This window comes from Medicago truncatula, chromosome 1 (genome assembly GCF_003473485.1).
Source record: "Medicago truncatula cultivar Jemalong A17 chromosome 1, MtrunA17r5.0-ANR, whole genome shotgun sequence".
NCBI classification, from domain to species: Eukaryota; Viridiplantae; Streptophyta; class Magnoliopsida; order Fabales; family Fabaceae; genus Medicago; species Medicago truncatula.
The window spans coordinates 12,308,797-12,434,255 of NC_053042.1; the positions used below are offsets into that span (position 1 = coordinate 12,308,797).

Genomic DNA, 125,459 nt, shown 5'->3' on the forward strand with positions numbered 1-125,459 from the left:
ATCCGCTCGATTACGGCTATCTTGCGCGTTTTGCCAACCCGTTAGAAGATTAAGGCCTCTGTCACGAACTGCTACAGTAGTCATGACTTCATTCCTCCAGATACAATCATTTCTCTGTTTTCAAATAGACCACATAACGCAAGCCCAAATGACTCGTTGACTCGAATCTAGCTCCTGCAGGATTTCAAACATGGTGACCCCAAAGCTGAGATTTAATTGAGCATTTTGCTGAACTTTGCTCCACAACCCTAATTGCTGCCAACACTGCCTGCTCTTTGTGCAATAAAAAAATAAATGCATACTATCTTCATCCTCATTCTCACATAAAAGCACAAGTTTTTGTGCAATTTACCCCTCTGTCTTGAAGTCGGACTCTTGTTGGAAGAGCATTTCTGCACGATCTCCATAGAAAAGTTTTCACCTTAGGAGATACCTTAAGATTCCAAAGGAGTACCCAATTTCCATCACAACGGTGAGTACTCAAATCCACATGTTGACTGAGACTGATACGATATCCACTTCTAACAGAATAGATACCATTTGTCTATGATGAAACTTTATATGAAGGACTATTATTAGTTAATGATGATTTCTATGATGATAAGTGAAGTAGTAAATGAATAATTATGTGAGATAACATTATTAAATGAAGCCGAATTAAGTTGTTAAATGCATTTTTTTGTATTATATGCTTATCATTATTGAATGTGAAATCTCACCCCTTCTGCTTGGAAATGTTGCCTTTACCATTGGGTAACTTGCAGGTAATCAAGGTTAGCTGTTGAAGTGAGTGACTCCTCACGTGTCGTCTAGGGTCGCTCTGATGCGTAACTGGATGGGGATCTTTATTGTTTTCCATATGTTACGTGATTTATTATGACTTTTATGTTGAAGACTGTTTAGACTGGATTTTTATTAAGTTGTTTAAGTTGAGGCCGTTGTGCCAACATGATGTTTTATTAAGATATTTTTCGCTGCATTGAAATTTAATTTGATATTATGAAATGATTGAAATAAATAGTAATTTTGCTATATTTACGTTTGAAAGAAGTGTAGCATTCCGTTTAAGATGTTTTACTCTGATTTTTATAAGAAATTTTTATGTTGGGATAACGGGGTGTTACAGTTTACATAGTCGTGAATGGTTCTTGGATTAAGTTTTGGCTATAAAAAGCATTTGCCTTATTTAATTTTCGGATAGTATGGATGGAAATCAAATGACAAAGAAGGTCCAATGCATATATTTTGTACACTAAATATCAGTTTTGTCTTATATAGTATCAAGAAGCTGTTACTTCAGTATCAAATGAACAAATTTTTCTAAAAAAATACTTAAAATATTTGTGCTCGATTTAAAAAATGAACTACACACAGAGAATCAAACATTCAAAAATAAAAATTATAATGAATAATTGTTGTAATTTTATTTGCACACAAAATTATGTAAGATCCTTTTTCTCTTGCTAAATTCAACATAATTAATGTGTTTGATGTTTTGTTATTAGTAGGGTCTGAAACCCAGTTGCATGCATGTGGTCCTATTTTGCAAAATAAACCTACTACTAGCCCTAGTAGTAGTACTATTCTGACTACGTTAATTTTTTTTTTTAATCAAAGTACAATTCTCTTAAATTGACCTTTATTAATAGGCTAAAATATGGTTTTGGTCCCTGCAAATATGCCTCATTTTAGTTTTAGCCCCTGTAATTATTTTTTGTTGTTTTTGATCCCTGCAAATATGTCCCGTTTTGGTTTTGGTCCCTGACCCCACTTTTGTGATGATTTGCACATGTGGCACATAATGAGTGAACCCATTTATTAAAAAAATAGTCCCTGCAAAATCTTTTGATTTGTAAAAAGGTCCCTGCAAAATATTTTACTTTTGAAAATAGTCCCTCCAGGGACTATTTTCAAAAACAAAATATTTTGCAGGGACCAAAAACAACAAAAAAAATTTACAGGGACTAAAACCAAAACGAGACATATTTGCAGGGACCAAAACCATATTTTAGCCTTATTTATAACTTGACAACTTAGCATTTGGCAATTAAAATAAGGCTAAAATATGGTTTTAGTCCCTGCAAATTTGCCTCGTTTTGGTTTTAGTCCCTGTAAAAAAAAAGTTTGTTTTTCGTCCCTGCAAAATTTTTTGTTTATGAAAATAGTCCCTGACCCCACTTTTGTGATGATTTGCATACGTGGCACATTATAACTGAACCAATTTTGTAGTTTTTGGTCCCTGCAAAATATTTTGTTTTTAAAAAAGGTCCCTGCAAAATTTTTTGTTTTTGAAAATAGTCCCTCCAGGGACGATTTTCAAAAAAAAAAAAATTGTAGGGACCAAAAACAATTTTTTTTTTTTTACAGGGACTAAAACCAAAACGAGGCTGCAGGGACTAAAATCATATTTTAGCCTTAAAATAATCTTACTTACAATATTATAATCTTACTTACATTATAATATTGTAATTTTGTCAAATGGCATATGCACCGCATTTCAAGTCACTGCCACTGCCAGCTTTGCCCTAAGATAGAGCTGTAAATAAAGAAATAAACCTATTGTAAGATAGAGCCAAATGAATTGAAAATTCATGTTTGGTTCGGGAAGAGATCATAGACATTTTGAAATAAATGCAAAGAGAATCTACTTTCATTAAATGATTTATTAGATAATCGAAAACAGAGAATCTTGAGAACTATTCGAAATTCAGAAGAACTACGAGAAGCAGCCGTTGAACAGGTGGAGAAAGTCCGGGCTCGCTTAAGGAAAGTAGAAACGGAAGTGGATCGATTTCGAGTGAATGGTTTAACAACAAAAATCGGCAATATTAGGAGAAATGATAGTATTAAACAAAGACTTTTTCAAAATCGAGTTATTAAAGTGGTTCATAATTAAACTTCGGTTAAAATTAATAGTCTAAAAGAATCTGAATTAAGAGCCTCATAGTAAGTGATATATGATCTAACGTAGTCAGAATAGTACTACTACTAGTAGTAGGTTTATTTTGCAACATAGGACCACATGCATGCAACTGGGTTTCAGACCCTACTAATAACAAAACATCAAACACATTATTTATGTTGAATTTAGCAAGAGAAAAAGAATCTTACATAATTTTGTGTGCAAATAAAATTACAACAATTAGTCATTATAATTTTGATTTTTGAATGTTTGATTCTCTGTGTGTAGTTCATTTTTTAAATCGAGCACAAATATTTTAAGTATTTTTTTAGAAAAATTTGTTCATTTGATACTGAAGTAACTGCTTCTTGATACTATATAAGACAAAACCGATATTTAGTGTCCTTCCCTGAGATCTACTCTACGAATCTTATTTCCCTCACTATATCTCGATTCTCATGCATCACTACAGTCTACATATTCTTTATATATCTCTTATATAAATATCTATAATTTATCCCTATGATAATATTTTCAAATCCTTCAAAAATTGGATGAAAAGAATGATTTCATTAAATATGACTAACCAAGTTTAGCCATACCTCCAAAACATAATTAAATATGAATATGGTTTAAGACAAGAATATATATCCAATTAATACAAAGGGTCCACACCAACTTAAATCCAAAATCATGACTAGGGTATAAGTATTTTTTCATTAGAGAATACAACTAGCAAAAAAATATAATATCCAAATCTTCTATAAAACCATATCTTAATAAGCAGGTCAATCATAGTGATGGGAACGTGCCAACAACAATCAATAGTGATGTGAATTATTCTTAAGCAGGTTCAAATGGTTAATTAGTTCCACAAAAGATGAATTGCTTAGGAGAATCTAAGTTTGATTTTAAGTGGAATAATTCTTGACCATACTTTATTTACCTTCTATCCAAACTTTGAATTATCAAGACCCCTTTTTCTTGAGAATCAAAAGGTGAACACCTAAAAAAAATCTAATCATCATTTATTTAACGCAACATAACAGAAGTCTACGAAATGAAAGTTATTGGAAAATCATTTTGAGCAGTGGTATTTGTATTTTGTACACGATTAATTTTCCAACACTTATTTAACAAAAATGATTTCTTTTGAATGTGATTAAATGACTCTAATTCTTCGTTGTTACAAGATGCACAAGTAATAAACATGTTAAGCTTGTGTTTGATTTGATTCTTTTCTCTTATACACTTCTTTAATGTGTTTTGAGGTGTAGTTAAGTATTTAATTCAAAGAGTGTGAGTCTACTATGGATTGTGGGTTTTGAGAGAAAAGTATATACATTGTAACAATTGTCGCATGTTATTATTCTCTTTTTTCATTAGACAATGTTCGTGATCTTTTCTTTGAAATTCACACATTATATTTTCTCTATGCAAAAAAAATTCAACAACTGGTATCAAAACGTTTAGTTCTATCAAAGGATACGACTTCTTAGCATGACATATGGTTGCATCGTTGTCTGATCTTCCACGTCAGAAAAGTAGAGTGGTATTGTGAAAGTGTTTTTTTGAAAATGTTCTGGTTAGGAAATACTTGATACTTAAGCGTGTTTTGTTACTCCACCTCTATTTCTTGTGATCTTCTCCGGTGCATGGTTTACAGTATGGATACAGATGCAATCTCAGGTTCTTTTGTAAAGTCTAGGATAGAGATATTTTTAGGATGAATACATTGTGCATTGTGAAAAATTCAAGTAAAAAATGTGTTGATACATTCAAGATTACACAAATATTGATTAGTATATGAGGAGCATTGATTGACATTGATGCAAGATATGCTATGAGATTTGTAGAAATTCTAGGATAGTGGTTTATTGTTTGGTGAAGTATTCTCTCTTTTTTTTTTTTTTTTTTTTATAATTTCTATGTATATTGATGGAATTAAGATCCTCTCTATTTGATGAGAGATAAATAGAGAGGATCTCAACTCATAAAGTAGATATTGGATCCTACCACTAAGTGACTCTCACCACTATTAATTATTTGGGTTATGCTAACCGGTGCCCTTAGGACACTAGTTAAATAAACAAAAAATGGTAAGTTGATATTGAATTCAGCAATTTTTTATGATTAGCTACCCTCTTGCAAAACCTTGTTTACGATAACCATCTATGAATTGAGGTTGAACATAAAACCATTTCAGTGAAGCAAATATATGATTCAATATTTTTTTTTTAGTGGTCGGGGTTCGAACCCCAGACTTTGCATATTTTATGCAAGGTCCATACCAACTGAGCTAAGCTCACGAGGACGGATTCACTTATTTTGATAGTATTGTATCGTGTTCATTGATATTATAAAGTCTTAAATTAATAAATTAATTCACCCAAGTAACTATTATTAATTCCTCATTGTTTGTGTATTGCTATGAGGAATTTTGCACAGATCGAGAGTAGAGTTTTTTTTGCAAATTAAGGAAAAAACTTATGTGCATTTTATATTCTTAATAATGCATTTCTTTGTATTTTTCGTATGGTTCTTAACTAAAATTTACCATAATTTTCTTGAAATTTAAAAAAAAAAAATGTATATTTTTATTTAAGAACCATGCAAAAAGTACTTAAGCAAGTCCACAGTTTTGTCCATTACATAAACGATAGACAGACCCGGATTTTCTACTGTAACTGCTCACGCAGTTTCACGCAGTACACAATCTTGACCATAGAAATACGATCTAACGATTCAGATTTGTATAAACATTTTCACACAGTTTTGATCACAGCCGTTAATCTTGATTGGACAGCCCATAACCATTAGTGCGTTAATCTTGTCTCAACATTTTGCAATTTTAAACATTGACTTAAAATTATAAGTCTAGATCATTCTTCTGTTCATCATTTTATTCCACCTTAGGAGAATAGGAATGTGACAAAACACCAGAAATTCTACAATTTAAGCTAAACATTTTTAATAGCTAATCCACGATCTTGAAGTGATGAATTTGGATATTCTCAACCTCACGTTTGTTGAAATCACTACGGTTTCTATTAGCATAGAACTTGCCAACATTGTATGGTTTATATCTTGCAGGATTTTTCTCATTCACTAGCTCTTCTGCAGGCTTCACTGTAACATGGTGACCTGGGTAAAAGAAGAATGGAATGGAAAATGTAACACTCCGTTTTCCCAACATAAAAATTTCATTTAATTAATCAGAGTATTCACATAAAACGGAATGTCACATTCTTTTCTTAAAATCATAAACTGAATAAATAATTATTTATCCTTTAAAATTCAATAACAAAATCTTTAATACTTCACAGCGGAATTTATTCAATAACTAAAACAGTCTTTGGCACGCAGACCTTATTAAAATATACACAATACGTAAAGGAATAGAAAATAGTCACAAAAGATCCCATCCCGTTACGTATCAGAGCATCCTAAGATTCAGTGAGGAATAAGTCACTCACGACAGCAACAACAACAACCTATTAACGATCACCTGCAAGTTACTCATAGGAAGAGCAACATTTCCAAGCAGAAGGGGTGAGATTTCACAAAACAATAATATTAAACATATAATTCAACAATTATATTTAATCAACATCAAATCATCTTAATATTCATTATAGATAGTAATATATCATTTAGCACTTCAATCATAGTTTGTATAAACAATTACAACTTCACAACTTATCAACATAAACATCCTTGACTCGACAAATGCGACTCCAACTCGACTATGCAACTTAGACATCTTATATGCATGTGGTACCAATACGGAGCATCAAGCCCCTATCGCTATTTGAGTATTAATATACTCCAGAGCATCAAGTCCCTATCGCTATTTAAGTATTAATATACTCCAGAGCATCAAGCCCCTATCACTATTTAAGTATTATTATACTCCAGAGCATCAAGCCCTCAACAAAGAATGCTAATGCATGGACTCGACTTCTTAAACATCTTAAATCGACAACTCTTGTATAATCCAATAATTTGGAACTTCATCATCTTAATCAACTTAGACCGACTCATGCAGCTTAGTTAAATAACAACAGCAACACAGTAGTATACAAAAACAACATGACATAATAATATCAAATGCAAATCAACAACGTCTCAATTATTCACGTATAATTCAAGTGATGCATATATAATTATATCACAATATAACAACATCAAATCATAATCAACATCAACTTAAACATCTTATATAATTCACATAATGCATATACAAATATATTACATTACTATCAACATTAAATCATATTATAATAGCTTCACAGATCATCAGTAATATTATATTCAACCCCCATTCCTATCCCAAGGATCAACTCACAACATGGGCTAAATACTCTTAAACACCTTAATTGAACTCACAGTACTTCTAGTTTTGAGGGTTGGTATTATCCCATAAGTTTTGGATTAACTTAGAAACGGTTATGCTGAATTTTCATAAGGTTTCACTAAGACCTCCTTGGACTATTTTCATCATATCTCAAAAACTAAAAATCATTTTCAAGTGAAACCAAAGCCATTAGAAAGCTGACTCAACTATCTACAACTTTCATGTTTACACCAAAAGCAAATTCAAAACAGAAAAGGGTGAAAATTACGAATATTTTCCAGATTTGCCTGCCAGAAAATCGGTGGCCGATTTTCGTCGAACCAAAGCTAGAAAATCAGCTCAGAAATCGGTGGCCGATTTTGGGAACTCGGTGGCCGATTTTGAGCTTCGCAGCAGTTCAAAAATCAGTTTAACAATGCGTTTTTCACTTAAGAATCGCTCTTATTTCACTAGACTCAAACACAAAATCCCAAATTTGTTAGAAAACTTAACCTATGATTATTTTACAACCTGAACATCAATTCTTAACACAATTATCATGGTTTCTACATCTTTTCTAATCAAACTCAACAATGGAAAACCTAATTCCCAATTTTCAAACTAAACCTCCAACATGTTAAATCTAATTATCAGAATCATAGGCTTAAGAAGATTGAATGTTAGTCTCACCCTTACCTTAAGATTAACGATCGGCAGCCTTTCCTCTTGGTTCTTCTCTTCTCTTGTTTTTCTCTGACTTCTCACTTTCTCCCTTTTTCTCCCAAAAACCGTTTGCACGAAATCCTTATTTTCTAATTCTAACTCTCCCCTTTTATAAAAATCCTTAACCTACTTATTTTTCTCTTATATCCAAATCTCCCCAAAAATCTCAATATTCTATTCTAATATATATATATATATATATATATATATATATATATAATATTTCTATAACAAATAACAGATAACAAATATATCTCTATAACATATATATATATATATATATATATATATATATATATATATATATATTATTTGTTGTAGAAATATATATGATTTGTTCTAGAAATATATATGATAAATAACATATATTTCCACACTAAATAACATATATTTCTACAACAAATCATATATATTTCTAGAACAAATCATATATATTTCTACAACAAATAATATATATATATATATATATATATATATATATATTATACTAATAAATACCAACATATAACATAACAAAATACTACTCATCAAAATAAATCATATAAGTATATTCTAAACATTAGTCCCTACTTAAATTTTTTTAATTTTTGGTCCCCAATGTTTTTTTCCGTTAGCGAAATAGGTCCTCGCTGTTAATTGTTGCTGATTGAGCAAACGGTGAAGCACACGTGGATGCCACATCTGACTTTTTTTGTTGGGTTAAATATGTTTTTAGTCCCTATAAAATTGAGGCATTTTAAGTTTAGTCCTTACTTAATTTTAATAGTTGTTTTAGTCCTTACAAAAATACTATGCACTCAGGATTAGTCCTTGCTCAATTCAAATTTGTTTAATTTATGTTTAAACTCTTAAGTTTTTTAACAATTTTTTGTAGATGTGTTAAGCATTACTCTTTGGTTGATTTGTAGGCATCTTGTATACTGCCACTAGTTTTGCATGAAATGGGAGCATATGAGTTGGTTCGAATTAATATGGAATTATTTTCCCCCGCTCATTCAATATTTTGCCCCTGGTTAATGATATTAGGTTCTATTCAAATAATCTATGCCGCTTCAACATCTTTTGGTCAACATCTTTTGTTATGACAGACTACATCTTCTTTATTTTGACGAAATGGGCGGAATGGCTATCCCAATGCCAAAAATATTCACGATTTTCACTATCTTATCGATGACTTCTTTTGCATTGTCTGGCATGAGTGGTTTTGTTGCCGAATTGATAGTTTTTTTTGGAATAATTATTAGTCAAAAATATCTTTTCATGATGAAAATACTATCATAACTAGTTTTAGTAGGTTTTTTTAGTCCCTACAAAAAAAATAAAATTACTTCTAATTTTAGTCCCTACTAAAACAAAGTTTGTTTAATTATCCTTAAACTCTTAAATTTTTGAACGAATTTTTTGAGACAAGTTTAGAACACTATGAAAGGTTCAATTAATAAAATTTAGAATTTTTTAACATGAAACGTATTAAATATTAATTTTTGAAAACAATAAAAGTTAAAGATAAAAGTAATAAAATATGAACATATAAATCAAATTTTGCGGCGGAACTTTTAATAATGTTCTTAACACGTCTACAAAAAATTGTTAAAAAACTTAAGAGTTTAAGAATAAATTAAACAAATTTGAACTGAGCAGAGACTAATATTGAATGTATAGTATTTTTGTAAGGACTAAAACAACTATTAAAATTAAGTAAGGACTAAACTTAAAATGCCTCAATTTTATAGGGACTAAAAACATATTTAACCCAACAAAGAAAAGTCAGATGTGGCATCTACGTTGGCTTTCGTTTGCTCAATCAGCAACAATTAACAGCGGAAAAAAACGTTAGGGACCAAAAATTTAATAAAATTTAAGTAGGGACTAATGTTGGAAACGCGCCTATTTATAGGGACCTAAAACATAATTAACCAACATTATATAATATCAAGGAGTAATGATTCATTTTAACGTTTTATAATAATTTTCAAATTGTGCTTTATAATAATTTTAGTGTTTAGTTTATATATGTGACACTGTAAATAGCAATTGTATATTTGTATTTACCATTTTGACACAATAACTTTATAAGTCAGGTTTGTCGGATTAAATTAAACGTGACACTCTTCACAAAAAAATTATACAAAAAAAATCTAACACTTAATATGATATTAGAGTATATTTTAGATATGGAAATGAATTATTATATTATTCACGCACTCAAATCAAATATTGTTGGGTGGAGTATCATAAAAATACTCGAACGTCGCATTAGATGGTGATAAGATCTATTAGAACTTATAAGGTAATGTTCATCTAACGAGCCGATTTTGATTATGATGTGTTATGATAGAGAAATATGACTAGTGTTAGAACAACAAATTCGACTCTAAAGAAAACAGATGAATCACGAAACACAATGATTGATCATCAAGTTCAGTCAATATGCCAACATCTCCGACAGCTGTGTGACTGTTGTGGTTTTTCTGTAATGCAATGTTTAAGGTTACATAGTACAAGGTGTGTTTAAAAACTACAAAATTGCAAGAAGTTTTTGTCTCCTACGCTATGCTTAGAGTGTTGTTGTTCTTACATCCATTGTTTTTTAAAAACACGTGAAAATGACCAAAAGATCCCAGCGGTAGTTAACTACTGCTGGCTTTTAAAGCAGAAACCGATGGTAGTTAACTACCGTTGATTTTTTTGTTATTTTAATGTATTTTTAAGAAATAATGGATGTCAAAAAAGCAACTCTTATACGCTTAAATGTCTAACTACTTTATCAGTAAATATGAGTCATACTCAACAATTAGACGACGGTTTAAAACTTATTTGCAACAAGCCAACAACTAGGTTAAGCTATTCAACTCATGATTTTATGTCCTATATTAAGAAAAATAATTAGTGAATTCAACATTGATGAGTAATGTTGTTGGTTGGAAGTTATGAATTATATTTAAGCACAAAATAATTAACAAATTTAATTACTATATGCACTTAAGGCGCACTAATTATTTGTCTTTATGCGGCTTGTTTTTTATTTTTATCTTAGTGCGGTGTTTTTTTATTTAGGTTGACACTACTAGAAAAAGCAAAATTAGCGAGGGAAATTAGTGACGGAAAAAAATGAAATTCTTTGGTCGCAAAATTTAGTGACGGAATTAGAGAAGGATTTTATGTTTTCCCTTACTAAATTTCCCTCACTAATTTTTGTTTTTTTAGTAGTGAGAAGGATTAACTTTAATCAAGTACAGATTCAATACCCAACGACATTGGCGTCGTCAACGTTACATATTTGTTTTTTGATCGGATGGTATTGCTTGGGACCTGGGAGTGTGCTCCTCCTCGAGGTCTCATGTTTGATTCTCTCCGGTATCAATTTAAACAGGCTAATTTAGCCTCTTCAAAAAAAAAAAAAAACAGAGATGTTGTGAATTTGTTAGCGGATTCATCCTTTTTGTTTTTAGCGACTTTGAATTTATATTGAGAATTTAAATTTGAATTTGAAAGAATGAATATAGTTTATTTTATAAAAAGTTATTTATACAAAGTATATTCCTAATTGATTTATTAATTTTAGTAACAAATAATAATTAAAAAACAATATTCGAATATCAATATACTAGTAATAAAATAAGACTTTTTTTTTGGTACATAAAAAAGACAAATTTAATACACTGTTTGTTTATCTAAATATGCTTATAATCACCGACAAAGGTAATAATCAGTCTGATTTATAATAAGTGTGATCAAACAAACAGTCATTTTGATTTATAAAATTACAAACAAAATAAAAATACTCGAGGATGTATTGGTAAAATACTATAATGACAAACTTTTTACATTCAAAAATCAAAATGGCTTTTGTACAGGAATCTCTGATTCCTTTTGTTAGTGACTTTTATCTGCTTTATTATCACTAACAATATATATTTTTCGATGTTGCATATATTTTACATTATCTTCATCAACTAAGTTAAGTTTATGAAGATTAAGAATCATATATATGATAGAATATAGAAAATTAATAGTAATAATTATCCAATTAAAAAAGAGATCGATCTCTTAAAAAAAGGGAGGAAGCTTAAAACTTTTATTTATTATCTTGCTAAAACATCCACTCGTAATTTCCAACTTCCTATCACTACTAATACTAATAATTGTATAAAACTAATAACTACCTATGCATGGATAATTAATAGTACCAATATATACATAAGTAATAATAAAACATTTGATTCTACACTGCATTATTAATAACAGTTTCACTGTTCTTTATCATCCTCATCAATCTTTAACATGAAGAAGATGATGATGAAAAACATTAGAATTTTTGTTTGTGGTTTTTTATTTTTAATAAAGTTTAATAAAAAAAACTGTAATTTGTTGATTTGAACTTATCGATCACCTCATGTCCTCATGGTTGAAACGACCTACAAGATAAAATTGTTAGGCTTCCTATATACTATTCACAGTGGCGTTGTCAGGACCTTAAATCAGGAGGTTCAATTTTTTATTTTTTTTTTATCAAATACAATATTAATGCATTTCATTTATAAGCAACAAGTACAATATTCAATTTACATATTGGATCCTTATAATAATATTATATTCAAAGAATTACATTGTATTCAATTTACATTGTACTTAAAAAAATTCCAAACATACTCTACGAATGTCTCCTACGGGGTTTAATGTTCTAAAATTGTTGAATAATCAACTCATCATCAATGTTGCCGAACACATATCTCTCGGTATAAATTCATGAGACAATTGTTCATTAATTCTTTGTTTTTAAAAAAAGTCATTAATTCATCTCCCATTTTATTATTCAATTTAGTTTTCACAATTTTCATAGCAAAAGAGGTCCTATGAAGTTTCATGTTAATTGAAGGAAATAACAAACTCCAGGTTTCCAGCACATATCGTACAAATAAAACTAATCTTTTATGAATCATTCCAATAATCAGATAAAGATTGCAGTGCATAATTTCATAAACTTGCTTCAAACAAGGACTTCTTTTTTAAGTTATCTACGATACATTCTTGATACTTAGTGGCATTTTCACACATAAACATCATAAGACCGGTCCATAGAATTCATTAGTGTAATCAACAAAACAACCACTCAATTTTGACTATTAAAACAACCATTGCATATCCAAAAAAAATCAACATATTGATAATTTATTGCAACTCTAATCAATTTCACAACACAAACATATCAGGACCCCAAATTGCATATAGGTTAGAGCGAAGTTAACATGTGTAAATGAATGAAGAGAAAGTTGTTTGGGTTTTTGGTTAGTTGGTGCAAAAAAATAAAATGAGGAGGTTCAAAATGCAAAAACAATAGGGATATACGTGGGACAAAAAAATTGAGGGTTGGCAAGTGCATCCCCTCACCACAATGTGGCTTCACCATTGACTATTCATAAAGCAATTGACCTCTTGTTCTTCGAGTTTGATTCAAAGAATGGAGTGGATAGTATATTAACAAACATATATAGAATAGAATATTTACTATAATAATTTTTCGTAATTATATTTTATGGAGTTGTGTTAAGTCTAACCACAATTTCTAAGTTACGTATGACCAAATAAATCATTATAACAAATATTCTATTCTATCACATACAAGAGAACAAATACTTGAATATAATTAGTTTGTAAAAAGAAAGTACTTGAATATAAGATTTTTACTTCAGTTTGTAGGAGTTATATTCTCATTTTTCTTCAATCTTTTGTAGAGTTCGTTAGAAAAGTAGTGTAGTTGTTTGTGCTTTAGTAAAGATGGATACATTATTTTTCTAGTCCTTTCAAAATTGTGATAATGTTACAACTTGTACCACAATTCTAATCATTAATGATATGACGTAACTTTTCTTTTGTAAAAAAAAAAAAAAGAAAAGAAATAACAATATTGAACCTCTCAAAAAAAAAAAAAAACCAACAATATTGAAGTTCTTAAAACATTATGTTGTATTCTTAAAAAAAGTGTCATATATCAATTTTAGAAATAACATAAAATAAAACCCTCAGAAACTGAAATTATTCATGAGCCAACAATGCCTCCTTATTTAAGATAATACATTTTGGTCAAGACTTGTTCATATAGAGCCTTATTCATAAACCTAACTTGATGAAACATATAATACACATATTAATTCATGGCTCCTTTTCCAAATACAACATCATCTTGATCACAACATTATATAGCAAAATGTTGAATCTAATCAAATCCTGAAATGATGTATTTGGATGTTTTCAACATCAAGTTTCATGAAGTTGCTACGCTTTCTAGTAGCTAAAAACTTTCCCCAATTGTAAGGTCTATACTTGGGAGGGTTTTGATCATTTGTGAGCTCTTTCAAAGGTTCCACCATTGTGTAGTGTGAAGGAAAGAGAAAGAATGGATATGAAAGTCTTGCCTTCTCTGTGTTTAGCATCACTCTGTGTTCAACACTCTTATATTCATCGTTACTCCAAACCTGAAAAATAATTAATTAATTATCTTTAGTTTTATATATGTTGCACATGTTCAACAATATAATATGGTAACAAAAACTTCAAAAAAAAAAAAAATATGGTAACAAAAATTTCTTCAAAAAATGGTAACAAAAACATGTTTACTTATATTTTTAGTTCCTCTAATTTAACTATGTGCAATTTTATTTTTTTTTTTAGTTTTTTTGTCTGCTGAGTTTTGTCCCTAAAATTTTTCAATTTGTACAATTAAATATCTCATTTCCTTTTCATAATATCTTAAAAAAAGTTACAAATTAAAGTTGAAAAATCAATTAAAGCATTATTTATTGTGAAGCTCATCAATTAAAATATTAAATTTAACTTAAAAAATAAAAAGTCCAAATTTTTTTTCTCTTAAAATCTTAATATTACATCCTATACTATTTTTTTTCAAATTTAATATGAAACAAAATTAGTGTAAGAAAATTGACATTGAAACCATATTTCCATTTTCTAAAAACAAAAATAGATCACTTTTTCAATGGCTGATCAAATAAGAAGTTGTTTTGAGTAGCTCCACCTAAAAAATCATTTTCTATAACTCATCTTTATAAAAAAGTTAAAAAATCTTTTTCATTTTGGTAAATAAAAACAAAATAGATTCAACTTTTTTGAAAAATCTCTCTAAGATTAATCTTTGAATTATTGGGCATCAAAGTCACAAGTCCTAAGAAGCATATAGTACCTGAATTACATCTCCAACATTGATAATATAAGCATTAGGTAAAGGCTTAACCAAAACCCATTCACCATCAGATTTTCTCCTCACTTCTAATCCACTAACTTCATCTTGAGCAAGAACAGTTAAAGCACCAGAATCTTTGTGGCGACCACAACCTAGAACAATGTCAGGGTTTGGACAAGGTGGATAATGATTGAGTCTGATCCAGCTTGTTTCATCTTTGAAGAAATCATCAAATCTTTTTGGGGGTAATCCTAAGCTTAGGGCGATGAGTTCCATTATCTTGAGTGCTAGTTTTTTCATGTGTTGAGCATATTCTTGGAATGTCTCTCTGCACAACATATATAAATTAATGTTATAAGCTTAGTTTTTTTTTTGTCAAGTAGCATAGTGACTAGAGCTCACACAATTTAATTGTGAAGAAGTGGGGTGTCCGGGTTCGAACCCCGACCCTTGCATATAATATGCAATATCTCTGCCAATCGAACTAAACTCACGGGGATTGTTATAAACTTAGTTTATTTGTAATTAATTAGAAACGTTTAAGAATCATATTTAAGCACAAAATAATTAACAAATTTAATTACTATATGCACTCAAGGCGCACTAATTATTTTTTGTGTTGACGATGCAGTTTGTTGTCCATTTGTCTTCTATTTCTCTATAATTCATCAATATTGTTCAAGAATTATAGAGAAATATGGTTTAAATATAACTCATCAATACTGTTCAAAGGTAAATGGAGCATACCTGAACTCGTTCAAATGATAATTCATGATAGTCTCGCCATTTTTTATGGGATTGTACCAACAACAAAAAAAGAGCAACGGTGCCAAACTTATTTCATTTCATACATGTACCGAAGAAATGGTCATTTAACATATTTGGTCATACTTTATTTGTTTTTCGGTCGAACTCTTAATTATGAGTATTTTTTCCTTGAAAAAAAAAAAAAAGGAGAGTATACTCAATTACCTCATCTCTAGTGGAAATTCTGGCCACTGATTATACCAATGAGTGACCTCTTTGTCATCAGGATCAATTGAAGCTGGAACCAAAGTAGGTTCTTTAACAGTAAAATCAAACACTTCCTTCCAATCTCTAACATTCTTAGTATGCTCAGTTTCATAATATCCCATAACATTCACAATATCTCTCCTAACTTTCTTCTTCTCCTCCATTTTTTGACCAAAGAATTTCTTTCCAACAGATTCAATCCTTTGCCTACTTTCAAGAGGAGCTCCATGATTGATCACTTGGAAGAACCCCCATTCCTTGCATGCACTTCCTATTTTCCTCACAAGCTCATCAATAACTAAAGGGTTTTTAACATTATTGGAATCATCTAATATAGGTGATAGGTCTATTACTGGAATATTTTCAGCTTCTATGATACTTAGTTTTGGTCTATGCTCTGGGGGTTGAATGAAATCTTGATCAATCTCTACCATGGTGATGATTTTTTTAAAGAAATATTGATTATTCAATGACAGCAATATTAGTGGAAGAGTTGTTTTGGCTGTGACATATTTGTGTTGGTGTCCAATTATATATACACACACACATTGCAAATTTGACATATGTGTTTTTTGTTGTCGTTACTTGGATATAAAACTAACGGTGATAATAATAAGGTTAAATATGCCATTGACGCAATACAATGTAAGTAATTCATTATTTTTACTAATTAAAAAAAGATCAAATTCAACGTCGCAAACACTAAAAAGGATTTAATCTACGGACAAATTCACATCACCAAAGGTAATAGCTTAAAACGGGACAATTTCTACAAATGTGACAAAATTAGAGTGACCAGAATATTTATGCATTTAAATCAGCAACGTTGACACTCAAGTCATTGGTTTAATTTTTAACCAAACGAACGCCACATAAGACAAGAAATCTAACAATGTCTCACCAAGACGGTGAATAAAACAACGTAGCTCTCAAACGACGAAAGAAAACACAAATGAGATCTTTGTGAAAAACACATATTTAGATGATGATGATGAAAAGGGTTAATACCGCTTTTGGTCATTGTAATATTGAGCTAATTCGGTTTTTGGTCCTTATTAAAAAAAAAAAATTTGTCATTGTTATTTCAGGGTCTGCCACTTTTAGTCCCTCATTTGACCTTGTCAAAATAAATGATGCACAAGTGATTCAGACCCCATAAAAAAAAAACCAAAAATAAACTCTCCTTTTTTTGAACAAGCAAAAACCACTATCTCCTTTGATGAAGAAGTTAAAGAGAAGGTGAAGCCTCTCTCTCCTTTGATGAAGAAGAAAGAGAGAAGTTAAAGAGAAGGTGAAGCCTCTCTCTAAAAACTAAGGCCGACTATGTAAGTAAATGTTAGATTTTGATATAGGGTCTAACTCATCCTAACAAAACCGACTTGTGAAGTGAAGATTGCCCCCACTTATAAACACATGTTCATGTCATCTTTTGTTTGATGTGAGACTCTTTAACACACACCCTCACGACCAACACTATTGGGCTTGGTTCGTGGACATAAATGGTAGGTGGCCTGATAGCAGAACCTGATAGCAGGTGGCCCAATGGATCTTAACGGATGCTCTAATACCAACTTAGAAATCGTCGTTGGACCTAACTCAACCCCATAAAAACGGCTTGTGAGGTGAGGATTTGACTAGTGTTTGAAGAGCAAAATCGAGAGAGAAGGGAGGGTTGAGGGAGATGGTGGTGCGGTGAATGAGAAACCGAGAGAGAAGAGAGGGTTGAGGGAGATGGCAGTGCAGTGAAACCGAAAGAAAGGAGATTAGGCAGCTGTGAGAGGAGGGAGGAGAAAGAAAGTCGGTGCTGTTATGGGGGTGGCAGCGTAGCTTTGAGAAGAAGAGGAAGATGAAAATAGGGTTGCTATAGGGTTTAGACTCGTGATACCATAATAAAATTACAATGACATCCCATTACATAACCACTTATAAACACATGTTCAGACCATCTTTTGTCTGATGTAGAACTCTTTAACGGTAATCGATAAACATTGGTTTTATGATAATTAACATTATATTGTATTGGTTGAAACTAGGTTTAGATCACTTAAGTTTGATCTCAAATTCAATTTTCGTGAATGAAATAATTGTTAGATAATGAGTATTTTAATTAAGGGTGTTGCTAACCGGTGCCTCCGGGACACTGGTTAAGGAGCAATAAATGAACAGATTCTACTTATTTTACTTTTATTAAAGTGATAAATAAGGTAACTAATTAAAATAAAATAAAAAGTTGTATTTAATAGTCCGTCAAATTTCCTTTTCCATTTCTCTATCCTTTTCATTTCTTAACAAAAAAAAAATTTCTTGTGGATTTTACTCAAACCAATTTTTCTTTCCGTAAATTTTTTGTGAATCATACTTTTTTTTCAAACCAATTCACGGAAGCCTATGCATAATTAGCAACATTTTCAATTAAAATAAAATCTAATATAAATTAACAATTCCAAAGATAAAACATAACCAATTAAAACATCAAAAACAACCTCTAAAAAAAAATATCAAATACAAAATCATCAAATGTGTAAAAATTACAAAATATTCTTCAAAACAAAATAGGATTTCATGCTTGTATCACAAAATAGAAAATTTGATAGAATATTGAATACATATTTTTCTTCTTTTAATTAACTGTCTTATTTATCACTTTAATTAATCAATTATGAATTAAGATAATTAATTATTGATGAATTATTCGTTAGGCTTTTGTTTGATAATGAACCATCATGGAACGATTTAAACTAATTAAGGTATCTTACACGTGCAATTGTAGAGACTAATCATTTTGAAGTAACCGTGGAACAATATATTCTATTATACCTAATGAGAGGTTTATGTCAACAACTATTTACTCCCTCCGTCCCTCATTATAAGTACACATTACGGAAAAAAGTGTCCCTAAATATAAGCTCTCTTCCAACTTTTAAGATGCATTTATTATTATTTTTCTAAACACACCCCTAATTAATACTACCACTTTACCTTTGAATTTGAAAAGCCGATATTGAATACACTATAGAGAAAGGATAATCTAGATCACACAAAATAAACACATTAATTACACTACCAACGAGAGGCTTATATATAAGGACAAATGAAGTAATTATTTAAGGGCAATGCTAAATATCACGAAAAAAATCTTACGAAATTATCACAAACGAGAGGAGACGTTGTTAAAAGAACCCCATTAACCAACATAGCCAATTTGTGTTAAATAAAATTATTATTTCAAGAGTGCAACACTGCTCTCATGAGGGGTTCAGGATAAAACCTCTCGCGATAACAAACATTATCCATTATTTAATGAGAGTTGCTATATGCAGCGAAAGTTTTATCCCGAAATTCTCACGAATGGGAAAATACTTTGGCAAAAAAAAACAAATACCCACTTACCAAACATGTAGTTTACACAGTCGTGAATGGTTCGTGGATTAAGTTTTCGCTATAAAAAGCATTTGCCTTATTTAATTTTCGGATAGTATGGATGGAAATCAAATGACAAAGAAGGTAGTCCTTCCCTGAGATCATTCTCTACGAATCTTATTTCCCTCACTATATCTCGAGTCTACATATTCTTTATATATCTCTTATATAAATATCTATAATTTATCCCTATGATAATATTTTCAAATCCTTCAAAAATTGGATGAAAAGAATGATTTCATTAAATATGACTAACCAAGTTTAGCCATACCTCCAAAACATAATTAAATATGAATATGGTTTAAGACAAGAATATATATCCAATTAATACAAAGGGTCCACACCTACTTAAATCCAAAATCATGACTAGGGTATAAGTATTTTTGCATTGCCATGCATATTGCATGGTTATGTTTGGCAATAATCATAGTCATTTTGAAAACATATGGGTCCATGCATCAAAAGAATTCATAAATTAAGTTGATGGATAATATATCTTTCACGTACTCTACATATTAATTTGGGCAATTCCGTTGCCTTTGATTTCCATGAAGTCCTTTGTGTGTCCTATTGTTTTTTGTTGCCATGCTTATTAAATGCCTCATCTATTTTAAAATGAATGTCATTTAGCTTTTTATTTTTTATTTTTACAGAATTTAGGATTGAATGTTATTTCACAATGTATTTTAGGATTGATTTTTCTTTGTGTGTCCTATTTTGCTCGGGTGGTTGCGGAAAGGAGGAAACAATCAATCATCTTTTCTTTTAATTGTGATATTTTTTTTTTGTAGTATTTGGTAGTTTGTTTATCCATTAGAGAATACAACTAGCAAAAAAATATAATATCCAAATCTTCTATAAAACCAAATCTTAAGCAGGTCAATCATAGTGATGGGAACGTAACCAACAAAAATCATAGTGATGTGAATTATTTTTTCATTAACGTGCTGCATCAACATCAGTATTCATCTGTATAGTTGCACGATGGAAAAAGATATTACTATTAGGATTAGGATGCGCAAATATAATTATGATGATTGGACATCACAATCCACACCATTTACTCTAATCATTGATTAACACATAGCAATTCGGTTCAAATGGTTAATTAGTTTCACAAAAGATGAATTATTTAGGAAAATCTAAGTTTGATTTTAAGTGGAATAATTCTGGACCACACTTTATTTACCTTCTATCCGAACTTTGAATTATCAAGACCCCTTTTTCTTGAGAATCAAAAGGTGAACACCCAAAAAAGATCTAATCATCATTTATTTAACGCAACATAACAGAAGTCTACGAAATGAAAGTTATTGGAAAATCATTTTGAACAGTGGTATTTGTATTTTGTACACGATTAATTTTCCAACACTTATTTAACAAAAATGATTTCTTTTAAATGTGATTAAATGACTCTAATTCTTCGTTGTTACAAGATGCACAAGTAATAAACATGTTAAGCTTGTGTTTGATTTGATTCTTTTCTCTTATACACTTCTTTAATGTGTTTTGAGGTGTAGTTAAGTATTTAATTCAAAGAGTGTGAGTCTACTACGGATCGTGGGTTTTAAGAGAAAAATATATACATTGTAACAATCGTCGCATGTTATTATTCTCTTTTTGTTATTAGACAATGTGCGTGATCTTTTCTTTGAAATTCTCACATTATATTTCCTCTATGCAAAAAAAATTCAACAACTAGTATCGAAATGTTTAGTTCTATCAAAGGATACGAGTTCTTAGCATGACATGTGGTTGCATCGCTGTCTGATCTTCCACGTCAGAAAAGTAGAGTGGTATTATGAAAGTGTTGTTTTGGAAATGTTCTGGTTAAGAAATACTTGATACTTAAGCGTGTTTGTTGTTACTCCACCTCTATTTCTTGTGATCTTCTTCGGTGCATGGTTTACAATATGGATACACATGCAATCTCAAGTTCTTTTGTAAAGTCTGGGATAGAGATATTTCTAGGAAGAATACATTGTGCATTGTGAAAAATTCAAGTAAAAAATGTGTTGATACATTCAAGATTACACAAATATTGATTAGTATATGAGCATTGATTGACATTGATGCAAGATATGCTATGAGATTTGTAGAAATTCTTGGAGAGTGGTTTATTGTTTGGTGAAGTATTCTCTTTTTTTTTTTTTTTTTTTTTTAATTTCTATGCATATTGATGGAATTAAGATCCTCTCCATTTGGTTAAATTAAATGGAGGATGTCATTTGATGAGAGATAAATAGGGGTGAAGATCCTCTCCATTTGGCAAAATAAATGGAGTTTTGCAAGTTGGAGAGAGATAGACACAAAAAATAGATTGTTTCAAAAAAAAAAAGACACAAAAAATAGATGGTGGGTTCTACCACTAAGTGAGTCCCACCATCATTAATTATATTTTACTTTTTTCAAGATTTTATGTGTCTTTATCTCTCCAAATTGAAGAAATGGAGAAACACATAAATGGAGAGGATCCTAACCCGATAAATAGAGAGGATCTCAACTCATAGAGTAGATATTGGATCCTACCACTAAGTGAGTCTCACCACTGTTAATTATTTGAGTTATGCTAACCGGTGCCCTTAGGACACTAGTTAAGTAAACAAAAAATGGTAAGTTTATTGAATTCAACAATTTTTTAACTTTTCAAAAGTCAAATCTATCACATTTCACTATTTCTCAATAGAACATTTTTAAATATCTCCTCTTAACCAATTGTCTAACCCTCTTGCAAAACCTTGTTTACAATAACCATATATGAATTGAGGTTGAACATAAAACCATTAAAGTGAAGCAAATATAGGATTCACTTTTTTTTTTTTTTTGTAGTGGTCGGGATTCGAACTCCAGACCTTGCATATTTTATACAAAGTCCATACCAATTGAGTTAAGCTCACGAGGACGGATTCACTTATTCTGATAGTATTGTATCGTGTTCATTGATATTATAAAGTCTTAAATTAATAAATTAATTCACCCAAGTAACTATTATTAATTCCTCATTGTTTGTGTATTGCTATGAGGAATTTTGCACAGATCGAGAGTAGAGTTTGTTCATCATTTTATTCCACCTTAGGAGAATAGGAATGTGACAAAACACTAGAAATTCTACAATTTAAGCTAAACATTTTTAATAGCTAATCCACGATCTTGAAGTGATGAATTTGGATATTCTCAACCTCACGTTTGTTGAAATCACTACGGTTTCTATTAGCATAGAACTTGCCAACATTGTATGGTTTATATCTTGCAGGATTTTTCTCATTCACTAGCTCTTCTGCAGGCTTCACTGTAACATGGTGACCTGGGTAAAAGAAGAATGGAATGGAAAACCTTTCTTTCTTTGTGTTTACAACCACTCTGTGCTCCACACTCTCATACTTGTCATTGCTCCATACCTGCAAAAACATCCAATGTTCAGATTGAACCAATTGAATGTGCAAAACATTATATAATATCAAGGAGTAATGATTCATTTTAACGTTTTATAATAATTTGCAAATTGTGCTTTATAATAATTTTAGTGTTTAGTTTATATATGTGACACTGTAAATAGCAATTGTATTTTTTTTTTTTTGAGGGAAGCAATTGTATATTTGTATTTACCATTTTGTCACAATAACTTATAAGTCAGTTTTGTGGGATTAAATTAAACCTGACACTCTTCACAAAAAAAATCTAGCACTTAATATGATATTAGAGTATATTTTAGATATGGAAATGAATTATTATATTGTTCACGCACTCAAATCAAATATTGTTGGGTAGAGTATCATAAAAATACTCAAACGTCACGTTAGCTGGTGATAAGATCTATTAGAACTTACAAGGTAATGTTCATCTAACGAGCCGATTTTGATTATGATGTGTTACGATAGAGAAATATGACTAGTGTAGAACAACAAATCCGACTCTAAAGAAAATAGATGAATCACGAAACACAATGATTGATCATCGAGTTCAGTCAATATGCCAACATCTCCGACAGCAGAGTGACTGTTGTGGTTTTTCTGTTATGCAATGCTTAAGGTTACATAGTACAAATTATATTTAAAAACTACAAAATTGCAAGAAGACATAAGTTTTTGTCTCCTACGTTACGCTCAAATGTCTAACTACTTTATTAGTGAATATGAGTCATACTCGACAATTAGACAACCGACTGAAACTTATTTGCAATAACAAGGTTTAAGTCATTCAACTCATAGTTTTATGTCCTAAAGTTTATGGAGTGAATAGGATAGTTAGTCCTTGAATTTGTACGAGCCAGTAAATTTCATCCCCAAAATTTTCAAAATAGCCAATGAGTCCCTGAATTTAACAAATGTCTATCAATTGAGAGACCTATCGGCTATTTCGAAAAATTCAAGGATGAAATTGACCGGTACCTACAAATATAGAGACGAAATAGCCTATTCGCTCAAAGTTTATGTCCTATGTTAAGAAAAATGATTAGTGAATTTAACATTGATGAGTGATGTTGTTGATTGGAACAACATAATATATACCTGAACAATATCACCCACATTGATGATAAATGCACCAGGAGTAGGTTTAACTGGAATCCAATCACCAACTGATTTTCTCCTAACTTGTAAGCCACCAATATCATCTTGTGCAAGCACAGTCAAAGCACTAGAATCCTTGTGACGACCAACACCAAGTGCCAAATCAGGGGAAGGGCATGGAGGATAGTGATTGAGCCTCACCAAGCTTAGTTGGTTCTTGAAGCAGTCATGAAATTTTTCACCACCTATGCCTAAGCTCAATAAAATCAACTCCAATAACTTATAAGCTAGCTTTTCAACTTCTCTAGCATACTCCTGCATTGTTTCCCTAAAAGACACATATTCTTCAATTTAGAGATGTTTTTATGTTACATTTAGTTTTGAAGTTATGCAGAGTTTGATTTCATGTAATCATTGTTGAAGTCATCCATGTGCATTGATGGTGAGTTTGGTGAAATCATGGTCGCACTTTGATTTCGTTGAAACTCTTAAGTGTAGTTTTTGCCAAAACCACAGTGGCATGCTGTGATTCTTTCAAGTTCACCGTCAATCTAAACATACACTAAATTGTAATAAGAGTTTCACTACTAAAGAGTAATAGTAATAATAAATTGAATGACTTTATTAAAGAAATTTCGCTTAGCTACTGGGATCAGACTCCTCTAAAGTGAGCATTTTCTTTTGCAAAGTAAAATAAATAATATCAATCGTTGATAAACAAATCAACGGTTTATATTATATGCACATGCAAAATAAATTCTGAATGGTTAAAATATCAACCTTTAATTTTATTTACTAACCGTTAACTTTAGAGGAGACAAATCCCGTGTATAGGCAATCGTGACAGATTAACTATACCAAAATCCTTTCATTCCAAATAAGTCGTTTTCGTAAGTTCTCTCAAAAAATACCACATAAGTAATTATATAAACAAACAGATAAACTCAAATAAGTCAATCTAAACAACAGTAATTTTATCTATTTAATATTCTTCTAACCATTTGGTAAGATTATGATTACCTAAAATGAGGAGGGTATTGTGGCCATTGGTTGGTGAGAGTCCTAAGCTCCAAGTCATCTGGCTCATGAGAAGAAGGGATTTGTGGGGAATTCTCAACAAGAAAATCAAAAACCTCTTTCCAATCCCTTATATTCTTAGTATGTTCAGCATCATGATATCCCATTGCATTAACTGCATCTCTTTTCACTTTCTTCTTCTCCTCAATGCTTTGCTCAAAAAACTTTTTGGCCTCAATCTCAACCTTTGTACTAACATCAGATGGAACTCCATGATTGATTACTTGAAAAAATCCCCATTCTTCACATGCCTTGCCAATCTTTGAGATGAGGTTTTGTTGACTACTTTCTGAGAGGTCAATGATTGGAATTTCATCAACTTGTACAAAGGTAGATAACTTAGGACGGTGTTCTGTGGCTTGTATGAAAGATGAATCTATGTCTCCCATGTTTTGATTTTTTTTGTTTTTTGATTCCTTGTTTTCTCAAAAAACACATCTAATAGATGGAATGTTGTAGATATGTGAAGAACACAGATTTTTCTTAGCTATTTTGTTGTTTTCTTGTCACATGTTTATGATCGTAATCATAAAATGAATGTGGACGTTTTTGCAATTCAAGGATGAATGTGGACAAAATATTGTGAGGAAACACATGAATAGGTGACATATGATAAAACTTTCATTTTTGGATAACTATCTATTTTTACCAAATATTTTTTGGCAATTTTTTAAATGATTTCACACCTAATCTTTAGTGTGAAAAAAAGATATGATATAAAAAAGATGATAAATAGATATAAAATATATATATAGTAAATTAAATAATTAAATATTGAATCAATGGTCATCTCATCTGAGACCCCCACAAAAAAAAAAATATTGAATCAATGGTCATCTAAAAAAAATATTTTACTTAAATTATATAACTTCAAAATATTTTACAGCAAATTTGGTACTAATATTTTATTTTATTTTTTGAATAAATTTGGTACTAATATTCGTATTTTATTATTTCTTTTTTATTTCATATTAGTGTACATACTTTGAAATGGGCACTTATGTGCATAGCTCAAGTGATTTACACAAGTTTAATCTCTTTCCTATCAATAGTTCACTTTTTTGGAATAATTTATGAAATCAATTTCTACTATAATTTTAAAACAGATTGATAATTAAAGGATTCGTAGATAAATTATCTTGAAACATTAATGTTGTGATTGAAATGATGCAGGGAAATCCAATGCAAAAGGACTTCAATATGCAAAAGAAGCAGGAGGAGTTGGTAAGAAAGCCGTAAGAAAGTTCAATGTTGATGTTACTAGTGATACCTTGGAGATCTGCTTGTATTGGGGTGGAAAAGGGACAAAAGTCTCTACCAAATAAATCAGTATATGGTCCTCTTATATTAGCCATATCAGTGGAATCATCTGGTGAGTTATTATACTTTGTTTGTTCCTAATCTTATGCTAATCTCCTTGTTATGATCTAATATTTAAAAAGTCTTCTGTGATAATCAAACAGATTCTCCACCTGAAAGTCTATCTGCAGGAGCTGTGCAACAATTGTTGTGATTCTAGTATTTGGTATACTGCGGTGAAGATGATGTTTTGGGTAGAGGAATCTATATTGTTTTGGGTTTAATTTTAAAAAAAATTTGATTTTTTTTATATTATTTAGTATCTTTTTATATTTATTTAATTTAAAAAATGATTTGTGGCATTTTTTTTAATTCATTATTTACACACGTGGCATGCCACACAGACGTTGATTGGGTCAAAATAGATCAAAAGGACTATTATTGCAAAGGGGCTAAATCTAGGGGGCCAAAATTATAATTTTTGTACATAGGGGATCAAAATCGCAACTTTTTGAAAGTTAAGGAGGGAAAAATGCACTTTAGCCTATACTAGAAAGAATTATCAACGGTCCCATGGTCTAGCGGTTAGGACATTGGACTCTGAATCCAGTAACCGAGTTCAAGTCTCGGTGGGACCTTAACAATATTTTATTTTTTGTACCAAAAAAAGCATATATAATAAAAATTGCACATATCTAATATATGATCAATGGTATGAGAAAATCAAGGGATAAAAGGGTTTACATAAATCAAATTAACAGGACAAATCTGCCCCAGTTCAGACACTAGTAAGTGTTAGGCTGAATCATCAATATGAGCTAAAAATTTGCCCCAGAATAGTTTAGTGGTATCACTTTTCAAATTAAATCCTTGACTATTTACAAAATAAAACATTAGTGTTCAAGCAACATTCATTGAGGTCGAAAGGACGACGTGAGCTAAAAATTGCACCCCATCCTGGATTTTACTTATCGCTGTGATTTGATCAGCTTGAAGGTGTTCAGAGAAAGCACTGGCTTTTTCTTGGACTGATGTCTTCTTGGGAACAACTGTGGGAGACTCAGCAGTAACACCTTTAATGGCTGCTTGATAAGCCTCGGTTACATCAGATATGCCTGATAAATGCATTGAAAATGTCAAACGATAAACGTAACTCAGAAATAGTCTGCTTCATGGTATATTGTGTTTAGAAGAGTGTATTCATAACTTAGATAGAATTTAGAATTATCTTATGCCACAAACAACTGTGTAAATGTCCGAACAGTTTATGAAAATGACTTGTGTATCCATAGTGCTTTAGCTTTATTTCATGAAGCTCACTGCTATAGCTTATAAAAAACAACGTAAAAAACAACGTACAGTATTTCAAATCAAACTAAAATGACATGCAGAAGCATCACTGTAGACCCTAAAATTCAAACTATGTTAGCATCTCAGAGCCTACCGATCATTTGCAGCAAACCAAAATATTAAAAATAAGCAAAAGCACAAGACTGCAAGAGCATGCGAGGACATAAACAGAAACCTATGGAAAAATTAGGACCCGCGAAATCGAAAGGTAACCAACACAAATTACGAAAGACTTGCAATACCAAAAAAAGGTAGGAGTGACATTCCACCATGTAAACATACGACTTGTAATACCAATAAAAGAAAAGGTAATTAAATTGTACAACTATTTCCTTCCCAGTGAATATTTTAGATTTGAAATTGCATAACCCACATGAGCATTATACAATCCCCAGGCAATTTCTAAGGGCCCAAGGGACTATATCAACCTCCTCAAAAGCCCTAACCACAGGGGAAAACAACTTAACAGTTTATATGCACAGTTATTTATAATTATACTAGAAGTTTAAACAAGTGAAAAATGGTACGATGAAAAATAAATACTCAGGTATAGTAATTTATAATCCTAAACCATAACTGAAGGGAGCTTCTAGGGTGGACCATGGTCTACTAACTACTGTCATCATAACCGTTAAACATTAATTTAATAGTTGGTTTTAGAATATTACAGTTGTTAGTGACTGTTCTATGGTTTGAGTAAAAAAAGTGATTGTTCCATAGTTAACCACATCGACCCATGGTGTAGATGTTTTTAATACATGATTATGATCATAGATGGGAGCAATAGACAGCAAACCTGTAGTAAAACTTGTGGAAACTGCTTCCAAATATCCGATCATTGTCTGGGCATTTATTCTTATGATCTTAGCTTTTGCAGAAACATCTTCAGGCCACTCTATGTTAGTCTTATCGTCATCAACTTCTTCATCCTCGGTTTTGTTGGCAAGAGAAATGATGGATTTGCCAAAGGTTAGAAGTTGTGAAACTGCGAAACAGCACATTTCAGATAGTCTCTGCAAAGAAAAGCAGACACTACTTTATTCACTTTTACAACAAACCTTGCATGATGATGAAAAAAGAGAGGATACATTTTATAAATAACAGAAAATAATAAATATAGCCAGAATATTTTCACGTACATGAACTCCCTCAGAATGAAGAGAGTCTAATCTTCCAGTAGTTCTCTGAATTATATCATTAGCAGCTAGGCCAGCCAAGGCATTTGTGAAACTGAAAAATGAAAATAAGATGCATCACATAATTGGGAAGAGGGCTTTCTCGATCTATAAGGGTAAATGGTGATCACACTTCCATAATAACTAGCTGCAGATAGGAACAGGACCACAAAGTTAAGTGGGAAAAGAAAATAATATTTGAGTTAATTGATAAAAACAAACATATTCCTTAGCCATCGACGTTACTTAGCTTTCTTTTACTAATCCTATTAATGTAAACACATTTTGCCTGTTTTTCTAGCAACCAACCCAACATTCAAATTTTCTCCATTAAGTAAAAAAAATCAGACCAATAGTTCCACGCCCTTGGAGAGAAAATGTGATAATTAGCACAAGCAGAAATCAACCATTTTAACTCAACTGTGGTAGCAATAGTGGGTGAATAAAACATTGATAATTACATATGGATGGGATATATTACCCAGCAGCCATTTCAGCAGCCTTGCCAACACTTGAATCATGTAAATTCTTGATCTCATCACCGCTTCCCGCATTTCCTTTCTTTATTGTTTTTCCTTTGTTAGAATCAGCACCAGCATCAATTTCAATACTCAAATCAAATATTTGTTGGACCTCTTTAAGCTTCCCGTCAAATACAGACTTTTGCTCTGCGGATAATTTTGCTTTTCTTCTGTTAAACAACAAGGCATGATGACTAGCCAAAGCCTCCAGCTCCTAAGTATTGCACACGAAACATTTTGGTAACACCAAAAATCTAAAATACAGTGCAATGGAAACTACAAGGATTTTGGTGGAGAAGAAAATGAGAAAGCAAACTCTAAATAATAGAATAATAATAATAATGACATGGTTCATATGCCTTTTTAATGTTCTCTCAAAACAGTTGTTGTCCCTCTTTATCATACCAAAACAATTAGACAAATCAGCTCTATTTCTCAATTCTATCTCTCTTCTCACACTCTCATCTCTTTCTCTCTTCTCAATTTCTTCTCACAACCAAACATACCCTAACAAATTGTGCTAGATATAATAATGATATTATATATATTTTCTATAAATCTGCAAAATGAAGTTACCTCCAGCTGCTCAGGACCTCCATAAATGTAAAAGCATCGATCAAATGTCACTTCTTCTGATAATTGATCTTCATCGCTTTGGTCATCACCTTCTTTTCTAGCCTTTTCAATCTCAATTCCAGTTTCACTGATTAATAAGTCCATTGTCTCCTTACCCACATATTCAAGCACTTGCATTCCCTTTGCAGTAAAAGCTTTTCCAGTCTGTAAAATAATAAATAGAAATAAGCGTGTAAATATGTAACTATTGATAAAAGAAATCCTATTGAGAATGACAAGAGTTTTCCGAACCTCTAATAGGGAAGGTGCATTGGAACCTGGAGTTCCTGGTCCATCATGCTGTACAGATCCTCCAAGGTTTGAAGCTGAATTCTCGAGCCTAAAGAAACATATAAATTATTTGATTTAATAGCTGTTAGCCAAAAAAAAATTGATGTATGATAGGAAGCTTATGTGTCCTTACATTAATTAGTTAAGTATACTAATATTAAACCAAGTTCAGTGACTTGTACAGAAAATTAAAGGGAACAAAAGGTTTCCATTGCATATCAACAGACACCCAAAACAAATTGCAAGAAAGCACACAAAAGTCATGACTTTGAATAAAAGATAAAAAGCTCTTCTCAGTCAACAGAAGTCAGATCTATACACTAAATATAAACAAGACAAAAAGAAAGCATCAAACACAGTCAAGAGAATATGCTCTAGTAGTCTTATATTTGTATTCGTCTATTTCTCTTTAATAGAATTACTTCTTTTATGAAATTTATGGAGTGAAGAGTCAATAAGATCATAAGCTTGGTGTTGTTGCGGTAGATGAATAAAAATATAAGAAAATATGCAATTAGAAATGGATAAATTAGAAAAAATGCAATGATAGCATGTATAAAGGATAAGGTGATTGAGTCTTGCCTAATGTAAAGGGGCCCAATTAATCATCCACTTTGTAACAGTATTAAAAATACTAGTGGGTTACAGGTTGATTTGATTTTACTAAAGGTGAAGCGCATGTTGGTCCATACTTCTTTCCCCTTTAAAAATTTGCACAATATAGTAGTTAAAAGATACATAGGTGTGTATTTTCATCAAAAAATACCAAGGTATCACCATACTAGTAGTGATCAGCAACTAGACTAACAGTGCAATCCCCGTGTAGGTTAATATAAACTAATAATTAAATAAAAATAAATAAAACAATGAATCATACTTGTGAACTAACTCACTGCCACCTCTCCATGCATTTCCTAAAGCACTCCATGCTCCAGAAGCAAAAGTCTCCACAGAATTATCGAAAACCTTCAAACCCTACACACATTACGGAGCTCAAGTATAAGTAATGGATATAGTGCAGACCAGATAACAACAAGAAACGCATTTTTCCCACTATGTGGGGTTGTCTACATGGATCAAACAATAGCATAATGCCCTACCATGATTCATATCCAACGATAAGGTACTATACTACTATAGGCAAACAAAAAGAGTAAAATTTGCATCCATAAATACAAAAATATCTTCCCAGATACAATTATGCAGCGACATTAAACCATCAATTGTCTTTCTTAAAAAACACTATTTTCACCATCACCTAGCAGAAAAGATATCAACCTAAAAAGATAAAATAAAAAAAAAAAATAGAAAAATTGAATTGTGACCAAGAAATTTGCGTATTTGTTATTTCATAGTAAAAACTTAAACCAACATAATATACACAGGAGCTCAGTTGATCTAATTTTGAAATGCAGTAAGGATCAAACATCTAAAACGAAAGGAGTATCCTTTGATGCTTGCCTGGCTAAGTAGTGAATCTTCACTAGCTTTCTCCAATTTATCCAGAGCAGATTTTCGCAATGGAGCAGCATCACTCTCGTCATCGCTTTCCTTTTCAGCTTCTTCATCCACTACATCCTCTTTGGAAGACTCCGAATCTTCAGCAGCGATTTGCAACTCGGCAATGCTCTTTGATGCTGTCTCTGCAACTGAAGCAGCCTGCATTTTGAAAATCACCATTAATTCACAACCAAAAACTCTATATCCTCCTATCAGTTAATTCCCAATAACCTAAATCCTTCCAAAATTAACTCACTTCCAAGAAATTAACACCTCTACTTTTTCATTTATTTTTATTCATTTCAAGAAATTGAGATCTACCAAATCTTAGGAAAATATAGCATCAAGGTTTTAAGTTGTGGCGAAAGCCGAAAGCCACGTGGGCATGAAAAACCCAATGTTGCAACCCAGATCGCAGTCATGAATTTTTTCATACCCTTTAATGCCATTGCTCATTCCCACATGCTAATTTTTTTACTCCTACAAATACTAACCTTTAAATAGTTTTCCTTTAAGATTTAATTCATATACACTGTCAGTGTAAAGAGATTTTACAGTGTCAATCAATCATAACCATCAAAAAATTAAAAAAATTATTTTTATCATAATCACCTTTAAAGTCACACACATAGTAATTGGTTGTGATGTGCTGACAGTGTAAAACTTTTTACACTGCATTAAAAATAGTCACTTTCCTTTATCATAAATAAAACTCAAATAACAAACACTAACTGTTAAATGAGTAACAAAAAAAGAAAGTAAAATATTTGTAATTACATAATAAATCCCATAACCCTAATTCCATTTTTAAAAATTAATTAATAAACACAAAACAACCACATTTAACAGTAATTAAGAGATAAATATGAATGCATAAAACGACATCGTATTGTAGTGAAACGTACATTGCGAGAGATCTCTTCGGCGGCAACAGCGGCAGCTTTTTGAAGATCGGAGAGAATGGAAGAAAAGCCCCAACCACCCCAACTTCCGCCGCCACCGGCATCTTGTGTTGCTTGTTCAGAAAGTTGTTCGTGGTCGTTGTTGGAGTGCGTTTTGTCGTCCATTTTTGAATGAGATTTTTGAGTGTTGTGAAAACATGGAAGTTTGGATCGCGTTGATTTTCAGTTTCGAAATCGAAAGAGTGTAATCTAAGTCACGAGTCGACGTCGTTTTGATGTTAATACTTTTTTGTTAAGGGTAATGTTAACTTGTACCTTAGATTACATGTTAAAGAACCAAAAAAAAAATAACTTTGTATTGGAAAATATAACATTTTGACTTTTAAAAAATTTAATGCAATATCCCTACCAACTGAGTTAAGCTCACATATTATATTTTTATGAACAAATCAAGATAGAATATATGCTCAAACGAAAGTGATTCACCCGCACAAGGTGTGCTAAGAGTGATGAATCATACAATATCCGCTACAAACCAAGGTACCAACAAAACGGTACCACCACCAAAAAAAAAAAAAAATTACATGACACCCATGTGATTTATATTATTATAATACGTATATATTATAATAAGTTCATTAACATGTGCCTTTGAGTGCATAAGTTAACATCTGCCTTTTTAAATATAAGCAAAATAACACAATCGTTATTTTATATTTAATTGTTTTTAAGAAAAATAAAATTATATTAATTAAATAATTAATGTATCTGATCTACATTATAAAGTAATATATTAATTATTCTATATGAGACTCGAGGGAGTACTTACTTTAATTTTTTCCCCAGTTAGATCTTTAGTTGTAACTTTATTTATAAATAGTATGTTTAATTTTTTTTTTAGAGCAAATATTATGTTTAATTGTATGTTTATTTTATCATATTAGACTATAATTTTGTTAGAATATAATATAATCAAATAAAGATTTAATTTTATTGTTTTAATAGTAGTAGAATTGTTCTTATTCTAATGGAATTTAACTAATTTTTTTATTAAAAGTTTAAATAATATTACGAAGGTGAGAAAAACACAAGAAGATAGTTGAATTGTGTTGGTTTTTTTTATAAAAAAAAAAATCTAAGTGTTTAAGCACTGGTTAGAGTCTGAGGGGTTCAAAGTCTGACTCTGAGTCTGATAGCAGTGGATATATCAAACATAAAGATGGAGAGAGAGAGAGAGAGAGAGAGAGAGAGAGAGAGAGAGAGAGAGAGAGAGAGAGAGAGAGAGAGAGAGAGAGAGAGAGAGAGAGAGAGAGAGAGAGAGAGAGAGAGAGAGAGAGAGAGAGAGAGAGAGAGAGAGAGAGAGAGGACACAAAGCAATTTATACTACTTCCTCCAACAATCTAAGAGTAATTCAAATGTTCAAGCACACAAGTAAGATACTTCAAATGCTCAATCACAACTAAAAGAGACTTCTAAATGCTCAATCACAACTGAAAGTGACTTCTAAGAGTTTACAAATAAACAGATTTGTTTGTACACTTGATATACAATCAAAGGTGTAAACAATACAAAACAGAACAAACTCAAATACTTAGAATTTCTAAAATACAAACTTTGATAAGAAATTTTTCAGCGTTCTACCCACTTTTTGATTTTACAGAGTAAGGGCACATTAAAAATAGTAGAGTCTTGTTGTTGTTGTTCAAGTCTTCAGCTCCTTATATAGGCAAGGATTTGAGAGACGTTGAAGAAGAGTGTTAATGCATTAAGAGTCGTTGAGAAGTTTCAAATCAAGGATGTTGGATCATTGCCTGATATGGATAATGTCATTGATTAAACATTTGAAATTCATTTGCTGAAGCTAAAACTATCTGTTCATTCTCTTTGTTGTAATTTTTTTTTTTTTACATATGGTCAGAAGAAGATAAATTGTACTATCACATACTTGATAAGGACATCTACAAAAAGGGACAAATCTAAAGTGGCTTCCGAGTCTGATGCAGATCTTCAGCTTTTGAGTAGCTTTGTTTCTTCTAATCCAAGACGTTTACTTCTGGTTGACTTTTCTTCAGATCTTCTACCATTGTCTTTTAGCTTTCTATTTGTGTTTCTGATGCTCTTATACACATCCAGACCTTGTTAAATTTTAATCTATAGTCATGCACACTTGAACATATATTAGCATATTCAATTATTCTTCAATACTTTATTATCATCAAAACTTTAGAGGAATTGTACAAACCAATTTTGTTCCGACATATTATATAAAAATTAAAGTTGTGATTTCAATAATTTAAATGAAGAGTATAATTGGAAAATAGAAAGACATTGCAATTTTTTTTTAATATGTAGTATAGAAAATGTGCATCTTTTTGAGACAATTATTTTGAAAAAAATTAGTAAATGATGCGTATATATTTTAAAGTGAAAATTATTTTGAAACAAAAAAAATGCTAAAAATCAATCACTTTGAAACGGAATTAGTTTAAATTAAACTCATAATTGTACTTTTATCAATCTGTAAATTACATAATTAAAAGAGTTTAATTACTAATGATGTATTGTCACATCAATTCATGAATATGACAACTCATAACTTTTCATATCAATTAATTGACGTAGCAACGCTTCATTGGATGCATTTGTAAAAATATTCTTTGCCAATAGTTAAGACTCGTTTCAATGATTTTCCAATGGTTAGAATTATGCAACTCTTATAGAGATGACTTTATTTTTCATTGCCAATGGCTAAGATTTGTGCACTACTGCAGTGAACAAATTATGCAGTTGGTGATGTTTTGATATTGCTTCGGATTTGTAAAGATGGCATTACAAGTTTATGGCAAATGTTCAAACTTGTAGATGATGCATTTTATTTTGTCTCGTATGAGAAATATGATTAGAACAATTTATGTGCTTTGATGCTTAAAAGATTCAATCAATATTACCAATTTTAAAAATATAAAATCAGTTTCCCGTTCTCTTCGCTCGCTCTCTTCGAGTTTGTGCTACTCACATTCTAATGCGAAGCCACATCAGACATTCTGCACGTTGTTTAAGCACTTGAGCTTCAACAGCTTCGCCTTTTAGTAGTGACGGTGACGGTGCATTTGATATTTGGTTGTCTTTGATTCTTTGCATGTTCAGTCCTAATGCTCATAGCAGTAACATCATAGTTGTTTGCTTGATTTCTCTTTGCCTTTGATTTTTTCAGGACTTTATTTGTTGTTTGAGATTTTTGTTGAAGATTAGAGAAATAAAAAAGATGTAGTTTAATCCATTTTACCTTAGTTATCACTTATCAGTGAAAATACAGGTTTTTTTGGAAAATTTATAGCTAAACCGACCGAGTTTAAAATTGGAAAATTGGTACAAAATAATGAAAGCTAAAAATCCATTGTTTATATTTCTTTTCGATTGTTCATGATCTGCTTTGTAGTGTTTTGTGTGTGGGTATCTTGTTTGGAAGCTTTTAAAATTTGAATCTTGAATTGCTTTATCTTGTTCAATTTGTTAGTCTTTGTGTGTCTTCAAAAGCACTTAATATTTGTTTTATGCAGGTTTGGATTCTTAAGAAACATTTTTCAATTTTGCTTCATATCAGAGGATATCAGTTTTTGGCATTCAATCCATCCAAGGTCAGTGACCTCATCTCAAATTTTTACAAGTTTTTTATTTCTTTGTTGTCTGTGATGTTTAGACTGTAGATAATGCATTTTATTTTGTTGCATTGCATATCAGAAATATGATAAGAGCAATTTGTATCAATTTATGCGCTTTGATGCTTAATAACTCGATCAATATTCCTTCATACCAACCAGTAGCATTTTTCATCTTTTATACTCTATAATCATATTTAATTGACCTCTTTATTTCTTTTAGAAACTGAAAACAATCTCTACTCGTAAAAGATAATCCTCATTTGGTAATTAACTAACTATGCAGTCTAAATGTGAACAAGCCTACTTAATTTATAACCAATTATATTGAGGCTACTAATAGGCAAATATTGATATAAATAAGTACAATATGTGTGAACAAGCCTGTTGGTATAAATAAGTACAATATTGATATTTGTTGCATATAATAGTATGCTCATAAATTAAACTCAAGTATGCGTATTAAGCAGCACGAAAATGAAAGGAAGCAGAGAAAAGAAATTCATTAGCTACTAATAGGAACTAAGATATAAAATGTCATTGAAATGAGTCCAATTAGAATTCACACATATGTGAAGTTCAGCTTTGTGCATATTTTTGGGACTATGGCAAAAACAAAGACAATGATGTTAGTATCCTTCAATTGTTGGGGGAGGAGGCGACCTATATTCAGCTCCAATGTGTGGTGGCAAGATGATGTCATCCCATGTTGGTGGTGGTGGAGAGTTGACCGATGGAGGAGGAGAGTGTACTGGTGGTGGAGGGGAGTGCACCGGTGGTGGTGGGGGAGGAGAGTGAACTGGTGGTGGTGGAGAGTAGACTGGTGGAGGAGGTGAGTGGACAGGTGGTGGGGGAGAGTGAACTGGTGGAGGAGGTGAGTGAACTGGGGGTGGTGGAGAGTGGACTGGTGGAGGAGGTGAGTGGACAGGTGGTGGTGGTGATGACACTGGTGCTTTTGTTGGTGGAATATCCTCGACCGGTGCTCTTGTTGGTGGAATATCCTCAACTGGTGCCCTTGTTGGTGGAATATCCTCAACTGGCGGAAGCGTAGGTGGAATGTCCTCAACTGGTGCTCTTGTTGGTGGAATATCCTCAACTGGTGGAAGTGTTGGTGGAAGTGGTGGTTGAACCTTTGGTGTCTCTTGCTTAGGAGCTCCTCCACCACAGTGTTGGCTACAATCCACATGTTTGGTCAAAACTGGTAAGCATTCCTTTGATGTCTTTTGATCTTTCCTTCCAGGTAAACAGTTATTGGCATCATCAAATACAACATTAGGATTACTAGAAGGAACACAAGTTTGAGCTTCTCCATTGAAGTAATTATCAGAAAATGTGAAGTTAGTCAACATAGGTAGCTGGCAAATAGTGTTGGAAACATATCCACTAAGCTTGTTATGTGTAATGTCAATAACCTCAACATTCTTCAATCCTGACAAATTTGGTAGTGTCCCAACAAACCCATTTTGGCTAACATCCAAAACAACTATATTCCCTAACATACCAAGCTCTTGTGGAAAACAACCACCAAGACCATTTCCCAATAAAACAATTTCATTCAAGTTCGCCATGTTTCCAATTGATTTTGGAATACAACCTGTGAATTGGTTGTTAGCAAAAGTCACAACAGAGGCTTTTGATTTTCCAAGTGTTTCTGGTATACCACATGTAAAACGGTTATTGTTTAAAAATATTGCGTCAAGTTCTTTCTCAAAGAGCTCATGAGGTAAACATCCTTCAAAGTCATTGAATCTAATATCCAAGTACTTCAAACCTGGCCATGTGAGTACCACAGAAGGAAAATTGCCGACGAAATGGTTGTTACTGATATCAAACTCATGCATAAGGGTGAGATTTTTAAAGCTCTCTGGAATAATACCACAGAATCTGTTTGAGTTAACATGGAAAAGAGCAGCATCTTTCAATAGGCCTAACTCTTCTGGAAGGTGACCAGCAATGTCGGCGTGAGTAAGATCGACACCGGCTACAACATTCAATTTAGGATCATCAAGAGCAGGAGCACAAAAGACACCAGTGTAAGAACAAACATCAGTACCAACCCAATTACCAGTTGTGTTAAAAGGGTCAGAATGAATAGCATCTTTCCATGCTTGAAATGCAACATAAGCATGTTTTAGCCTCTCATTAGGAAAATTTGTGGCAGGAAAACTTGTGACACTATCATCATTGTTATTATTATTACCACCATTGTTATTGTTATTACCACCATTTCCACTTTCGATTACAGATGATGAAGCGGGAGAATGATCATTGTCATCATCATTGTTATTATTATTACCACCATTTCCACTTTCGATTACAGGTGATGCAGCGGGAGAATGATCATTGTTATTATTATTACCACCATTTCCACTTTCGATTACAGGTGATGCAGCAGGAGTGATTACAGGTGATGCAGCAGGAGAATGATAATTGTTATCATTATTGTTATTATTATTACCACCATTTCCACTTTCGATTACAGTTACAGGTGATGCAGCAGGAGCGATTACAGGTGATGCAGCAGGAGAATGATAATTGTTATCATCATTGTTATTATTATTACCACCATTTCCACTTTCGATTACAGGTGATGCAGCAGGAGCGATTACAGGTGATGCAGCAGGAGAATGATAATTGTTATCATCATTGTTCTTATTATTACCACCATTTCCACTTTCGATTACAGGTGATGAAGCGGGAGAATGACCGATATCAAAAGAGAATAATGGTGTTGGTGATAGAGCCGGAGCTTGTGATGGAGCCATAACATCTAGTAATTGAGTCGGAGCTTCTGCTTGAGCCGGATCATCTGATGATTGAGCCGGAGTATCATCAAAAGTAAATCCAAATTCATATTTTGATGGATCATCACCTTCACCGGAGACAACTACTGGAAATTGAGGGCCATCAAAAGAAATGGTTGAAAAAGAAGGAACAAGAAGAGAAAATAAGATAAAGCAACCTAAGGCCTTGTTAGAATAACGGTGAGCCATGACTTCCCACCTTGGTTGGCCCAAGGCTGCATATAACAAAGCTTATGGAAATGATGAAAATAAGGGTGTTATTATATTGAGGAAGATAGAGAGGTTTGTTGAATTTGACACCCATTACGGAGTTGTAGAAAATAGAGTTTCTATGTCTAGAATGTTTTTGTTCCGAATGTCATGGGTTCTCTCTAAGATAGACACTAATTTTGGCTTGACACTAATATTAGTATTTGGCATATTTAGATAGGATATAGATTGTTAACAACCATGATTTCATAACCTTATAACCAATTATTGTTTGACTTGGTTGTTCTTTGACAAAATCAGAACTAAATTTCCATTGGTTTCAAATTATATCCCATTTTGTATGTATTAATTCATCTCCATGAACTCATCATAATTAACCACAAATGCAGCTAGCTATAGATATCAGAGAGAGAAAAATATAGTTATTTACAACAAAAAATAATGATAAGACCATTATTATTGTTATTATTATTATTTTTAAGAATTATCATATATATTATTATTATCATTATTGGTTTTACCATCATTATTATTGTTACTATTATTAGTTGCCCTTAAATAGGACGTTATTGTAACAAATCCTCTAAAAAAAAACCAATTTGGTTTAGAATTTCAACATAATAATTAATTTAAAAGAAGACAAAAGCTTTTTAACACATAGTAATTACACTAAAAGAAGACAAAAGCTTTTTACACTCTATTTAACTATTATTACACTGAAGATGAGAGTGAAGATGGAGAAAAAACATATTCAGACCTATCTAGAAATGTAACTCCGGCTTACACACACATAGCAAAAGAAATAATTCTTGCTCTTAGAGTTATTATACAACATTAACATAATAGTATATACATGCCATTCTTTCATACAACAAAACATTAACAAGTGCACCACTACATATATCAAGTTTTAAAGTTGTTCAAAACATAAATGAACAACACAAGTCTAAACAGAAGCCAAACTAAGCTAAAGTCTCTACTTGACCAAGTTGGTACCTCTGCTTCATATGATAAACTTAATTTTCTAGCTTAGCGCATTAGCCTCTGAAATTTATAAAGGTCCGATCCAAGGAGGCTGCCACTAAAGCAAGAGTTTTAGGTTCCAAAATTTTGAGGTCTTGTATTAGGTCTCAAATCATTTTAGTTTTAAATATGAATATGTAAATTGAATGGAGAGTCGACATAGTTCATGTTGTAAGTTCAACAAGTAGGTTAGTTAAATGCAGAGTCGTAGTTCATATTGCAAGTTTAACCTCAAGGCTAGCTTTATTGCGGGTTATCCGTAACTTAATTTTTTTTTTTCTCATCTGATTTCTATTAATTTAATGTTATTTGTTGGAAATACATTGTTTGTGATCAAAGTTTGCAAAAGTAAAAGTGTAATTTAGATTTGTGTCAGGATTATATACTATTTTTCTATTTTAAGACACAATAATTTGTAAATAAACTTTATATGAATAGTTGTTGCACTAAAGGGGTTAAGTCTAAATGAAGAGGTTATATTTTCATAATGTGAAGAACTAAAATTAGAGAGATATTAACATTTCTGTCAGACTAACCTCAAATAAAATTGCTATCGATTGAAAAAACTTATGGAAAAAAATCTTAATTTTTATGTTACTCTCTATCAACAGTACACACTTGAAAAGTCTCAATGTAAAACTCATTTTAGGTCTAAAAAAGTATTTGGTCGGCCCTGCAATACACTATTTTAATAAAATGATAACTATGTATATGCTTGAAGGTTTCTAACTTTCATGGTTATGATATTTTGAAAGCTACCGCAACACTGTCACTAATTCACTCTAAGAAGCTTGATTATAAACTTTTTAGCGAAGCAAAGGCTTTGTCATACATGTATTACAAAAGAGTGGTGATACGTTGACCACCATAGGTGGCACACACATCTTCTACCACCACACACTAATATGACACGTGGGGATGTGACCCTCACCATCCCACCTAACACTCTTTCAAATGGGATAAAATTACTAAAATATCTTTTCACATGGGGTACATAATGGAGGTAAGGAAAAAAGGGTGTCAGCATAAAATCATTGAATTTATCCCCGTGAGATTAGATCAATTGGTAGGGATATTGCATATTATATGCAGGGCTGGGGTTCGAACCCCGAACACCCCACTTCTCCACAATTAAATTGTATGAGCTCTGACCATTAGACTACTTGACAAAAAAAACATTGAATTTAAAATTTATGCAGCCAATAGAGTGGTTAAAGGCTCATTAAAGTATGTATCACATAAATGACTTAGATATCTGGTGTTTTTTTTTTTTTTTTTGAGAAAAAGATATCTGGTTGTTATTGAACGACTTGTAATTAAGTCTGGCTTAACCACTATAGACAAATGGACCGATTTAGCCCATATTTTTTGGTTTATTTATTTCATTTCTATGCAATTTTATTTCTCACCATTTTCTATTTGGTGAGATTATAACTAGATGCACATTTAATTTTTTTTTTTTAATGCTAAATGCCAATTAAAGAACAAATTCATAACTTATAACCTATAAACTTAAAATTTTTAAAACCTTTAACTTTTGTCAAAAATATGTTTAAGTCAAACAAATCTCCTTTTTATTAATTCACATATTTAAATATATTTTTATTAATATTTTCAAATTAGATAATAATTTTTAATTTTTTTACTAATTTATTTGATTTTCAAATATCGCATGGATATGTTTTGCATTGGTTGGTCAGAAACATAATCAAATGTTATCAGGGCTAGTTGATTTAATCTGACCCAACTCATACTAAAACATGTGTCAATGGATGAGCTCATCGTATCCAACTCATTTTGATAAATCGGTTATGCAAATTATATAAAAAACATATTCAAACTTTTTTTCGAAAAAGTTAAATTAATTCACCCAAATTGACACGAGAGAATCAAACTTAACACACGAACATTGCTATTTAAAATGTTGAATCAGATAACATACTAGAATCACTTTTATATCATAGCTCGATGACTTTAAGTTTAAACTATTCATACAGAGATAAAACCACAATCAAATCGCTCAAATAATTTATTCTTAACCATCCGGTTCGGTTTGGTTTGATTTGTTTTAAGACATTAATTCATTTTCCTAGTAAGATTTGTCTTAGGTGGACAAAACAGAAACCGAACAAGAGAGAGCGTGGTTACCGCTATGCTATATTTGAAGGTTTCAAACACTTTCCTTTCAGTTACAGAACAAGGAAGAAGATGATGAAGAAGAAGAAGAAGATGGGTCCTCTTACAATGGATACCATCTTTGATCTCATTGAAGAAGCTAAGCTCCGTTTTCTATGGTGGTCTCTTTGTATATTCGCCATTTCCTATTTCTTAACACGTACGTCATTTCAATTCCATTTCATTCACGTTGTATAGTGTTCAATCTCGTTTTTTAAGGATTGATTTTGTTACATTTTTTTTTTCTTTTTCTATCTGGGTTTTGCTTTAACAGTGTAAAGTTTGAATCTTTGATTGGCATTTGCTGTTTTAGCATATGGGTTTTGCTTTATTAAATATTACTGCAAGTTTTGAGTCTTTTATTGATACTTGCAATTTTCCTTTCTGGGTTTTGGTTTATGAATGCAAATTTTGAATATTTGATGATGAAGTAATGGGACAGACATGGACATGAGATACAACATTGACACGTCCGTAGTAATTTGAGAAAATAGAAGTGATTGATTGTAATTTGTAAGTGCATGTGTCAGTGTTGCACACCGACACATATCAAACACACTTTCAATGTGTGTAATGTCATTGTTGATTTGTCAAGTGTGAGTTAGAAGTCTTATATTTGATGAAAAAGTTGATGTTGAGCAATATATAAGTGAGATGACCCATATAGTTAACACTTTAAGATTTTGGGTAAATATGTGGTGTTCAAACTGACTTGTGTAATAGCCCTTAGCTCAATGTGTTGATCCACCACAGTTTAGACTCCCCTGGAAGTCTCAACATTGTCAGACCCTGACATGTGTCAGACATGCCTTTAATATGAATTGTCGGTGTTACATTTGATTGGTACCTACTATTTTGATATCTAGGTAGTGTATTATTTGTTTATATTTTCTTTGTTGTTTATTATAGATACAAGTAAATCAATGTGGATGAATATACCAATGTCCATTCTTTTTTTTACTGGTCTGAAGATTCTTGTGAACAAAGTGGAGTTTCGCTGGAAGGTTCAGCCACCTAGATTACAAACTTACCTATCTCATTTGGAGAAAAAGCAGTTGCCGCTAGATGAAGAACACCCCTCTACTTCACCTCCCCCTCCCAAATGGAAGAAGAAAATTGATTCTCCTGTGGTGGAGGCTGCTTTGAACGATTTCATCGATTTGATATTGAAGGATTTCGTGATAAATATGTGGTATGCAGACATTACTCAAGATGGGGAGTTTCCTGAGCAAATACGTGACTTAATCATGGACGCTCTTGCTGAAGTCTCGGTGAGGGTTAAAGAGATAAACATTGTTGACTTGCTCACAGGGTATATTGTTTTTCTTGCTTTTATGAAGAAAGGGGTTTGGGGAGTTATTGACTTGCTACTTTGATAATGAATTGATTGATACTATACTCTTCCCTAAATATAGGACCCTCTTAAGATTTTTACTCGTCCCTTTTCATAGATCCTGTTTGAAATTTTCAACCGCATTAATTATTTCTTTACCTATGCACCCCTAATTATGTTACATCTTTTTCTTCAACTTGTAATAAATATTAAAATGGAAACATAAACGAATTTTCTCTATTGAAGGATAACTTTTTAAAACAACATCAATTGTAAACAAATTTAATACTGCTATAAACATTCTTATTCTCATGATTTAGTCAACAAAATCTTATATTAAAAGATGAAGATAGTACTAGATAAGATTAAAAAAGCCACTAAATGTGTTATGTCTCACTGGCATTGCAGTGGTATAGTTGATTTAATCAGTGATCATATAGACCTCTTCAGAAGAAATCAAGCTGCCATAGGTAGGGATGTTATGTTAACATTGTCTTCTGAGGAAAGAGATGAAAGATTGAAATTCCATCTGTTGAACTCCAAGGAGCTTCACCCAGCACTAATATCTCCAGAGAGTGAGTACAAGGTGTGAGTGGAGTGTCCAAATGTTATCTTTGTTTAGCTTTTGAGGAATTTATACATCTTGTACCTTACCTGATGATTTAACTTTCTTCATTAGGTTCTTCAGCGGCTAATGAGTGGAGTATTAGCTACGGTATTAAGAAAAGAAGAAGCTCAAGTTTCAGTCGTTCGATCAATAGCTCGGGAAATCCTAACTTGCTTGATATTGCAGCCTATAATGAATTTGGCATGCCCTGCGTAAGTTGCTACGTATTTTATCTTATATTTCATTTATTGAACCTTTACTGTTGGGAGAATATGATTCAATTTAGTAAATAACCTAAGAGGTAACAAGCATAGAAGTATCCAATAGCATAAAACCTATGCGATGATAAAATATACATTGATCAAAGCCTTAATCATTAAAGTAAAAGTTAAAAAATACCATTGCATAATACAATGAAGTGATAAGTTGTTGACCTTATGACTTATTAACTACTTTGGAGAGTTTTCTTTGATGAAGATTATGTTTCCCCTTAATATTTTTGGTTGTCTGAGATGCTGGAAGGTACGAGAAATCATATGCATTACCACCTGTTTCCATTCTCAAGCTGGCTAATTTTAAGTTAATATAGTTTCAAGCTTAAAATATCTTATCTGTGGATCCAAGAAATAAAAGTTTAGCATATTATCTAATCTAATCGATACAAGAAACTGGATTTTCTTCTTGATTTCCTAAGTAAACCTATCCATGTTGGTCATATCCGACTGAGAATGTTATAGAGTTTTAACTATCCATTTTTTTCTTGATGAACAGGTATATCAATGAGCTGATTGAGTCTCTTCTACTTATCCTTAATGACGGGGATATAAATTGGATGGGCGGTGGTGATCATAGTTCAAATGCTACCAGTACCACTCATAATCACGATAATCACACAGCCTCTGCTGATTGGGCACAAATGCTGGACGCTGCAACTCAGAGAAGAACTGAAGTTCTTATGCCTGAGAATCTTGAGAACATGTGGGCAAGAGGAAGGAATTACGGAAGGGAAACCCGTAAAAATGCCAAATCTGGCTCTCCTGCAAAACATTCTTCTGCAGACCATTCACTCTTTGAGAGACATTCCACTCATGAAACATCACCGAGGAAACCTGGTGGAACACATGCTTATCCATTGCATAGTGTGGGTTCAGATCCCATACTATATGATGGAAGCACAACTATGTCTGAGTCGTCAATGGATCATGGCAAGAGTTTATCTTTTGAATCAGATCGTCAAGTTGCCGAAGTGAGTGACATCATGGATCTTGGTTCTAATATGCATAAACTTCCACTCAGGAGAACCGGATCCGGAAGTTCTTCTCTCTTGGGAGCCCATCCTCATAAAGGAGGGTTCAATGCTGAGTTCCACGCCCCTGAATTTAAGAAGCATGAAGGATTCTGGGGAAAGAGTAGTTTTGACATGGCTACCAGGAGAGAGGGACAGGGTGTTCCAAAGCTTCGGTGCCGGGTATGCACTCTTGACTATAAAAGTTGTGAGTTCTGAACTTTGGAAAAACCTTAAAAAAAACTACAATAAATAAAGCTCATTAGTTTTCAAGTTTTTGTTAGTTTTCCTCCATATAATTGGGACCAGAAGGAGTATACTATTCTAAATTTATAAGTTGTAAATTGATTTATGAAATATGAATAAGAATGGAATCAAATCAGATAGATGGAAAAAATTTCTGCGAACACTTGCATTTAACTAATTTGGTTGTTTTTTATTGTCTAACTGTGCGCTGCAGGTGATGGGAGCATATTTTGAGAAACTTGGATCGACTTCTTTTGCTGTATATTCAATTGCAGTGACTGATGGACAAGAAAAAACTTGGTTTGTAAAACGAAGGTATAAGGTTTGCTTGTTTAAATCTTTAGGCTCTAACAGTACAACAACATATTTGATCACTTAAACATTTTCTGTCGTACCATTCTATTTCCCGTAATTTTTAGTCGAGACTCATTCATGATAGAGAATAAATATGACAGAGGTTCAACATTGTTCTGTTTGATACTTATATTTGTGCTTTTGGATCACTGAATTTTCATTTTATGATATATTCAGATACAGGAACTTTGAGCGATTGCATCGACATCTAAAACATATTCCCAATTACACATTACATTTGCCTCCCAAAAGGATATTTTCCTCAAGCACGGAGGATGCCTTTGTACATCAGCGTTGCATTCAACTTGATAAATATCTCCATGTATGCTCGATCATTTTACAACTCTTCAAAGAAATATTTCCTGCCATAACTTTTTAATTGCTATGGCATTGCTCAATTACGCTGTCTTTTTCAGGATCTCCTGTCAATAGCTAATGTTGCTGAACAACACGAAGTATGGGACTTCTTAAGTTCTTCTTCAAAGGTTTGCATCTGCTTGGTATTTCTTATCATAACATCATTTGAGTGACCATAATAGGTTGGAAGAGTGACAATCTAACAAACTTTTCCGCTGTTTTCCTCCTGAAGAATTACTCTTTTGGGAAACCTTCTTCAATGATGAGGACCCTGGCAGGTAAATAAAAGGTTTTAACATTTTGGATTTCAATCATACTTTCGGTTTAAGTCTCAGGTTATAGATATTATATTTTTGTGCATGGTGACACAAGTAGAGCGAAATAAAAGGAATAGGGTCTATGTTTGGCGAAATAAAGGAAGTTCAAATTAGTCTGTTATTAAAAGGAGATTGGAGATTTCTGTTAGTTTTTTATTAAAAGGAGAATGGATTTTTCTGTTTGTTTGTTTGGAGGGGAGCAGGGAGGGGGGTACAGGGAAAGGTTAGGCATCGTTTAGACAAATTGGAAGTGGAGAGTTCAGGTCTCTAGAATAGTTGAGATTATTTTCAACTCAATAGTGAATTCTTATTGTCATGTTGGAAATTCCATCTTCAGGTCTTCCCCTAGCTGCCTAGTTGCGGCATTTGGGTTACCTTTGTTGCAGCCTCCAACACCTTCATCGTGTTGGGTGTGAAGGAGTTGATTTAGTCCCACATTTTCATAGAGATATGGCCTATGTAGTGCTTATAAAGTTTGGGCAGCCTTCACCTTACAAAGTGGTTTTGTAAGGTTGGGTTAGGCCCAACTTAAAATTCTAAGACCTTTCAACTTTTCCGGTCCGTTATATCAGATAAAAGTGTTTGCCTTTACCGTGTTAGTGTGATTTTCATTGTTGTGTTGGCTGATTGGGCAGGATCCTTTGTCTTTAATATCTGGTGGTTTCAGATTGGAAGCCAAGTTGTTTTATAGAAAATTCTTCCAATGAATTATTTATCTGCAACCAATGTAAACTAATTCTAAATAAATAGGGAAACTGGAAAATGAATCATAATAATATCTAGATAATATGAAAAACTAATTCTAAGAGATAATCTCAGATGATCTAACATTATAAATTAATCTTACGAGATCAACTAAGATAGTACAACATAATATAAAGATAGTATAAGGTATTTTCTAATATTCTAACACTTATTTTGGTGTATTTAAATGTAGGAGCCACACTCTATTGTTTCATATTTGTAAAATTCAGTTCCTATCATAATGCTCAATTTTTTACACTGGCAGTCAATGTAGATGATGCTGTGGATGATATTGTACGGCAGTTTAAAGGTGTTTCAGATGATTTAAAGCGAAAAGTTGGCACTGCATCATCATCCCCTACCGCTGAAGGTTCTTCAAAATCTTTCACTTGGAACATGGATGAAATGGATAGAAGTAACCCGAGTAAAAATGCTGCAGAGAGTGCGTTGAGCTCTGATACTGAGGAAGGTGAAAAAGAAGGCAATTATAGCCATGAGAGTATAGCTAGAGAAGTAGCAGAAGATAGTTTGTGCCTTAATGATAATGAATTGAGCTCAAAGGATTATTCACAAGGGGTGTTAAACCATGGTAATGAGTTTAGTAACTTGGATCTTGATAGGAAACATGATGTTGTAATCGAAGCAAAGGTTGGCAAGGATGTTCCAGCTACAAATGGAAGTCTGAGTCACGATAATCCGGAAGATCCAATTGGAGTGCCGCCTGAGGTCTGTGCCACTTTTAAAGCACTATAGCTGTGCTTTAACAGTAGACTTAAATTAGACAATTACTAACTTTAAAAACATAGTTACCCACTTGAACATTTACAAGCTGCTAAACTATAAGACAAGTAAGCTTCTCCATACCATACTAGTGCACGACGAGCCCATGCAAAGGGCTTAGTTAAGATATGCCAGATTCCACCAAGTATACAAATGGAACCCAACCATACATGCCCTCCAATTATGTCTTCCAAATTGTCCACACTAACAATCCACTCCTCTCCCCAAAAAGGAGATTTTAGTAAATAACCGTTAGGGACTTGAGGATCAATTTAACTTTCTTTTTACTTTAAAAAGCAATTCAGTAATATTAATAATTTTAACCATTTTGCAGTGGACTCCACCTAATGTGACTGTCCCTATTCTGAATTTGGTTGACAACGTCTTTCAGCTTAATAAAAGAGGCTGGCTAAGGTATATTACTCTTTCTGATATTTCTTCTCTGTTTCCAATTCAGTAAAAGCTATTAAATAATGTCTTTATATTTTCTAGAAATGTTAATCTTATGCCAATTTACATATGCTTCTTTTAGTGTTGTTTAATGTATTTTTTCTAATCTTATGCCAACTTACATATGCTTAGAGACAACTGTTTTCTTCACTTTCACCTAACAGCTTAAGATTTCAGGATGCTCCATTCTTGACATTATACAAATTTCGAAAACTGAAAACGTAACGATGAATTGATTTGCTGCCGTTAAGTCCTTACCCCTTTTCAATATATTAATTAAAATTTTAACAAGAAATAATCAAATTTTAATCTTTTGTAACTTTCATGAAATTTGGTACTTTTGGAATAAATGGATTTTATTGAGCAACTGTAATGATGCTATTTTATTTTTTTTAATTTAGAAGATGTAGAAGTTGCTAATGCTAGTTCATTTTTGTTCATGCAGAAGACAGGTCTTTTGGATATCAAAACAGATACTACAGTTGGTGATGGAAGACGCAATTGATGATATACTCCTGAGTGAGATTCATTGGCTCCGGAGAGAGGAAACCATCGCGCAAGGAATTCGGTGGGTCCAAGATGTAAGGTTTAAGCCAAAATTTCACCGGAATATTGTTTGCCAACTCAGAATGAATTTTTTCATGCAAATTGGGAATATGACACGCTGTAATTAACTGGCTGTCAATGTCTACCATTTTCTCAATAAAGTTAACCTAGTATTCTCAAATTTTCTATGCTACCAAATGTTATTGAATGCTGTTGCTTTAAACTTCATTTGATTTGGTATTTTGTCATTATCTTATTTTAATATATTTTATGAATCAGCCAAAGTTGTTTGTTAATTCACTTCTAATCAAATTGCCATTATTTGTTTCACATGAAATGAAATAAACTACCTGCTTATTTGGCTTGTAACTGCTTGGCTTTTTCATCGTTGGATTGAGCTCGTAAATGCTTGATTGTTGGGACTCTTGACTTGTTTTAAGTTTTCAAAATATTTTGCCCGCATTAAAAATGAATTTACCTGTCCTATGTATCTTTTGTGTTTCTTATTGCATCCAAAAAAGACCAGTTTGCTTTTTTCTGTTTGGTAATGACAAGTCACAGTTTGCAGTTGATGGGGGTAAAGTCCTGCCCAAAATGTCTTCACATGAGTTAAAAATTACATATTTAAAAACAAAAAAATATAAAATACTTACCAATGGCTTATCCTAATGCTTCATGCTGTCTTCTTATTCTTGCAGATCCTCTGGCCAGGTGGCACCTTTTTCTTAAGAATTCAGACCCCTCAGGTGTTTATTGGTGGTGGTGTAACTGATCAAAAGCCTTTACAGACCATAAGTGAATCTGGTGAAAGGACCAGTCAGAAATCACAATTATGGTGTTTCGAGGAACAACTAGAAGCTGCTCGTAGAGCAAGTGATGTGAAGAAACTACTCTTTGGTTAGTTCTATTTTTGTAAAGTTTGTATTGGATATTCTTCACTTTGGACTTAGGCTTGGCCCAACCTCAGAAGATAGTTCAGGCACTGAATGTTGTTCCCCACTTATAATTATGGAATGTGGGACTCAACACTCCCACTCGTGCCTAGAATTGAACTTCTGGGCATGTAATTTGCACTTGGTCAACATCTGCAGATATCCCAAGGATTCTAGGATAGGCTCAAATACCATCTTAGAAGTTGGGCTTAGGCTCTAACTCAACTCAACAAAATCGGCTTGCTAGATGATGACTATTTTTTTAGGACTACATGGGCCATAGCTCCAGTTAATGTGAGACTCTCAACACACCCTCTCATGCTGAGGTTTGGGCATCTAAAGCGTGAGTTAATGTGGGTGGAATAACAAGGATCTCAACACCCCCTCACTCTCAAGACTGAAAATCTAGAGTGTGGACAAATGCAGATGGAATAACAAAAATCTTGGCACAAAACGGATATAGGAGGCTTATGTATCATCTTAGGTTTTGGGTCAAGAGTTGGTGTCAGTCCATTTTTGTGGCCTCTCACTTCATTCCATTGATTAGTAGAGCTCCTCCCCGTCTACTATTTCTGGATCCCATCTCTTTTTTTGGTGGTGTCTCTTGTCGCCCATCTCTTACAAATGGTAATAGAGTCGATGATTATGGTGGGATGTGAGTTAGTGAGTGGTGGGGTTATGTTTGACTATGCTGCACCTGTTTGTTGACAATCCCGTAAACTTGACAAGACTTCCACTTGAAGGGGGGCATAACAATGTAGAGTCCCACACTTAAGGGGGTGATTGTTGTAAATATGCAAGTATGAAGTTGTGGAAGGCTCACATTGGTTGACGATAGGTTAAGTGAAGACAATATAAGTGCACAAGCCCTTGTTAGCATTGCCTTAAAACTTTGGATCAAGATGCGGTGTCAGCCCATTAATGTTCTCTCTCTCATCAGCCCATTGATTAGGGCTCATCTTCGTTTGCTCTTTCAGGATCCCTCTCATCGCCCATCTCTTTCAAGGGTTTTGAGTCTAAATCAACCCCATAAGCTAGCTCTTGGGGTGAGGATTGTACCACACTAATAATCATTGTTCAGGCCATATCATCATTATTTAATGTGTGACTTTCAGCATTCTATATCTTGATCTTTCTTCTAAGACAAATGCTTACATCACGTTTATCTTTGACCCATTTTCCTAGACACATATAGGTTTTTACTTCTTGTAAACCTCCCATGTATTTTGACTATTAAGCAATATAACTATTAGTGATAAAAATTAATAAATCCCTATTATCCTTGAAACTTCAATGTTTGTTGTGCAAATTTAAGAGTAGCTAACATTTTTATGTAGTGCAGAAATGACACGAGGGTAACTTTATTGAGTGCTTCGATCCATGAACCTAAATGACTAGACCATAGAGTGCATGATTGCAAACTTGAAGGAGTAGTTGGTCATAGTAAGGATGCATATATACATTACCCTCTATAGTATTGGTGCATCAGGGAACTATTTATTCAAAATGTTGCTATCCTTTTCTTTTTTTCAGTTTTCTTCTTTAAAGTTTGATGCCTTCTGTATTTAGTCTTTTTGTTGCTTTAATTTCTTTCTACTCTATGGTTTTTCAGTTAGTCTCTTTCTCTATTAAGTTTTGGGGTCATAAATAATTCTTATGAATTTCAATGTAAATTTCAAAAACTAAAAAAGGAGTGAGTGTCGTATACATTCATCCTAAAAGTGGAGAATGTGTTATTCAAAGACTCTTTAAAAGGCTTGAATGTATGACTGTATGAGGCATTTAATATTGGTTATCCACTGTTTGGTCTAGTGAAGACATTGATAAAAAAAATATGGTCTGGTGGTAGAAGCACCCAAATCCAAGAGAAGTGAGCGAGTGTAATTCTTGAGCAAGTTATTAAGTTTTGTAGGGTGATATACACATCGGATATACTTTTCCCAAAAATCTTGCAATTTGTTTAGGATAGCTTCTTGTGAACTTAATGGCATTCGCTGAAAGAATGTTATGGTATTTTCATGATATTTTTGTGATCCTTATAACCTTGTGAAAGTTGAGGTGAATAGCATACGACGTTCAAGGATTTGACATATAAATTTTTCTCCGTTTTTGTCAGACGGAGCTCCAGCAGCCTTAGTAAGTTTAGTCGGGCAGAAGCAGTACAGACGTTGTGCCAGTGATATATATTTCTTTAGTCAGGTTAAATTTCTTTCTCGTTGATTTGAGTTAAATACACTTTGATTACTGTAAAATCGTCACGGCTCAACTTTTGTTTATTTTTATTCATTTTTAGTTCCGATATCTAACAAAAACCGCGTGTTTTTAATCCCTCAAGGACTAAAAACACACTTTAATTCTGTATGAACTAAAGCTAAAGATTTGTAAATGAACAACACTGATAACTATTTTATGTGATTGCAGTCTTCCATATGTGTGAAGCAACTTGCTTATGCAATCCTTGAACTTCTCCTTATATCGGTCTTCCCCGAATTGCGCAATGTCGTCATGAGTGTTCATGAGAATATGCATGTTCACCAACCTGTATAGACTAAGGGTTTCCTTCTCAGCTACTTGGAGTGGCATACTTATGTTCCTAACTATAGCTCATTTTATGAGAAAAACAAAAAAGAAGAAACATGATTGATGGTTTTGTCTCCTCTAGGGAGAGAATATTTTTGTAAACTTAGAGATTTTGTACATAAAGATAAAGATTCATTTTGTATTGTGTGGTAGACTGATAAAGATTCATTCTGACTTGTGAAATGCATCTAGTGAATATTTTGCTTTCTTTCTCTTTCTCACCTTCTATCAATTTATTTACATACTTACATTTTTTTCCACATTTGGTTCCTATCATATATCTTTTTTAAGGAAGAATCCCAAATGTTCAAGTTTTCAATGATGTTTTGGAAATTGTTTTACAAATCAAAGTTAAAATAAAATAGTGAAAAGAAAAGCTCAGATATATGTGTGGAAAACTTAAAGTCCCTGACCTTACAAAAAAAAAGTCTCATAAATTTGTATTCAATGGATCACACTAAATTTTTGTAGATTATCATTGATGAATAAAATAAAAAAATATGGGACAAACTTTTAAATTTGTTTTGAGTGGCCGTGAAAAAGGAAAAGAAAACTTCCATAACAAAAAGAAAACGATCAACACTGAAAAATACAAAAATGGAGAGAAAAAAATAATAATTCAACACTGATTGAACTCTTAATCAATGGTTGAGATCTCAAATTATAATTCAAAATTTGCATCTTTATCTTTAGATTGAAAAATTTAAAAGATTTTTTTTTGACTAATTGTGAGAAGAGAAAACTTCCATAACAAGAAGGAAACAATCAACAACCGAAAATACAAAAAAGAAGAAAAATAAATAACACTGCATAGTGCTTTTATGAAAGAAAAAATAACAACACAAAGTGCTAAGATAATTAAGGGTGGCAAAAATACCTATGCTCACGGGTAAAATCCGTTGCTGGTACGAAGCGGGTAGCTAAATAGGTATCCACGAGTATTATAAACGGGTATTTGACTACTCATTATTATATGGATACAAACACAGATTTGATTGTACTCATGCCACGAATATCCATATCCGATAATAAATTAAGTAAATTACTAAAATATCATATTATATATATATATATATATATATATATATATATATATATATATATATATAGGATATCATTTTATTTCAGGAACTGGGAAGTCAAATGAAGTCAGTGAAATTTGGAATGCATATGAAATTTAGATGTTTATTTGGATGTTTTTATGCTTTAATTTTACGTCAAGAATTTGTATTGATTATGTAAGCATCGTGAATTTTCTATGGATTATGTATGATTGATAAAATTTTGAATGGATTATATACATATATATATGTGTGTGTTTAAAAGTTGAAGTTTTTTGGTAATTAGAAAAAAAATTATTCTTTGTAACAAAACAAAAAAATCCACGGGTACACATGGATATCTCAATATCAGTGGGTACCGCATAATGTATACCCACGAGGATACGGAGCGGACACGGGTATCATATTTATCCAACGGGGCAGGAACGAGTATCATACGATCTGTATCCATGAGTATCCATTGACATCCCTAAAAAGAATTGAAACACTTCATAATGAGATCAAGAATATCTTATGGGCACTGCAAAACCAGCATCAATAATTGTTTGTTGAAGGATTGGAACATCAACATCACTATGAATTCTTGATGCTAAACTCTTGTATCAGTAGTATTTTGTTAGTTATTCAACTAATGTTATTGTTATTGTGTCTTTTTAATTTTAAAAATTTCATGTAAATATTCACGTTTATCTTTAATAGAAGTACATGAAGGGTATCTTTCGGCTTTTTTAAAGATTTGAAGATTTGGAATTTTATTAATATGAGATTCGGATTTACGTACTCCTTAGGTAAGTAATATATACTACTCCTTCTAAAAATTTGCTTTCAATTCTTTTCTCACGTTGTCTAAGGTATTGCCTTTTCACTGCTTATCCAAAATAGATAAATTACTCTTTTATTTAACTATAGGATTGGCCATGGTGTTTGTTTGAATTTTCTGTTTCATTTCCCCAAACTCACGATTAAAGTCATAGTAAATGGAAAGTTGTATATAGTAGATTTTCCACTTTTTTATTTTTCATTCCTTTCTTCTTTAATATTAATCGGAAAGGAAAGACAAAAGTTTATGGGTCATTTGTGATAGATATTTTTGTTGAGGCAAAATTCCTAATTAATTTTAAAGATAATAAACTTTAATGATTAAGGATTAAATGGACTTTGATTAATTTCTTGGTATTTAACTTGTGCTCTTGAGTGTTTTCACTAAGACAGGAACAAAGTTTGAATCATACCAAGATGCATAAAATCAAAGGACATTGAATCCATGAACTAATTCTGAAGTTCAGAAAGTTTGTTCAGAACGTTCTGATGATAGTTCAGAAGGTTGTTCATAAGCAACCCAGAATTCATCAAGAACATGAAGAGCATGCAAGTACACTTGACATGAATAAAAGGTCCAGAAAAGTTCATCTGCATGGATCTATCAACAAATAAAGGCATGGACAAGGAACTATGTCAAAAGGATCTTTAATGTTCATTCAAGACTATGAACATTAAAGTACTAGGAATATTCCAAAGAGAATATTGTCCTAGATGATGCATTCACTGCACTTCAGTTGTATTTTACTATTAGGTTTGATTACATTAAAAGTTAAGTCTTACAAATCAACCTAAAGTAAGAACAAATGGAACATTCTGAGATCAGAATGTTCACTTCTGCACATGCTTCCAGCCATGAACAGTGTAGTTGGTGGAAAGATGGAAAAGCTAGCAAAATGAGATCTTGCATCAGAGATAACGTGTACTCTAAACAAAATCAAGCAAATCTCCTTGAAGCATGGGCTTGAAGATTGCAGATCCACTATCCTCTCTCTCCTGCACCAAATCCAAGACAGATTTGAATCAACTTTATCCTACTTTTTCAAGCAACTTTTGATGCATATGGAGAAGTAACTTTTGAAGGATAAAACTTGAACAAATCTCATGTCATGTATGGAATGGTCCCAGGAACTCATCAGACATTCATCCTTGATGAACCCAGATGAAGAACATCATGAATATTAAACATTCTGATGGTCAGAATGTTCAGCTCAGCACATGCTTACTTTATGAACAGTACAGTAGGTGAAAAGTAAAAAGCAAATCTGTCTTGATCAACAAGAGATAGACACATATGGGAGTTGGTACAGTACAAGGACCACCCAATCCCTCAAAGCATGGGCATGAAGATGCAGAATCCCACTAGATCTTTCATGCACTAGTCCCAAGGCAAATCTGGGAAAGAAACATTCTGATGTATGTGGAAAAGCCCATACTTTGGTTGTTGCCCAGAAATTCATATGAAAAGCATATGACACGCCCAGAAATTCATGTGTTCATTCATATATGATGAACCCAGATGAAGATCATCATGAACGCAACAACATTCTGATGTTCATCAGAGATCAGAATGTTTGCCCAGAATTTCAAGTTAAAGCTTGTGGGACCCAGGACACATGGCATAACACCATTGGACACGCTACAACGGCTATATGAGCCCAAAGACTCTATAAATAGAGATCAAGGCCTTAGCAAAACTTGCACCATTGCAAAACATACAAGAAAACAACAAAGATTGTTTGAAGCTCTTGCAAATTGAAATTGATCAATCTCTAAGGCTTTTGTTTCCTTAGTGCAAATCAATACTCTTTGTTATCTCGTGCAAAGATAACTTTCTTCCTCCTCCTCTGTTTGATTCTCAAACATTCAAACTCCACAACAAATTGCAAAGCATACAAGAAAACAACTTGATTGTTTGAAGCTCTTGCAAATTGAAATTGATCAATCTCTAAGGTTCTTGTTTCCTTAGTGCACATCAATACTCTTTGTTATCTCTTTAAAGATAACACTTCCTTCCTTTCTTCTCTTGTCTGATTTCAATCATTCAAGCTTCAAACATCTTGTAAAGTCTCATCTAGCTTTAGGGGTACTAAAGTGTTAGTTTGAGCTAAAGGTGCAAAAGTCTAAGTGGGTAACTTAGCAAGAAGAAAAGAAAGTCTCATCTAGCTTTAGGGGTACTAAAGTGTTAGTTTGAGCAGAAGGACAAAAAGTCTAAGTGGGTAACTTAGCAAGAAGAAAAACAAATCTCATCTAGCTTTAGGGGTACTAAAGTGTTAGTTTGAGCTGAGTTTGTAAAAGTCTAAGTGGTTAACTTAGCAACAAGGTGCAAGGCTACTGAGGCTTAGAGAATACAGATGTTGTAATTGATCAGGTGAACAAGAATTGTAAGGTGCAGGATTTGAGAGGTTGTCTCAAGCATCATAGTGGAAACTCTCACAAGATTGTGAGGAGTGGACTAACCCACATTGGGTGAACCACTATAAATTCTCTGTGTGTTGATTCTCTCTTCCCTATACTCTTTACTTACTGCATACACAACACACACAAACACATTTACTTTATTAAACTGTTTTTGCAATCAGACATCAGAACGTTCTGAAGTCTGTTTTAACTTAACCATTCCAAATTTCAACTTGAGAATCAATTTTAAGTTACAGGTTTAATTTTTAAAGGGTCACAATTCAAACCCCCCTTCCTTGTGACTATTTTATCTATTTCAATTTTATGTGATTGTTGTTTATTAAGCACATTTGTATATAACCATACTTTAAAAATATTGTGTTTGAATGCGCTTCACATTTTGAAAAATCACAGGAAATAGCCTTTATTTTTATTTTATTTGTGAAACTCCAATTCAATGCATACATCGCAAATCGAGAGAAAGAAAACACGAGGATTGGATGGAATGTGTTTTATTATGATTCATTTGATACATTCATTTTTTGAAAATTCACACAATACAACCAATTACTTAACATACCATTCCATCCCCACCCCATTACTTTTCATTTATCCAAACACAATTAAGTCTAAGATTGTTTGATGGAAAAATTATAAAATCTAACACAAGTTTCAAGATATTCGTTGTTATGAATCTAATGTTTTCATTCAGAATAAAGACACAGTGTAATCTCTCATAATTTACATCCTATTCATATTTAACATGTAGATGTATTTATCTTGCAAGACGTGCGAAAGTAGTGTACCACTTTTAAATAATTGTCATTCACAAATCAATCAATTAAAATATAATTGTGCATCAATTTTGTGGAATGTCATATGAATGTAAAAAATATTGTTTGACGGAACTTTATAGATCTCCCAAATTTTAATGTATTTGAATGTTATTCTAATTCATCATTTCATTTGACTCTTGGTGATGAATAACGTTTGTTTAAAATAATATAAATAAATATTACATAAATATATTAGATCATAGCAATGTTTTGTATAATTCAATCAAATGTAATCTTCTCGATGGCCATGTGAAGTTGTAGGTATTGTTTGTTGTATTAAGGATAAATGTTACGTTAATTATTAAGTTTAACGAGTTTGATCATTGTTATTGTATAAATATATTATATGCATTATATTATATTTTCCACTTGTGCCATTGGTTTTTCACTTTGACAATTGAGTATTTTTTATATGATATGGTATTTGTCTATGTATTTGAGATAATTATGCCTTTAGATTGCCAATGTAATCTCTCATAATTTGCATCCTATTCATATTTAACATTATGATGTATTTATCTTGCAAAACGTGCAAAATTAATGTACCATTTTTAAATGTAAAGGATATTACTCGATCAAAGGATATGCTTTTGTCTAATCTCCCAAACTTTAATGCATCTACATCTTACTTTCATTCTTCCTATTATTTGAAGTGATGAATAATTTCGTTAAATTAATAAAAATAAATATTACATAAATACAATTGACTTTGGCAATGTTTCGTATAATTCAATCAAATGTAGTTTTAGTCGTGCACCGCACTGGTAATGGTATCCTAGTTTATCATCATAGCCATAACCACTGTTAAAAAAAGGCAAAAAATGATGAACCAATGAATTTTTTTAACAAGGAAAACACGGCTGAGAAGAACAAAGAAGACACAAAGATCTCTCTCAACTGTGATTTACTAGATTAAAAATATGCAATGGATCAAAGAGAAACTAAAAAAGAATAAAGGAAACTTATGAAAAGTGAAAACCCTAACTAGGAGAGGCAAACACTGCTGCTTTACTTTTTTTTGTGGGATGAAAATGGTTGGCAAAGGTAAATAAGGTGGTATTTAGAGAGAGAGAGAGAGTGGCATGAGCTGTATTGCTAGGGTTAAACATTTTGCAAAAGAAAATATTAAATAGTTCAAAACAATCATAAATGCAAAGAAGGGAGTGGTAGATCCTCATATTAAATTTTTTAGATTTTATTAAGCTTTTAGTTTACTTGTAAGAAAAGTAACAATAACCACTTTCAGCTAAGTTCAGAAGTTATTTCTTCATGTCTCTTTTACATTTGCGATTTATGTGCAATCAACAACACACTGCTAGCATGTTGAGAAAGAAGAAATAGGGTGCATATTTTTTCTTGCAAATAAATAGTAAGAAATTACTCTCTTTTGATTAAAGAGCATTTATTTCAAGCTTTGAATTAGGTTTGTTTTTGATTGAATTATTTTATTTAATCATGTAATAAACATATAAAACAAACAAATAAAAATATGGTTATTTATCATCTACAACGCTTGCAAGAATTTGGTTATTTTCAATATGAATATTGCTTTGCACAATTGTACTAGTATGAAGCCTTTTCAACGAAAAACAAGGAACATGTACAAATTACCTTATATTATTTTAGGTTGCCAATTTTGTCCTCCAAATATTTTCAAAATTACCACACTACCCATGTTGCCAAGTGGTTCATCGGTTTTCGTCAAACTGATTTCGCACTGTTTAGCGGTGCTCTAACTTTTTTATTAAAATTTATTTACTAAACACATTAGAAATTGAGGTCTTAGATTTTTTTTATTTAAATTTTTTAAAAAGCATCTAAAAGACATTCATTAGCAAGACGTTTTCTCTTTTATCATCTCCCATGCTCAACATCTCACAAAGTCATCACACCAAATAATGGAAAATCACATACACACTTTAAGAAGGGAAGATCAAAAGCTTCATTTGATTTGATATTCACTTCTAATCAGATTGCCATTACTTGTTAGGAAATGCTATAAATAGTTTCAACTAATATCTTGTAATTAACAATTCATTCAATACTAAATATCAAATCAGAAGTTGTTATAAAATCTCAATCTCTCTAATCTCTCTCTTCCTATTTGGCTTGTAATTGCTTCATAATTTTTTCATCATTGGGTTGAGCTTGTAGATGGATTGTTGAGACTCTGACATGTTTTAAGTTTTAAAATTATTTTCCCGATAATATGTTGAATTAAAAATAAATTTACATGTCCAATGTATCTTTTTGTGTTTATTATTGCATCCAAAAAAGATTTGTTTGTTATTTGTTGCTTTGTCCAGCCTAAAATATGTCTTCACATGAATAAACTCTTTACCACTGGCAAAAAAGAAAAATAATAAAACAATTGCCAACATCAAAAGCTAGCTCATTTGGTTAATGTTGTTACCGACTTATAGTAATCCAATACGGGATTCAACTCAACAAACCCACTCCGATGATCCAATTTAATGTAAGAAAATTGTTTTTTTGACAACAAAAAGTTCAATTACAGGTACTAGGTGATTGAAAAATTGAGCTTTATCCGCCGATCCAGCTTGAAAAACAAGCAAAAGGTGTGGGGTTTTACACGGTACTAGGCGCATGACCCACGACAGGGGGTGCAGGGTGCCTTGGGCAGCAGTGAATTGCTTCCCAAGTCTTCCCAGGCGCATGGAGCAGGGCATCTGAGGCAGCTCATGAGGTGCGTTTTCAATCGTTCTTTCGTTTGAAAACTCCTAGGAACTTGAAATGAATTTCCTTCACTTTGTATTGTCTTCAACAACCTTCTAAGAACCTTTGATCTTCAATTCTTCATCCTTGATCCGTCACATGGTGTTTTGATTTGATGATTTATGCGATTCCTTACTACAGAAATCTCAAAACACATATGGAGTTGCATGATCTAAGATAAAACTGAATTACAATGACTCGAGTGAAAACAATATCATATGTTCCTCAAACCATTAACAACGCCTCTGTCTCTCATCTTATTTGTCTTCAAATGCAAAGAAAAAGTACTAAAAACATAGCCAAAATATCATATGATGCTCTGTCATCATGCATTAACGCGTGTCAGACACCGAACGCACCTTCAATCTCAAATGTCGACTATGTAGTACAAGAAAGAAAACTTAGCCATAGAGCTCACGCGAATCTAATTTATGCTTCTTTCTTAAAGTTTTCTTAGTTACGTTATTACTAATGCATACCTCGTTATAATATCACAGTTGTAATTATTCAATGGAAGTTTTGAACCCATTAATGTTAAATTGAATACCTATATCTCTATGGTTGGCTGGATGACACCCTTTGAAGAAAGAAAACCAATGACATCTCCCTAGTTAACTTCTTTCTCCCACTTTTCATTTATTATTATTTGATGTCTTATCTATCACCAACATCAAAGTCATATTTTAAACCCTTAACTACATATTCTTCACTCTCATCAAAATGAACTTCATTTATCGAGTCATCACTGATATGAACTATTTCTCCACCATTAACATCAACACCAAGACCTATATTAAATATACGAGCAACATTTTGTTTGTCATATACATGATCTTCATCATTTCTTTTAATAACATGTAAACCTAATTCAACAACTTCAACGTCCAATACCACTGCGTTCAACCTATTATCTACATCTTTCATTTTCCTAACATACGAATTCAAGTTTCATCATAATCGCAATCCTTACATTGCTAAAAATAAACTATATTCCCCGATATAAAATAACATCTGATCGATAAAAAACTCATCCTCAATATGAAAAACAACATCACACCCCATCTCTCCACAACATAAATATAGCAGAAAGGCAACAAACCTCAATTTTTGTCCCCACAAAATCTTTAAAAAACTTGTGCATGATGCAAACTATTCTAACTATACACTATACATATGTTTAGCATCAGAGTCGAAGATAAAATTTGATTTTAATATCCGACTATATGTACATTTTGTATCATGTTGAATATCCGAGAATCACACTGATTTACATATACACCATAGGTTACCGTGATTCTATTGTATCAACTTTAATACTAATGAAGGAGACACATCAAAATCAAAATATTACAAATGTTGTGGTTTTATTTAGATAAAATAGAAAATGGAGGTGACTTAATAGCTATAAATTTGGTGAAATTGAGGGTTTTGTTTTTTGTTTGACTGAAAAGCAGACAAGGTGAAGAACAACTCAGATCTCAATTCCTTCAAAGTTTTCAACTTTCAATCAATTTCTCCAATCTCATTCTCTCACAATGCCTCTTCTTCCTTCTTTCCACAAGCTCATTTTTCCAACAACCCTTCAATCTAAGCAATTGGTAACCGAAATTTCTCTCCTTTCAGTTTTTGTTTCTGTTTTCAATTAATTGTGTTTTGATTCGATTTGTTTGATCTTATGATGTGTTTTGATTCAACTAATTGATGTGTTTTAGGGCTTTGCCACTTTTTCATAAAGTTTGGATTTTTGTTGGTTTTGCTGTAAACCCATGATTTTGATCATCAAGTTTGGATTTTTTGTTAAGATTCTCGATAAAGGGTAGTGTTTTTATCTTTGTTGTAAACCCATTATTTTTTCCTGTTTATTTTTTATTTCTATGCTTAAATTCACAGAAAAGTGTTGAAATTTGATTCACTGTTGCTTAGGTTTTATGATTTTTCAGTTGTATTTGGGTTGCTGAGTTGATTATTAGCCCTAGAATTTGACTCTTTTGATCATAAAATAACTTATGGCATTGAAATTGAATTTGCTATCATACTGATTTCACTCATTGAAGTTTATTTTTTGTTTGGAATTGATTGTGTTTTTGATTGAATTTTGATGTTGCTGAGTTGATTATTAGCCCTAAAATTGAAATTGAAAAGGTTTTTATGAATATCCACAAGTTGTATCTGAATTGCTGAGTTGATTATTTACCCTAAAATTGAAATTGAAAAGTGTTTAATGATTGATTAATGATTATCCACCAGTTGTATCTGAATTGCTGAGTTGATTATTAGCTATAAAATTGAACTGGGTTGGTTAGTTTATGTCTTTATTTTCATAGTATATTCGTACATTAGATATAACGGTTGTAATTTTTCTCGGCTCTATCTTTACGAGTTGAACAAGCTAAGCTTATCTAGAATTGAATGAGAAATTCTTACCTAAATTTGTGTCATTGAAATTGAATTTGCTATCGTATTGATTTCTTGATAGAATTTATGCTCTTGGGTGTTTTGCTGTAAAATCATTAATATATGACACAGTGAACGGATTTTTATGCTGCCTATGAAATTCTACTTGGATTTTATTTCATGTATTTGCTATGAACAACTTGAAGGCATAGATTAACTTATTTAGTGTAGTTATAGATTCTCACACTGACTATGTATGATGAATTTTAGATTGCAGTTGCTTGTAGCGTTCTTGAAATTCATTTTTTGAACGAATCTCCATATTCAGCATGGTAGTTAATATCACATCACATATCACTAATTGAAATCGAACAATTTAAAGAAGTTCTGTGATTCAGATCTCACACCTAGATAATTTTTAGTCAAATCAGATGGTATTTGACTTTGAAAATCGCAAAAAGTGTGTGCTTGTGTTAATTTTGGGCCGAGTACATGGCCCGATTAAAGTCAACGGACCTGGGGTAAATCCTCAAACTTCCTACATCTGCAAATGAAAAGCCTCTTCTCACTGGAAAACCTTTTAATGTGACAGAGAACCCTTTCTGTCTGCCCTGTGATCGGATCCTTTCTTCCCGTGACTGGATCATCCTTCGCTCTAGGAACTCACCTGTGTTGTGCGCTGTTCTTATGCTCGTTGCCTTGCGGCCAGAAAACCTTGGCCGTAATTTTGTGCACAGTTCTGCTGCTGTTATGCTTCAGACACACACACACACACACACACATATATATACTTTAGCTTAATTAGTGATTTTGGGAGTGAACAATTGGGGCCCATACTTAGGCCGAACCAATTTATTTATTTAATAGAGACACTTTCTTATCCTTATTAATTTAAGTTTAAATAAGCATTTTAAGTTTGATTTAAATGATCTCTTTATGAATTATGTAGAATCTTATGTTCGTGTTACGACTCCAAGCTTATGTTTAATTTTTTTCCTCTTTTTGATTCTGACTCATTCATATCTCAATTTTAAAATTTTCAGTCTTTTACTATGAGCATTTACTAACATTTGGATGCTCAAAATTATTTTCAATTGCAGAGGATTCCGGATAATTTTCTGAGGAAACATGGGGACCAACTTTCGACTGTCGCAACCCTCACTATTCCTGGCGGCTCCGTCTGGCGTCTAGGATTGAAAAAGGTTGACAACAGTATTTGTTTTGTGGATGGCTGGCAAGATTTTGTTCAACGCTACTCAATTGGCATTGGATACTTACTGGTATTCATATACGAAGGAAGGTCAAATTTCATCATTCATATCTTCCGTACTGCTGAGTTAAACTATGATTCAACAATGAAAAGCCGGACTGAAGGGCCTTTCTATGAAGCCTATAATTATGTTTTTGAAGGCATTGAAGATATCGACTCCTTTGATTTCCTGGATTCAGCACCTTCAAACCCTACTGGTGCATTGCAAGGCAAGGATTCTACTGGATGTATGGATCAACTGATACCAGCGGATAATCATATCCAAAAAAGACAAGAAAATAAGGATACCAAGAAAACTTCAAGAAAGAAGCGGGGATCGCGGAAATCAGATCCGAGTAAGCTTTTTTAGCAAAGTTTTCTTTTTACTATACTATGTAGCATTGGCATTTCAGATTGAAGGCATGCCCGGTGTCTGACACACGTCAATGTCCGTCTCAGACGCGACACTAACACGTGTGGTTATATTCAAATATTTCACGTTTTCAAATTATGGCTGGTATCAACGTCTCAGTGTCGTGTCTGTCTGTCAGTGCTTCATAGCTATTGTCTAGTAATCTAAAAAATTAATTGTCATCAATATAATTTGTGGAACTGCAGGCGCACAGGAAGCCTCCACTGAAAATGATGAGGAGGCAGAGCGCAAGCGAGACACCAAGAAAACTTCAAGAAAGAAGTGGAAATCGCGGAAATCAGATCTGAGTAAGCTTTTTTAGCTAAGTTTTCTTTTTACTATACTATGTAGCATTGGCATTTCAGATTGAAGGCATGCCCGGTGTCTGACACACATCAATGTCCATCTCAGACGCGACACTAACACGTGCGGTTATATTCAAATATTTCACGTTTTCAAATTATGGCTGGTATCAACGTCTCAGTGTCATGTCTGTCTGTCAGTGCTTCATAGCTATTGTCTAGTAATCTAAAAAATTAATTGTCATCAATATAATTTGTGGAACTGCAGGTGCACAGGAAGCCTCCACTGAAAATGACGAGGAGGCAGAGCGCAAGCGAGACACCAAGAAAACTTCAAGAAAGAAGCGGAAATCAGATCTAAGTAAGCTTTTTTAGCAAAGTTTTCTTTTTACTATACTATGTAGCATTGGCATTTCAGATTGAAGGCATGCCCGGTGTCTGACACACATCAATGTCCATCTCAGACGTGACACTAACACGTGCGGTTATATTCAAATATTTCACGTTTTCAAATTATGGCTGGTATCAACGTCTCAGTGTCGTGTCTGTCTGTCAGTGCTTCATAGCTATTGTCTAGTAATCTAAAAAATTAATTGTCATCAATGTAATTTGTGGAACTGCAGGTGCACAGGAAGCCTCCACTGAAAATGATGAGGAGGCAGAGCGCAAGCGAGACACCAAGAAAACTTCAAGAAAGAAGCGGAAATCAGATCTGAGTAAGCTTTTTTAGCAAAGTTTCTTTTTACTATACTATGCAGCATTGGCATTTCAGATTGAAGGCATGCCCGGTGTCTGACACACATGAATGTCCATCTCAGACGCGACACTAACACGCGTGGTTATATTCAAATATTTCACGTTTTCAAATTATGGCTGGTATCAACGTCTCAGTGCCGTGTCTGTCTGTCAGTGCTTCATAGCTGTCTAGTAATCTAAAAAATTAATTGTCATCAATATAATTTGTGGAACTGCAGGTGCACAGGAAGCCTCCACTGAAAATGTAGCCTATGAAAGTGCGTCTGCAAGAGTAAGACACAATGTGTCAGATGAAGAAAGAGAAAGGGCAATGAATGAGGCTAATGCATTTGAACCAACTAATCCTTACTGTCGTGTTAGTCTGCGACCCTCCTATTTATATAGGGGATGCATAATGGTGAGATATTGAATTCAATTTTTTGATATTTTTCTTTGGTCTTCTTTGACATGTTGTGTTGCATACTAAGCTCGTGTTTCTGTTTACCAGTATTTGCCTACCAAATTTCGAGCAAATTTGAAGGGTGTTTCAGGTTTTATACCGCTTCAGACATCTGATGGTGAGAAACAGTGGCGTGTTCGCTGCCTTGATAATGAAGGCCGGATAAAGTTAAGCCAAGGATGGTACGAATTTACACAAGAGAACGGTTTAGGGGAAGGGGATATCTGTGTCTTTGAACTGCTTAATACCAGATATGTAGTGTTGCAAGTTACTTTGTTTCGTTTAAAAGAGGATGAACCCTCACTTGCAGCACCGCGTTAGCTCAACCTAAAAATTAGCTGGGAGAGTTAACTCCTGATAGACAATTACAAAACTGTGTTGATTAGCTCTTACTTCTGAGTGATCCTGGTATTCTCTAGTTTATTCAGTTTGGAACTTTGATACTTTCTGTCCATAGGCCTTTTAACTTAGTTATGGTAGTTGTGAATCTTTTGATATGGATATTTTGTTTTGGCTTGGATCCTCTGAAGCATGAGTACTCGTAAAAATGTGAAGTACCCGTACCGGGTACTTACCCATACTGGGTACGCGTACGGTACTTGTGGTACTCCATTTTTGCTAATTATTCTATGGTGAGTGAAAATTGTAGCTTTCTCTTATATATGCATATGATAATGTAGTATTATATGTGCATGAGTTTTTTTGTTGTTATAACCAACTTTAATTTTCGACTTTTTAAACTTTTATCGTGATGTTTTTGATGTAAATAGAAGAATTTAGCCCTCTCATGTTATATTATATAACATCGTGATTGATTTTACTGACGTACCCGTACCTTAATTTTTAAAAAATTGCCGTAATCTTGTACCGGTACCCATACCTATGCAACATAGCTTGGATTGTAAATAGACTGTGCTATCTACTCAATCATAAACTGAGTTGAAACGCTTGTCCTAGTGCCGTATCTTGGGATTAACTCTTTTTTTTTTTTTTTTTTTTGGTTTTGAAGTTTTTAGCTTCATCTGCATGAATATAGTGATTCAGTTATTGCGTGTTGTTTATGTGACTGCTGTTGATGAGTTTTTATACCTTCTCCTTTGACTTTTATCTATTTATGATGTTGTTTGGATTTATGGTATGATATGGATACAAAGCAACATTGATGATAGCTTTTATTCATTGTTTTTCATATATCATATCTATAATACCATTCTTAAAAAAAGGTCCAGTTTATGTGATATTGTAGTCACAGACAAGAAACTTTTCATTTTGGGATCCAAGTGCAGGATTTAAAAAAATAATGTGCATCTGGATTTCATTGGACTTCTTTGTATGATTGATGTTACAAATATGAAAAAGGGACCTCTTTTAGGCAGTGATTTTATTTTTGATAGATTGGGCTCGGTTTTTCAGTGCTCATTTATAGAATACCTTTCATGTTTTTTGGACATGTGTATCTAAATTGTATAAATTATTCGAAAGTATGCACCTGGATTGTACAGATTTATAGTTTTTCTCGGACTCATATTCGGACTGATGTTGGGTTATGAATGCGTCTTAAGTTTTTTGAATGTGCATGTGAAGTTTGTTATCTTCATGAAGGTTGTCTATTATAAGCTGTGAAATTTGTGTGCAAGAGTTTTATTTTCGAGCAGTTGTACTTTATTCTAGTGTTAGTAAATTGTTGTGAATTTCATATATATATGATTAAGTTGAATATGTATTGGATGAATTGGCGGGTACTAGATAGATGAAAATCAAATAAAATATAGACAAGTTGCTCTTTTGTCTGAATTACATATGTTATACTGTTATGTTGTCTGAATATTCTGGCAGTTAGATATATATGAAATGAAGAATGGTTTAATGTGGAAAATGTAAACACGTTAAATTGTATTAGGTTCATTAATTGAATAAAAAATGTAAGTAGTTATGGGCAAATGACTCAAGTTGCATATATATAGAAAATGAATGTCAATATCTTGTGCAAGTTTTTTTTTTTTCGACAAAAGTTTCTTGTGCATGATGGTTGTCTGATCATTGTGGTTTAATTTTTTTAGTTTCACTACCTAATTAGGCTGTAGTAGCTAACCAAAAGATACTTCTTGTTATTTATATTTATCTTGTTAAGACACACGAAATATTTTCACCGGAATATTGTTAAGACTCTAAAGAGTCTTAACAAGAAGATTTTTTACGAAATAACAACAAAATATTTTCACCGGAATATTGTTTGCCAACTCAGATTGATTTTTTCATGCAAATTAGGAATATGAGACACTATGTTTAACTGGATGCAACGTCGACCAGTTTTTACACACTATTCTTGATGAAATTAATTAATATAGTTATCATATTTGTACTGTAGTGTTCATAAATTTTCTGTGTTACTAAATGGTTATTGACTTCTATTGCTTTAAACTGCATTTGATTAGTATTTTGTCATTATGTTATCTTCTATGTTTTTGTGAATCAGCCAAAATTACTGGTTAATTTTTAATCAGCTTGCCACTATCTGTTTCACATGAAATAACTACCTGCTTATTTGGCTTGTAACTACTTGGTATTATTTTCATTTTTGGCTTGAGCTCATAAATGCTTGAATTTCTGACTTGTTTTTTCGAAATACTTTTCCCTAATAAAATCTTGCATTAAAATTTCTTTACCTGTTCTATTTATCTTTGTTTTTTATTGCATCCAAAAAAGACCAGATTGCATTTTTCTGTTTTGTCACAAGTTGCAGTTGATGGGAGTAAAGTCATGCTCAAAATATCTTTACATAAATTAAAAATTACATCCTTAGTCATGTGGATGTACCCTCACAGACAAAGTAGAAAACCAAAATAATTGCCAATGGCTTATCCTTATGCTTCATATTGTCTACTTTATCTTGCAGATCCTCTGGGTTGGTGGCACTTTAAGAGTTAGGACTCCTCGGGTGTTTATTGGTGGCAGTGTAATTGATCATAAGCCTTTAAGAGTTCAGACTCCTCGGGTGTTCATTGGTGGCGGTGTAATTGATCACAAGCCTTTACAAACCATAGGTGAATCTGATGGAACAGCCTCAAATCACAATTAGAGGAACAACTAGAAGCCGCTCGCAGAGCAGGTGATGCGAAGAAACTACTCTTTGGTTAGTAATAATTTTTTGTATAGTTTGTATTCGTTCATTTGACCTGGATTGTTGGATATCCATGCACTTTTGGAATTTAAGATTTCAATTTTCAATCTTAGGATTTGGACTGAATGTTATAGCCCATGCACTGAATGTTGTTCCCACTTATAATTATTCAATGTGGGATTCAACATTCCCAGTCATGCCTAGAATTAGATTTCTGTATATTCGGTTTGCAAGACTGACATCTGTATGTAGCGCAACAACTCTTGGATAGGCTCCTCCACCATCTTTGAAGTGGGCTTACAGTCTAACTCACCCCACTAAATCAGCTTGTTAGACAATGACTGGTTTATAAGGACTACCTAGGTCATGTCCCTTGTTGATGCGAGTCTCTTAAGTGTGGACTGATGCAGGTGGAATAACAAGGATATAAACATCTCCTCACTCCCAGGACTAGACATATGGAGCGTAGACAAATGCAAGTAGAATAACAAAGATCTTGGTACATAAACAGATCTTAGATAGGCTTAAATAACATTTTAGGTTTTGGGTCAAGATTTGGTGTCAATCTATTTTTTTGGTTTCTCATTTCATCCCATTGATCAATACTCCTCTGCTTATACTCCTTTTACCCCCCTAGTGACCCATCTCTTATAAGGGTTAATGTAAGGGTTGATTGTTATGGTGGGATGTGAGTTATTGGACGGTGATTAATGTTCAGGAGTGCTCTACCTGTTTGCCGACAATTCCGTAAACTCGTCAAGACTTCTGCCTGAGTGAGACTTAGAAATGTGGAGGAGACCCACACTTGAGGGGGGAATTGTTGTATAAATAAGTGTGAATTAGTTGTTGAAGTTCCGCATTGTTTGAAAATGTTTTAAATGAAGACAGTATAATTGTGGAGACCCTTGTAATCAATGCCTTACAGTTTTGGATCAAGATGTGGTGTCAGCCCATTTTTGTGCTCTCTCACTTCAGTCCATTAATTAGAGTTCATCTTGCTCTTTCAGCCACCCATCTCTTGCAAAGGATTTTTTGAGCATAAATTAACCCCATTAGTTAGCTCTTGGGGTTGGGTTGCACTCACTAATAACCACTGTTGAAGCCATATCATTGTTTAACGTGTGACTCTCAACATTCTATTTCTTGATCTTTCTTCTAAGACGAATGCTTACATCCCGTTTATCTTTGACCCATTTGCCAAGACACCGTTTTCTTAGTGGGTAAAACCAAGGTTTCTCCTGCGAACTGTTGGAACTAATCTCTCGAGGTGATTGAGGCCCATTTTAAGTGGTTGACCTCTCCTAACATATGTTTTTCCACACGCACTGACCAAATATCAAACCCCTAACAAATGGTTATGAGAATCAAGCTTCTCCATTGTGCCACACCATGTTGGGTAAACGCATCAAGGTTTTGGCAATTATGCAATCTAGTTATTAGTGATAAATTGAATAAGACCCTATTATCCTATAAACTTCAATGCTTGATGTGCAAATTTAATAGTACCGAACTTTTTTTGTAGTACAGAACTCACTAGAGGCTGAGAAAGACCGAGAAAAACCAAGAGAAACTATTAAGAAAGATCTTGAGACTAATGTGTTGATTATTATCTATTTTATTAGCGTTGATATAGTTTCCTCATTTATCTATTTTTCCTTTATCAAGATATTCTCTTTTGCATATAAACTTGAAAGAAAGTTAAACAAGATCTTCATCATCAAACTCATTCTTCTTCTAGTGCGGTTGTTCTTAATTCATCCTTTATCTCACTATTCACTATCCATATTCGTTCATCTTCATCATGCATTTGGTATTCTTCCTAAAAAACCATACTTGAATAAAAAGGATCTCATTTTCCAACAACAGAATCAATCAGTTTCCTTCAAAACCCAAACAGCCCAAGTTGAGTGTTTTTGTTTGACTCAAGCTGCTGAAAAGGGCTGGAGTTGTAGAAAGTGAAGAACAGTCCAACAGCTTAGATCTGATTGATTCTTCCAAAGTTTTCAACTTTCAATCTCTCCATTCTCTCAAAATGCCTCGCCTTTCTTTTCATTAGCTCATTCTCCAAACAACCCTTCTATTTAGACAATTGGTAGCTCATTTTCTCTCTCCTTTCATTTTTTTTTTCTTTCTCTCACTCATTTAAGTTTGCTTTTTTTGGTTGTGTTTGATGTTTTTGATTGGATTTTGTTGATGTTTTGGTGGTTGCATGAACAGGGTTTTGCTAATTTTATTATATTTTTTCACTCTCACTTATAAAACCTGACACCCCTTTTCATAAAGTTTGGATTTTTTGTATGATTTTGATCACAGTTTGGATTTTCCGTTAAGATTCTTGATAAAGGGTAGTTTATTTTTTATTTTTTTTAAGTTTACTTGATGAAGGTTATACCTGAATTCCTAGAAAATGTTGAAATTTGATTCAGTGTTGTTTAGGTTTTGTGTTTCTTCGAAAGTTGTATCTGGGTTGCTGAGTTGATTATTAGCGCTAGAGTTGAATTGGGTTGGTTTGTTTATGTTTATTTTTCTAGTTGAGGCATAACATAACTTGCTCTATATTAGACTCTGGAGCATAACAAAACTTGTGGCATATTGAATTTGCTACCATATTGATTTCTTGATAGAATTTATGCTCGAGTGTTTTGGTCTCTGTCAATTGAAGAACTAATTGGTATTTTACATTAGAATTGATATTTTTGAGAACTAGCAATGTCTCTTGTCACTTGTTTTAAGTGAAGGAAAAGGCACAGTGAACCGGTTTTTATGCTTCCTTTCTGTCCAAATTTGTTTTGATACTTTGCCTACGAATTGATATTTCTTATATTTGCTAAGAAGACGTGAAGGCGTTTAATAAATTATTTTATTTGAACCAAAGCTATTAATCAGCCATAATTGAACAATTTACATATTCTTTAGATTGAAATTGATGGTAGCAATCCGGAAATTAGTCATTTTTTAACAAATCTCGATTTCCAGCATGGTAGTTAATATCACATCACATATCAGTCATAATTGAACAATTTAAAGATGATTTTTTTCTGAGCTCTGTAATTCAGATATCACACCTAATCACTTTTTTGGTCAAATCAGATGGTTTTTGCCTTTGAAAATCACAAAAAGTGTGTGCTCGTGTGTTAATTTCGGACCGAGTACAAGGTCCGATTAAAGATAACGCACCTGGGGTTAAAAAGGAGCCGCAACTCCTCGAACCTCCTAGATCTGCAAATGAAAACCTCTTCTGAACTGGTGTCCAAGATCCCTTTTTGCCTTGTGGCCGGATCCTTCTGCCTTGCACCAGGATCCTGCCTGTGTTGTGCGCTGTTCTCTGCTCGTTGGCTTGCGACCAGAAGTTCAGAACCCTAATGTTGTGCGCAGTTGTGCTGCTGTTATTCTTCACTTTGTTTCAATAGAATATCTATTTGTCTGAAGCACCCTATTTAGACGCGCCTGGTTTATTCGTTTTTTATTATTCACTAGCTTAATTTGTGATTTAGTGTGTTTTTGCATTTCTTTACTCGTTGGGAGTGCACCATTGGTCCCCACACTTAGGTCAAACCATTTTTTTTTGTCGAGGGAAAGGTCGAACCAATTTATTTATTTAACAGTAGTAATTAAGTAAAAAAAGGATGTAATAGAATTACTTTCTGATGGTTATGATTTTAAGTATAAATAAGCATTTTAAGTGTGATTTATATGCTCTCTTTATGAATTATGTTGAATCTTGCATTCCTGTTACGATTCCATGCTTGTGATTTTATTTCTCCATTCAATTCTGACTCAAATCTCAATTTTAAAATCTCCAGTCTTTTACTAGCATTTACTGATATTTTGATGCTCAATATTATTTTCAATTGCAGAGGATTCCAGATGATTTTCTGAGGAAATATGGGGCCCAGCTTTCGACCATCACAACCCTCACTGTTCCTGATGGCACCGTCTGGCATCTAAGATTGAAAAAGGTCGACAACCAAATTTGTTTTGTTGATGGCTGGCAAGATTTTGTTCAACGTTACTCCATTGGCATTGGATAATTTCTAGTATTCACATGTGAAGGGAATTTAAATTTCATTGTTCATATGTTTAATATAAGTACTGCTGAGTTAAACTATCAATCAGCCATGAGAAGCCATACCGAAGGACCTTGCCATTGAAGATATCCACTCCTTTAATTCCTGGATTCGTCACCTTCAATTTTTATTTTTATTTTGAAAGGTGTCACCTTCAAACCTTACTCCTGGTGCATTGCAAGAATAGGTTTTTACTGGACCTATGGATCAACTGACACCAGTGAAGAATCACATCCAACTCAGACGCGAAAACAATGATACCAAGAAAACTTCAAGAAAGAAGCGAAAGTCATCTCGAGTAAGCTCTTTTAGCTAAGTTTACTTTCTATAGTACTATGTCGCACCAACATATCAGATTGATAGCCTGCCCAGTGGCTGACACACATCAATGTCCAATATTGGAGATATAGATTAGTGGCATATTAGTTCTAGTAAATAGTAGTATAAATAGCTAGTAACCACCCCATTAGTGGGTAACTATCTCATTTGTAATAATATCCTTCTCATCAATACAATAGTTTCATAGCTTTTCTCTCATTCCTTTCATGGATGACATGTCTCATAACATCCAACTCAAACGCTACACTGACACATGTGTTTATGTTCAAATATTTCAGATTTTCAAATTATGAACGGTATCGACATCTCAGTGTCGTGTCAGTGCTTCATAGCTGTTATCTAGTAATCTAAAAATTAGTTTTGTCATCAATATAATTTGTGGAAAAGTGACAGATGAAGAACGAGAAAGGGTAATGAACGAGGCAAGCACATTTGAACCAACAAATCCTTTATGTCTAATTGTCCTTCGACCCTCCTATATTTTGACATTTTTCCTTAGTCTTCTTCGACATGTTGTGTTGTGTACTTGGCTCGTGTTTCTGTTTTCCAGTATTTGCCTTCTAGCTTAGCAGAAACAAATTTGAACGGCATTTCCATTCTACTTGATTTGATGATAAGTTTATTGGGTGGATGGATGGATCCATGAATATAAATGACTAGACTGTAGAGTGCATGATTGGAAACTTGAAGAGAGTAGACTGTATAGTTATAGACATTGATGTGATAATAAGTAATCATTATTGAGATTGATATGACAGTAAGTATATTGAGGGATTGATATGTCAGTATTAATGGAACAGATTAGCATGATGGATTATTTTGATTAATGGAATGCACAATCAATAACTATTTTGAAATTTTGATATAATCAAAGATTATTGTAACTAATCTTTAGACATTCAAGGACCAAAATGGTTATTATCTTTTTTGTAACTCTTAAGTAAGGTACTCGTATTTGCTGGGGTGAGTGGTATGCACTTCAGACATATTTTTTAAGATTCCACGAAACTTGTAAAATTGTTTGAGATATAGGAAAAATGTGTCAAACCAAAAAAAATGTGACTCATGGTGTTTTCTTTGTGGTGTGCTTTATATACTTCCATTGGCATGTGAAATCTTTTCCAATGGTGATATTAGATGTATACAAAGATCATATCTAAGTTTGAGATTTCATTATTTAATTGTAAAATAAATATTGCAATTTGACAAAATACGATTTGAGACCTCTTTGGTGCAACAAGGTCTTGATCTAGTCTTTAGAGAAGATGTGGGTACCATGAAAACAAGTGATTGGACTTAGATCTAAAGAAAGGTTTAGGAGCACTCTATTGGATTAATTCTTGCTTCCAAGATTAAGCACAATAACAATAAGATTATGTTTGGATGGAGTGTTTTTTGAAGTGTTATATGATCATTTATTATATTATTTCAGTTTAAGTTTGTGTACTATGTGGTTTCGTATTCTAGTCATCCTTTTGTTTGACATGAGACTGTATGGACTTGAAAGAGTCGTTAATTTTTGATGTCGTTGTTGCAGGGAGTTGATGGTACGCGATTCGATTTCATGCTAACGACCGAGTCATTCGCCAGATATAGACCCGTTTGGTACTCACAAACGTCGATCGTTAATGGTGTTCGTTTGTTAGATTGATTAGGGTTGTATTTACTGTGTTGTTGTTGATTCACATGGATTGACTGAGTTAGATTTTATGTCCTACAATTTTTACATAATTTTCCCTTTTTTAAATAATATATACGAGCAATTGACAAAAGATTAGAGTTGGTACCAACTTAGTTGGACGCTTTTTGATGTCATTAATTTTGCTTTTTTAATTCATCAACAAAAGAATTTTTTTTTTTTTGAGAGAAAAAAAAAAAAAAATTTATTATATTATTCATTCAGTTTTTTGGAATCTCAAATATATGTCAAAATATAAACTTTAGCATTATAAATTTCTTCCTACAAAATTCTCCATTCAAACATACTTTAAGAGATAAAGTATACATGTTCCCATTGTTTATGTTTACCGTGTGAGATTTTTCTCAATTTCATCTTTTTCTTTTGATAATGTGTTACTGTTTCTTTAACCTTTTTTTTTGGACCAAAACTGTTTCTTGAACCTTCATAATATGTGGAAGGGAAAATATCATGATGCAATGTAACCAATTAAATGTAATTATATTGCATTGTTCAAGTTTTATAATATGCTAAAGAGATGTTTTCATGTGATCTTTATTGCATTTGCTGAAAGAATATGTTATGGTACTTTCATGTGAGTAGTTACAAAGTTCAAGTATTTAATATGTAAAGTTTTCTCCATTTTTGTTAGATGAAGCTCCAACAGCCTTGGTTAGATTCATTGGGCAGAAACAGTATAAACGTTGTGTCAGTGGTATGTATATATTACTTTAGTCAGGCTTAATTTCTTTCTCATTTATTTAAAAGTTAAATACATTTTGATCCCCATAAAATTGCGACCGTTCATGTTTATAGTTTATATAATCTGTTCATTCATTTTAGTTTCTATATCTAACAAAACTACATGTTTTTAATCCTTTTGTAAGGACTAAAAACACAGTTTTTTTGTTTGTTTTGTTTTACATAGATTGAAGAAATACATGTAGTCATAGTGAATAATTTTCAATCATTGTTGATTTTCTCTCACCTTCGATTAATTTGTTACTTATTTAATTATGGGAGTAAGTCATTAGATTTTTTTTTTTTTTTTAACTAATTAGAATATTTTTTTTGAAGGAGTCATTGATTAGAATATGTTGATTATATCAAGACGTTTTGCAGAACAAAAAAACATTCTCCCCATTATGGTAGCCATATTTCAACCTTAATTTGTTGCTTAATCCAAATATATCACCAAAGATGTTTTGGAGCCAAACGAGACAACAAAGTTGGGTTAGGCACACCAAGAACAAAATATGGTTCACTGTCAAAATAGTAAATGCCAAAATAAGTTGAATAAACAAAAAATTAACTTGAAACTAATCAACTTTCTCCCATTAAAAATTGGGATAAGACTAAAAATCTAGTGTTGTGTACTTAGCCCGTGTTTCCGTTTTTCAATATTTTCCTTCAAGCTTTGTAGAAAATAATTTTAACGGTGTTTTAAGATTCATTAAGCTTCAGATCTTCGAGGGAAGACAATGGCCTATTCTCGCTGCCTTTATAAAGGAGGTTGGGTAAAGTTAGGGCAAGGATGGAATGAATTTACACTAGAGAACAATTTAGAAGAAGGTGATATATGTGTTTTTAAACTACTTAAAACTAGAGAGGAATTTTTGCAAGTTACTTTGTTTCGTGTAAAAGAGGATGAATCTATTAGAAGGTTAATTCACTTAGTTAGAAAGTTAGTTTGAAGTTATTAGTTAGTTAACTTGTGAATTATGTAAGAACTTAACTAGCTTACTTGTGGGTTAAGTAACCATTCTTTGTTGTGGAGTTTGTTACATCCCTTGATGTATATATACTATAGTATCACTTGTAAATATTATGAGATTCATTACTATCAAATAAAGTCTTTTTTCAATTGACCAATTCTCTCTATTTCTTCTCAAACCCTAAAAACCACAAACAAGTTTTGCACTCTTCTTTTAAGTTGTCCTTGAGCATCTAGGAAGTCTCTTGGAGTTGTTCTTGAGCATAAATATTTAGGTAGTGTCTTAGAGAAGGAAGTCTTAAGTAGGTGTGCTTAAGCATTGAAGTCTCTTGCAGTTGTGCTTGAGCATTGAGAAGTCTCTTGAAAGTGTGCTTGAGCATTTTGTAATCCATAGTGATTATAGTGAAATCCCTTGGAAGTGCAAGAGGATTGGAGTACTCCTGAATTGTGGGAGGAACTAGTATAAAATTGTTTTGTCTCTGTTTTCTCTTTTTTGTCTCTTTATCTTTGTGTTCAGACTATGTATTAGAATCTTATACCTCAAATTCTAATCAAGTCTTAACACTAAGAAAAAGAAACCACAAAAAGCCAACACAATTCAACCCCACTTTTTGTGTTTTTCTCACCTTCATAAGACACCAAAAGAAGCATGGTCGGGAGTTAAGCCAATGCATGGTTCAACATCTTAGGGTGTTTGGCTCATTGTGTTTAAGACACATTCCTGATCAAATGAGAAGAAAATTAGATGATAAGTCTCAATCTATGATTTTTGTTGGATATCACTTAACTGGTGCTTACAAGATCTATGATCCAAAGAATAAGAAGGCAATGTTCAACAAAGATGTTAAGTTTGATGAATCGAGAAGCTGACACTGTAAAGGCAAGACATCATGTAAAACTGACAATCAGTTATGTTTGTCAGAATCTGAATCAGATTAGCATGAACTTGAAGAACAAGTAGAGAATATTGAAGTTACAGAGGAAGGAGGTGTAAACAAGCCAGCAAGGAACATTCAACAACCTCAAAGGTTGAATGACTATGTGAGATTCCCTGATACATCTATAGGTGATGATGGTGATGGAACTCAGTTAACAATGTTTGTTAAAACTAAGCCAGTTACAATCGAGCAAGTATTTAAGCAAAAACACTAGAAAGAAGCAATGCTTGATGAACTGAAATCAATAGAGAATAATGAACTTGGAGGTTATTTCATTTACCTCATAATAAGAAGTGTATTAATGTCAAGTGGTTCTTTAAGACTAAGTTAAAGCTAGATGGTCAGATAGAAAAGTATAAGGCTTGGGGTGTTCGTGGTGTGGTTCGGCTCGGTTATGAGGCAAAAAGTGAACCGATACAAAAAATAAAAAATGTGCGGTTCGGTTGGTGCTAAAAAAAATCCGATCCAATTTAACGCGGTTTAAATAGGGGTAGCACTTAGGTGACATAGAGAATTGGTGACATTGACCAACCACAATGTCACAAGTGACTTTTTTTTTTCCCTCTCTTTTACAAGGATTATGACATTGTGATTAGCCAATGCCACCAATGTCACCAAATTCTATGTCATCCAAGTGTTATCCATGATATAGGATGGAATGGATAGCATCCCGTTCCATTCCATTCCTTTTTTAGAAAACCAAACAATAAAACTACGTTCTATCCCACTCCATTTTATTCCATTACCTCTTTTAAAAAACTAAAATGAGAAATTAAAATACATAATATCTCTCATATGTTCCTCTTTTTCAGTATTCGAAAATAGGAAATAGCGTGAAGACCCATTTTAATTCTCATAATTTTTTTATGGTACAATTTAGCATTGGAAAAATAAAATTGAAATTAGTGACTCACATTTTCATATTTGGGACAAATTAGTCCCATATTCATTATAGTATAATTTGTCTCAAGTATTAAAATGTTATGGACTAATTTGAATTTTATTTTTGTTAGAACTAAATTTAGCTTTTAGAAAAATTATGAGGGATTAAAATGGATATTCACTCTAAAAAACATAGTAAATGTCATTTCTCAAAACAATTTTCCAATTCTATTTTAACATCTTTTTGTCCTTCAAATTTTCAAAACTCAAAACTAATTTCGAAAACAAAAATTAAATATGCCTTTAGCAAAGAAGACTTGAGTTTTACATATGAAAATATATGAATGATTTTACAAAATTATTCAAATAATCAATACTTTGTTGTATAAGTGAAGTAAGTGTTAGTGTGTTACACTATGTTAACATTTGATCTACCATTAAATCCCTAAGCTCTGCCATTAGACTAAGTATGATATAACATTTCTTATTGATATAATGGTAAAAACACTTTTGCGAATATGCAAACCTATTTTGTCACGAGATGAGTGTTAAGAACACTCTATTTTTAATACTCACTTTATTGTTGAGTAAAATTTATATAAGTTTTTACCACTTTACATATGACCATTTTTTAAAGTGTGAGACTCATATTGATTTCATCGTGTAAAAAAGTAAATGTTAAATAGAATGTAAAAAAAAAAAGAATTTTCTATCGTTTCTCATAATTTATTTAGGCATTATAGACATAGACAAAAATCAAAATCAAGCATTAGCAAAAGACGAGGTATATTAAAATAAGGAATTTAATTAACACATTTAGATTTAGTGTACAATATATCAGATATACGTCGATTAATGAATATAAAAATTTGAGTTGTTATATTTATTAATTAACATGATAAACATGTTTCTTAAAAAAAAAAAAACAATAATATATCATTTGATACATGTGTAAAATAATTAGATATCAGCGAATTATATTAACCGAGCTTTAAATAAAATAAAATATGGTTTTGTACAAAAATATAAAAAAATATAAAACATGGTGGACCCCTAAAAAAGTATGGTGGACCCCTCAAAATAAAAATATGGTGGACTCGAGGTGACTCAACCGAGTGTGATAGACTCATGAACTTAAAATTAGGTCAAGTTGAGATTGTTTTTTTTTTTTTTGTTTGTTTAATTTAAGGTTTAAGTTTTTTTGTTTGACTAAAAAGCTGAATAGGGTTTGAGGAGAAGGTGAAGAAGAACCCAACACCTTAGATCTGAGTAATTCTTCCAAAGTTTTCAACTTTCAATCAAAGCCTTCGAAGATTATGCTTTGAATCTCTTCAATTTCTCTCACAATGCCTCCTCGTCCTTCTTTTCACAAGCTCATTCTCCCTTCATCCCTTCAAACTAGACAATTGGTAACGTTTTTCTCTTTTTACTCATTGCTTTTTTTTGAATTGGGTTTTTGTTTCATGTTTTTTATTGGATTTTATTGATGTTATGATTGTTGCAAAAAAAGGGTTTTTAGGGTTTTGATTAATTTTTTAGGGTTTGTGGCAGTCTAATTGATAAACCCTGATATCTCTTTTGATAAAGTTTTTTATTTTTTTTAGGTTTTGTTTTAAACCCATGATTTTGATCACTAAGTTTGGATTTTCTGTTATGATTATTGATAAAGGGTAGTGTTTTTTGTTTGATCAGTCGTTGAAAAGTGTTCAAATTTGTTTGATTCAGTGTTATTTAGGTTTTGTGATTTTTCTGGAAAGTGTTGAAATTTTGATCACCTATGTTACTGAGTTGATTGTAGTCCTAAAATTGAATTGGGTTGGTTGGGTTGTTTATGTCTTGTGGCATTCTTTGAATGAGAAATTCTTGTGGCATTAAAATCAAATTTGCTATCATATCGATTATTTGATAAAATTTATGGTCCTGGATGTTTTCCTTAAAATCATTAATATATGTGGTTCAGTATATTAGAATTGGTCTCTTATTTTCTTTTATTGAGAACTAGAAATGTCACTTGTTTTAAGTGAAAGAGAAGAACTATATGACACAGTGAACAGATTTTTATGCTTCATGTTTCTCCAAAGCACGGATACCCCTCGGATTAGGTGTGTCTCGGTGTCCGACACGTCACATACAATTACACTGAATTATGTGATTTTCTCAAATTATTAGCTGTGTCGGCGTGTCCGTATCCGTGCTTCATAATTTAATAATGTTTCTATGCAGTTTTACTTCTATTTTCTTTTATGTATTTGCTAGCCACAAAATATGTGAACAAAATCTACTTGAGACTATCATATTGGAAATTTATCTATGTAGAAAATTCTTTAGTGTAGTTACAAATTCTTGCACTTATTAAGTATGAACTTTGGATTGTTATTGCTGGTAGCAATTTGGAAATGTGTCATTTTTTAATGAATCTCCATTTTCAGCATGGTAGTTAATATCACATATTGACTTATTGAAATCATACAATTTTAAGATGTTTTGTGATCTCTGCAATTTAGATCCCACGCCTAATTGCAGATGGTTTTTGCCTGCAAAAATCGCAAAAAGTGTGTGGCCGTGTGTTAATTTCAGGCCGAGTACATGACCCGGTTAAAAACAACACACCTTTAAATGAAAAACCTCTTCTATTAAGTATGAAAAGTTGGATTGCTATTGCTGGTAGCCATTTGAAAATGAGTAGTTTTTTAATGAATCTCCATTTTTAGCATGGTAGTTAATATCATATATTGAATCATTCAAATCATACAATTTTATTAGCATGGTAGTCAATATCATATATTGAACCATTGAAATCATACAATTTTAAGATGTTTTGCGATCTCTGAGATCTCACACGTGTGACCAAGAACTCTCAAACTTCCTTGGTCTTTGCTCGTTGGGAGTGCACCATTGGGGCCCATAATATTCTTGTTATGATTCATTGTTTATGATTTCATTTTGTCTTTTTGATTCATATCAAATCTTGAGTTTAAAATCTTCAGTCTTTTATTATGAGCATCACTAATATTTGGATGATCAATATTATTTTCAACTGCAGAGGATTCCAGATAATTTTCTTAGGAAATATGGGGCCCAGCTTTCGACTATTGCAACCCTCACTGTTCCTGATGGCACTGTCTGGCGTCTAGGATTGAAAAAGGTTGACAACCGAATTTGGTTTGTCGATGGCTGGCAAGATTTTGTTCAACGTTACGCCATTGGCATTGGATACTTTCTAGTATTCACTTATGAAGGAAATTCAAATTTCATTGTTCATATCTTTAATATGAGTACTGCTGAGTTAAACTATCAATCAGCCATGAGAAGCCGTACTGAAGGGCCTTGCTATGCAAATTATCATCCTATTTTTGAAGACATTGAAGATATCGACTCCTTTGAATTCCTGGATTCATCACCTTCAAACCTTACTCCTGGTGCATTGCAAGACAAGGTTTTTAGTGGATCTTTGGATCAACTGACACCAGCGAAGAATCATACTCCATCATTGCAGAATTTGTTTAATGGGGGGTCTAAACTCAACCACGTTAACTGGGGAGATATCGGTGGTACTCTTTCTTCAAAGAGTGCCATTCAGTCAACCAGAGATATAGGTGTTCAGTTCAATGCTAATGAGTTTAAAAAGTCCACTGAAGGATTGAAATTGCGCTATCCTAACGAGGAAGGGGTTAATAATACTGATACTAAGAAAACATCAAGAAAGAAGCGGAAATCAGATCCAAGTAAGCTCTTTTAAATAATTTTTCTTTTTATTGTACTACGTAGCACTGACATTTTAGATAAAAGGCGTGCCCAAGTGTTTGACACACATCAATGTCCAACTCCGCCGCTACACTGACTCGTGTGGTTACATTCAAATATTTCACTCTTTGAAATTATGACTGATGTTGACGTCTCCGTGTCTTGTCTTCCTGTGTCGGTGCTTCATGGCTATTATCTGGTAATATAAAAAATTAATTTTGTCATCAATATAATTTGTGTAACTGTAGGTGCACAGGAAGCCACTGCTGAAAATGACGAGGAGGCAGAGCGGTATCGATTCTATGAAAGTGCGTCTGCAAGAAAAAGAACTGTGACAGCAGAAGAAAGAGAAAGGGCAATTAATGAGTCGAAGACATTTGAACCAACTAATCCATTCTGTCGAGTTGTCCTGCGACCCTCCTATTTATATAGGGGATGTATAATGGTGAGATATTGAATTCAATTTTTTTGATATTTATCTTTAGTCTTCTTAGACATTTCGTGTTGCATACTCAGCTTATGTTTCTGTTTTCCAGTATTTGCCTTCCTGCTTTGCAGAAAAGAATTTGAACGGTGTTTCAGGATTCATTAAGCTTCAGATCTCCGATGGGAGACAGTGGCCTGTTCGCTGCCTTTATAAAGGAGGCCGGGCAAAGTTAAGCCAAGGATGGTATGAGTTTACATTAGAGAACAATTTAGGGGAAGGCGATATCTGTGTTTTCGAGCTGCTTAGAACCAGAGAGGTAGTCCTGCAAGTTACTTTGTTTCGTGTAAAAGAGGACGACTCAGGGTTATTCAACCCTTCTACACTGCCGAGCCAAAATGTGAGCCATGCAAAAATGTTGAATCCTCACTTGCAGCACCGTGTTAGCTCAACCAAATCAGCTAAAAATTAGCAGGGAGAGATAACTCCAGATAGACAATTACAAAACTGTGTCGATTAGCTCTTATTTCTGAGTGATCCTGGTACTCTGGTTTATTCAGTTTGGAACTTTGATACTTTTTATGTCCATAGGCGTTTGAACTTAGTTATGGTAGTTTTGAATCTTTTAATATGGATATTTTGTTTTGACTTGGATTGTATATAGACTGTGCAATCTATTCAATCATAAACTGAGTCAAAACGCTTGTCCTAGTGCCGTATCTTGGGATTAACTTGTTTTTTGTTTTGGTTTTGGTTTTGAAGTTTGTAGCTTCATCTGCATGAATATAATGACTCAGTTACGGTGTGTTTTTTATGTGATTGCTGATGACGAGTTTTTATACATTTTCCTTTGAAATATATCTATTTATGACGCTGTTTGTTTGAAATTGTGATATATATGATATGGATATAATACATAGGGGTGTGCAAAGTTAAAACCAAACCAAAACCAAAACCAAATATTGGTTTTGGTTTTGTTCCTGAAACCACTTCACTAAAAACCGGTTTTTAAGTATAACCAGTTTGGATATGGTTCAAAACCGGTTCAGAACCGGTTTGTCAGAAAAATCAGTTTTTTGAACTAAACCAGTTTTTTTTATTCAAAATCCAGTTTTTTGAAATATAAGCACATGAATTATGTAGCTAATAGCCACATTGTAAGAATTAAAGCAATTTTGTAATCTGTGAATAGATAGTAATATGCCTTGTATAAGTTGCAGCAATTACCTAAATTTTATTGTTATTATATTATGTTAAGATACCATTATGCAGAATAGAAAAACAAGATTTCCAATTAAACTAACTATCTCTGTTTGAACATAAAATTCCAAACTACACTGTTGAAATATAACTAGGATAAAAACCGGTTTGGATAACCACTTCACTAACCAAATTCATTCAATCACACAACAAAAAGTGAAATCAATCAACCCTAAGAAGAAAAAGAATCCCCACATGTTAATTTAACATTTGAAGCATTTATTCATAGGTGCATTTCATGAATTGTGATTCGATTAAAAATAAAAAGTAAAATAGAAGGAAGAATTGGAAAGGAACGAAAATGGAAGAATGAAAGCGAAACGAACCGGCAGCGGCGGAGAAAGAGGGGGCGGAGAAAGAGGGGGCGGAATTAGGGTTGCCAATTTGGGGGAATTAGGGTTGCGAATTTGGGGATTAGGTTTAGAATTTTCAGATTTGGAAATTGGAAAAGAGAAAGAAAATGGAAATCTGAAATGGTTAAAATCTGGATCCGAATTTTAGCCGGTTTGGATATCCAACCCGTTTAAAATGGGTTGGTTGGTAACTCATTTACAAAAAATCCAGATATTTTAAAGTGGACTGGATGTGGTTATGGGTTTGGGCCTAAAACTGGTTGATATGCACACCCCTAATAATACATGATTGCTATAATCATTGGTTTCATATATCCTACTCCAGCCGTTCCTGAATATAAGCAAATTTGACTTTTTAGGTGTATTCAATTAATGATGTTTGTGGTTCATATTATGGATCACATACATCATTAATTGAATGAATCTAAAAAGTTAATTTGCTTATAAGTAGTAAGGGGGGGAGTATATGTTATACAAGGGGAGTATATGTTATACAATTCTTGAAAAAGGTCCAATATGTGATATCTTGTTGTCACAAATAAGAAACTTTTCATTTTGGGATCCAAGTGCAGGATGATGGGGGGTTTTCACACTGAAAAAATGTTATTTTGGAAATGGAACATTCTCTTCTGACACAAAAGGTTGTTGCAATTTACGTTTTCCGAATAAAACTTATTTTACATTATAATGCAAATATAGGAAATACAAGAAAAGTTTCGTGAACTGTAATGTTTTGGCATGAAATGTTTTATTAAAAATAAGAATGTTCTTCTGGATTTCAATGCACTTGTTTATATGATTGATGATTTATGCTGTAACAAATATGATAAAGGGATCCCTTTTAGATAGTGGTTCTGTCTTTGATAGAATGTAAGCTTGTAACCTTCAGGAGGGTTGTCTTTGATATTACAAGCTGAGCAGTTTCTATGGAATTTGTGTGGAAGAGTTTCAGCTTCGAGCAGTTGTACTTTTTATTCTAATGTTCTACATATGAACCGTCCAATAATATAGGGGTAATAACAAAAAGAATAAATTGTTATGAATGTCAAACTCTTGTCCATGTTGGTGGCTTGATTATTGTGGTTTAATTTTAGTTAAACTTACTTAGTTAGGTTGTAGTTAGCCAAAAGATACTTGCAATTTATATTTAGGTTTAAATATGTCATTGGTTACTGCACTTTCACCAAGTTTTTGGCTCTGGTCCTTCTGTTGAGTTAAGTTAAAAAAAAAAAAACGGTATACCATGTGGATCAATCATTCCACGCCACGTGGGACACTAAAAGACAACTATATTCCAACTTTTTTATTATTATTTCATTTATTATTTTTTGACTTAAGGCCATGCACTTTCAACATTTTTTTTTATATTAGTCTCTGCACTTTGGTCTTAATGAGTATCATCGACAAAATCACTTTAATGAATACTCTCTTCATCAACAACATCGATTCCGGTTAGATCGTATTCATTCCTTAGACTGATGATATCATAGTGGAATTGGGTGGCTTTAGCGAGATTGACCTCTTTTATTTATGCACTCATGATATCACGAAATTTCTGTCTTTGATAAATTATCTACGATGTTCTTGTTTTGCGGGTGACTGATTTTGCTTATGTTTTCTATATTTCATTGCCAACTTGTGATTGAGGCTTGAAAGTCTATGCTGAAATGTTTCTTGTTTGAAATAATCTACCATAATTTGTAGTATGATGCTTCAAGCACTCTTTTGTCAGTTTCCCGTCATTTCTAGCAACCAATGTCGTTCAGATTTTTATTGAGAAGAAGAGGTCCAAGATGGAAAAGAGATAGAGGTTTGGTTGTACTCCCTCGGTCCTAAATTAAGAAAATTAAAAATAAGAATTTGGAGTATAGTTTTTTGTGTTTTCTTTGAAAAAAGTTTTATAGGAAGATGTAAAAACAATTTTCATTGGCCATTGGTTATGGAAAAAATCAAAGAGAGAGAAAATTGAATGTAATTTGCATTTAATTTTATGAGAATAAACAAAAAAAATCTTGGAAAAGATAAAAGTTTGTCTTTTTTGCTTATATTTTGGGACAAAGAAAATGTGTTTTTTTTGCTTATATTATGGGACGGAGGGAGTATGTGGTAAAGTATAGATGTTCTCCTATTTAATTTTAATCAATCTTAGCCGTTCATTAAATTTAATGGTATTTTGTTTGTGGTCCACCGGTGAGGGACTTAATTGATCCCTCACCCTAAAATCCACCGTTTTATGCGGTTTAGATTATAGAATTCAAAGGTAAATTTTTTTTTCTTCCATAAAACCCTCCAAAACAGTGTAAACATTTCAAATTTTTGAATTCCAACATTGTGGGCGAGTAATTCAGGTGGGAAAAATAAGAAAAATACTGTCCACCTTAACTCAATGCTAGGAAACACTAGTAATATCAATATAACCTCATCGGTAGTTAGCTGCCAATAGATTTTAACCGACAACGTCTTTTTCTGGTGTGTTTCAGCCTTATTTGAAGTGAGAACTAACAATTTTCGAAAAATAATTGTCTATTTTGAATTTGAAGTAGTTGGGCTTGGGCCGAGAAAGAATACAAGAAACGGGTTTGGACATATCCTATGCAACCCTAGCAGCTCTCTATAAATACAACCTTTGACAACTGTAGTGTTTCGTTGTTGTCTTTCATTTGTTTTAGTTTTGTTGATAGCTTTTGAACCCATTGAATGTTTTCGGCCGTGGAATTCTCGGTTGAGAGAATTTGTTTGAGATAGATCTACGTCTCTTCTTTGTTCTTCTCTACTGTGTTTTCTTCGCCGAAAAAATTCACTGGTTTATAATTTTTTTTTGCAGTGGCTATGATGATTACTGTGTATCCCGGCTCATTATGAGACTTTTTTGTAAGGTCCGGGAATTGAATTTTTCCACACATAAATCTGAGCTTTTCTTCACTTTTGATTTGTTTTAAACTTTGACACAAATATTAAAAATATAGAACCAATTCTGGATTTCGAATGAAACTGATTTTGTTGATAGGGATTGAGATTTTTTTTTCTTCCAGATCTGGATTATGATAAAAATCTGGTTTTTTTAATCAAAAGTTTGTATTTTTTTTAGGGATCAAATAAGGTTTAATCTTGCACAGAAATGTCGGTATAATAATGGACTAACGAACTCTAGAAAAAGAATGTGTAAAATAGATTGAACTTGTATTAGATATTTAAATGATGAGTATGTTTTCTAAAATATTTAGAGATTTCTTTTTGATGAATATTTTTTTTTTGACAAGGTTTTTTGATGAATTGTTTAGTTTCTTATGGAATATGCCAATTTATAGTTTGTACAAATAACAAATCGGTGAAGTAAATGGATTACGATGAAAATTTAGTTGTTAGAATTTGTAGCTTTTACTCTATTTTGAAAGATTATGATGTTATGCAGCATCAAAGATATAATAATCTAAAACGAACTGAAAGCTATAATAATCTAAAATTATGTTAACATTTTTCAATCAATCATCCATAGCTATCAATTATTGCCATATTTCTTTTCGACAATCACACCCATTCATCTCTTTAATATATAGATTTTATCACACTCATTCATCTAAAACGAACTAGATTTTTTTTTTTTTTTTTTTTTATCAAATATATAGATTTTATATTATGTTATCTTAAAGTTATAAGTGTGGCTATAATTTAAATTTGATATGGAAAAAAAAAATATCTTAATTTTGTTAATTTTGTATATATTTTGAAATATCTAAACATTCCACGTAACGATTGGATTTATACTTATACTAATTATTTGTAGTATAAGATGTATTCATTTTTAAACTTAGCATATGTAATACTTTTTAATAAAGTGTGGGCTACAGAAACGCCGATCGTTATTTGTTTTTATTTTTAAAAAAGTCTAATATAAATATTGTATTTTAGGGTAACAACGATGTAAAAAAACAAGTTATGAGTATCGTTATACCTATAATTCGCCTTACAAAGAAATTAAAAAAAAAAGACTTCTAAACAACACACAACTTTAGTTTTTTAAATTATAGCAACAATTTTAAAACATAACTAATGATCGATGTTTCTCATCAGCATAACTGGACATCCCACTCTTAGCTCCTTCTGTTGAATTTTCTTGGGATTGTGAGCTTCAAAGGCAACCGAGGATCCAACACCATCAGGGTTATCTTTTGGTTTCCATTCATTTCGCTGTTTTTGGGAGATCACTGGTTTCTCTCCATTATCAACTCTTTCTGCTTGCTTGTCCTCTTTCCTCGGATGTAACCAACAACAAGAACTAACATTGTGGCCAATACTCTTGCAGTGTGTGCAAAAATCAAGAAGGCGTTCATTTCAATAGCAATTGGAAACGCAAACCCCTCTTTTTCCACCATAACTTCATAAAAAATATCTTTTGAAAGGTCCAATCAACTAGTATTCTAGCATAGTGACCAAACAAACGCTTCTTGGTAACCTGATCAATGAGCAATGGAGTACCAACCGCCTATGCTATCTCCAATAAAGTCCTCTCCATCCAATATTCTTGTGGCAATTCCCATAAACGGATCCAAACCTGAGCATGTGTCTGACGCTGCGTGTGCATATTAAAGTCCTTCGACCATTCAAATAAACGAAGAACCCCTAGCTTCAAACTGACAGTTCCCGCAGCCCAAAATTTACACACATCTTCGTATGATGCAAAGGTAAATTCATAAAATCCCCTACCTAATGAGCGTAGACTCCAAGGACCAGGACGCTTCCATATTGTCTGTAGCTTTTCAAAGACAGCCTTGGAAGAGTATGAAGTATCCCCTTTGTTGAGCATCAGTCTGCCCCGAAGGTTGGTCCGACAAGCTTCTAAACCACAGACATAAGCTTCTTTCGAAATTTTGACTGACAACATGTCCCCGCGAATAACAGGCAATGGAAGGGGTTCTGAGTAGATAATTGTAGAACCGCGTAATGCCTGAGCAAAAGAAGGTTTTGGAGCGGTAGCTTGTGTTGGTGTTGTAAGCGCAACCATGTCGAGAGCCAATGTGAAAATAGGTCTGACCGTCGACGAGACAAGAACCGGAGCAGGCGTCCCCAATTCTGCTTGCCAATCGAACATGGCGATCGGCAGAACTGAGACAAAAGAAAGCAGAACGTAACATAATTTGTGATAAACGTGTAACCTTAGTTGATTGAAATAGCCACTTACGTGAGACACCAATTGGAACAACACCACCGTTTTGGAAAACCACCAAATAAATTTGGCGATAATGAAAAACAAACGTGATGAAATTGGTTTTTGAAATTAAGAGAGCAAATTCTTAAATCATGAGATGATGGGATACGTGAGTGGAGGAATCAATTGGAAAGCAATTTGTTAATATTTGAGAACTAGTAATTGAAGGAAAAATAAGAAAAGCAAACCGATTGGTTAATTCTAATTATCAATGTAAATAATTAGAACATATTTTTATACAAAGTTAATTCTTTTGGTTTCTTAATCAAGGCTTTTAGAACATTCATTAGTATCATATATTCATGAATAGAAGGTAAGCGCGCAATAAGATGCACCACTTACCGAATTTAATTACTTTCACTCTCTCTAATTTTTTTATTTATAAAATATCCTTTAATCAATATATTTTTGTTTTATGATAACTTTTATTTATGTCACTCTTTTTTACCATGTTATTCTTGATGCTAACTTAGTTGGTTCTAGCACTTCTTTGGTTGGAATTTGGAAATTATACCAAAGCGTATTTTTATTTCAATATGCAAGAAGAATATTTGATTTTAATAAGCTTTCTTTGTCTAGTCTCATGCTCCATGAACTAAGGTAATGTTGTGACAACCCCCCATCCTTAGCTAGATCAAATGTAGTACTGATGGTTCTCCTAAGGGTTGTGCAAGCCCTGCAATTTGTGGTGGGATTTTTAGGGATAAAGATGTTAACTATTTAGATAGTTTTGTGATCAATTTGCATATCACTACTGCCTCTCAAGTTGTGCCCCGTGGGAAGATGAATGCTACTGAGATAACTTATTAGATGAATGCTCTGGATAGAGACTGACTCTCAAACTTGTTATTATGGCTTCCCAAAATTCAAGTATTGTTCCTAATGTATGAAGTTAACAAAAAAGCATACATTTTATTTACATTTCTCATATCTTCCGTGAGAGCAACAAGTGTGTTGACAAGATTGCTTCTATTGGTCTTTGGTAAAACAATCTTACTTGGATAGATTCTATTCTCTTGTCTATTTTAGATTTCTTTTTATTTTAATAATATTTCTTGAATGTTTCAGTTAATAGATGACAATCAAGAAATAACGATATAGTTCAAATATCTTGACTTATTGCTTTTGCTCACTCTTTAATGTTACATTTTTACATCCACATAAAACTTATTTTCTTTTTTATAAAAATAAAAGTAAAAATAGATGCTAAAAAAGGCAAGTAACAAAAGGTTCATAAAATGAGTGTACTTAGTTGCCACTTGGCAATGAAGATGATTACGTTCCAATCCAACATAGCTTTGATGGCCAGCATCCAAGTAGAGTTGTAAGCCACGTATCATCAAACAATCTATCACATTCTCTTCTTATATCAACCAACCATACTCATCTCACCTTATCCTTTTCTCCCTTTTAATCCAAATATACAAAACTCCCTTCCCATAACATAAACTCTACACACATTTCAACAAACCAAGGTTCATTCATATTTCATATCATATTGTTTTTCATTTCCTTATAGCATATATCAATTCATTTTTCTAAACTTTTTTCATATTTCACAGATAATAATAACAATGGCTACAGCCTCAGCAACAACTCCATCTACAATCACTGTTGTAGGAAGCTCAGTTATTGGAACCAAATCAAGGAGTACTAAGAAGGGTAACAATGTCAAGTTTATCACAGGACTGAATTCATACAATGGATTGAAAGCACAGAACAGCACTGTGACATCACTAGGAGTTCCTATGTGCACTGAACAAGCTTTTGCAAAAGTGATGAGTTCATTGAAATATCCATCAAATGGAGGAAGAAGAGGAGGTGCAGGTTCTTCAACATGTAATGCTGCAGGTGAGATTTTTCAGATTGCAGCTATTATGAATGGACTTACTCTTGTTGGTGTTGCTGTTGGATTTGTTCTTCTTCGAATTGAAGCTGCTGTTGAAGAAGCTGAGTAAGAATTTTTCATATATATTTGTAATAATGTAATGTAAGTTTATATCAGGAAGAAAAATACAATTTGTATGTTATGTTTGATTCTTGATGTGATGATGTAGAACTCAATTGTTCTTGGAGGTATTTGAAATAGTAGTACCACTTGAATTTTTATTTTGAGACAGAATTGTACACATTAATGCTGTCTGGTTTTTTACTTCAAAATTGGTTGGGAATTTGAATATCTATGTCTAATAATATACTAACTGGTTTGAAAAAAAAAATGTATTTAATATGTTTTTGGAAAGTTTGAAGAATAGTATATTCACATGTAGCCTCAATAAGAAATTTGTTTGAATTGATATTGTAATTAGAGAGTTTCTTTTCCCACCTGGTTCGGATTATATTATCCGAAATGTTCTAGGGCGCATGACAAGAAAAAAAAAATCTCTTGTTGTAATTATTATGAAGCTGCTGAGTTTTATATTTGTATCTATGTTGAAAATTACAAATAGTACTGAAAATTGAAAGGTGATTTGTATTAAGTGTATCATTCAATGATTGTTTAGGGAACAATAGTTAAATGAAAAGATGTACTAGTTCATGAAAAAACACCTTCAATCATGTAAGAACACATCATATTAATTTGAATCTCAAATTCATGAAGACACCTTTTGAAGTGTTTTCTTTGATTTCATTTATTTTGTAAATTTCTCAAAATGGAACATACATATGACCAGTAGTGATTGATAACACTTGATTTTGAGTTCAGTATTTCCTCTAATTGAAATAGACCAGTTTTAAGGGTATTTCTAAATTAAACAAGATCTGGAGCTAGCATGCTTCTTACATTAGGGTGTACATGTGCATGAGGCTCAGGGATTCTGGTGAGGGTAGGTGCACAGAGCCTTAGTTTCCAAGCAGAGAGCCCGTTTACAAGATTTGAACATGCGACCTACGAAGCACATACATGGACACGGACCCGGATACATATTCGACATCGGAAAACTCCTAATCCGAGGAGTATTTGTGCTTCATAGTCTAGCACGCTTCTTACATTATTGTAAAAAGTTATAGACAGGGCGTATAGCCAAAACTGTGGTTGAATGTGAATTGGTCTGCTGATAACCTTCATTGATCATAGTGGAGTCTGCAATTTTATTGTGATATGTAAAGTCTCTCATATACAGTAAACTAATATGTGAATGGTACAATTTATAGATGTTTTGATGCAGACAAATCTTGAAATATTGAAGTTACACAAAATATCCAACTAAATTACATATTCATCAACATACCTTTACTCGAAAAATGGTGTCACAGGTAATTATATACGCTTTTAGCCTACATTACCACGCGGGGATTCTTTTAGGACAAATGCAGGAATCCATAGTACTAACCTCATGTTTATTGATCTGAGGTGGATCTTGAGAGGTGGCCGGAAGTGAGGAGAGTAGAAACTTGAAGTCTCTGATTGGGGCGGCATACGTGTATTCGTACACACTCCAACACTCTGAGTCAACAAGAATTTGAGGTGAGTGAGAGATATGATGAATAGTGGGCACCTTGCTTCCGGTGGAAGGAAAGTCCTAATACAATTGAACTGCCCAGGTAAAATGGTGGGAAAGTCTGTTGAGAAAGTTATAAGTCGGAATGTATATCGCCGTGATATGCGAATCAATGTTTAGTTGAGATCATGCAGTCGTTGATCTTCAGTGACGTTTTGCTCATGGAGTTGGGTCTGTAGTGCAGAAATCTAGTTCGGATGGGTCATGGGCTAGTCCGAAACATTTATAATCCAACATCAATGAAAGGAAACTAAAATAGAAAAAATAGGGTTGCAGTGAAACTGTTTTGGTAAGGGACACTAATATCAGTGAAACATTTGTAATCGTAGCTGCTTCCAAATTCCAATGAAGCTAACATTACAGCAAATCAGTGTACAATTTCATTATGATGCCTTCTAAGAGACACTAATATCCTTCAAAGAAATTCTAGAATTTGCATGAAAATTACAAGGATGGAAAAGGATATTGAAGAAATTAGCTCAATCATTCTAAAGGATGATTGTTATCAAATTCATTTATATTCCAATCATACATTGATTGTTTCCATTCATACAGTTTAAATAAAATTCCTTAAGGCTCAAAGAGAGCTTAGAGAGGTACTTACAGAAGTCCTGACATCGGTAACAAGAGTTGAATCCACAATCTTGTAGATGAATCAACTCCTTATCAACTAAGTCAACCTTCATTGACTTTTTCTTTTACAACAATCAACAACACATATCGTTAAACACATATATAATCAAATTTAATGTCTGACAAAGCTCGCACCTCGGAGACCTGGATGGAACCTATGTGAATCAAAAGCAACGAAATCATACAAAAAATGAGCAATTCAATTTTTGGGCTCCAAAAGCTATTGGCTACATAGTGACAAATAAGAGAAGGGTGGCAACATAGTGACAAATTAGTTAATGGCTGCATAGTGTATTATATGGACCAGTATTATAATTAAGACCATTGCGTTGTCCTGTATCATGACCATGTAACTTAACACTGAGATGTGGTTCTCTCAAAATGTAACCAATAGAAAAATCAATAAATAAATAAGCAGCCAATAAATTATTGGAACGAATATCCTATTGGTGTATTCCTTCCATGAATCCAAGAGGATCCAAAACATCCACATCCCAAATGAATATTCTCATTATTCCTAGTCTCTATATAAACCACAATATAGCTCTATTACAACCATCATTCAAAACAAAGAGAAAGCTCAACAAAAAGAAGAAAAAAAGTGGAACTAATATTTTTTTTTGCTCAATTTTTAAGAGTGACTAAAATACTTGATTTTGAGAAAAATGTCAGCCATGGTAGAAGTATGGATTGGGGAATTAGCCAAGCTCAAAGAAAAAGTTATGACCAAAAAGATAAAAGATGGTTTAGAAGAAGAGAAAGAAGTCGGAATGCAATCTCAAAAGGAGATCATAGCTGTTCATAGAGACACTGCAACTATTTCAGAGTCAACAATATGTTTGCTTATGGATAGATTTGTGCCCTGCTAATATATGCTTAATTATTAGGTGCTCAAATATCTTGTTAATTCAATGATTTGGTTCCTAGACAAGAAAATTTGTAATAAAATGTTCTATATTATTGTTAATAAAATGTTTTTTACTTTAGTGTTAATATTATTGTAGTTGTTGTTAGTCATTTATAATGTAATTTGTTGTTTAATTGCTAGAAAAATAAAAAAATTGGATGGTTTGATTACAATTATTAAAGCAATAAACTATTTAGTTGAAATAATTTGCGTATATTTTTTTCAAATTTTTTGGGTTATTATTATTTGCAAGTTCGCTTTATGAACTTCTTTGACATGGTTTTGCAGGAAATTAAATACCCTTTCTAGTTTCTTCCTTGAACCCAAAAAAGAAGATATTGTAATTTGTGAAGTAATTTCACTCTCATTGTTAAGTAGTGTAAGACAAAGCTTTTATTTAAACTAAGAAAATGAGCCCCAAAATTTATGTGTTCCACAATAGAATAATTTTTTATTTTATTTATATAAGTACAACTCAATTGATAGTTAAATAGAAACTTAATATGTTAAATTGTGGATTTAAATGTGTGATTCTCCACGGTTAAATAAGAATTGTCTCCTGATGTTTATCCTCTTTCTTTGCTTATATAAAAAAAAATGTTTTGAATTTGTGTTGGAAAAAAATCCTGCATTAGATAAAGGATAAGCAAAAAACTTTAGTTTTGTTTGAAAACAAAAAAACATCGGTGTCCTGGTAAGCTTAGTTCAGTTGCGTAAACTATTCAAATCGAACCCAGGCCAACCAAAAAAAAAAAAAAACATCGCCAACTTTTGCTGTTGTTGCTGGTTGATTCCTGTTAATATAGCTTCTACCTCTTCTTTTCTTCGAAAGAATAGCTTCTACCTTTAATTAATTGTTTAACGCAGATTCCCTTCTAACAGTTCTTTTTTTTTTTTTTGAAGTTCTACCAATGGCTTAAGAAAATTAACATTGTTTGTGAACAATTGCGACCAAAAAATAATCCAAGATCGACAATTTAAAAAAAAAATTACATAATCAAATTAACAATGTTTTAGAAAGATGAAAGTGAGTGTAAATTAGTGAGGTGTGTGTAAACAATTTGATAAAATTTATAAAAATGAGTGCAAATAATCAAATGGGTGTAAGTTGGTAACTTGCACCTTAATGATTTTAGGTGGGTGTAACTTGCTAATTTACACCTTAGTGTTTTTAGGTGGGTGTAAATTAGCAGCCCTCTATAAATAAAGACCTTGTGTGTTAGTATTTCTTGTACCAATAGTTAGTAGGATTTGCTAGAGCTGGTATTACCTCTACTATTCAATATCTTGTTATAGCCGGTATTACCTCTACTATTCAATATTTATTTTTTTTGAGCAAAGGAAAGTTAATGCATTTCATTCATAATCAAAGAATGCAAAGTAAGCGGTACATTATAGAAAATATGGGGGCTAGATTGGGAATAGGATGCTCTAGCTATGTTGTGAGCGACCCTATTTGCTTGCCTCCGAACATACGACACTACAAAGTCGGAATTACTAAACAATAAATCTCTACACTGTGATACAATGTTGCCAAACTCGTTAAGGTAAACAAAAGAAGAGTTGATGGCATCAACGAGAATCTTATTGTCCGTTTCAAACATGACATCATGGTAGCCAGCTGTAATTGCCGTGTGTAATGCGTCAAGCATAGCAACAGCTTCAGCTTCTAGGACAGAACCAAATGATTGCAGAAGAGCTGATTTCCCCATTAACAATTGGCCCCTAAAGTTTCGAAAGCACATTCCAAAACCTGTTACAGTGTTATGGCTGAAAGTTGCGGCATCGATGTTACACTTTAGGACACCTTCTGGAGGCTTCTTCCAAGAGATTATGTGGTCCTGATTTTGAGGTTGAGGTCTAGCTCGTTGCATACATCTCCATTCGTGAAGTGTATCCTTCGCTCTAGAAACAGTTGAAGCAGTAGTAGTGTCTAAAGAATCCCACAACTTTATGTTACGACTCTTCCACAAACTCCAAAGTAACATTGCGGCTGCATGTTGTTGATATGAGGGTAACCTGTCAAGAAAATCAAACAACATAGTAGTAAAATCATTAGCCCGATGCAGCAGCTCGCGAATATGGTTTCCCAAATTAATACGATCCCAACAGTCCATAGCTTTAGTGCACACAAAGAATAGATGCATGTGTGATTCTGCCAATGATTCACACATCACACACGTATCATCGCATGATATACCCCTGGTGGTGAGATTAACACGGGTAGGAAGGCATTGATGAGCAAGACGCCAAAGGAAGGAACAAACACGTGGTGGAATTTTCATGTTCCAGAGAGTCATGGGGGATTAGATGGCGCATGAGTGGATGAATGTAGAAGATCAGCGCAAATGCGATAAGCGGACTTTACGGTGTATTTTCCATCTGTTGATACCTTCCATAATCTAGTGTCCTCCATCGGTCTAGTGTAAAGGGGAATGGATGTCACAGCTGCAGCCACTTGGGGGTCAAAAATTGAATGCACCAGATTATAATTCCATGACAGCAGATCCAGATTCATGAGCTGATTGACTGTGAGCTCTTCAAGGTTAGGAGGCGGCGGTGTTGAAGGTTTGTGCGAGGGGAGATTGCGAATCCAAGGCATTGACCACACATTTATTTTTGAGCCATTACCAATCTTCCATCTATAGCCCAACGTAAGTAATGATTGGGTACTCCAAAGACTCCTCCATGTATAGCTTGGATTATGACCAAGAGGTGCTTCCAAGAAATCCCGTCGAGGGAAATATTTGGCTTTGAGGACACGAGTAAGTAAGGAATTTGAGTCTGTCATGAGTTTCCAACTTTGCTTACCGAGCATAGAAAGATTGAATGCTTCCAAATTGCGAAAACCAAGGCCACCAAGACTTTTGTGCAAAGTGAGTTTCTCCCATCTCATCCAATTTATACCCCGACGGCCATTCTTTTTCGAACCCCAGTAAAAAGAGTTCATCATCCTTTCTAATTCCTCACACAAAGAACCAGGAATAAGAAAGGCCCCCATACAATAAGATGGAATAGCCTGAGCGACTGATTTAATTAAAATTTCCTTACCAGCTCGAGATAGAGAACGAGCATTCCAGGATTGACACTTCTTCCATATGCGGTCCTTCAAGTAAGAGAAAATTGCCTTTTTGTTCCTTCCCACCATAGAGGGGAGTCCTAAGTACTTGCCGCTTCCAATAGAACCATAGACTCCAAGAATATTAGTAATGGTGGAGATTAGATCATGTTGAGTGTTGGTACTAAAAGCAATAGCAGATTTGTTGTAGTTTATTGCTTGGCCTGAAGCGTGTTCATAATGAAGGAGGATTTCCTTGAGTGCTTGAGTCTCTGATGTGGTGGCCTGGCAGAATAAGAAGCTGTCATCAGCGAAGAGAAGGTGACTGATAGGTGGTGCTGATCGACAAATGCGTGTGCCATGTAATTTCCCTCTAAGCTCGTGATTCTTTATAGTGGCAGAGAGGCCTTCAGCACATAAGATGTAAAGATAAGGCGAGAGGGGGCAGCCTTGTCTAAGGCCTCTTCCTGGTGTGATGGGTCCAATACGATCCCCATTAAATATAACATGATATTCAACAGATGTGATACACATCATCATCCAAGTTACCCATTGAGAACAAAAACCCAACTTTTCAAGAATAACTTGAAGATAAGACCAGCTGACACTGTCAAATGCTTTGGATATATCAAGTTTCAAAGCAACCTCACCTTTTTTTCCTTTTGATTTACAACGCATATGGTGCAAGATCTCGAAAGCAGTCAATGCGTTATCCGTGATGGAACGAGAGTGAATAAAAGCCGCCTGTTCTAAAGATATCTATTTACTAATCAACGGACGAAGACGGTTGGCAAGGACCTTCGAGATAATTTTGTATAAGATATTACACAGTGATATAGGACGAAGATCCTTTATAGTTTCAGGGCAGTCTCCTTTCAGAATTAAAACAATATTTGTTTCATTAAGACCGGGAGGTATGTGACCAGAACTGAGCCAATTTGATGCTGCCAGAAATAGTTCGCCACCAATATCTTCCCAGAATCGATGGTAAAATGCTGGATTTAGACCATCCGGACCCGGAGATTTATCCGGGTGCATACTAAAAATCACCTCTTTAAATTCTTGCTCCGAAAAAGGTTGGATGAGAAGTGCATTATCATCATCTGATACTTTATCTTGGACGCATGATGTGATAGGGAGAGGATCACTGTGACGCGCCATGAATATATCTGTGAAGTAATCATGGATGAGAGAACAAAGATCATCGTGGGAGGTGATCCAGTTACCTGAACTGTCACGTAATTTTTTAATATTGTTACTTCTTTTCCTGGCTGAAGCTGATGCGTGGAAGAATTTGCTATTTGTGTCGCCATCGGACAGCCAAAAAACCTTTGACCGCTGCTTCCAGTAACTTTCTTCTTGGAGTAAAAGAGTAGCCATGTTATTTTGCATAGAGATCAAGTGAGGGTCACTTGCATCAGCATGAGAATTGCGAAAATCTTCAATGGCTGACCTTTGCTTGTTGATGAGATGTCGAAAATTAGGAACCAAATTTTTACTCCAAGATGCAATATCTTCCGAAAAATGCCTGAGCTTAGCTATAATGTTCGATGGAGGATAGTGCTCCCAATTATCCTTTACAATTTGATCAAGTTCAGGCTCAAGTAACCAAGCGTTGTTAAAGCGGAAACAACGGTAAGGTTTGCGCCATGGTAATGGATCAAGTTGAAGCAAAAGAGGCGTGTGGTCTGAAATTGGAGCAACCAATGTTTGCAGCGTTGCATTCGGATAAAGTGTCTGCCAGGAGGACGTGACAAGGGCTCTATCAAGACGGGCTTCTTTCGAGGATTCGGTTCCAATACTTTTGAACCAAGTGAATTGGTAACCAATCAAAGGTATATCAAGTAAATTACAGTCATTCACAACATCTTGGAAGCCACGTATAAGCCATGGAGGACGTTCAGGGCCTCCTCTTTTATCTGAGGTCGAGAGGTGATCATTGAAGTCCCCAATTATGCACCAGGGATCGTCTGAGAGGGTGCTTAAGGAGCGAAGCAAATCCCAGGATTCTCTGCGTCTGCCTGAGTCAGAATAACCGTAGAAAGCTGTTAGCCTCCAATTACCGACTGATTGATCTTTGATTTTTAGATTAATGAAGTTTTGGGAGAAATTAATTAAAGAACAATCAACAGAAATGCGCCAGAGCACAGCAATACCGCCGCTTCTGCCAGTTCTATCAACTGTAAAGTGGTTTTCGAAGCCAATAGAATAGCACAAATCAGAAATTTTATTATCGTTGACCAAGGTTTCAATAAGGATAACAATGTCCGGTTTATAGACTCGGACTAAGTCTTTCATAACAGGAACTGCCTTAACATTTCCCAGGCCTCGACAGTTCCAAGATAAAACATTCATTGTGCCCGGCAGGCCTGGGAGCCAGGCTCTGCCACTAAAAAATGAGTCACTGATTGTGAGACCTCCATGGGTGATGCACTGTTGTCTGGGACCTTGTTGAGACTGTGTGAGTTTTCTTCTGCAACTTCATTAATTGCATTTGCTGATGAGGAAGCATTCTGAGAAATTGCGACAGTAATGTCATGATTTATGACAGCGTTATCAGTTGATTCCCTTGACCGTTTTGCTTTATTATTGATAATAACGGACTCATGATTTTCCTCCTGCAGAATCTCATCATTCTGGTTCGGTTTTGGTGCATTAACACTGAGACGCGGCTGCATTAAATGAGGATTGCGTAACAACTGCAGCAATGATTCAGGATTGGCAGTTTTGGATACAGTATTGATAGCATTAACTCCTGTGTCTGTAACTGAAACTGTTGATGAGGCACTGGTTGCTCCGCCCATGACAGAGTTCCGGCGAGCACCACCACTAGTGTTCTTTTGACGATCCGCTCGCAATTCAGAGCTCCATAAGCGTATGCCGTCATCAGCTTCAACGGAATAAAGTTTTTCGCAATAATCTTCGATATGGCCTAAACAACCACAGTAGTAGCAGAAATTACCAAGACGCTCGTATTTGAATTTGATGAAACTGGAATCACCTCCCTGCCGTTTGATTTTTTTCTGGCGCTTCAGAGGCTTTGTGATGTCGATCAGAACTCTAATTCTCATATATGATCTGAGAAAGTTAGAGTTGTTCTTGGCATCGTATTCTAGAAATTCACCTATGTAGTTAGCGATTTCCTTTCCGGCATTTTCTGTCATTAGCCCTGTTGGGATGTCGTGGACTTGTATCCAAAATGGAACAAAGTGGAGGGGGACTTGATTTGGGCTGCCATTCTCTGGGATGATGTTGAGGACTAGAAGGTGGTTGTCAAAATACCAAGGGCCTTTTTTCAGTATTCGTTGAAAGTCTAGGTGATGATTGAATTGGAAGGTGTATAGGCATGGCTCAATTTCCAGGATTTTCATGCCTTTAACAGGACTCCAGAATGTTTCAATCTTTTCCATCATCATGTAGGAGCGGATTGGCCTGTTCGTGTGGAAACGGCCAACAAGACAGAGGCGGGGATCGTTGGTTTGTGTTGGGATTTCTTCAAATTGAATGTCAAGTTCATCCTCCTCATCACTAAGGGAGAGGTGTTGTAATGTGGTCATTGTGATTGGTGGTTGGTGAGTGGCAGGAGCAGAAAGGTTGCAAGGTGTGCTCCCCGATTTTCGGATATCAAACCATTGATTGATTTGAATCGTCAATCTTTGAACTCTCAATTTTTATTCGTGGGAAGGGAAAAAATGAGTAAAAACCCTTATCGAGACTTTGGATTCGGGGGTTGGTTTCGAATAGGGAAGGTGTTAAGCACCCTAAACGACTTCGGTACTCCGAAGGAACCGCTTACCTAGATTATCTTGTGCTAAATTCGTTTGGCTTACTTGAAAAAATTATTACCTAAAAAATCTAAGTGAAAGAATGGAGGGAGAAGAAGTATGTTTTTGGTTATTTTTATTTGATTTGGAAGGACAAGTCCTCTGCCTACGTACCCTTTTGGGAAAAGGATCAAAACCGACGTAGTTCCACTAAAAAATTTCTTTGGTGGGTTAGGTTGATTTTAAGATTTTTTTGAAAATGGTTTTAAGAATAGAAAGAGGCCTCAAGGCATGAGATAAAAGAAATGAGTGAGGTTGATTAATTTTAAATTTTGAAAATGATTGAAGTTGAATTAAAATTGATTGAGAGTTTGATTAAGAAAATAAAGGAAAAATGTTATTAAGAAAATGATTTTGAAGTTTTGCATATTTGATTTTTTTGAGAAAATGATTTTTTTTAAACTAACGTGACGTCGTAGAAAAACGAGCGGAAAGCGGTAAATAAATTGTGGTAGTGTCGGTGCAAGTGTCAGTGCTTGTGTTACCTACATTATTACATCAATTCCTAAATACAACCCTAAGGCCTTTATGCCAAAATAAAATGCAAGAAATAAAACTTACATCAATTTCCTATTTATACACATTAAGTCAATGACAAAATAAAATTATGAGAAAATTAAATGTGCATGCTATGATTCAAAATAAAAATTAAATCGTTAGTAAGCATAAGAAATATCATGGTGAATGAGAAATAAGAAATAAAAAGCAAGGAATTAAGACAAGCAACAATTAAGATCATCATATAAGAAATAAACGAAATTTTTTTAAAAGAAAACAAATAGGATGGATTTAAAAACTAGAGAAAATTAAAATGATGAGAACAATATTTTAGAATTTTCCTAAACATAAAAATGTCAAAAAAAGTGTAAAGACAATTAAAAATAAGAAATAAAAAATTGGCTCAGCAGGATTTAATCTAGACGGTTGGATGAATCCAGAGGTCCAGATCTGAATCTCAAGATCTCATCACAGCCACTGGATCAAAGATCTAGGGTTTAAAAGACGAAGATGTACGAAATTAACATAGGCTGTAGAGCATAGGATTAAAGTGAGGGAGGAGGTATAAAAACACGTTGCTGCTGCTGTGACTTCATTTTTACAAAGAAACTTCTCACTAAAAATATTTTACCCACTTCTCTCTCAACAAAACAAACAGCCGCCCCCTTTTGCTATCTTCTCAGACGAGATTCACAATTCCGGCACGGTGGCCGGTGGTGCACCACCGTGCCGGAGTTTCAAAACTCCACCAAATTCAAAAATAATTTCAGTTCTAAATATCCTTTTTCCCCTAGAACTCAAATCCGACTCACAATTTTCAAATCAATTCACAAACGTTATAGATCTAACATTTAAGTTTCGGAAAAAAAAGAATGACGAAGAGGAAGAACACTCACAGATCTTACCACCTTCCCTCTGTTCGATGCGTCTCAGCTTCGTTTGCTTGTGGATTCGAGTTCGATTTCTTCTTGCGGTACGATCTCGATCCGGTCCGATCTGTTGTTGTTCTTCACGAATTTGACTCGGTTTCAGATTCTTCTTTCTTCTTCTATTGTGATTCGGTTCTGTTCTTGCTCGAAAGCGGTGCGATTTTGGTGTTGGACAGATTCGAGTTGGTTTTGTGAGTTTATGAGTTTCTGGTGAATTTGTGGTTGTTGAAATCAAAACCGAAAATGATGGGTGATTTCTGAGATGGAATAGATTCGGTTTGATGTATGAGTTTGGAAATTATTTACGTGACTGGATTTCGTTCATCTGTGTTTTTCATTTTTGTTGCAACTTTGCTGTTTGATTCGAAAGTTAGGGAAAAGGGAGAGAATTAGGGTTTTTTGATTGTGATTGTGCGGCTGCAGATAATTGGTGTGTCAGTGTGTGAACAGTGCAGCCTCCTTTCTCTAATCATTGGACAATGTACTTATAGTGACAAAATAGGGTTGGCTCTGGTACACATCAAAGACCAAAATACCCCTGTTGGAGACTTGGGGATAAAGACTTAACAAATAAAAATAATAAGAAACAAAAAACAGAAAAATAAAAAATGACGAATAAAATAAAAATAAAATATTAATTAATAATAATAATAAAAAAAAAGTCCCTTCGAAATCTGACATGAGGTACTTCAAAGTATCCTCTCTGCCGAAATTTTGTCTGAAATGATTAAAAGGACACGATTTTTAAAATATGATTAAACCTTTTAAAATGACTTGATTATTATGACTAACAAGACTATAAAATGCGCTCAAAACGTTATAAAAATGCAGATAAAAGTTTTTAAATGATTAAAGAAGAAAAACACGAGTTTTAAATGGTAAAAAAAACGAATAGAAGAGAATGTGGACTATTTCAAAATATGGACAAAAAGATTTTAAGTGGTCCAAATTTGGGGTATGACACAAGGGAACTTCTCACTAAGGAGAGAATACTAAAGACTTCTCACAGAGGAGAGAATATTTTTTTTTTAGCAAACAGTTAGTTTACTATTCAATATTTATAATCATTAATTATAGTGGAATTCTTTTCAATGGCTCTGCCCGTGAATTAGTCAGCACATTGATGGATACCACGTTTAATCTTGTGCCGTTTTCATTATGTCTTTTACTATTATAGTCATTATTCTCGCGTCCCGTTATAACAAATTGGTATTAGAGCCCTAGTTAGGCTCGGTGGGGAGCAGAAGTGGGATATTGTTAGAAATCAAGTGTAAGTGATTATGTCCCACATCAACTAGAAATGGAGAAAACGTTGGATATATACGAGAGTGGGCCTATATACTTAATGCCTTAAGGTTTTTGGTAAGAGTGTGGTGTCTCTCTCTTAACAGGTCCTAGACATTTATCACATTGTCGCTTTCGTCGCTCTCCGAACTCCATAACGAAATGCACAATCAAAGACTATTTTGAAATTTAAATTCATTGAAAAACTATTGTCCTATATGATAACCACGTAGGAAACCCCTCACTTTGCAATCTTCCAATTCACACCGCAAATTGAGACTGTAATTTTATCATCAAATTTTCAAATTAATCCCGTCATTTATTATTTTTTGATGAAAAGTTAATTTGTTAATTCTTTTATTTGATATACTATCATCACTTAAAATAAGTATCGACAATGATCTATTAATTTTGTCAAAAAAAATAAAATAGTGATCTATTAATTTATGAGACGGCTAAGGTCTTCTTTACTCTGGATCAGAGAATTATTCCTCAATCCTAACTAACCTGAGTAATGTGGGACTACAATTTAATTTCAATATCCAACTGTTACCGTATATATCAAGCATGGTCACATAATTAGCTTAATACCAAAGAAAACGCAAATTAGTTTTGCTAGACGTGAGGTGGATATTATGTTGTATTGGAGTTGCGTATTATTTAGATGTCTATGCAATTGGGTGTGTAAATGTATTTAGACACTCATTCTTTGAGTATGTTTTTAGGATGAGATCTTAGTTCATTTAACTTTGAATCTAAAATCATGCTAAACATGCATGCGAATATTACAGTTGTATTGAAATTTCACATTATTCAATATCATTCTTTGTGCATTGATTTTTGCAAAATCACTAAAAATCTTTTTATAATAAAGTGTTTTACATAATCATTTCCATATAAATCAATGCAATACTATTTAATTTATCTTATGAATTTGAGTGTTCAATTAAAGATAAAAATACAATTAATATATTATTAACTTTAAATTTTAAAAATGAACATTAGATAATTCATACACAGTTGATGCTTACTCATTCACCGGTATGAAATATGACTTTTCAAAGTTCACAAAAACACCACTAAGACAAGTACCACACCAATATATTTTGTAAAAAAACAATTCTTCTTCTTCTTCTAATAAAACATGACTTTTGGATTCATACACAATTGATTAACCCTTATTAAAGATAACTCTTATGATCATGCATGTTAATCACCAAAACCACCACCAACTACGTATGTGTTTCGCATCACTTTTTTAAGCTCAAAACGTGGGTTGCTTTTGCCAAACGTCGTTTCCCAATTTCCTGTGTTGTTTGGATGAAGGAAAAGCAGATCTGTGAAACCACGTTTTAGATCCAAAACGCCGGTTCTGCTAAAGCTGGAATTCAAAGCTTCAGCGGCAGTGAAAAGTGATTCACAGTTTTAACTTTTCAATGACAAGTATAGTTACCAATATACCCATGTTTTCTTCTCCAATTTCCCATGAATAAACAACATCTTTCTTCTTCTTCCATAAAAAAACATATTTCTTCTTCTTTATTACTGCACATCACTTGAAGTAGTAGACTCTTCTTCTTTCTTTTTTGCATATCTATCCTATTTTTTTTCTTCAGATTTGTTCTTAATTGGTGAGTGATGGAGAAATGGTAGAATGAGAGACAAATAGTGAGATGAGGAAGGAGAAAGGCAACAAGAGTTGGTGCAGTGAGAGGTGGAGAAGAAGATGGAAATGGATAGAAGAGTATTGAAGCTTCTCGAGAAATAGAAAGGGAGACGTGATGATCTCAAGAGTGACACAAATTGGACTTTTTTAATTTTTTTTTTACTATTGGGTTTTGGGCTGTGTTGGAGTATTTGATAATTTGGTTTTAATTAAAAGGATAATTTGGTCATTGTACATTCAAAATCAATTTTGATTCAAACTATCCAAACAAATCAACTCATAAAAATCACTTTTAAAAAAGTGTATCCAAATATAAATCAATTTACATCAAACTCACTTTTAACCAAAATCAATTATATCAAACTCAATTCTATCAAATCAATTCTTCCCGCCGCCATACCAAACACACACTACATGCATGGCAACTATCATACCAATATATCTTGTAAAGAATTCATTCTTCATGTATTAAACAAGATTTTTAAAGTCATGCATATCATGTGAGAATAAATATTATAAATATGTTAAAAATAGAAAGTGATCGTAAATTCTAACATATATTATATTTGTATTATGTATCTATATATCAAATAATAGAGTTTTTTTAATTATCGCATAAAAAATGTCATTATTTTTTAAACAAATTATAATTTTCATGAGATATGACTTTGAACTTAATGGGCAACACCATCAACATTAATTATTTCCTTAGTCTCTCAATTCATTCCATCTATTCTTTTGCATTTTCTCATTTTCTTTAGATTTCTTTCTTATTTTCACAAACATACATAAAAAGACACGTTATCGAACACATTAGTAATTTATTACTGAGCTGTGCTATTGAGCACGACAAAAATCCAGGCACGACACGCACGACTAGTTATGTGGCACAATCCTCTTTGTTTAAATTAAATTTTAATTAAAATAAATTTTAAAAACTGAAATAGCGGAAGGTAGAATACACGATCGTGTGTATTTTGACGACAACCATGTGTCGTGCAATATACCATTTTCCTTTATTAATACTTAAAAAATTGGTATCTCTATAACTTTGTCAAGATAGTGTTACAAAAAGTTGGTGCCACTCTAAATATTTTGAGTTCTTTGATATTTTCGATTTCGATTATTTTGTTGTGACATTTGGTCTGACGTGATATACAATCACTTAAAACCACAATTTATTCACCACTCAAGAAAATCAGTGTTCCGATACGACGGGAGACCGTTGCAAATATGACCACCATCTTTTTGAACTAAAAAAATGGATCAGAGGCTTTGATGAACCTTGTGCGCAAAGGAAGAAAATATTCAGAAGACTTTTGATTTAATTTTTTATTAAAAGATTAAACCAACACAGCCGGTTGACAGTTTTATTTGCTTTTCATGATGTTTATATGGACCAAAAGTTGAGAAAGTATCTAAAAGTGTTTGTTAGAGTACCTGTCCTTAGTAGTCACTTGTAATAAAATGACATATACACGCACACGCTACATTGTTATAAAAGTGTTTGTTAGAGTGACTGTCCTTAGTAGTCCTTTGTAATAAAATAACATATACACGCAGTCACTACTGTGTTAGTAATTTTGTATGTGTTGTTAGTCATTTGCAATAAATTACATACAAAATTTTTTTTGCTTATAATTTACAATTTTAAATATTTTACCATTTAGTTGAAATATTTTTTTTATTTGTACAATACTCACAATGTGTTGATTTTGTTAAAGGAGTTTAAATTTTATACTAAAAGCTAGATTAAAGGATGAGATTGCCTAATCACATTTATATATCTAACAACTTAAGAATTTGGTAACGTAAGACTCCAATAAACCTTCAGGGTGCGTTTGATGGTCAGGATAGAAAAGATATATCATATCATATTATAATCCTTTGTTTGATACATCAATAAAATATGATAAGTTATTCCTTTTATTTATCCTATTTTATCCTATCACTCCTTTGTAATTTCTATCTAAGTTTATGTAGGGTTATAATTATCCTATCAAATAGAAAATCCTAATTTTACCGTCACCTTTGTCTTCTCTCTAATTCGTCCATGCTTTCCACTCATCTTCTTCCTCTTGTTCATGCCATCATCATGTATGTTATATTGTAAATTTTATCAATTCCTCTTCTCTTATTATCGTACAGATTGCTTTTGTTCTTGTTCTTATTCAATTTTTTCTTTATTGATTTCAATTTTTCATCAATCGATTTTTCCTCCTTATTTTATTGAATTCCTTTTTTTGTCCGATTTCTCTTATATTTATTTCATTTCGATTTCTCATCCTTTTTCAATTCTTTTTGTGTTGAATTCCTCTGTTTCCATCGCTCTTCCTTTCCTCTGTGTGTCGATTTTTTTACAGATTCCTTTCTCTTTTTTATTTTTTTATTTTATAGATTTCAATTTTTTCCTTCTTTTCTCTTGTAAAAAAATTAAAAAATTTATTTTCTTTGATGTTCATGTGCAATACGAAAATCCGTTAAAATAATATAATTGATTAAAAGGGTAATTTTGTCATTTAATATGATAAAGAAAATGTTATCCATATTGTTATCATGTCCACATCAAACATATGATAGGATAAATTTATCATGTACATATCATATCCTGCCTCTATCCAGTTTTATATCATATTCTGTCTTTATCCTATTCTGACCATCAAACACACCCTAAATACCTAACTCTCACGTCTAGTGTGCCTCCCAAATCCAATTCTAATACGGTAATCATGAACACAACCCGGATATCGCGTACCGGAGAATTGCAAACTAGGTGACATTTTGAAGTACTATATCAAGGTTAAATCGTAAACTCTAATCAATAATGTTAGTCATATAAAAATAATATAAAGATAAGTGAAAATCACTTATTTGTTGAAGTCATAATCAAGGTTATTACTGGACTCGCGGAGATGTGAGATTGAATCTCCCTTTTTCTAATCACGTGCTCGAGGATTTGAATTCTCAATGAAGTTAACCGCAAAGGAGCTAATCGTTAGAATGATGGCAAAGGAGATCAAACCTCTCTATTTACACTTTTGTTTTCTTTATAAAAGGGACCGAAACGAGTAACTATTTTTTCCCTCAAGAACTAAAAAAACGAGCAATTCAGTTTTTGGGCTCCAAAAGTTAGTGGCTACGTAATGACAAATAAGAGGGGAAGAATGGTGGAAAGTGGGTGATACTCCAGAAGGATTGTATGCTTGGAATGAAAGCACGTTTTATGTGTAGTGTAAATTGTATTCTATGGAATAGTATTATAATTAAGACCACTGTGTTGTCCTGTTTCATGACCATGTAACTTACTTTGTGGCTCTCACAATGTTACATAGTTTTATTTTAGGTGAGATACGGACATAATACGCCTACCCTTCTTGACTTATATATTACGGACAAATATTGTTTTGTTTATTCTCACTCCAAAGGTTAAAAATGTGTCATCCTAAGGTTTTAACTTAATATTTTTTGAGTTAAAAAAATTCTTAGTCAAACTATATTTATCTTTGTGGCGCCGTTTAGCGTACGCAGACTTAATAGGTCATGTATGGTGTGAGACTTGATATTGCCTTTTTTTTTTTGTTGAATAATGTGATATACGCTTTACATACGGTTAAGTAGAACACTAGGTGGAACGGCGCCACAAATTAATCTCTATATTAATATTATATTATTTGTTGTATTAAAAAAGATAGAGATTTACATATTTGTTAAATTATTGTTGTTATTGAAAAATATAAACACGGTTTTTTTGGGTTTCTTTCGATTTGAAAGTCACAAATATTTGTACTTATAGTTTTAGTCAAAATCAAAATTTCATATAAAATACCATTCATAATTTACACGTGTTAGCGCAATAAAAGGAGCAAAAAGACGGACACGTAAGTGTCTGTCTTTTCGCTGGCAAAATATAAGGACAATTATCAATAACAATTTTAAAATTCAGTCTTGTAATTTTTTCATTATATACGGTGTAAATCCATCTGTTTCAAAGGCTTTCCGCAACATCCAAAGGCCATAATTCTACTATGTTTTTCAACAGTAGTATTTTTGTTCATTGATTAAATCACCCTTTTTAAATGAAACTATAAATTCCATAATGTTTATCAACAATACAAATTTTAACATGTCAACTTGTGGGACCTTTTAGATCCATCCCTACCGTTTGCTTATAAAAGTAAATCCAATGGTACCTAAACAACTTGCAACAAAGAAAAAATTAAGAGATCTTGCACGGTGAGAGACCTATAATGGTCTCCTACCGTAGCCACAACCGTAGTACCATTAAACTCTGGATTATGATAGCCCATCTCTTTTGTAATTCTTCCACTATTTTGATTTTAGAGCTTTTTTTTTATGTTAGAACCGTTCTAAAGCATAATAAGAACGAAATGTTTCAAGACATGATTTATTCCAAGATGATTAGAATAAGAGAAAATGGAAACAGATTATATAAATCTCATCAAACAAGTGCATGTATGCTAATGCTGTCAATGACTATGAAATGACTCATCCATGACCCATGTTTATCTCAAAATAAGAAAGGAACACCCAAAAATAGTAATCACTAAGGCCTTTTTAATTGAATTAGTTTTGAAAAGATTTATTTTCTTATTTTAGAAAAATCTATAGAGAAATTTTCTCTATAGAATTCTTCATTGGATGCATATGAGATAATTAAGAGTTTTTTATTTATTTTTAAAAGCAATAGTTAAAGAGTTGTTTTTTTTTATTTAATTGATTGTTTCTTTTTATTTGAAAAATATTCAATTTTAAATAAAAGTTAGCAACAAACATCTAATTATGAGATAATTAGAATGAGTTTTTATTTTGGTGCTTCTAATTTTAGTAGTTGATTAAAAAAAAAATCAGCAGTAATTTTGGTAATAGTACAATATGAACGTGAATATGCAAAAGTAATGAGCAACCAATAGAAAAAAAGAATTAGAAAAGCAACCAATAAAATATTGTAAAGAATATCCCATTCCCATTGGTGTATTCCTTCCATGTGCCACTAAATTCAAGAGGATCCAAAACATCCACATCCCTTTTATAACCCTACACGCTTTCTCTCAAATGATTCTCATTACTTCTAGTCTCTCTATATAAACCACATTGATATAGTTCTACTATTACAACCATCATTCACAACAAAGAAAATCTCAACAAAAAAAAGGAAATATTTTTTGCTCATTTTATTAGAGTGACTAAAATAAAATGGCAGCCATGGTAGAGGTATGGATTGGAGAGCTAGCCAAGCTCAAAGAGAAAGTTCTAACCAACAAAACCAAAATTTCTAAATCCAAAAATGGTTTAGAAGAAGAGAAGGAAGTGGGAAGAGAAGCTCAAAAGGAGGTCATAGGTGCTCAAAGAGACACTACAACCTTGTCTGAGTCAACAATATGTTTGCTTATGGATAGATTTGTGCCTTGCTAAAATATGTTGTTTATTCAACTATATCAATGTGATTTGGTTCCTAGATAAGAAAATTTGTAATGAAATGTTATATATGTTGTGTTAGTATAATGTAATTAGTTGTTTAATTGTTCTTGGATGGTTTGATTACAATTATTAAAGCAATAAACCATTTAGTTGAAATAATTTGTGCATATCTTTTCAAACTTTTGGGTTATTAATATTTGCTCCTATAATGTTAGCTTTATGAACGAACTTTTTTGAGATGGTTTTGCAGGAAAATATCTACGACTTCTCTTTCTCTCTCTTAATTTTTCTTTCCTTTTCTTATATCTCCTATTTCAACCTTGGCTCAAGTTCAATCCACTTATGGACTTGCTCACTAGGGAGTATGCTATGAGATTCCCCAGGGGAGCACCCAAGAGAATCCGGTAATGGTGATCAAATGTTGATATGCAAATAACGTCGAGGACAGTCTAACAAAATCAATGATTCCGACAGGAAAATTCTACAGTCTTCCTTATAATTAAGGACAGATGATCGTTAAAGGGACACATTCTCTAAACCCTAAAAACTTCACCCCCTTTGATCACTGACTAACTTGATTATTGTAGTGTTTGCAAGTATACAATCCTTTATGAAGAGCTATCGTCGTCCTTTCTTCCACCACTCTGGCTTTCGATTTAGGTCCACTCCGGCTTTTGATTTAGGTCCTTTCTTCCTTATTCAATCTTAATAAAATGAAGTTTTTAATGAACATTATTTTTATGTATCGTTTTGAACACCTACAATCAACTATATATCGAGCAATGAGTCTCCAAAGAAGTAGCTTAGGTTGTGACACCGAAGAAGTTATATGTAGGAAGTTCATATTTAAATTGCTTTCTACGAACATTTCTTGCCTTTAAAAAAAACTTCTAGTAAAAAAAATAACATGAAAAGTTTTGAACAAAGTTTTAAGTCCAACAAAAATGGTTATTGAAACTTTTTCCATCTTCAAGACATGTAATTAGTGACATTAAAAAGTGTTTATAATACTCCTGTAATTTAAGTTTACATGCATTGAAAAGTGTTTATAATATTCCTGAATTATAAGGTTATTATGATTTCCAACGCGGTTTATTGACACATTATATGCCCCATTTTACACGTTAAGGTCAAACTAGATGATGACTGAAATAATTAGAGAAGTAAAATAATTATTAATTAGGATAAGTGTTAAAATTGACTAAGTTGATGCTAAGCACAACAAGTCAACAACCACCAATGACCAATGAGTTGGGTTAAAATTCAGCTCAATTCTAAGTTTATCTCTGCCCTCTAAAATATCTATCTATATCATCCCTTTTTTTTTTATTTAAAGTATCTATTTATTCTTGAAGATAAAGAGAAATGTCAAATGGGAAATGAATAAAGAGATTAGAAAGGTAAAATAAATAAAGGCTTCGAACTTTCTCAAACTCTTTGACAAATTAATTAAGTCAAGAAATTGAAAATGTGGGAGAAAGTGAATTATTTTGCTGAATAAGTATAAGTGAGGATATGAAAACTTTTATTATGAATTTATCTCAAATAACAAAAAAGAAGTTTATCTCCCTCTTTCTTTTTAGGATGACTTTAAATTTTGGAATTAAATTTTACAAAATCAACTATTTCTCTAGAACATGAATTTTTAATCAATATTTATATCTTAATTACAATATATATCCTGTAAACATTATTGGTATCCCTGCTTCTTATCTCAAAAGCTTGGAAATTGCTAGATATTATTATATTTAATAGTAAAGTGTCCTGGTTCATCAAGATATTTATTTGAAATCCCTAAAAAATATCATGTTCTCCCCAAGATATAGATATTTAAAATATTCCTACATCAGATATGAGTATCTTTATGAAGAAAATGACTAAATTGACCACTTATAATAAAAGAGAGAAAAAAAACAAAACAAGCAATTTGTTTTTCTTAACATTTTAAAGATATTTTTGCAAAGAGTTGAACAACTTTTTGAAAATATCAAAAGAACAAAAGAAAAGTATTTTCTCTCTTACATCTTTCAATGTTTCTGTACATTAGAATTTTGTAAAAAAAAATACAAATAAAGGGCAATTTTCTAATGCAAAATTAAATATTTGGGGTTCCACCTAATAAAACTATGGTCAAAATTTTATGAACCCTCATTGAATTATCACTTATTCACCTCTATATGTGAAATGTGAATTCATGAACTCTTCTATGGACTTTACATAAATGTTATGATTCTTTATACATTAAATGGAGAAAACATTATGAAGTACTTGCATCTCCATTAGTTGTTGAAGTCATCTCAGATTTATCATTAACAATAGAAGGATCCCATTTTTCCCATTCAATAACCTCTCTGCCATATCGAAGAGCTTCATCGATCGTATCAGGTTCTAATCCAGTAACCAAAGAAACAAATAGAGTTCTTTCGGTATACGAATGGAACAATCTCTTAAACTTGATAGCAATGTATTGAAAAGCACTTTGAGCTAATGAAGGCATAGTTCCATTGTTACCACATTTTTTGTTATTGTTACTTCTAACCGGATTGAATTCACAAAACCAGTCACACCTTGTTAGGGGAACATGTTCGATCTTTTCCTCAAGAAGATCAAATTTGGTGAGTATTAAAACAAATTTCTTCTTCTTGAAATCTGGATGAGCTATGATAGTTTCAAATAGGTTTTTTGCTGCCAACATTTTGTTTGTAGAAACTCCTTTACTGTCTATAATGTACTCATCATAGTCGGTTAAGGAGACGGAGAACAAAATAACATCCGTGTCTTCAAACATCGGCAACCACTTGCAGTTTTCTCCAAGGATATTTGGATGTACTCTAATGAGTTGGTATCTGTTAGGGAACATAAAGTAGGGTTAGGGTAAGAAAGCTTTTAGAACAGAAAACCCGACTCTAAAAAACTAGATAAATAAACGCATACAAAAGTACAAGCGATTAATCATGGAGTACGGCTAATTGTGTGTGCCTAACCTATAGTAGCATAGTGCGTTGGGAAGGTCCCTCGAGTACAGGGGTTCTGTTATATAAACTGGACCGTAGTATTTAAACACTAGTTCTACTATATATGTAAACCTTAAGCTTTCACTGATAATAGAAAGGTACTATAGTCTATAGCCTCTCTGCAGTTAGAGTCATAAGCACAATTAGCCAAACTCCATGATCAAATATCGCCTATTCTTTGTTTGCGTTGTTTTTCATATCTTTTACTTCTAAATCGGGTTGTTGATCAACAAAGTAACAGCTATAGTTTTATATCCTGCAATGCTTAAGGATACAAAGTGCATACTTGCTTGTCTAGGTATCAATGAATGAGTCATATTCAACAAAAGAAGTTCACAAATTAATTTAAAATGTTTGAATCAAATAGATGATATTTTAGAACTTAATAAACAAATGAAGCAAGACTATTAGTTTTACTGTGAGATTATAAAGTTGTAAGGACTTTTTATTGAATCAAATAATGACACTTAAAAATGTGTGCAAGATTAGGTGATTTATATCTAAACATGCATTCAAACAAAAATAGGTTTTAATGCAGCACTTAGAAACTGAAATATTATTTCTACTTGAAATTACAAAGCTGACCTGAGAGAAGAATCATGTTGATATTCAGGATACAAAGACTCCTCTCTGCTTGACTTAGGAAATGAAAATTCCATTGATGTGAGGCTGTTGGATAATGATATCCCCTCAGCATATAAGATATCCATATCAGAGGGTTCATAATCTATCTTTGAAATCTCAATAGCCTACATTCACATAGATATTTAGATTAGTATTCCTTGATTTTATGCACCTGCTACATTCATGACAGAATAGCATAAACACTTCTGAGACTATTTGGAGAGTTAATGAAAGCAGCTTATGACATGTCCATAAGTTGTTTTCAGCTTATTTCCATACACTCTCCATGATAGCTTATTAAAAAAGCATATATCTTACATGAAAACAGTTTGACTTTATTTTATCTTTTTGAGAGATGGCTTATACATAAGCACATATCTGTGATAAACACTTATACTATCAGAACTTAATTAAGTTGTTTATCCAAACAAGGCCTAAATAAAATATTTACAAAGTATAAATTGAGCAGATTCAATAATCAAATTGGCTTAAATTATCAATAATATGAACAAATGAGTATCAATGATCTGAAATAATCATATTCTTACCCTGTCAAGAAAATAGTTGGCACTTCTTGGTAGCATTTTGAGTTCATTTCTCCTATTGTATGTCGCCTGAATCGCCTCATCCCTCCACAAATCCTCTACCATTGGCCCATATTCGCGCATAGCAGCTGGAAATATTGCATCCATGTTACCTGACAATATGCATTTGAGTAACCAATCTGAGAAACCTTTCAGTCTTGGACCAATTGAATAGGGTGTTGTATCAACATTTTCACTAGAATTCCCTGCTGCACAAGTCATACAATATTTAAACAGTAAACTAAATAATCACAAAACTAAAGGTAACGATATTTCTATTATCATTAGTTCACAGCACACAAAGGTTCTAACAAAGTTATGAGTAATAAATAATTAGGCAGAAGTATTAGGGCTTATTTGAAGTTATCTGGCATAAGCACTTGTGAGATTGTTTAGGAAAAAAAACTTACCAGATGATGAGGACTCATCAGAAGGCAATCTTTTCCTATTCTCTAGCAAACACTCTTCTTCGAAATCCTCGCGTCCCTCCAGCAGTATACCAAGGTAGGTAAACAGGTTGCTTTGAATCACGAACTTGATATTTTGAAGCTCATTTTCAGAGAAAGGAGCATTATACAACAGCTTGGCCTAAGATAAAAGATTCAATCTTTAGTAACCCAAAATGAAGGTATGAATTGAAGAGGAAATAAATTCTCAAGAAACAACTAAACCAACCTGTTTAAATATAGTACATGCTCCAGAATTTACACAACCAACAAGTAGAAATTTTTGAAGTGACTTGTGATGAAGGCTTGGTTTCTTAGCTGATTCACCTTCACTGTTAAGTGTCACGGATTTTGAAGGAACCGGCAGTGACAGAATAGCACAAGCAACCTTTGCTGGAGCCTGAAGAAAGAAATTTGTTAGATCAGCACCCCGGTTCAAAAGAAAACAGATACAAAACACACAAACGAAGAAGACACGATATTTGATCACGGTGTTTGGCCAATTGTGCCTACGTCTCCTACTGCAGAGCGGCTGCAGTGCCATTTTATAAATCAAGCTTAGAGCTTATAGAGTACAACTTGTATTTAAATACTACGGTCTATAACTAATGATGACTCATTGTTACGATAAAAACCAAACAAAAAGCAAACATGTATCACAAAAGATGATCACCTTTCCCCATATGCATCCCCTATCCTTCTTTTGCCCTTCTTCACGGTACGATCCATCAGGATTCACCCAAAAGTTAGGAGTTCCTTCACATGGCACTCCTGCCAGCTGCAAACAACCAAAGTTATATTAACATTATTGGTTAAACTTCTAACGCTCATTTAATTAAGCAAAAATAAAAGGAGTGTATAACACAAAAACCTTTAGTATCCGCCGCTCGTTTTTTGTAATCTCCCGATCATTTATGGTGATGTTTGTGTTTCCATTGCTTGCGTTTCTCTGCAAGCGACCGCCAACGTTCAACTGGGGGCTGATAATATCACAAGGTGCTTGACCTTCCTGTATAATCAAGTATTACAACAGCATTAGGATAAACATATTAATTAAGCTCTTATTCAACTAGAGGATTAAGTTGAGTTTTGATTTTTCACCTTTCCCCAAAATCCAGAAGCTTTGTCATACCAATAAGATCCTGGTTTAAGCTCTTTAGGTGGATTTTTACAGTTAAGCAACACCATAAGCTCTTCTCTATTAAGTGGATTCAAGTTAACTTGAACAAGACGAGGCGGAATTTGATTAGCTTCACAAAACCTTTCATCCTTCATAACTTGATCAACAATAGTCTCAGACAACAACTGTTTCATCATCCTAGAACATTTTCCAAGATTCCTTCTCTTATTCTCATCAATTCCATAACCAATGCAACCAACACATTTCCTTCCTTCAGGCATAGATCCCATTGCTCTTATCACACAGTTTCTACAATACTTTGCCCTACAAACAATACAAACCTCTTTCTCAGTTAAACCATTCCCTTTAAGACACTTATAACAAGACCCTTTTTTTCCTGGTCTAATTGCATGTGGCTTCAATTGTACACTTTCACTATCAAAATACTCGTCACTTTCGGTTTGTATCATGTCATTCGATTCAGGGTCGCGGAATGTAACCGCAGACGGATTCTTAACATGTTTTGCTCTAACTACTACTTCTTCATCTTCACTTACTGAACATATCTCACAAGAGGGAGAACTAAAACCCGAACGCGAACCTGAGCCTGATTCTATTGTATCCGAGTTTGTTGGAACATCATCAACAACATTCTCATTCTCATTAACATCAACTTTTGATGTTACAGTTTCAACTACATGATGAGATTCTAAATTTGGATAAACAGTAGAATCTGAAGTGGTTTTTTTATGTTTATGCTTAACTTTGTGATGAAGTTTACCAAGTGGTTGAATAACAGGTACATTGAAATCATGAGAAAGAGAAGGAGCTATAGATGCTACAGGAATTTGATCAATCATGAAAGTAGGAATTTCTGGTATTGAATGATCAAGAGGAGGACCATTGTATACAACAGCAAAAGAATATTCATAGTTACTACTAAAACTATCTTCTGTTTCCATTGAAGGAACAGAAGAAGTTCTTAGTTTCCTCAGAAAAGAAACCATTTCATGTGATGAATAGCAAGAAAGATGGAAGAGGAAATTGTTGATGAGTGTATAGTATGTAAGGTTGACCAAAATGGATGAGTTTAGAGAAAAATAAGGTACTTGTTTAAGTAGTTGGACGTGTTCCAAACGTTTGACTTTGAAGGGAAACTAGGAGGAAAATGTGTAGTATACTATACTAAGAGTGTGGCTAAGAATGTTTCAAAGGAACCACCGTGTTATTTCACTTTCTGGTTGAAATAAATGGTGGGACAATAGATACATGTGCTAGAATAGATCCATTCCAAAACGTGTTATAGGTAGCTTTTATGACAAGGAATTGATAAATAGTAAGTAAAACTTATTCGCACATTTGCAAGATTTTTGATGCAAATCGAGCGAGGATGTTCAACTTAATAATATCGGCATTGTGGGTTGAACGATTATTTTTTTTGTAATGCTAAAAAAATATTGTAGTTTGTAATGGTGTTAAAAGTTATAGGTGTTACAGAGACTCAAATACTTGGTCAAAATATTAAACTTTTTATTTTCCTGAAATAATTAAAATTTTGATGATTTTTTTATGTGAGGGAAAATTATATCTATAAGTCAAGAATGGACTAGTTTTTTTTTTCTTTCTTTCTTGATTTTGTTTCACAATAAACAAAAGGAAATACCAAGTCATGCTTGGTATATAACTCATTAATACTATTAGAGGTCTCATAATATATAACTCAAGTCTTGTTTTTTGATAAACAACTTAATTTAGAACTTATAGCATAAGCATTTATCATGATATAAGTTCCTATGTATCAGTTATTTCTATGAAAAAGATAAAAAAAAGTTTTAAAAAAATCGTATAAAGATGTAAATTGTTTGCTTAATTACATTTTTGGTCCTCTAACTATTTAGTTGGTATCGGATTGGTCCTCTAACTAAAAATTGATTTATTTTGGTCCTCTAAGTTTCTCACCGTTACTACATTTAGTCCTTTCTGTTAGTTTTATTCAAATAAACGTTAGGGTTTGTGTTATATGGGTATCTGACCTCCTATTTCACACATACATATGAACCATAACAGTTACCAATAATATCCGTCACTATTTAATCATAATACCTTAACAAGGAATAGGACCAAAATGATGCTAATAAATAAAGTTAGAGGACCCACATAACACAAACCCTAACGTTTATTTGAATAAAACTAACAGAAAGGACTAAATGTAGTAACAGTGAGAAACTTAGAGGACCGAAATAAATCAATTTTTAGTTAGAGGACCAATCCGATACCAACTAAATAGTTAGAGGACCAAAAAGGTAATTTAGCCTAAATTGTTTAGTCTCTCTTGAGAGCTTATGAAAATAACTTGAAAACAACTTGTTAAGATGTGATAAACTATTTTCATAAGTTCTTACAAAGAGTCTCACAAATGATTACGTGGGTAGATAAGTTCAAATAAGTCAAATTTAATAGGCCATCAATAGACATAATACTGATTTTGGAGGAAAAAAAAATTAGGAAGATTTAGGAGAATTATTTGATACTAGAGTTTTGTTGATATTGATAATATAATTAATTCAAAATTAAAAATTTATATCAATTTAAAAATAATTAAATATAAAAAGGAAAATGACAATATAACATTAAATGGTTAAATGTTAGATATTATATCTAGTTCAAACCATAGTTTAAGGTGTTGTGGGGGGTTTTAGTCTCTTCCATCAGACTCAACCTTGTTGGTTATTTATTAGTCACTTTAGAGGGTAATTTTAAAAACATTTTACCATATTGTACCAAAAACAAAAAAAAAAAACAAATATTTTAACAAAGTAAATACTAAAAAAAATAAAACGTATCCGTTCAAAAAAAGTATGTAGAAATTGAACAACTTGCTATAAATTTAACTATTTTTATAGACAACATTTAGGTGAGTTGGATTTCGATGGCTCATCAAGTTAATGCAAGCTTCAAAGGTCAATGAAAGTTACAAATATACTTAATAGATCATCCACCAAAGAAATATGTGCTATTTAACTTTCACTCAAACAAGTTTTACTAAAAGATATTTCATACTATTTCCACTCATATTCCTAAATATAGAACTCAAACGAAATAACAAAAATAAAAAAAAAAAAAAAAAAAAGACGATATTGATATTACATTTTTAGGAAATGCTAACCATGGCTTTTGGGATATTGGATAAAGGAACAAAAATAAAAATTTTGTGTTGGAAAATGATAAAAAGTGATCAAATCAACTTGTAAAAAGTTTAAAATTGTTGTTTTTAATGTAAAACTACTAATTTTAATTACATTGAAGTTCGGTAATAAAGTTTGCTTCTTTATTGGGAAATTTAGAAAGGTTTATTTTCTATATTGGGTTGTTTGCTCAGAAAGGTTATTTTCATATCACACGTTGATGTTTGTTTAAAAAGCTTATTTTCATATGATATCATGTTGAAATTTGTCTAGAAAGGTTATTTATTTATAGGCTTAAATAGTAAATACTACCTCTTTAGCATTTCCCAATAAAGAAAGGCTATTTTCTGTTTTAGTTTGAAAACCATGAAAATTCAATATAACCGTGTTAATTTATACGCAGACGGCACCATAGGAATTGTGAGCAAAATTGTCTCGTAGCTACGTCAAAGAGTAAGCAATTGCGAATGATATTGAAAGAAGGTGACATAATATACAATCCATTATTTATTTATGGCAAATTTCATATAGTTCTTTTGTATGATATTGATATTGATAAGACAAAATTGACTTGGAATTTTGTGGACATGTTACGCATTGGTGGGTTACTTTTGCACCAATGATCCAAACACAATAATAATTGAGGTTAGTTTTGACCAAGGCATGGTTGGCTAATTAATGCTATTGCTATAATACTAATTCTACTATTCTTAAGTCTTAACTTTTAGACTGATTCAATTTCTCCCTCAAAAAAAAAAAAAAAAAAAACGATTCTTAACTTTTGGACTGATTCAATTTCTCTCTCAAAACAAAACAAGAGAGACTGATTTTAATCTACCTTAGTTTTGCATTTCATTATTGTTGTAATTGCATTTAAAATTTTAATTATCTTTTAAAAAAAAATATCAAATGTTGGGGCAAACATCTACCGATAGCATTAATCAGAAGTCTCTTTATTTCATTTACACTTTCATTTGAAGAGATTTAGGGGGTTAAGATCCTCTATATTTTCGAACAAAAAAAAAAAACTTGAATAATGCGAGAGATAGACCTATAAGAGATTTGTGAGACTTAGTTAAAAATTATTTTAAATATGGATCTCTTCTTATTCCTCTTTGTGTCTAAGTTCTATCTCCAAATAGAGCTTTTTATTTATCAAAAAAACTGAAAGGATCTCAACTCATTAGAGAACCAAGAACCTTAAAATAAAATGGGAAATGTTAACTGTAACAGTCTGATTTTTAATACTCCCTCCGGTCCTATTTATAAGAGAATTTTGGGTCAACAAAAGTTGATGTATTTAGTTCAAAATTCAGTCTAAATACATTCACTTTTGTTGACCTAAATTTCTCTTATAAATAGGACCGGAGGTAGTATTAAGTTATTATTATTATTATTAGGTGATATTAGTATTATTATTGTTACTAGTATTGGTTTGTTTGATATTATTAATTTAATTATTCGTAATTTATTGGGAGAATATGTAATGAGAAATTAGATGGGTTAATTGGAGTGGTCAGACGAAGGGAGAAAATAGATTTTTGAAAGAAAATAACATTTTTAGCGAGAATCATGAGGTAGGGTGTAAACAGTAGTGCATTAGTAAAACTAGGTAGAAAAAGAGGTGTAAATAGTGATATGTGTAGTGTTTTAATGATTTAAGTTGGGGGAGGTGTAAATAGCAAGATTGTGTAGTTACAAAAAGAATAGTAACAAAATCTAGAGGTGCAGATAGTAATCTGAAAAGATTAGTAACAAACTCAATTAGAGCTTATAAATAGAGAAGAGAATTAGAGAAAAATGGTTAGCAAGAAAGAGAGAAACAAGGAAGCAAAAAAAAACTAGGGTTGTGGAGAAAAGAGGCAAATGAGGCAAAGGGTTGTGGAGAAATGAGGTAAATTCATCAATTTACCGAAACTAGAGGTAATGGGGAGTTTTATTCAATGTAAGGGTTGTATATTCATGTAGGTACTGAGGAGTCCCTAACCTTCAATGTTTTTCTTAATCCTTTTGATGATTTCTTATTAAATTCATGTTTCCTTATGAAGTTGTGATTATATATTAATGTTTGCTGCTGAATTGTAATGTTTTCATGATTAAATTGTGGTTATAATACATTTTGGGAATTGATGGACGAAATTGACAAGTGCACCAAATCGCAATAAGTACTCCCTCTGTTACAAAATGAATGCCGTTTAAGGTTTTTACACACATATTAAGAAATACAAAGATTAAAAGAAAGATAATTGTCATTTTACCAAATTATCCTTATTGACTATTGGTTAGTTTTAAAAGTAATACTTTGGAAGTAGTGTGCCTAATATTAATTGGAGGGTACAGTTGAAAAGAAAAAGTTATTATTGTATTGGCAAATGAAAATGAAATTCATTTTGAAACAATTTGTTTTTACTAAAGTGACACTCATTTTAAAACGGAGAGAGCAGTAAAGTAGTAAGTATTATCGTTCTCTACATGGATTGTCGTTCAACTCAATAATTAGTAAAACTTATTTCAAAAGCGAAAGTAATTAAAAGTGAATAGAATTGCAAGGTTAAATTGCCCTACACAATGCACGATTAGGTTTTTGTGATTCAGATGATTAACGGCTATTAGGGTTTCCTTGAATCCCTTCTTCATCTTTATTGGAATTATCTTTTAAGAAATAAAACAACTTATGCGGTGCATCTCTTATTTAATGTGTCATGACGGCCAAACTCACACTAGGCTCTTTAGATAACTCGTGTTGGACCCACCGAAGTAGTGTACTACATTTTTCTAAAGACCAGAGTAAGGACGGAGACAACTCAAACCTTAACTTCCTAACATCTATAAGAAGTAGTAACCAATTGACAAATCAATCCCCATGGTTATACTCGTAGTTAACCAATTGACGAAGCATTAAGAATGGACATAATCTAATTTAAATATCAACACAATCAAGAGCATAAACTAAATGAAAACTTTATTAATAAATTCCAACAAATAAAAATGGATTCATCGTGGAACCCTAATCATTCATTGCTAAAATGCTATGGAATGGAACACTCACTTAGCCTTTTCACAAATTTTCTTTGTAATATTTCACTTCCAATTATCAACCGATCTACCACACTTACTTACTTGACTCAATAAATAAAAAACGACAATTCATTCAAAATGACTTTAAAATTAAATAGTAAACTAATAGATATAGACTAAAAATCTTAATTAAAAATACTCTAAAAATATAATATGAACCATTCCATGGTGATGCCATTGTATGTTGTCACTTCTGAACCCAACCTCTAGTAAATACTGAACAAATGTTGGAATAAATTAGTTCAGTGGGAAGGAATATCCCCTGATGAATACCTAGGACTAGGAGGACAAGGTGGTTTTTGATGGCATAAGGGATATTAAGACAAAGACTGATAGCAAGGAATTGGTCTAGGCATTAGAGTCCATTAAGGAAAATCTCAAAAGGAAGATCAATACCCCCCAAATACTTGGAGGATTAAACCACCACATTCAAAGGAGTGCCACATCACCCAAGAGTGTAGGAAATTGTAGCAAAGAAATGAATAGCTAAATTGTGTTGGTACTAGCTCATAAAGTAGAAATAAAATCACAAAAAATTTATCTCAGTATTTGTATTCTATTATTGCCAGCTTGTAAAACGTTTTCTTTATCTACTGATGTAATCTCAAATGATGAAACAAGCAATAATAAAAGAAAGCACTAATAATATATATCCTACAACCAGGAACCAGCTAAATATAAATCCCTAACTAAATATTTAAAAGTTAAACTCAAATATTTATCAGTAGTCAGTAGTGTCACATTGAATTAATATAAGAACGATGATATATGTTCCAATGTAAGTCATCTGCATTTATGACGAATTACGGAAGCAAGAGTTAGCAAGCACTAAACCTACAATAAAACAGATATATTGCAAGCAACAAACCTATTAAATAAGGGTTTTCGGAATCCACCAAAATTGAGAGAAAATCTCGAATAATTTTATTGAAATAATAAATGCCTCTTGGACCGCATAATGTTATGTTTAAATAGAAAAAGAATAACAAACCCGTGGGCAGAAATAAATCAAAACAAAATAATAAAAGAAAATTCTAGAAATTGCTAAAATATTAAAAGGCAGAGCGAATGACTAAAATAACAAACCTATCGAATGAATAAAATAACCCCTACGTCATGGCGAAGCGATAAGTTTTGATCGTGACGATCAGAGCTTTTTGAAAAGGTATATTCGGGTCAAACAGACACCAGATGCAAAATCTGCACCGTTCCGACTAAACCTTTCTTGCGCGCCACTTCTTCCTTGATTCGTGCTGCTAGCTTGTCTACATCAATTTATTCAACACTTATTTATTTTTCTCTAT

General features: G+C 32.8%; 9 protein-coding genes and 2 non-coding genes across 19 annotated transcripts; 6 read left to right on the forward strand and 5 right to left on the reverse strand.

Annotated features, from left to right (window-relative positions):
• Positions 1 to 5,732: 5,732 nt before the first annotated feature.
• On the reverse strand, positions 5,733 to 25,764 carry LOC25482665 (protein DMR6-LIKE OXYGENASE 2). Of its 3 annotated transcripts, none has more exons than XR_005646164.1 (4): positions 25,122 to 25,764; positions 24,102 to 24,429; positions 22,665 to 22,991; positions 5,733 to 5,813 (listed from the first exon to the last, which is right to left on the reverse strand). XR_005646164.1 is itself a non-coding variant. In XM_024776495.2 (4 exons), the coding sequence occupies exons 1-4, from the start codon at positions 25,565 to 25,567 to the stop codon at positions 5,880 to 5,882; spliced, it is 1,035 nt and encodes a 344-aa protein (XP_024632263.1). In that variant the 5' UTR covers positions 25,568 to 25,764; the 3' UTR covers positions 5,733 to 5,879. The 3 variants fall into 3 exon arrangements, 2 of the variants coding, with proteins under 2 accessions (XP_024632263.1, XP_013466708.1); XM_024776495.2 differs by having other exon boundaries at positions 5,733 to 5,988; positions 22,840 to 22,991; XM_013611254.3 differs by lacking the exon at positions 5,733 to 5,813 and having other exon boundaries at positions 22,566 to 22,991.
• On the reverse strand, positions 13,972 to 16,687 carry LOC25482663 (flavonol synthase/flavanone 3-hydroxylase). The gene is made up of 3 exons (XM_013611252.3): positions 16,132 to 16,687; positions 15,160 to 15,487; positions 13,972 to 14,437 (listed from the first exon to the last, which is right to left on the reverse strand). The coding sequence occupies exons 1-3, from the start codon at positions 16,605 to 16,607 to the stop codon at positions 14,183 to 14,185; spliced, it is 1,059 nt and encodes a 352-aa protein (XP_013466706.1). The 5' UTR covers positions 16,608 to 16,687; the 3' UTR covers positions 13,972 to 14,182.
• A 1,280-nt stretch (positions 25,765 to 27,044) lies between the features above and the next one.
• TRNAQ-CUG (transfer RNA glutamine (anticodon CUG)) lies at positions 27,045 to 27,115 on the forward strand. Its single transcript has one exon. It is a non-coding gene; the product is annotated as a tRNA-Gln (tRNA).
• Positions 27,116 to 27,178: 63 nt separating this feature from the next.
• LOC25482668 (uncharacterized) lies at positions 27,179 to 33,103 on the reverse strand. The gene is made up of 9 exons (XM_013611256.3): positions 32,835 to 33,103; positions 31,891 to 32,088; positions 31,307 to 31,404; positions 30,391 to 30,478; positions 30,100 to 30,303; positions 29,484 to 29,737; positions 28,967 to 29,057; positions 28,624 to 28,840; positions 27,179 to 27,592 (listed from the first exon to the last, which is right to left on the reverse strand). Exons 1-9 carry the CDS (start codon positions 32,994 to 32,996, stop codon positions 27,378 to 27,380), a joined length of 1,527 nt encoding a protein of 508 aa, XP_013466710.1. The 5' UTR covers positions 32,997 to 33,103; the 3' UTR covers positions 27,179 to 27,377.
• Positions 33,104 to 37,070: 3,967 nt separating this feature from the next.
• Positions 37,071 to 39,294, reverse strand: LOC25482669 (pollen-specific leucine-rich repeat extensin-like protein 3). Its single transcript, XM_013611259.3, has one exon. The coding sequence runs from the start codon at positions 39,253 to 39,255 to the stop codon at positions 37,120 to 37,122; it is 2,136 nt and encodes a 711-aa protein (XP_013466713.2). The 5' UTR covers positions 39,256 to 39,294; the 3' UTR covers positions 37,071 to 37,119.
• A 3,295-nt stretch (positions 39,295 to 42,589) lies between these two features.
• On the forward strand, positions 42,590 to 53,415 carry LOC25482670 (uncharacterized). The gene is made up of 15 exons (XM_013611260.3): positions 42,590 to 42,862; positions 43,612 to 44,014; positions 44,444 to 44,621; positions 44,715 to 44,854; positions 45,414 to 46,110; positions 46,388 to 46,488; positions 46,705 to 46,849; positions 46,944 to 47,012; positions 47,117 to 47,162; positions 48,211 to 48,671; positions 49,060 to 49,139; positions 49,621 to 49,756; positions 50,420 to 50,618; positions 52,770 to 52,852; positions 53,075 to 53,415. Exons 1-15 carry the CDS (start codon positions 42,736 to 42,738, stop codon positions 53,198 to 53,200), a joined length of 2,991 nt encoding a protein of 996 aa, XP_013466714.1. The 5' UTR covers positions 42,590 to 42,735; the 3' UTR covers positions 53,201 to 53,415.
• Positions 53,416 to 62,343: 8,928 nt separating this feature from the next.
• On the forward strand, positions 62,344 to 74,373 carry LOC25482671 (B3 domain-containing transcription factor VRN1). Of its 5 annotated transcripts, XM_039834070.1 has the most exons (9): positions 62,355 to 62,683; positions 64,580 to 65,084; positions 65,347 to 65,448; positions 65,711 to 65,803; positions 66,066 to 66,158; positions 66,417 to 66,595; positions 66,686 to 66,819; positions 69,534 to 69,770; positions 73,616 to 74,373. In XM_039834070.1, coding segments are annotated over exons 1-8 (1,170 nt in total). In that variant the 5' UTR covers positions 62,355 to 62,620; the 3' UTR covers positions 69,535 to 69,770; positions 73,616 to 74,373. The 5 variants fall into 5 exon arrangements, with proteins under 5 accessions (XP_039690005.1, XP_039690006.1, XP_039690001.1 ...); XM_039834067.1 differs by having other exon boundaries at positions 62,350 to 62,683; positions 66,686 to 69,770; positions 73,616 to 74,369; XM_039834068.1 differs by having other exon boundaries at positions 62,350 to 62,683; positions 66,686 to 69,746; positions 73,616 to 74,369.
• A 6,135-nt stretch (positions 74,374 to 80,508) lies between these two features.
• LOC25482673 (B3 domain-containing transcription factor VRN1) lies at positions 80,509 to 84,387 on the forward strand. Its single transcript, XM_013611264.3, has 4 exons — positions 80,509 to 80,785; positions 82,420 to 83,101; positions 83,369 to 83,565; positions 83,657 to 84,387. Exons 1-4 carry the CDS (start codon positions 80,723 to 80,725, stop codon positions 84,014 to 84,016), a joined length of 1,302 nt encoding a protein of 433 aa, XP_013466718.1. The 5' UTR covers positions 80,509 to 80,722; the 3' UTR covers positions 84,017 to 84,387.
• A 3,589-nt stretch (positions 84,388 to 87,976) lies between these two features.
• On the forward strand, positions 87,977 to 88,076 carry LOC112418812 (small nucleolar RNA snoR69Y). The gene has a single exon (XR_003008892.1). It is a non-coding gene; the product is annotated as a small nucleolar RNA snoR69Y (small nucleolar RNA).
• Positions 88,077 to 91,681: 3,605 nt separating this feature from the next.
• Positions 91,682 to 92,540, forward strand: LOC25482675 (uncharacterized). Of its 2 annotated transcripts, none has more exons than XM_013611266.3 (2): positions 91,682 to 91,838; positions 91,926 to 92,540. In XM_013611266.3, exon 2 carries the CDS (start codon positions 91,938 to 91,940, stop codon positions 92,319 to 92,321), a length of 384 nt encoding a protein of 127 aa, XP_013466720.1. In that variant the 5' UTR covers positions 91,682 to 91,838; positions 91,926 to 91,937; the 3' UTR covers positions 92,322 to 92,540. The 2 variants fall into 2 exon arrangements, with proteins under 2 accessions (XP_013466720.1, XP_039690012.1); XM_039834078.1 differs by having other exon boundaries at positions 91,762 to 91,838; positions 91,929 to 92,540.
• Positions 92,541 to 114,095: 21,555 nt separating this feature from the next.
• On the reverse strand, positions 114,096 to 119,040 carry LOC25482678 (extra-large guanine nucleotide-binding protein 1). Of its 2 annotated transcripts, none has more exons than XM_013611269.3 (8): positions 117,874 to 119,040; positions 117,644 to 117,781; positions 117,446 to 117,550; positions 117,002 to 117,172; positions 116,737 to 116,914; positions 116,291 to 116,532; positions 115,704 to 115,867; positions 114,096 to 114,950 (listed from the first exon to the last, which is right to left on the reverse strand). In XM_013611269.3, exons 1-8 carry the CDS (start codon positions 118,897 to 118,899, stop codon positions 114,362 to 114,364), a joined length of 2,613 nt encoding a protein of 870 aa, XP_013466723.1. In that variant the 5' UTR covers positions 118,900 to 119,040; the 3' UTR covers positions 114,096 to 114,361. The 2 variants fall into 2 exon arrangements, with proteins under 2 accessions (XP_013466723.1, XP_013466724.1); XM_013611270.3 differs by having other exon boundaries at positions 116,291 to 116,535; positions 117,874 to 119,038.
• Positions 119,041 to 125,459: the final 6,419 nt, after the last annotated feature.

Excerpts from the sequence above, each read along its gene's own strand:
- LOC25482663 (XM_013611252.3), bottom strand. The coding sequence starts at position 16,607 with ATGGTAGAGATTGATCAAGATTTCATTCAACCCCCAGAGCATAGACCA. Across the intron at positions 15,488-16,131 it reads GAATTTCCACTAGAGATGAG|AGAGACATTCCAAGAATATG; the intron begins GTAATTGAGTAT and ends TATGTTGTGCAG. Across the intron at positions 14,438-15,159 it reads ATGTTGGAGATGTAATTCAG|GTTTGGAGTAACGATGAATA; the intron begins GTACTATATGCT and ends ATTATTTTTCAG.
- LOC25482665 (XM_024776495.2), bottom strand. The coding sequence starts at position 25,567 with ATGGGAGACATAGATTCATCTTTCATACAAGCCACAGAACACCGTCCT. Across the intron at positions 24,430-25,121 it reads CAATACCCTCCTCATTTTAG|GGAAACAATGCAGGAGTATG; the intron begins GTAATCATAATC and ends TGTGTCTTTTAG. Across the intron at positions 22,992-24,101 it reads ATGTGGGTGATATTGTTCAG|GTATGGAGCAATGACAAGTA; the intron begins GTATATATTATG and ends ATGTTTTTGCAG.
- LOC25482668 (XM_013611256.3), bottom strand. The coding sequence starts at position 32,996 with ATGGACGACAAAACGCACTCCAACAACGACCACGAACAACTTTCTGAA. Across the intron at positions 30,479-31,306 it reads GGCAGTGAGTTAGTTCACAA|GCTCGAGAATTCAGCTTCAA; the intron begins GTATGATTCATT and ends ATGTTTCTTTAG. Across the intron at positions 29,058-29,483 it reads GCTGCTGAAATGGCTGCTGG|TTTCACAAATGCCTTGGCTG; the intron begins GTAATATATCCC and ends TTCATTTTTCAG.
- LOC25482669 (XM_013611259.3), bottom strand. The coding sequence starts at position 39,255 with ATGGCTCCATCACAAGCTCCGGCTCTATCACCAACACCATTATTCTCT.
- LOC25482670 (XM_013611260.3), top strand. The coding sequence starts at position 42,736 with ATGATGAAGAAGAAGAAGAAGATGGGTCCTCTTACAATGGATACCATC. Across the intron at positions 44,622-44,714 it reads CTCCAGAGAGTGAGTACAAG|GTTCTTCAGCGGCTAATGAG; the intron begins GTGTGAGTGGAG and ends TTTCTTCATTAG. Across the intron at positions 46,111-46,387 it reads TTCCAAAGCTTCGGTGCCGG|GTGATGGGAGCATATTTTGA; the intron begins GTATGCACTCTT and ends TGTGCGCTGCAG.
- LOC25482671 (XM_039834067.1), top strand. The coding sequence starts at position 62,621 with ATGCCTCTTCTTCCTTCTTTCCACAAGCTCATTTTTCCAACAACCCTT. Across the intron at positions 66,159-66,416 it reads GAAGCGGAAATCAGATCTGA|GTGCACAGGAAGCCTCCACT; the intron begins GTAAGCTTTTTT and ends GTGGAACTGCAG. Across the intron at positions 66,596-66,685 it reads TATATAGGGGATGCATAATG|TATTTGCCTACCAAATTTCG; the intron begins GTGAGATATTGA and ends TCTGTTTACCAG.
- LOC25482673 (XM_013611264.3), top strand. The coding sequence starts at position 80,723 with ATGCCTCCTCGTCCTTCTTTTCACAAGCTCATTCTCCCTTCATCCCTT. Across the intron at positions 80,786-82,419 it reads CCCTTCAAACTAGACAATTG|AGGATTCCAGATAATTTTCT; the intron begins GTAACGTTTTTC and ends TTTCAACTGCAG. Across the intron at positions 83,566-83,656 it reads TATATAGGGGATGTATAATG|TATTTGCCTTCCTGCTTTGC; the intron begins GTGAGATATTGA and ends TCTGTTTTCCAG.
- LOC25482675 (XM_013611266.3), top strand. The coding sequence starts at position 91,938 with ATGGCTACAGCCTCAGCAACAACTCCATCTACAATCACTGTTGTAGGA.
- LOC25482678 (XM_013611270.3), bottom strand. The coding sequence starts at position 118,899 with ATGGTTTCTTTTCTGAGGAAACTAAGAACTTCTTCTGTTCCTTCAATG. Across the intron at positions 117,551-117,643 it reads ACGAGCGGCGGATACTAAAG|CTGGCAGGAGTGCCATGTGA; the intron begins GTTTTTGTGTTA and ends GGTTGTTTGCAG. Across the intron at positions 115,868-116,290 it reads CCAACTATTTTCTTGACAGG|GCTATTGAGATTTCAAAGAT; the intron begins GTAAGAATATGA and ends ATGTGAATGTAG.